Genomic DNA, 134513 nt, shown 5'->3' on the forward strand with positions numbered 1-134513 from the left:
CGTGGGTGTGTGAACTGGGTTGTCCACCCTCTACTCCTGAACAGATACTTGTGGAATGAGTATTTCCTGGACACGCTTTGGTATCTTATTGATCCTCAAACTGTTATGGTTTGCATTTGAAATGTCCCCTTGGAGTTTGTGTGGAAAGCTTGATCCCCAGCGGAGCATGGTTAGAGGCGTGGCCTTAGGGAAGCAAATGGCTCAGAAGAGTTGTGATCCCATTGGTGGATTCACCCATTGGTGGGTTTCTAGGTTGATGGATTATTGAGCAGTGGTAGGAACTAAAGAAGGTAACGCCCTAGTTGGAAGGAATGGATTCATAGGGAATGCCTTTGAAGGATATGTCTTGTCCCTAGTTCCTTCTTCCCTCTCCCTCTCTGCTTCCTGGCTGCCATGAGGTGAGCCACTGCCAGGATGGTCACCACCAGCGATGCTCACCACAGGCCCAGCGACAGCAGAGCCAGGTGACCACAAGCTGAAACCTCCGAGACTGTGAACAAAAGCAAACCTTTCCTCTTTCTCAGATATTTCATCACAGCCATAGCTGCCTGACAAAATAAACAACCAGCAGTGCACACACAATGGTCCCCAGACCTCAAGAGGTCATGTGATTCATCCAGGATCACACAGCTGAGAACTGGGACCCTTGTCTGCTCATTCCAGAGCTGGTGTTCTTTCACTACACATGGCTATTTGTTCTTGGTTTGACTATTTCCAGCTACATGGAACTCATCACTCATTTCAGTCAATTCCAATTTCAAGTAAAGGGAAGTTTTGTTTTCTTTTCATTGAGCTTAAATCTCTCTGCAAACTTTAGCCAAGGTCCCTTATTCTGCTCACTGGCACCTGCAGAGTTTATCCCATCACCCACTAACAATCTTTTAAGCTAAAAATAGCAATAGCTCTCACCTCTTCTTTCTGCTAAGATAAACAGCCCCCCTCCCCCCCTAGAGGAGGGTTTCCAGCCACACCTCCAGATCAGCCCCGTGAGGTCAGATTCTAGTCTCTGTCCCCTCCAGCCCCTGACAGAGGTCCTGGTGTGCAGAAATTATGTTCTCCAAGGCCTCAGCCCTCAGCTCAGATGAGGCCAAGACGGAGACCTACAACTTGAGGTGCACCATGCTGTCTGTGGCTCAGTTTCCTTGCCCATGGGATGGGGATGATGACGGCTATCCTTGCCTATCTCACAAGGCCAGTGAGTATAATTTGTAAGGCTTGTTTTGAAAAGATTCTGTAAACAGTAGAGTTGCCATGCAGGTGTGGGGTGAGGATGACAATGGTGATAATGAGCAGAGGGAGCACCGAGCCAGGGAGCCCAGTGAGGCAGGTGGTCTAGAGAAATGCCCTTTGCCCAAAGTACTGGTTTAGTTCCTTCATCCCTGCACCCCTACCCCTCTCCAGACATGGGCAAAACTTACAACTGGGTGAAGGGATCCATCTGGACCCCTAAGGCAGCCTCACAGCACTAGGAGCCTAATAGAGAGTTAAGCCTGCATGCCTGATACACACAGGCAGCTTAAAGATGGTGTGGGATGTCTCCATGCCCAGCATCCAAGCTAGGCTGGCTCTGTGTGCTGCGGTGGCTTTAGGAATAGCTCAGAAAGCATGACAGTCAGGATCAGAGCCAGGCCCCTGTCCCTGCTCACCCCACTCTACCACATTTGCCAGTGAGGTCACACAGACATGGGGACCAACTTCTCCCTTTAGGGAACTCTTCCTCCTGTATCAGGCCTCACTCGCTCATGAGCACCTGGCCATGTACCCAAGTGCCAATCACACAACACACCCAGAAGTCTCTTGTCATGCTTCCCTAAAGCTGCTCTTCTCCTTGGGTTCCTAGCTTTGTGACCAAAACCAGCAGCTACCCAGCTGCTAATCCTGAGTCCCTTTCTTGGTTTCTCCTTCATGTTCACCTCTTTTATTCTATTCATCACCAAGTCTTGTCCATGCCTCCTCCTCAATACCTCCTGGGTACCTGCACATCTTGCCATCCTTACCATGGCTACCTCATCCACATGACCACCCCCCACCTTCTCTCCCAGCTCATCCACCCTGGCCTCCCCCCTCAAACGGATTGCTTTAACACACAAACCTCATGGTAGCAACCTGCTGTTTAGAGCTTGTCCATTGCCTTTAAGATTTAAAAAAAAATCAAATACTTGGCCTGCCTGACCCATCCAGTCCCACAGCGTCTGGTCCTGATTCCTGACGCTTCCCCTGCTCAACCATTGTAATCTCAAATTTTGCTTTTCCTGCATGAACCAAAGAGACGTGTCCATTTGAAGAGTAATTCTAATTCAGCTTCTACCCAGGTTACAAGGTTAAGAAAAACAGGGAGCCAAGCATAGTGGTATGTGTCTGTAATAGCAGCATTAGGGAGGCTAAGGTAGGAGGACTGTAAGTTTGAAGCTTGTCTGGATTACATAGTGAGAGTTTTTTGAAGAAAAAAAAAAGCAAGCAAGCAAGGAAGAAAGCAGTGAAGGAAGGCAGAGAGGGAAGAAAGAGAGGAGGAAGAAGGGAAGAGGAGGGAGGAAGGGAGGAAGGGAGGAAAGGAGGGAGGGGAACACGATCTCAGCCTCTCACCTGCACTCCTGTCAGATCATCCTCCCTGTCCAGGAAACCATGACAACTCTCTGATCAGTACTTCTCACTTTGCTTCATATTTGTACTACTTAGGATTACATCTCCACAAAGCAAAGCTTAGTTCTGCCTGTTTCAAATTTTATTTGACTAGAACCATACTGTCGATATGCTTTTATGACTCACAACAGTATTGAGGCACAGAGCTATGGTTTTTGAATTCTCATTGACATACAGAATACCAGAGAGTGAACATCCCAAGTGAGTACATTCTTCCATTGGTGGACATGAGGTTGTTTCTAGCTTGAGGTTTTCATGAACAACATCGCTGTGAACATTCTGAAAGTCTCTCATTGCTCCGAGGCCCGTGTCTGTCCTGTCCTGCAGCCTCACTGGAACTTATTCCCATTGGTGAGGCTTCTACATGGTCTCCACCCACCCTCCTTCCTATATAGCTCCCTATTGCATCCTGTATGTCACCAAGGCTCAGGTGCATCACTTACTCAGCCACAAGCCATCAACAGATATGCCTCCACTCGTGCATTCCCCGATTTGCTCCTTAGCAGCTCCTCAGGCCTGCCCTGCAGGGTTGCAGAGGTGTGGCGGAAGAAGGGATCCTCTGAGAGCTGGCCCCACAGCTAGATGAGCCCTGCTGACCCTGTCATGACATGTGCACTGGGTAGAGGCCGTGGGAGAGCAGGGAGGACCATGGGGGGAGGACCCTACTACTCTGCTGGGTCAGATTTCACACACATACACACACACACATACCCCACCCCGGGCTCCCCACACATCAGTCTCTGCCACAAGAGTTGGAGGAGGCTCCTGTGCTATTGAGAGCAAAGGAAGAAATAGAAATTGTATTTTTAAAAAAAACAACAAAACAAAGGAAAGAAAGCAGCTGGTGAATATTGCCAACCATTTGGTGTGATAACCCAGGGCTTCAAATGATTACTGGAACTGACTTTCATTTTGATCTTTCATTTCTTTTAATCTAGCAGATAATTAGAGGGAAATCAAATCCATCCCCACAGCCAAAGATTAACCTGTCATTGCTGTAGCTCTCTTCCTACTTAATTTACCACCTCTTCCTTCACACCTACCCCCTCCCCCCACCCTGCCATTAAAAAACACAAAACACAAAAAAACTTCCCGGTTCCCTATATTGTTCAATTTGTTTCAACACATCCAGTTTGGACATTTCCCATGACAAGTACTCTCTTGGGAATATAGCAGCATTTTCCCTCCCTCCATAATGAAGAGCTTTTTGAGCTTTGCAGATTGAAAAAAAATCCTACTCAAAATTCCCTTTTATGGATGAAGAAATCATGGTGCAGAGGTGGAGGTGACTCTATCCCATTTCCAGCTATAAATGGCAGAACCAGAGCTTACCCCGGAGCATCCGATTCCGGGGTCCCTGCTCTGCCCCACTCTGCTCTCCTACCCGTGCATAAACCCCAAGAGTGCGTCTCAGTTCCTGCTACCCCCCTCATTCTCTCTCACTCACAGAGCCTGAAGCACAGGGAGCTAGAAAGAAAGGAAAGCATTCTACGATAGCGAGGCAAACTCTGATCCAGCCATTGATGGCAAATGCCCATCAAGAGTTACAAATCACAAGGCGAACATTACTGTCATGCAAAATGGAGGAAAGCAAATGCTGCATACAAAAGAGTATTACAGTATTACCTCTACTATAAAAGAATACAGATGAACATTATACAGTATTAACTGAAAAGTTAACAAAGGCTAAGTCTGAGTGGTTGAACTTGATGGAAATTTGATGCTATATATTTTTCAGTAGTTTTTGACAATAGACTACTACTCTTTTTTAAAAATTTTGTGCCAGTCCTGGGGCTTGAATTCAAACCCTGGGCACTGTCTCTGAGAGTTTTTGCTCAAAGCTAGTGTTCTACTGCAGCTCCACTTCTGGCTTTTTGGTGGGTAATTAGAGATAAGAGTCTCGTAGTCTTCCTTGCCCTGGCTGGCTTCGAACCACAATCCTCAGATCTCAGCTCTTTTAGTAGCTAGGATTACAGGCATGAGCCACCAGCACCAGAGAAGCACGGTTTGTCTCTTCTCCTAGACATGCCCTTTGGGAAACAAGCCTGGGGCCTGGTCTGCCTTGCAGCCTCCACCTGATCCTTTATCTGAACTTCTTTCCCTCCCCATTCCTATTTTCAATTCGTTTCCTCTGAACAAAGCCCCAGGCTTTGAGAAGTCTGCCCTAAACACTGCTCGGCTTGTCATTCTCACATCCTTATCAAGGTCTAATGGCCTTGATTTTAAAGGTTTGACCCAGTCCTTGGCTGACCCTGCCTTCTTCTGAAACTTCAATCTGTTCCCTTCAACCTGTCCCCTTTTCTGTCTCATACTGTTCTCTATTGTCCTATATGGACCCTAATTTACATCTCTGCTCTTTGCACATTGGCCTGTTTTATTTCTTCTGGTTTGGAACATTACCTAGCTGGCCACTGAGCTTCTTTGCTCAGAAGCACTTACTTGTGTCCTGTGCTTGGTGCCTAACCCAAAGTTGAAAGTCATACAAAGTCTGTGTGACACAAGCCCAACCAAGGACTGTGTGCCGGGCCAGGTACTCGCCCTCTAAAGAACCAAGAGCTTTCACGTCCTCTTCTTCTTCAGGGCCAGAACCTAGTAGACCTGCTTTGAATCTCAGTCCATCTCTGTCAAACTTGCCACACTTTCCTTGGTAGTAGCATCCTCATTGGTCAGGCAGAAGTAATCATAGTCCCCATTTCATACAGTGGTTCTAAGGAAGAAATGCAACCATCCATCCCCTGCTGTATTTAATCAGCACCCAACGAGCACTTCCTTGTGAAAACAGACCTCAAAGAAACGATTATTCCCCACTTATCCCACCTCTTTTTCTTTTTTAGGTTTTACTGACTTGAAAACTGGCCCGAGGAACATACAGGGACTTCACTGATTTTGAGTGGAACTGGTACTGAATCTTCTGTCCTTCCAAGAAGTGAACAACTTCTGATTTGAAAAATACACCTTTGTTTAGGGCTCGATGGAGCAGTGAGTAAGGACATTTCCAAACACATTTGCTACCTCATTCCTACCTGGAATAACTCTGGAAGTGCCCTTGAGGAAGGCAGCACTGCCATTTCCGCCATAACAATGACTGATAGGCCATGTGACCTCATCTAGTTTCCCATCCGGTCCCCACACAGGCAGAAGGAAGTGCACCTATCTGCCTCGGAGGGGCTCAGCAACAGCCTAACAGAGCTCTGAAATGACACTGCCATGGTGGCTCAGGACATTCTACCTCCCCATAAGTCTCACAAATGGTTCCCTCTCAAAAGACTTCATGCAAAAAAGGATCTTATTGGTTACTTCTCACTTAATGTTTCCACATTTTCAAATGGAAGAGACTTGCTTTGTTTTGTGTCTTGCACATAAAATGATGCACTTATCATTAGTCATCTCCTGTCTCTTCTTCCTTGGAGACACATGCACATTTTTCTAGTTTGTTGACAACCACCAGAGTTGGAGACCTTTGAAGCACAGACAGACAATGCATCTCCATCCAAACCCAACCTTGGACACTTGTGCACAGCCTCCCATCTTAATAGCACAGGTTGGTTTTATATAATACAACATCTGGCCTTTTCTCCAGGAAAAAAATGCACAGATACACAAAATGATGTGTCATCTCTGGGCTCAGATATCTTTGAACACATATTGCAGGTTGAAAATAAGTCTGGATTTCTTTAGCTTGACATTCAAGGCTGCCATCACTGGCCTTCGGATTTCCATCAAACGCTCATCTCCCTCTCTACTAATTCACTTCGTACAACCTGTCTCTTCAGCTACATGAACATTTCTAGGTTCTGCACAGAGCCTGTGGTTTTTGCTTCTTCCACCACAGATGTCCTTTGCCTTCCTTTTTCAAGTCCCACTCATCCTTTAAACCCCACCTGTAATGCCACCTCTTCTTCAGTTAAAAAAAAAAATGCTTCACATCCGGAAAGAATCCCTTCCTACACTTTCCTCCCTTGACAATTTGTCTTTGGGTTTATGGTACTTAGCTCTTGTCACCTTATGGATACTTATGTGTGGGTCTTGCCTCCCCTTATGGCCTGTGAGCTAATTTGCTTCTGTGGGCTTTCCTTGGAACACAGTAAGTGCTCAATAAATACTCAAAATGAATGAGTTCTTGTTTTTGTAATCCACACATAATGCAAATAAGAGGTAAATGAATATGCAAAGAGCCACCTCTCTGTGACCCAAACTTATTTATATGAAATCTTCAAGGTGCTTGAGGTGTTCCTGAACTGATATAGAGTCTGGCCACAAAGTAATCCTTTGGTTATCAGGAGACTTATCTTAGAATTTCAACCAAAGGTCAGCCATACACACAAAGATGAGCTATTCAACACGACAGTAAGATGATGATTTGGCAAGAGTCTGTTTCCAGTAGAAAGATGGCCTGTTGGAAAAGTAAGCATCTTTATATGTGACGGCATGCTTTAGTGTAGACAGGAACACATCTTCTCACCCATCTTCTTGAGATAACTATGGAGATAACTATCATTAGAGGGATCTCAATAAGACATACGGCCTGATCAAGTAGGGGGCTAAATTCAGAGATCTCTCTTCCTTTTGGAGGGCTCCCCCCAGGATCTTCTGATTGCTAGATGTGCACTCTACTACTCGGACCCATGCCTGCAGCCCATTTGGGTTTCATATTTCTTTTAAACAGGGTCTCAGTTTTTGCCTGGGTGGGCCTGGATCATGATCCTCCTACTTATGCTTCCCACGTAGGTGGAATGGCAAGTAAGTGCCACTGTGCTCCATTTTCACTGGATGAGATGGGGTCTTGTGAGTTCTGTGCCCCAGATGACTTCAATCTTCCTGATTGCTGCTTCCCCACTAGCTCAGGTTATGTCAACATGCCCAGCTTAATTTTTTTAATGGCACTGGAATTTGAACTCAGAGCACACACTCTATCACTTGACATAAGTCCCCAGCCCAGGGGACTTCCAAGATAGTAAAAACAAAACACCACACTGGTTGGTCATACAAGCAAGCCCAGTCATGAAACTGAAAGATCCTAGGAGACTGTTTTCACTCTCTTAGAATCTTTCATCGTCATTCTAGATTCTATGTAGAATCCAAAGGTTTCATCTATTGGTTCTAAGCATGGCACAGAATTGCAGAGGGACACTTGGGAGTCAAGGTAAGATGGAAGCTGGAGTTCTCAGTGAAATATTTAGTCGATAGGCATCTCTGATTAGGATCACAACTGTTCTTGCAGCTGATTCCTCTCTCTTGGTTGTTATGGTGACAGGAAGTAAACAACATGGCAAGAAGAATACGAAATGTTACTGAGGGAAAAGAGGCTTCTGGGCCATATATATACATATATATATGACTCATGGACATATATATGTATGTGTAAGTCATAGAAGTACTTATATGAGCATAGAAGTCATTTTCTAAACAGATGCCTTTGAATAAGGGGTAAAGAGAACATAACTGAGTCTCAGACATAGAGAGACATCGTGATGTCAATAAAACCGTCTCAGGTCTCTCTAGCCTACCTCTGTCTTCCATGATATTACTTGGGGTCCTGAAGAGTTATGATTCCTAAGAAAGGAGAAAAGTTGACAGAAATACATACATTCTGGATAATAATACTAGTAAAATGGCTCACAAGGCTTTCTCTCATGTGTCATTTCATGACATACCATGACAATTCAGTCACAGAGGCATCTGCATTTCCAGTTTACAGACCAGCGTTTAACATGATGGTTGGAGATGAAGAACCTCACCCAGCCCTGGCTGGTGCCAAGTCCGGCTTCCTTCCATTTCCTCTGCACCTTTCCAGAGCAGCCACAGACCTGAGGGGCTCAGGGCACCTGTCTTCTTCTTCTGTGTGAGTGGGGCAACTGAAGCCCCACTTTAGTAGTTTTTTTTGGTTTTTTTTTTTTTTTTTTTTTTTTTTTTTTTTTTTGCCAGTCCTGGGCCTTGGACTTCGGGCCTGAGCACTGTCCCTGGCTTCTTTTTGCTCAAGGCTAACACTCTGCCACTTGAGCCACAGCGCCACTTCTGGCCATTTTCTGTATATGTGGTGCTGGGGAATTGAACCCAGGGCTTCATGTATACGAGGCAAGCACTTTTGCCACTAGGCCATATCCCCAGCCCACCCCACCCCCCGCCCCACTTTAGTAGTCTTAATGACAAGCTGTCCCCAGGAAAGGATTTATGCTAACAAACTGAAAGGAGAAAGCTACAGATTCCATTTCCCCCCAAAGTTTAGGTCAGATCATACAAACATAAGACCTTGCTTCTAGAGCTGGGTGGGGTGGGGCATGCCTGCAATCCCAGAACTCAGTGTTGAGGAAGGGGGATCATAAATTCAAGGCCAACCTGGTTTACAAAGGTGAGACCCCTTTTTAGAGGAAAGGAAGGAGGAAAAAGGGAGGGAGGGAAGAAAAGACAGGGACAAGGAGAAGGGGAGAAGGAAAGAAGAGGAAGAGGAAGAGAGAGGAAGGAGAAGGAAAATAAAGGACTTCTAAAGACAGTTAATACAGCTGGGCTGACGGTCTCAGAATTAGACTGCCAGGATTCAGCAGTAAGAACTGTGCATTTTCTGGTGATGTAAACCAAGTGCTATTCCAAGTCATCTTGATACATTTCTAAACAAAGAGGTGGTTTTTTCCTCTGTGCAGTAAACTTCTCAAAAGGAAGACAATCATCTCTTACACCTAGATGCCCTTTAATGATTACAATGTGCTTTCATGGATACTCATTGTTAGTTTACAAAATAAAATTAAAAAGTGAAATTAAGGCAGATACTGGTAAGCTGCAGTTAGCTATTAACACACACCTTTACATTGCAGATAGGAAAAGAGTGAGATGAAAGGGTTTCTATATTAGAATTGAAGTCAGGTTCTTGAAGTTCTAACTGTTCCAAGATATCAATAAAAAAATCAATGCTTTTTAAATTAAAAATGAGATGCTGCTACTTATGACTTGATAAGTTATAAAATGCTTTTTTCATCTTTCCCAATCAATGGTTCTCTGTCCCATTGCTATTAAATTTCAAACCTGCAGCTCCTATAGATTGTACAGGTGTAGAGAAAGGAAAGCAACTAGAACACAAAAAAGAAAGCTACGTTTGTTTCAATGCTGTTCAATGTGAAATCCAGTGGAACCTTTCCATCTATTCATTCTATTCAGAGACTAAGAAGGCCTGAGCCTTCTTAATGGATTATGAACAACTTCTCATGGGTCAAGGCCATCCTGCCATAGACTGGACTCCCATGCCATGTTGTCACCAAAAGCCACCCGTGTCTGAACAGTTCAGACCAACCCTTGGGACCTCATCTCTGCTGATGAGATCAGTCACTATTACAAGACAGAGTTTCCTGAGGAATGAGATTTGCTGCGATTAATCTAACCAAATTACATTTGTATGCACAACTTTTCCTGAGAGATAACGAAAGCAGCTGCCTACATCCCATTTGGTTCAGAGGCTCTGTATCCCTGGCACACTGTCACTTTAAAGCACCTATCACTGGAAGCTGGCTGCAGGACCACCTGGCCGCCAGGTGGACAATCTTGATAGGACCCAGCCAACATCAGGCTACCTGTACCTCAGCTGATGAAGGCGCTCTAGAGGAGAACTCAGTTGAGCAGATGCCACCCAACCCACCCGAGGAGATGAGCAATGGTGCTCAGCCTCAGCTGCACAGTAAGAACACTTAAAAAGTCTAAAAATGTCGGTGGCTACTTCTAGCTCAGGCTAATTCCAATCAGTCTCTCTAGAAGCAGGGGCCTAGTCCTGGGATTTTTGAAAGCTCCCCAGATGGTTCTACTAGGATGGCACTATGCCAAGGGTAAGCAGCACTCCTGCTGGGGGAGTGGACCAGTATTTAGGCCTGAATCCAATTGGTGAGAAGCCTCAGCAGATGAGCTGAACACATCACTTACTTGGGGAAGTTAGTATTCCACCCAATCTTGAGCCCTAGTTGGCGAGTGCTTAAATGTCTTGCGTGCATTTGGGTCAATCTGATTTGTCAGGGGGTATGAGAAGTACTATTTGAAATGCCTATCTTTGGTGTCTCTGCTTAAAACATAAGCATGATGATATTTACTAAACCCTTACTTTATAAGAGGCTAGAACTTGGTAAAAATAGAACAAACAAACTAGCCAAGTCAAATGTCATCCATTTCTGGGGTGGCTCAGTGGAGGGACAGGCAGGGACACACACATGCCAGTATCCCTATAAAGTCCCCACTGAGTGGATGGGGATGGAGAAGAATTGTTAACTGTTATATATATGATGGGAGATCTAGGAGATCATTGCACTGCTGCTGCAAACTTTGAAATGAAAAGCTTCCGCTGCAAGAGCATAAACATCCTGAAGAGAATAAAAAGGAGGCAACTCTTTCTATGGCCAGCCATCTGTGGCTGCTTGCATTTTTCCTTGATGCTTCCTGTGCTTGAGGATTTAAAAGAGAAGCATAATGTGACCAGCAGAGGACAAGCAGAGGGCCTATCACCAAGGCAGATTGCACGCTTAGAAGACACTTTCCAGATCTGGGTAACAGTCAGAGCAAGAATTTATCATGGAACCCCAATTGTCAGATTCACTCCTGATTTTGAGTCAATCTTACATGTCCACAGATTCTGAGAAATTTTAACTCACCTGCTTCAAGTAAGTAAAGTTGACAGCAATGAATGATGTAAAAAAAAAATACTTACTGGGTCTCTCTCTTCTTCTTCAGAGGGTCCATGAGGCGCAGAGTGTCTCTGATGACAGCCACTTTCACCTCTTCATCCACCAGGCTGGGGACATTTTCAAACACTCCTGGAGAAAGCTTCAATAGGTAAGGATTCTGGGTTATAGTCAGGCCATAGCCATCAGTGGGCCTCCTGCAACTAGTTCAAGTGGTTGCACTATCACTTTGTGTCTGTGCTGATCAATAGAAGGGGATTTTTTTTAAGTGCTACCTGAACAATGTTCATTTCCTCTTAGGAATTTGCAAAATACACGAAGAGAAAGAGCAGCACTATGTTTTTGGATTTTCAAAACTGGAAATATAAGCTAGGTACCAGTGGCTCAGGCCTGAAGAATTATTAGCTACAGGAGGCTGAGATCTGTGGATCATGGTTCAAAGCCAGCCCAGGTAGGAAAGTGAGATTCTTATCTCCAATTAAGGACCCAAAAGCCGGAAGTGGAGCTGTGGCTCAAGTGGTAGAACTCAGCCTTGAGCAAAAAAGCTAAGGGACAGCACCCATGGCTTGAATTCAAGCCCCCCACTCCCATTATCAATACAGAAATGGGTTAAGAAAAGTAACAGAATGCAGAGAATCATTCTGAAACCTATGACTAATTTGAGGGTTTATTTCCTTAAGTTTTTTGAGTTTTCTTTTTGGGATGGGGTAAGGAAAAATATAACCCCTGTTAAATGTACTATTTGTCTTAGTGATGCAAGTACATCGACATGGCTAAATCATATTCATAGAATTTCAATTAGTTCATCTCCTGAGGCTAACTAATTAGTTCATGTCAAAGCTGATGGAAAGGCTCAGCTGCTTCTAAGTTTCCAGACCTTAAAAATGGGAAGAATGGCATGCTGGGAAATTATCATAGGTCAGAAAGGTCTTATATTAATAGACTCTGTTCAGAGCTCAACAGATTAACTAAAATTATTTGACTTAAAGAAAATTTGGCTGTGAATATTTGAGAATGTTGAATCAGAGTATGGATGCCTTGCAAGTAGGAACACTTAGGTTTCTAGCAATACAATCTATGAGGCGCTTCAAATACTTACTTCATGCTCATGTTCAATTCTCATGCTGGGATTTGCATTTACTTCAAGTAGCATAGGCTTCAGATTTTTCATCAGAAGAATGTCAAAGCCTAGAATCTTGGCAGAATAAACATAATTCAGTATTAGTCCCCCTGGCATACTATCTTTTGGGAACTGAGTACAGTATTAGGGTCATTAAGGGGAAAAATAAATCCAAACTCGGTCCCCAACCTTGGCCTTGACCCTGGCTTTTCTCCTCCATGGCCTATGTTCCTCTGGGTGTACTTGTCAGACCAAATGAATAGCAGAACATTTTATAGAAACCTTGGTAATGGGATGTGTTCCCATAGTGCATTTCAGCACTATCTGTGTCATCCCAAGTGCTATAAAATGATGACCTCTTTCCTCTTTAACAGGCTTTTTATTATGTTAAGGATTAGTAGTAGTCCATCAATTTCTTCCCTCTGTTTTTCCTTCTGCCCTTCTCTATTAAGTTCTTTTAAGCCCAGATCTCTGAAAACCACAGGCTGTTTTTTCTTAACCTGGAGTATATATTAGTATCACATAAGGAGTTCGTTCAGACCTAGTGCATATCCTGATCTCCATCTGTTAAATCAGACAACAAACCTTCAGGTTCTTCTGATATACCCTCTTAGTTAAGGACAAGGAATATTTAATAGGTGCCTACTAGGCAACAAGGACTATATAATGCACTAATGATTCATAATCTCATTTAATCCTCATTAGGGTGTCTGGAGGAAGGACAATGACTTCTAATTCATAGAAACCTAAAATAGTCCTACAGGCTGTCCCAGCACTGCCACAATCAGTGTCAGAGCTGGTTTTCATACCCAAGCAAGTCTGACCACTTGAGTTATTACCAGTATACAAGACACAAAGCTAGGATCCTTGTTGGAAAAGTAGTAACTGAGTGATAACGAGATGAAGTCCATGCACAGGGCTCTGTGGAATGACTCCACTGGTCTCACACCTGCAACACTGGCCATGCGTTCAAGGCTTGCACTTGTACCATTTTATTGGTTGCCTCTGTCTGAATCCAGCATGCTGCCTGCCTCAGGCGAGGCTTTGCCTTTCAGCCACTCTGGGTTGCTCTTAATTCCTTACTAGTCCTGCCATATGACTAGCCACCATGGGTCTCTTACTCTCTCTGCCTTCAACAGCTCTTCACCTGGAGAATTTACATCCTTGAGATGGCTGCTTCTAATGAGATTCAGACTCAAACCACAAGGACTTCAGAGTTTTGGAAGGACTTTCATTATCTCTAGAGAAGTGATAATGTGGAAAGTTTCTAACATAATTGATACAACCCCAAAAGTCTTGAGAAATAATGTGGAGGATAAAAGAGGGGAAAAAAGACAAGATAAGGTTGTAGACTCCCCTTCCTCTGTGGACTCCAGAAGAAAAGATGAGGGGAATCCATTTACTTGTCTATATAGAATATGCATTAGTTAAATGATAATTATTAAACTGTAAGTTCATCTATATTAATGAAATCAAAGCCCGAATGACCATTTGGGGGAATAATTTGAGATGAAGTTATGTTTCAATGATGGGCAGTAAAGATGGGAAAAGTCATCTTCACACTATTTTTCTTTCCCTAGTCATGGGAAGGAAGGAACAGAAATTCAGTGGGAAATGTTACATGTATTATAGATCTACTTAATAATATATGACAAGTGGATTTGAGTGATGAGCCCTTTAAGAGACTCTGGTGACATCATCAGTCTAACTTCAGACCTGGCCTTGTGACATGTGATGTTGATGAGACTACAGAGAATGGCAGGCTGCAGTGCCAACATTTATCATTCTCAGTCATCTGCTCTTACTTTGTGCTACATCTTAGGAGTTTAGACTTGGACTTTCCCAGCCTGAAGGGCACTTCTCAGTTCCATGTCCCGTGGATTTGAAAGTCAAAACTATAGGAATACTGGGAAATGGAAAAGGAAGTCGTAAAGCCTTGTCCGCCATATTGGCTCATACCCACTAAGGTCCTACCTTCCAGAATCTAGAGTTTGGCAAATTTTTAAAAAATGGGTTGGATCTTGCACAGGAATGCTTTAGAGTCAGAAAGACCTGGGCTATAATTTCAGCTCAGTGTCTCACACTAGGCTGGATGATTTTAGGTAGGGTTCCTAGCCTTTCTGAACCTCAGTTATCTCATCTGAAAAATGAGCACAAGATTGCTACCTTGCAAGGGAACTGATAATAGGCACAAAAAGTAATATCTTAGGATTCCAGTCATTGTAACCAAAGTATATTTGTTCCCTTTCTGTTTTCCTGACATTTCCACCAAAAGGAAGTGGCATTAGTCACAAGAACTATTCATATTCCGGTTTGGCCTTTAACCTGTGGGCCAAGCAAGTTAGTTGGATGTTCTAAGCCCCAATTTCTGCATTTGTAAAATGGGAATGGGAATAGTACTTGCTAAGCCTTAACTCATTAATAAAAACATGCACTCACTTCTTCCTAAGGCCCAGGGGTCCATTCTAGCTGCTGGCAAGGTCGCAGTCCATTAGACAAAGCCCCTGCTGTCTTGGAGAGCATACTCCAGCAGGACTGACAAGATCCAACAGAGGCCTTGCAATGGAGAATATTTATTTAACATAGTACTTGACACATAGTAGGTGTATATTTCAGAAAGGCCAGCATTATTATGTTTGCTTGCAAGGTCAAAGAAATATGAATTATTTTCCTTTCAAAAGCTCAGAAAGAATTCCAGTGCCAATAGATCTCAATAAGCAAAATTAGAGCTGGGCTCTGGTAGCTCACACCTTTAGTCCTAGCTACTCAGGAGGCTGGGATCCGAGAGTTGCAATTTGAAGCCAGCCCAGGCAAGAAATTCTATGAGACTCTTATCTCCAATTAACCACCAGAAAACCAGAAGTAGAGCTGCAGCTCAAAGTGGTACAGCACTAAACCTTAAGCAGAAAAGCTCAGGGACAGTACCTGTTCTCTGAGTTCAAATCCTATAACCAACCAAAACCAAAATAAACAGACAAAAAAGGCAAAACTAGAATTATCTTGTCATAAAATCCCAGGATGTCCAAATCAGAAAAAAAACAAACAAAACTTTGTGCCTTGTTTTTTAAAATGAGGTTCTTTTCTGGGAAAGCAAGGAGGAAGCCAGCTGGATCAACTTTTACCTACCTTTATATACTGAACACAACTTTACTTCCTCCCCCACCCCTTTTTTCCTCCCCAAACTCACCATTCTAATCTAATCCCCCACCTTAGTCAGACCTGAAACCTGTAGTTTAGGAGAAGGCCTCTCTTCCCAAGTTTCTCCAACAGTCAGTAGAAGAGCAGAATTGTCAAGTGACGAAAACAACCTTTTCAATTCTATGGTACTCTGCCTCTCTGAGTAATTCATTCCCTACCTGCATTATGTCCTGGGGGAATGAAAAATAGCTATTTGAACAGGTTTAACCTATAATCCTAGCTACTCAGGAGGTTGAGGTCTGAGGGTCATGGTTTGAAGACAGACCAGGCAGACAAATTCTCAATCTCCATTTAGCTAGAAAAAAAAAGCCACAAGTAGAAGTGTGGCTCAAATGGTAGAGCATCAGTGAATGGAAGAAGTTGAGCAAGAATATGAGGACTGAAGTTCAAGCCCCAGTACCAACACACACATACACATCAAAAGAAATCTGTCCTTCACTGCTGACCTCTAGAAGCTTCATGCAAAGGCTCCAAGCTACATTCTGAGTCCACAGGTATGTAGCCATCTGTATCCAGATGCATTCAGATGTTCCCAGCTGAGAGGTCTCAGCTCTTCAAATTTAAGCCACTCTGTGGCCAGCAGTCTCTAACATGGTCCCACTGAGGCCCATCTCCTGGTTTATTCAAGCCTTTGTATCCCCTCCACCCCCCACCAACCACCCACTTGATTGTGGCTTTATCTAGTAACTAGTTTCTTTTTTTTTTTTTGGCCAGTCCTGGGGCTTGGACTCAGGGCCTGAGCACTGTCCCTGGCTTCTTTTTGCTCAAGGTTAGCACTCTGCCACTTGAGCCACAGCGCCACTTCTGGCCGTTTTCTGTATATGTGGTGCTGGGGAATCGAACCCAAGGCCTCATATATATGAGGCAGGCACTCTTGCCAATAGGCCATATCCCCAGCCCTAGTAACTAGTTTCTAATAGACAATAGGACAGAAAAGATGGGTGGTCTCTTCTAATATTAAGTTACTAAGAAAGCCTGTGGCTTCCATCCAGGGTGTTTTATACTCTGAGGGAGCGAGCTGCCTGTCATGTTGTGAGCTACCCTATGGAGAGGCCCAGATGGCAAGGAACTGCCCTCTCCAGCCCCCTGCCAGAGGGGACCGGAGGCCTGCACTGTGAGTGAACTCAGAGGAGAACCGTCACTGGTAAGGCTTTGGTGTAACTGCACCCCTGGACACTCTGTGGATGGCAGCCTTGCAAGGGACTTGGAGCCAGAGGCAAATGCACTCTGCCAAGATTCTTGATCCACAGGAAGTGTGAAACTGAGTGCTGATTTTAAGCTACTTATTTGTTAGATAGCAACAAACAACTAACACATCATCTCCATTCTCTGTAACCTACTTTGCTTCCTGCATTCCTTATCCACCAGTCACACATGTTAAAACTTCTCCCTTCACTCTTTACATTTAACTGGTCACCAAATCCTATTTGCTCTACCTCCTCAAAGTTTTCTAGATCTGGCCCATTCTTGCTACTGGAACCCTACAATGGGTCTGCACCATCTCTCACCTTTGACCTGATCTCAAACTCACCCTTTTTTAAAATCCTCTGGCACAAGAGGATGCCAGAGTAATTTATCTACAATGCAAATACAATACTAACATTCCTCCACGTAAAAATCTCCACCCACAGGATGAAGCTCAAGTTCAATGGCATGTCCTCCAAATTCTCCCACTCTCCAGCTCTACCTCCTCGGTTCCCCCTGCTATTCTACTCTTCTATATCTGTATTTCTTGAGCACCTGCTAAATACCAGGCACTCTTCTAGTTGTGTACAAAATAAAGTTCCTGCTCTCTTGGGGTTTACATTGTAAAGGGGGAGAGTCCACGAGTCAGTTAATGGTTCAGTTGTGGTAGAAAAACAGAATGTACTACGTTTCAGGAAGGGGAGGTTTGATCTAGCCCAGGAGGACCGAGAAAGTCTTTTCTGGTGACCCTTGTCTTCCCATTGTCCTGTGGCTTGCCAAGTTTCTAATGAGAACATTATGCTTACTCTTTGTTCCTACAAACTTAATGGGTCTTTCCTCTGGCTGCTTTAAAGATTTTATCATCATCGACTTTCCACAAGAAGTTGGTTGTAAGGTGTGTGTGTGTGTGTGTGTGTGTGTGTGTGTGTGTGTGTGTGTGTGTGTGATTTCTTAAGCTTCTGGGAAGGCAGAGAGACTTATTCCCTCACTCCTCTTCTCCTTCCCAATCTCCTTTCTACCCCATGGTCTCCAGGCCTTAAAGGTCTCTCTCAATCACTGGTGGTTGTTCTGGACAGGATGAGAGGGGCTTTTTTCAGCAGTGTTGGAGTTTGAACTCAGGACCTTACACGCTCCAGTCAGGCACTTAACAACTTGAGCTACACTGTCATTGTCCCCTTACACCCACTTGAGTTATTTTTCTGATAGGGTCTCACATTTTTGCCCAGGGCCAGTCTCAGACTTTAATCCTTTTAACCTATGCCTCTAGAATAGCTCAGATCACAGGCAAACACCACCATTTCCTGGCCCCTCCTACACTATTTTTGGAGACAAGGTCTCTCTCCACATGCATCCCAGATTCTCAGTCCTCCTGCTCCTCCCATGTGGGCTGCTGCTCATAGCTTCCATGGGGATTTTTTATTAGATCCAGACAGACTGGTGGTGTTTTCATGAAAATTCTTTTAATGGTCACTCCTAATATCTTTTCTCTAGGGCCTGGATATGAGGAGACCAAAGATATCAGCCTACTCATACCAGAACTCAGACATGACTGTGTTAATCCATTTTAGAGACAAACTTTATGAAAAGTACAGATGACTGCAAAGTTCTGCTTCTCCCCTCCCATCATGTCCTTCTGTTGAATTTTGCAAAAATTCTATTGTCATGTCTTCAAGTTCATAAGCGATGGCTTCGGTGCTCAGTTCACTGTTAATCCTATCCAGCCAAGTGTTCATTTCAGAGGTTATATTTTATTTCAGTTGCTGTTTTGTTTTGTTTGTTTGAGACACATCTTACTGTATAGCCCCAGGCTGGCCTAGAACTCACTATGTAGTCCTGGGCTGGCACTGAACTTGGGATCCTCCTGCCTCAGGCTTCTGAGTGCTGGGATTACAGGAGTACACCAACACACCTGGTTGTATTTTCTTCTCTAAAAGTTCCACTTGGTTCTTGATAACAGCTCCCATTTCTCCCTTCATTAGCTAGTCTTTTTCATGAAATATTGTAAATAGTTAAAATAATTAAACATCCTTTCCATCCTACTAATTCCATCTAATATTTTGTATCAATTGAATAATTTCCCCTAATGGTATAGGTTGACTTCCCCTGCTTTGAGAAATGTTTAGTGATTTTTTTGTAGTACTGGGGCTTGAACTTGGGGCTTTATGCTTGCAGGTGTTCTCTGGCTGAGCTATACCTCCAGTCCTGTTTATTGCTGGTTATTTTTCTACTTCCTGCTCAGGTGGCTCACCTGGATCACAATCTTATTTATCTTCTCATCGCTGCTGGTATGACAGATGCCTGCCACCACAGGCAGCTTCCCTCTGTGGAGTAGGTTTTACCCAGGTGGGCCTGTGACTGAGATTCTCTCGTGTCAGCATCCCTCATAGGTTGGATGGTCAGGCATACTCCACCATGCCTCGCTATGGCTAGAAACTCGTTCCATGAACTTTTCTGCCTGTGCTGGCCTTGATCTATGATCCTCCCATTCTGTTTCCTGAGTAGCGCGATGTGAACCACGGATGCCCAGCTTGTTTGTTGGTATTGAACATATGTGATATTACAACTCTAAATATCTGCACTTTGTCTACCTTTTAAAGGGCTGGGTTTTGTTCTGCCAATCAGTTACTGGCACATTAGTCCAATGCTGTCAAATCCTGCTTATCCAAGCATACCTCAAATGCAACGATCAGACAAGATCCACTGATCACTTTGAGACAGAACTTCTCCAGACTCTCTACTCTGTCCCTTCATAGCTCGAATACCTCTCTGCCCTGTGTGAGCTCTGGAAGTTGTTCGGTTTATCATTTTGTGGCCATTCTTTGCCCAGCTTTGTGAATGAACTTCCCACGTGTACATGGCTCAGTACTCAGTAGAGACTCCCAAGGATCCTATGCAGATTTCTGAGGCTTTTTCCTGCTTAGCTCCTTGCTTTCCAGAATCCTGCCCTACAGTATCAGCCCCTTGAGCCTTTCCAAAACCCCAATCTCCATCTCCCTGCTTTCTCAATGTCACCAGCCTCTGGTGTTTCCCCCTCCTGCCTCGTGGTCCAGACATTGCCTCCAGACAAGCGGCAGAGGCCACCCAAGGACTTGCCTTGGTTCCTCTCCCTTTTCTCAGGGCTCATAGTACTGAGCCAGCATCTACTGTCAGAAGCCTAACAGTTATTTTGTATACCTACTCATCTGTTTCTGGCAGTCTAGACTCTACCAGAATAGGATATCTGTTACCCCATCCTTTCCAGCCCCACACATCTCAGCAGGTAACATAGGAATAAAGACCAAGTGAGAGAATATCTTTTTTTGTTTGTTTGTTTGAATAGCTGGGAAGAGCACTTGAGGAAGAGGGAACAAGAAGAACAAAGGTCCTTTTTGAATGACAGCAAAGAGTAAGCAAAAGGTAGAAACTAACAAAGGATGGACCAGGTAGCATCTTGCAGACCATGATAAGAAGCTAGGGTTTTAAGAGCAGGGGAATAAAACATTGGAAGTTTGAACAGAAAGGGATTGATCCGACTTGTATTTTAAAAGGATCTTTGGCTACAGTGAGGAAAACTTCACTGAAGGCAGAGGGGCTGGAAGAGGGAGGTCAGTGAGCAGGCTGGCCTGGCGGGTGCAGTGTGAGATGATGGCTACCTAGACGAGGATGGGAGTGTGGAGCTGGCTAGAAATGATGACATTTGGAATTCATCTGAAAGTACACTCTCAGGGTTGCTGATGAATTGGATGTAGGAAGGCAGGGGACAGAAGAAATAAGAATGACTCAAGTGTTTGGTCTGAGTGACTAATTTAATGCCACTCATGTAACTAAGATAGGAAAGACAGTGGCCAGTAGGTCTGGGCGGGAAGGTGTGAGTTTGACTTGAGACAGGTTGTGTGTTTGAGCCCCATAATTATCTCTGCCAGTAGAAGATTTAAGTGATCAGTAGGATATCCATGCCTGGGGCTCAGTGAGAGACCAAGATTTTAGAAATATGCATGTAGGCATCCGTGACTTGTAGCTGTTTCTAAAAGCCATGGGACGAGAGATCGTTTAAGGGGTAGTGGTAGATAAGAAGCTACGCTTCCAAAAGTTGATCCCTGGGCATTTCTGTTGCTGACAGGTCCAAAGGAAGAGGCCTGGGAGTGGTTAGACAGGAGGGAGGCTGGGATCGTGCAGCATATGGCATCCCCCAGCTTCTGCTTGGCAAGTCCTTTAGCTCCACAGGAGCATGCTCTCCTCTGGGGGCCTCATTAGACCGTGAATTCTCCCGTTCCTGTGTTCCCACCATTAGGTGTGTGCCCTAGGTGGCACTGCTAACAAGGACCTCTGATTGTCAGCACTTCTTTAGGACAGGGACCTCACCCTGTCCACAGCCATGTCCCATGGGAGGCCAGGAAAGGCATTAGAGATGTTTCGTATCAGAGGTACTCAAGGGAAGGTGTTACTGAGATGGGACTTGAGCAGCCCCTTGGAAGGCATTGGATAGCAGTGAGAAACAGTGAGAAGACAAGAGAACATGCCAGGCTGGTCAAGACAAACAAGAAGAGATGGCACAGATGGTGTCCAAGAGATAGGAGTCAGATCTGTTTGATGGGACCAATAGGAAGCAGGACAGCTGGACTGGAACGTGGCAAATGCCATTCTAAGGAGTTGGTTTCCAGGTTCTCTCCTGGGAACATGAGTATTCCAATTAAGTTTCAACTCTGACTGAGTCCTGATTTCCTATAGCTTCCAGGCACTTCCTCATGGACAACCTTGAGAAGTGTGTTGTATAGCTGTGTAATAATCATTAGAACTGTCATTTGGTAAGTGATTGCTGTGTGTTAGGTAGGTATTGTATATAGCTTGCTCTCTGCCTTATCCCCTATTCCTTCTTCCTTCTCCTCCCTCCGTCTCTCTCTCTCTCTCCACCCCCTCCCTCCCACACTCCCCTCCTCCCTCCCCAATGCTGAAGCTTGAATTCAGAGCCTCACATTCTCACTTGGCTTTTTCACTCCAGGTTGGTGCTCCCCACTTGAGCCACATTTCCACTTCCCAGCTTTTTGCTGACTAATTGGAGATGAGTTTCATGGGCTTTCCTGCCTTCAAATCATGATCCTCCCATCTCAGCTTCCTGACTAGCTAGGATTACAGGTGTGCAGCACCAGTGCCTAGCTCCACATTGCTCTCTTATTTGAGCATACCACAGCTTGGGGAGGTAGCTTCTACTTGCAGATAAGGCAACCGAGGCACGTCAAGATCAACTTGCCAAGCTCACTAGCTAGAGTTGCTACAATGGGAAACTGGGACTTGCTGGAACCCTGGGTATCTAGAACAAACTCAAGGCGTTAACCATTATGCTGCTTCTGGGTCTCCTTCTGCGGTACCAGGACTATAGGGTGAGGAGCAGGTCACAGAGAACAGAGAACAAAGAGGAGAATCAACTTGGGACTTAGGAAAAGTGTTGCTTACTGACATCTAAGGAAAAGGGTTATGGGCCAAGGACAGAATTAGCTACAGGGGACATGAAGAAAATACAGTCCAAGCCATGGAGTGGGAAGAACATTCTTGACAACTGATCTGGAAATCTTTCCTTTGCATGTAATATTTTGGCCACATGAATCATCTATGCACAAATAGACTTTGCTATTTAAGCTAAGGTCAAACCACCGCCTCAAGAACACAGATTGGAGGCCATGTTGCTGAGGCTTCTCGGACAATGATAGGGGACTGGTTGGAATACCAGGGCAGCCATGTTCCTGGGCAGTAGATGACAGGAGAACTGCCCACAACTGAGCAGTTCCAGCCACTGCCGGTACCATCATGATTTCCCAAGTCGTTATTGTGGCTATGACTGGCAAGAAATGACAGTCACATGTTCTACCCAAATGTAATTCTGTTGGCTTGAGTTTATATTCTGGAATGCTGTCATCTGGGCCAGGCCTAGGCTACAACTGAGAGCAGCTTTGTGGCAAAAAAAAAAAAAAAAAAAAAAAAAGCTTCAGCTTTGTTGTATCTGGGCAGAACATTACAACCTGCAAAGTCCTTCTACCGTCCTTATCTCATTCAGATTTCAACCAATCAGGGAGGTGGTGGGGAAACTGAGCCTACAAAGATAAATTCAATGACTTACACAAGATCACACAGCATGTGACGACAAAATGAAACCTTTGCTCTCCAAGTCAGTACAGATACCTGCAACCCTGCTAACAAGTATTCTAGCCAGTAATGAAAAGTGCAAACAAGAGAACAGAATAACATTTCTTTTCAATCACTACATGCCTAAACTGCACCATGAAACAAATTCCAAACATCTAAGACTTTATACCTTGTCAGTGCACTTCACACTCCTAAAAACGTAGGTAGGAAGAGCGAGTGGGTGACTTACAGAGAAAAACAGAGGTGCTGGGTGGTAAAGAGACCTTTCAAGGTCACACAGCTGGAAAAAGCTTTATTTCTAGCTCCACGTTCTTCTCTCACCCCCGGCCTGGAAGCATCCAGGTGTAGTGAAGCAGTGGAAAAATGCTCACAAGGTTGTGGTTCTGTGTCCAACACAGCAGGTCCCTCTCTGTCCACCCTCCAGTTCTCAAAGCTTGGGTCCCTGGTTCCATCCCAATGGCTGCTCATTGCTGCCTGTCCACAACAAGACAAGACCCAAAACAACCCTCTTAGCCCTCCTTCCTGCCACTGGGACCATGCCAGGGCTCTGCAGCTTGTCCACACTTGCTGGGGCCCATAGGAAAGTTCACACGAGCCCCTGTGTGACCACTGGACATGGCCTCGTCACAGCTCCTTCCTCTGACTTCAATCTCTGGTGCACAGGTCAGGCTCCCACATTCAAGTCCTTCTCATTTGCTTTTCTAATGTCCTGATGGGGTGCTGACATTCTGCCTGGGAACTGAAGGCACACAGGCCAGATGCCCAAGGACAGATGTCCAGATGACAATGATCTCCTCCTGGTACTGATCACTGCTTGGACCCCCCCCCCCCCCCGACACCTCCCCAGGCTTCTGCAGCCTGTCTGGAGATCCTGCTGATGGGGACCCGCTGCTCGGAAGCCTCTCTGAGCTTGAGGCTGTACTTGGGGACCAGATTCCTCCCCCATCATTGAAGGAGTGCCTTGTCCAGGGCAGCCATTGCCCCCTTCCCTCTTCTCACTTATCCTGTGCTGCCTGTCACCTTTCAGCCATAGATGGGAAACACCCAGATGTTCTTTAAGAGAAGAACTGATCAATAAACCATGCATATTTACAATGGAATACACAACGGTGTAAGGAGAGCAGTGCCACAGGCCCCAGCACAATGGCGGGCCCTTGAAACATGGCATGGGGTAAAGAAGAATGTTGCAGACCACACCCCGTATGATGTTGCCTTGTGAAAGCTAAAACCAAAAAAACAAATACAAAAAAAGAAAGAAGCCAAATGAGACCATCTATTGCCTAGAAGTATATTCATGAATGATAAGAAATGCTAAACCTAAAATTAAGGATCCTGGTTACCTGTGGATGACCAAGGAAATGGAACGGGACAAATGCAGGACCTGAAGACCTCAGGTTGCAAAGTGGGTGAGGGATAATGGGGGGCTTTGCACTGCATGATTTAGAAATATATCCCATAGATCCACTGCTATTTGAAAGACTGGACGCAAAGGATCCTAGAGAAGCTTCTTCTCATATCTGTTTGAATTTGGAGTATTTTCTGAGTGGCTGGCATTGGTGTGCCCTGCCATGGATAGCTAGGTGACCGGAAGATGTTCCGCCCTTGTTCTCCCTCCCACCTGCAGCCCGCAGTCCCCTGGTGGGTGGAGATGAAGGATGCTTTCAGTGCTGGTCCTGTCTGACATCTCTGCAGCGTTTGATGCCACCTACTGGCCCTGCCCCATCTTCAGTGAACACCTCTTCCTTGGCATTTTGGGGCCCTCCCCTCTTGATCCCCCTTCTACATCTCAAGCGCTTCTTGGCCTCCTTTGCTGGCTCTCCCACCTCGAATCTGCCCTTTAATTAAGTGGAGGTGCCCACAGGGCTGTTCTCTGACCTCTTCTCACCCACATCCTTTTATATCTTCTATTATTGTCTGAATGCAGATGAGTTCTCATTTCCCTCTCCAGTCCAGGCCTCTATCTCCTGAACTCCACTGCAAATATCTACTTCAATTTCCCACTTTGTTATAAACACAGGTGCTTTAAGTCCAGTTCCTGGCCTCCCTCCCACTAGTCTGGTTCTCTTCCTGTGGCCTCTGTCCACATATCTAAGCTGCCTACACATCTGCCTCAGTTCCTCCCTCTTCTCCCTTCCCTTGCTGCATGCAGTCACCTCATCTAGCCATTCAGTCTCCTTAAATGATACTCAAATCTACCTATTCTCCACATCTCTGCCAAGACCTTCCTATTCAAAGCCAGCATCTCTGGCTTGCACAGAAGCAATTGTCTCACTAGGGATCTGTCTGAGACCAGCCTTGCCTCAATCCATTCTCTACTCTGCATGCACTGTGTTCTTTGTGATGTGAAAATCAGAGTGCAATTGGTCCCCTAATTAAATTCCTCTGGTGTCCGCCCTCACTACCCCAAGGCTCTCCATGACTAAGCCCCTCCCTACCTCTGCTTCATCTTTCTCATCTCTCCCCACATCTCTTCCTCAAATCTCATCCTCCCACCACACTGAACCTCTTTTCAGTGTCTCAAACACACCAAGCTTTCCTGTAGCCTCCAGAGCAAAACCATGAACATGGTTGCCCCTGCTGCTATCTAGTCTTAACTGTTTCATTTATTACCTTGGGTTTCAGTGGGACTACTATTTCTTCCAGGAAATCCTCCCTGACCGCTCCACTCCAACCTGAAGAATATAGATCTCTTACTCAATTCTAGTGCATGGAACATCCGATAATAATCCCCTTTAAAAGGATTTGCCTGCACACCAGGCATCGGGGATCTAACCTGTTTTCTCATCAGGACTTAGACCAATGCCTGAGCCCCTACTAAGCAGCTGGCAAAATTTTTGAATGAAGGAAGGAATGTATTAGTGATGCTTTACCTCACATTTGTTACTTCATTGAATTCTTACAATTAGTACTATCACGTTCTCTTTCAAGTTCATGATGAGAAGCAAGTTCCTCCAAATCACACAGCAAGGTGGAAGTCAGGCCAATCTTCATACCAGCATTCACATCAACCACCATCCCTGGTCCTACTCCTTACCTTGCCACCTGACTCTTCATCACATCATAGGCCACCGAGCCCTCCCTAGGCCCCATCAAAGTCGAGAATTCAAGGTGAGAGCGGGCAATGGTTACCTGGAAGCAGGTGGGTCCCGGCCTCCCTGTGGGGATGTCCAAGTGGTAGAAAACTTTGAGCTCCGGAGTCAGGGCGATGACAGTCTTAATCACCAAGGAGATGATGTCAGACCACACCTTCTTGATGTCCACACCCTTGGAAGACAGTCTATAAAGAATGCTAGAGAAAGTCCTCTTACTGCCCGTGCTGGCACTGTCCGAGTGGATGAAGTTGTTGCTGTGGATGTTCAGCGAGTAGTTGGTTAAGTGCATAAAGACATGGTGCAGGTTTTGGGGGTTGGGTTCCTGATATGGCTCTGTACAAAATCTAGAGAGTCCATCTTTGGCTATATAAATCTCTAAGGGTTCTAAGGACTTTAGTAAGACATACAGACGAATATCGAACTTGAGTTTGTCAATAAGGAGAGGTTTGCAGATGTATTCCTGGACCACCGCTGGCCTGCTCTGGAGGGTCCCGGTCAGGCGGATGTCACTGGGGTCTTTGATGAGGTAGATTCCATCACCCTGACAACCACCATCAGGCTTCACAATAAAAGTGGGCTTCCAGGAGGGATCACCTTCTTTCACCACTTGAACCTGTTGAGGGGGGAGAATGGTTGGCATCATATCCATTTCCTCTCTAGATACCCAAGCACAGAAGCACCTTGGCAAATACTTGGTGGATGAGCAAAAAAAACAAAAACAAAAAAAACCTGACTGCTCCATTCTGAGTGCTCACTGAGCATCTTCCATGGAGACAAGACTGTACACCGAACTGCAATAGAAAATGGTCCCCAACTTGTGCTCCAGAGGGAATGGAGAGTGCACTAGAATGGCACTGTTTTGCCATTTACTAGCTATATCTTTGAGCAAGCTTTGGAACTGATTATAAAGACAGTGGTCTAATGCCATTTGTGGGTGCCTAAGATGCATCAGATATTTGGTACTTACCATAAGTTATCTCATCTAACTCACACAGAATAGTTGCTCCCTTTATACAAGAAGAGAAACAGAGATTGTGCAGCTGTTAAGAGTGTGGCTGTTCCCAAAAGAATACTCCACTTAATAAGTGAGAAAATGAACTGAACAGATATTTCTCAAAAGAAGTACAAATGACCAATGTATTAATGAAGTGCTTGACTTCCTCAGCCATAAAGGAAATGCAAAGCAAAACTACACTGAGATTCCCTCTCGCCCCAATCAGAATGGCCATCATCAAGGAAACAAAAACCAAATGGTGGAGAGGATGTGCAGGAAAAGAAACCCTGTACATTGTTGTGGGACTGTAAATTAGTGAGCTGCTATGGAAGTCAGTGTGGAGGGTCCTCAAAAAGCAAAAAATAGAACAACCCTATGAACCTGCCAAACCACTTCTGGGCATATACCTGAAGGAATGTAAGTCAGCATATAATAGAGACATCTACACACCCATGTAGTCAAACTATGGAATCAGCCAAGATGCCCACCAACGGATGGATAAAGAAAATGTGATATGTACACACAATGGAGCTTGTTCAGCCACAAAGGAAGATACAATTTGAGGAAATGGATAGACCTGGAAATCATCACATTAAATAAACCATTCAATTTCACATGTGGAATCTAGACTAAGGAAATAAAATGAGTAACAGGAGTATGAAATGGGGAGGTTTGAGGGAGTTGGAGACCAGTGGGGTGGAAAGGAAAGAAAGAAAAGGGAAAGTGAATACAAAGTACCTTATACACATGTATGAAGATCGAATCATGAAGCCCATTAAAACTGGTTCGAAAAGGAAAAAGGGTATATAAGAAAGAATAGAGGGGTAAACTTGATCAAAGTACACTATACACATGCATGAAAATTCTGCAGTGAAGCCCTTCTGTGCAATTAATACATGCTAACTAAAAAAAATAAAAGTATGGGTGTCAGACAACTTGGGCTGAGGCCCTGGCCCTGTCACTTACTGTTAAGTGATTTGCCCAAGTTACTTGTTATCTGTGACTTTCTCATCTATTAAATAGGAGTAAGATTGTTCAGAGGATTAAATGCAACAGCTAAGCACGCAGAACCTGACATGTTAAAAGACAACCAAAAGCCTAGCTACTGCTATTTTTAACAGATGAAGCAACTTGCCAGCTAACTGGGGGCAGAGTCGGATCTGAAACCTAGAGTAATGACTTTAAAGCCCTATATATTTCTCCATATTCCTTCCAACCCACTCTGGGTCACTGTGAAGGCTGGATAAGCTGAAATGCGCAGAGGACCAAGCATTAATATCAAAACAGAGCTGGTACATGAGTGATGTGTGCTTTATCTATAATCTGTAAGTTCGCTTGGTAGTTCTGGCTGATCCTTCAGTCTGTGGAGATCGTTTTGAAACTGAATTCCATCATCCACCACATTTGTTATATTCCCAGCCCCAGTGAATTAGTTGGGCATTTCCCCACTGCAGATCCCTAAATAAGTTTATGCATAACGAATATGTATCTGGTTCCTCCAATGTGATGGTTTGAGTGTGGCCCCAAAAGTTACATTGGAAACTTAACTAAGACTCACACATTCATGGCACTTGCAAGTGGAGGCTTGAAGTAATCAGGACCAGAAGAGAGGTCATGTGGATGAAAGTACCATGACAGCATTAGTGGCTTTCTGAGAGGAAGAAGGACTATAGTCAACACGTTTGCTCTTCTGCCCTGTGATGTGACACCCTCCACCATATTGGGATTTAGCAAGAAGGCCTAACCAGATGCTAGGACCTTGCTATTAAACTATATGGGGCTGGGCTGGGAATATGGCCTAGTGGCAAGAGTGCTTGCCTCCAGCACCACATATATGGAAAACGGCCAGAAGGGGCGCTGTGGCTCAGGTGCCTTGAGCGGGAAGAAGCCCGGGACAGTGCTCAGGCCCTGAGTCCAAGGCCCAGGACGGCCAAAAATAAATAAAATAAAAAATAAAAATAAACTATATGGGGCTTCTCAGCTCATAGAACTGTAAGAGATACATTTCTTTATCAAGTAGTTTCAGATATTTAGTTATAGCACCCAAAAATAGTCTACAATACCTGAACACTTATGAGGTTACTTTATGTATTACTGTATATGCCAGCACTGGGGTTTGAACACAAGGCCTGGGCGCTGTCCCTCAGCTTTTTTGCTCAAGGCTGGCACTCTATCACTTGAGCCACAATTTCACTTCCAGCTTTTTGCTGGTTAACTGGAGATAAGAATCTCATGGACTCTTAAATCTCCCAGCTGGCTGTGAACCAGGATCCTCAGATCTCAGCCTCCTGACTAGCAAGGATTACAGGCATGAAACATCTGCACCTGGACCGATGCAGCTGCGAGGACTGGATGGACAGAGATGGCAGAAGAGGAGTTCTACATCAGAGCAGAGGAGCAGGCGGAAACGAGAAGTTGGAAACAGAGGATACTCTGCAGCTCCATCTTGAGCTGTAACAGAGCAGTGCCCAGCAGGTGGAACGGGTGGCTTTGCCTCAGCACTGGACTCCCTCAGTCCCCCCTATGCTGTGTGAGCCTGACCCAGGGCCATCTGCACTCTGAGTTGTACTTATCTCTTTGACCAGCCTATATTTCTAAGTGACGCTTTTGCCGATTCCTTGGACACTATCAGTTATGCTGGGCTTGTAAAAGATCTTTAACAATGGAGAAACACTTAAAAGCCTTAATAATGGTCTACTTCAATTGTTTCCCCTTTGTCAGCAGGACTTGAAAATGGAACTTCACAAGAGATCAATGCGAGCCTCCAGGGCCCCCCCACCTCGCAGCCCATTCTTACTACAGTGACCTTGATATTTACGTAGTCATTTCATATTCTTCCAAGGCACTCACACACATGGCCCTTTACAGTAAATAGGAGCATGCTGGACAAATGGTCATTATGGATCAGGAAGTGAAAAATGTCAACTTTGCACTGATGGGTAATTTTTCCCTCTGGAAAGCTTTTGCTAGGGCAAGATACTAACTGTTCAATATATTATCAGGAGCAATATTTTCTCCTTTGAATTCATCGTATGCACCTTAAATAAATTAAACAACACGGTCAATAGTCACTGTCATTCATTGCCTTACAGAATATTTCATCTGGTCTTTGCTGGAGTAGTAACTACAAGTCAAGATTATTAATATGAATAGAATTGTTGAATGTTTGGAACTGAAAGGATCCTCAGAGATGAGTACTACCCAATTCTCTCATAACTCAAAGGGGCAGTTAGGATGAGAACTAGGGTCTCTTGATCTCCCCTTCAGGATTGCTGTGCTGTTTTTACCTTTGATAAGGTAAAACTGAAGCCCTCTTTTCCTGATTACTGTACAAAAGACTCAACAGCTCACACAGCGTTGGCATCTGATCTCATAGTAAAGACTTTGACCCTTGGGCACTGCCATCTTGGAACCATACCCATATATCCAGGGACGGCTGAGATGGCCCAGTTTCCGGTTTTCTGTCAGGATTGCTGATGTGCTAAAAGATAGGTGTAATCTACAAGCAAGACTCGTCGTTGGTCAGAATCAAGTTCCCTTAGCCCTAAGACCCTAAAGCAACTTCTTTAGCAAGAAGAGAAATTTTTGGAAGTCATATCTACTGTCCTCTAAAATTTTATTCAAGGGACACCCTCTTCTCCAAGAACTTAAGAACAAGTATATTTATTCTTACTGAAAAGTTATGGACCAGAATCAAAATACACCTGGGCCCCAGCCCCAGATATTCTGATTTGATAGGCCCCAGCTGAGACCTGCCTGTGTGCGTGTGTCAGAAAAAGCACTCCAGACAGTTTTGATGTATATTCTCTCTAAGAAGCACTAGACTAACATGAAACCAAAATACAGTGTGAGGAAGACTTATACTTAAGCTACATCTGATCATATCTCTAGCTTATCCAAATCTGCTGTTGGATGTGAAATCCATTATCTTGTAACTGTATACAAGGATGGCTAAAAGAGATACAGGCAAGATGCCACTGGATTACTTGGCGCTCAAAAGGGCTATTGAAAATTTTTCGCATCTTTTACTGCCCCCTGGTGGATATTTAAGAAACGTGACTGAAAATGTCACCTCTTCAAAACTGCTTTAGCAGTAAAACACAATTATGATATGGCTTCATAGGAATGGTCCTAACAAACCACCACTACAAGTAGAATTATTATTAATACTATTCAGTCTTAGTAAGGAATAAACTTCAAACAGTATGATTATACCTTGAAGACACTGTGCAAGGGAGATAAGGCAATAAAGATACAGTATGAGAGTGTGTGTGTGTATGTGTCTATGGTCTCTCAAGTAGTCAAATTCTTAAGAGACAGAAAATAGAATAGTGTTTACCAGGGCCTGGAGTTGGAGACTATAGGGAGTTAAGTGTTTGATGGGCAGTGTTGCAATATGAAAAAACAATTTTATCAGAGTTGTGAACGTGGCTTAAGTGGTAGTGCTCCTCCTTGGCAAGTTTAAGGACTTGGCTTCAAATCCCAGGAGCAACATCATTTAAAAAAAGGAGTTGTACAGAGGGAAGTGGTAACAGTTGCCCAACAAGGTGAAGTTATTTTTAGGCCACAAAACTTTAAACTTAGAAATGAATGGTTATGCTGATGCCCATTTAACATGGGCATTTTATTCCAATTTTTAAATTAAAAATGTCTTATTGAAATAGCTTTTGGTAAATTATGAAGAAAATACTGATGTGAAAAATAGAAAAATCTGGATTGGGGGCTGGGGATATGGCCTAGTGGCAAGAGTGCTTGCCTCATACACATGGGGCTCTGGGTTCCATTCCCCAGCACCACATATACAGAAAATGGCCAGAATTGGCGCTGTGGCTCAAGTGGCAGAGGGCTAGCCTTGAGCAAAAAGAACCCAGGGACAGTGCTCAGGCCCTGAGTCCAAGCCCCAGGACTGGCCAAAAAAAAAAAAAAAAAAAAAAAAAAAAAGAAAAGAAAAAAGAAAAATCTGGATTGGGGTTCTGGTTCTGTTAGGTAATTTCCGACTGAATGACCTCCTGGGCTTTATTGGAGTTTCCTACAAAATAAAGGAGTCCTCCTAAGGTTCCTGGCTTCAGCCAGCTAAAACGTGCTGAGAGGTGATTTATCTTGACATCACCACAGTTGAAGGCTGTGTCACAAACACGCAGGGGGCATTCATCATCACACGAGAGTCATCGTGCTGTGCTGTTGTGATCAGTGCACTGGGACAATGTGTAAGAGCAGGAGACTTGGATGGGAGATTTATGATGCTTTGAGGCCATCATGGAGACATCTGGGAGAAGCAAGCTAAAATATTTGGAGGGAGAAATTCAGTGATTGGAATACCAAGCCACAAAACATCATTAGCAGCGAGGGGCAGGTAGGAGGACAATTTTTGAAGAAACACTATGTCTGCAATACCAGGAAAGTCAAAGCCAATTAGAGCAGTGCTTTGTCATGCAGGAGGATTTGCATTCAATCCTAGCAACCCAGACCCTAGGTGGCAGAGACAATAGGCATGGGCTGGGATTTTCTGCAAAACCAAATTGCTGGTAGACAAAAATAGATGTCAAAAAGTGCACAGGATACAGGATGTTGGGACTGGGCCCTGCCAGCAGCAGGGGGCTGAGCCCTGTACCCAGGGCACATTCCCAACTGCAGTGTTCAAGGCAGTTTCTAAGGACAGTTAAGGCAATCTGTAGCTAGATGATGGAGGCCAGATGAGAAGGCAATGAGGGACAGGAGAGGGGTAGAGTGGGAAGTGGAATGGTGGGGCCAAGATGAAGAGCTTGAGCAGACTCCAGAAGGCAGGAGAGTACAGGATGTCCTGGGGAACGGAAGCACTGGACAGAAAAGGGGGGTGCATGTAAAAATCCCAGCAATGAGACCATCCAGGGCTTCCAGAGTCACAGAAGTGGGGGCGGGGGGGGGGGAAACAGGAGAGTAAGTAAGAGAAAGTGGGGAAAGATGGTGAAGCAGAGGACACGGAGGGTGCACAGCTGGAGAGGGCCTATGGTCACATGATTGTGCGCCTCGAGTTTAGGAGAGACAGCTGGAGTCTTTAGACCCCAGTGATGGCTGAAAACCTTCCCAAGTCACCCAGGGAACGTGAGGAGAGGGAAAAGGGTGTTTCCAGGAACCATAGGCTAGAAGGGGCAGAAAGGAGCATGGAATGACACTCAATCTAGAATGGGCACTTGTTCTGTAGGCCACTGAGGGATTTTCCACCACAGAGGCACATGGTGGGGGAACCCATGAGAACCGCCATTTGGAAGAACAGAGTAGGTACAAGAAGGCATTGTGCCATCCGAGTCCCAAAGACCAGAGCTGGGGGATGGGCTGAAGTGGGAAATGGGAGCAAAGGTAGGATGGGGGGCTGGGGCTTGGTAACTGAATAGACAGGATGGGGAGGGGCAGGAGAGGAGTCGGATAATCTCAGCGATTATGGGGGTTCTGGTGACATTCATAGATCTAGGGCATAAAAGGAAAGGAGCGCTCTCATAAATGACAGTGTGTGGGGAGTGTGTGGGTCACTGTATTAACTGAGCAGCTATGGCTACAGACTTAATTTAGACCTATCTGCCTCAGTCCTCAAGTTCTGCATAGTTTATTAGAACTATGTTGTTCAATATCTCCCAAAGGTAATTCATTTTGATACAATAACTCTCCCAATCCTAGGGGAAAAAAAATCAGAACTCCTGTATGGTAAGATTCACATGTTGAGTCGGGGAGGGTATTCAGATAAACCTTTCAGCCTCATAGAAGCCTCGGGCTGCGCGAATGAGAGCAGACTCTGCCACTGTGTGCTCACAGAGGAGCTGCAGCTGACTGCGTGTGTGTAACTCCTTGGCACGGCTTGCACAGAAAGGCCCTCCCTTCCTCACAGCTCGGATCACCCCAACAGCCTCCTTCCCAGCCCTTCCTCACCATCCCTCATGCCTCTGTGCCTTGATTCAGACCCCCCTTCAGCTACCACCAGCCTCTACCCCTTCTTTCCTGCCACACTCATACTCCTCATCTATAGCCCAGTCCAAAAGGCCCTGGTGGGAACGCTTTCCCGGACTGCAACCCTCCAAACAGAGGACTTTGCTTTTCCAAAGAAGCTTCTCTGTGTCCAACTGCCCTAGATTTTCACAATGAGCTCTTCAAGGCCCAAGAAGGGAAGGAATTATTACTGCACACATGTATGCACACACGTGCGTGCACACACACACACAGAGTAAACAAAGGAACTGTGAAGCCAAGGCCACACCGCTAATGGTAGCACCAGGAGTAAAACACACACTCTTCAGGCTTTCAACCCAAAGTTCTTTAGACTATAATGAATTGGGGCATCTGCAAAAGGCTTTTCGGAAGAAACCTGGGACTCTGTTTTTTTGTTCCTTATCCTTATAACATTTGTTTGATGCTATTACAAAATGTTAGTGTTTTGTAGTATCTCTTTTATCTTTCGAATTGCCCTTCTCCAGACAATGAGGATGCTGAGGCGCAGAGCGGTAGTCTAGGTTGCCCAGCGAGGAGGTGGACTTGAGACGTCCGTCCAGGGCCCTGAAAGCTACACACAGCAACACACAGACTGGTCAGGAAAGCGAAGAGGCAGGGAGGTGCCTTCCAGGAGCTTTACCCCCAATCCAGCCCGTTCACAGTGCATTTCGATGGACCCCACTCTTGGAGAGGTGTAACTAAGGGGGTTACTGGTACCCATCCAGGAAGCCACTCTAAACGTAGTGTGGTACCTACCTATAATCCCAGCTACTCGGAAGTGGAGACAAGAGGATCATGAGTTCAACGACAACCCAAGCCAAGTTAGAGAGACCCTCACATAAACACAAAATTAAACACAAGGGCCGGGCACAGGTCAAGTGTTATAGATCACTTCCTTAGCAAGCATAAGGCCTTGGGTTTAATCCCTAGCACTGAAATAAAGACCAAAAAATCAACACCATCCCTCCCTGTAGAACACATCTCCCCTCTGGGACTGTAATAAAACCTGCTTTGAAGGAAGGAAATAAGTCATTTTGTGAGGCAGTCCATCTTCCTCTCAGGCCCATTCTCAAACCGGGGCGATGAAGACACCAACCTACAGGTTCCCTTTCCCCCCAGGTCTGCTCCCAGCCAATCCTCTCTCAAGCAGGTACTAAGGCAGGCACAGCATCCTGAGAGCTTTGGGTGGTCCCTGCGCACAAGATGAGCCCCAGGCTGCGGTTTCTCTTCACCTCCAGCCGGTGCACAGACCTGAGTGCCTGTGGAAACAGCAGAGTTCAGAGCACGCACGTTGCAGCTAGACAGATCTGGGTTCAGACCTTAGTAGAGCCACTTCTTGTCTGTTTCTGCTACTATAGCAAAACACCCGAGGCTGCATAATTTGTAAGGAGAAGAGGGGCATTTCGCTCACAGTTTTGAAGATTCAAGTGCACAGTCCTGACATTGCATCAGACCTGGTGGCAGGTGGCATGACAATGATGGGGGAGACCATACGGCCGCTCAGGAAGGTGAGGAGAGATTCAGTGAACAGCTCACTCCATGAAGCAGCCCCAGAGAACTGCTTCCGTCTCTTTTGGTGGGGGGCGTGTTCTCAATGATCTAAGGACCTTCCGCCAACTTCCACCTCTCCAGCACACAAGGATCCACCACTTCCCAACTCATGAACCCTGGGGGGATACACTCACACCATACTCAAGCTACAGCAGCTGGCCAACATGCATGTTTTTGGCATTTCTGTATCCTTGCCTGTCAATTGGGAATAACAATGTCTACTTCCTGTGGTTCTGGAAGGGGAGTACTAAACACAGTACTATGATTTTATTACTTTATTTATTAATATGCCTTGGTTTCCTAATCATCCACTAGATTCTCTATGGAGATTCATCCCAACTACCTTGGCTGGGCTCCGAACACCAGCCTAGCTATCCAGCTGGGCTCTCCTCTGGGTGACTGGGTAGTGTTCCTCAAGGTCTGTACAGGTAGGGGCCTCCTCTCTAGGGCTCAGCCTCCAGCCTGGCTCATCTCCCTGGACTCAGGGCTCAGCTCTCCTCCTCTCTAGTATGATGAGAAAGCTTCATGCTGCTCTCACCGGGAACACCACCACACTCCATTGCTGAGTCAGCTCCCCTTCCAGAAAAAGCCCTTTTACCAATAAGGGAGGATTTCCTGCTAATGAACTGTCTAATCTTTAGCTCACTTTGCCAAATGTATACAGCTCTATTATGGTCAGGGGTGCTTCAAAATCACACATCCTGGCTTTTTCTCTTTCCCAGGACATCACAGTCCTATGTCTCTTTGCATTCCTCCCTTAACATAACACATTAAACTTCACACACACACACACACACACACACACACACACACACACACACACACACACAAAACTATCAATGTCATGTTGTGCAACACACAAGCTAGGTCCTTCCTTTTCTTTAATTAATGCTCTTGTGGCCAGGGGCCAAATGGCAGGATTGATCATATCAAGCTAAGCAAATGAGTTCTAATCCTACAAGAAGAGACAGCACTTTTAGCAGGGTGCTTACTGGTGGCTCATGCCTATAATCTGAGCTACTTAGAAGCCTGAGATCTGAGGACTGAGATCTATTTATTTATTTTTTGAGGACTGAGATTTACAGCCAACCTGGGCAGGAAAGTCCACGAGACACTTATCTCCAATTAATTATCAAAAAAAAAAGCTGGAAGTAGAGTTGTGGCTCAAGTGGTAGAGGGCTAGCTTTGAGCACTCTACCCCCAGGATGGGCACCAGAAGAGGGAAGGAGGGAGAGAGAGAGAAATACAGAGACAAAGAATGTATAATCTTAAGCCTCATAGCTAGCAAATTTCCCTCATACTCCAAAACCCTACAAAAGAGAGGCTGAGGTAAAGAACTGCCACGGGACTGCTCCTCGAAGGCGGGGACGTCTCCCGTCTCCCACCACATGCCACATGTCCACATGCCTCTGTCCCCACCTAGCACAACAAGACCCTTGAAGTAGTGACAAATGCTTCTTAGAACCTGCTGCGTGCTCACTTGCTCAGTGATGTGACCTCCCATAATGTTATTTTCATGGGGGGGCGGGGGCTCAACCTATCCCTGGATGCTGCCTAAGGTATGCCCCAAATGCACAGGACCGTGCTGCCAAGCTCCAGACTCATCAGTGCACACCGGATTTAGCTGACACTGCACTCGTGCCTTTCCCCTCAAATCTACTCCTGTGTTTTCTCCTCCAGGGAACCTGACCACCATTTACACAGGTCTCTACACCAGAGGCTTTAGATCACCCTGGCTTCTACCATCTCCCTGTCATCTGGCTCTACTGGGTCACCAAATTCTGACACTTATACTTTAACATACCTGACAGCTCGCTAACCCTCTGAACATTTCTCATTGCACTACTGCAACAGCTTTAGAAGTCATTGCAAGGACTGCAAGGCTGGCTCCATGCTGGCATTTCCCATAGATTAGGTTTGACTCTTATTAGTGATCCTGTGTGGTAAGTACTAAAGGGTGAGCCAGAAGAGATGCCATAGATCAAACTCAGCCATATATACATACATATGCATATATGTACAATTGTATGTTTTCCCTTAAAACTGTTGTTTCTCTTCTCTCTTCTCTCCTCTCTCTCCTCTCTCTCTCTCTTTCTCTCTCTCTCTCTCTCTCTTTCCATTACAGACAAGGAAACTGAGTGTTAAGGGATAATTGGCTCCCCAATCACACAATTTGTATAACAGGGAACCAAAATCTGACATAAGTGTGTGTTCAAATTTCTAAAAGCCATACTTTTTCAGCTAAACACACTATCCTAAAGGGTCTAGATAAAACACAATTAATTATAAGTAACAAAACAAATTAATTGTATTTAAAGTAGAAATAATTATATGTATTAAGGCCAACCATTTATGAGTACCTAAAATGTGCCTTGCATTGCTTGTTTTGCTTAATCCTCACAGCCATGTAATGAGAAATCGTCTGGTTTATTTTTTTTTCTAATTTTGTTGCATTTTGCTCTTCTGTGAGGTGTTTGTGTATACGTGAATCTGTATATGTGTGTGAGAGAGGTGTGTGTGTGTGTGTGTGTGTGTGTGTGTGTGTGTGTGTGTGTGGTATATGCCATTACTGGGGCTTGAACTCACGACCTTGAGCATTTTTGCTCAAGACTGATGTTTACCTTGAGCCACATCTCCATTTTTGGCTTTTTGGTGCTTAATTGGGGCTAAGAGTCTCAGAGATTTTTCCTGCTTAAACTGGCTTCAAACTGCACTCCTCAGATCTCAGCCTCCTGATAGGATTCCAGGTGTGAACCACCAGCACCTTACCAGCTAGATAACCGTTTACAAGGCTCCACACAGCAGATGCCACATTCCCTCAGGTGGTAGAGGACAATGTCTCCTGGGCTCCAGGATCACTGGTAGATTCCCCAGAGGCTCAGCTCTCCAAGCCCCCTGGAGACACAAGGGGCAGGGTGCAGAGCCACGCCCCTAGCTGTGGATGGTGTCAATACAAGTCTGGCTAGCTGCAGGACCTAAGGACGTGGTAGTTAGTCTCACTTCACATGCTCATGGCATCGCATTTGCCTTCCAGCTACAGGAAAGACTCCACAGAGAAGAACCACCTTAGATTTGTCATCACAGTAATCCTCGTGGGGCTGGGGATATGGCCTAGTGGCAAGAGAGCTTGCCTCGTATACATGTGGCCCTGGGTTCAATTCCCCAGCACCACATATACAGAAAACGGCCAGAAGTGGCGCTGTGGCTCAAGTGGCAGAGTGCTAGCCTTGAGCAAAAGGAAGCCAGGGACAGTGCTCAGGCCCTGAGTCCAAGGCCCAGGACTGGCCAAAAAAAAAAAAAAAACAAAAACAAACAAACAGTAATCCTTGTGGCACCTTCAAGGCCACAGACTGTAACTGAGAACACTCAAGAGACATGGATACAATTTTGTATCCATGGAAACAAGTTAATAAGGGGCTGACACAGGATCTACAAGGGGCATGCATATCCCAGCTACAGAGGGTGGAAAAGGGGGATGAGATTCAGAGAGCAAGTCTCAACTGAGAAATATGGGTGCCACTAATGGGGCTTGAACTCATGCCTCATGGTCTTGCTTGGCTTTTTTTTTTTTTGCTCAAAGCTGGCCCTCTACCACTTGAGCCACATCTCCACTTCTGGCTTTTTGCTAGTTAGTTAAAGATAAGGGTCTGTTGGATTTGTTTACCTGGGCTGGCTTCAAACTAGGATCTTCAGATCTCAACCTCCTTAAGTAGCTAGGATTACAGGTGTGAGCCACCAGCTCCTGGCTCAATTCAGAAATATTTTTAAAGTTACAAGAGCCCCACTGGGTGATGAATTGGCTTTAAAATATGTGAAACTGTTCTTTTCTGAAGATGATGTGGTACTGCCTGGAGCCTGACCACCAATTCAGATGTGGAGGTACCCATCCCGAGGGGGAGACACTTTGACGGTCTCAGAGCCTTTCCAGTCCACAGGACTTGTTTATTTGGTACCAGCTCCCTCCATTTAAGGCCTTATTAGTATCTCTGATTTGCATGACATGGCCCTGTCTCTTTCCCTCTCTGGGACTCAGTTTCCTCATCTGCACAATGGAAGAGTTTGATGAGCCACTGAGAATGCTTTTGCTGGAGGGCTTTCAAGATCCTTCATGCTCTCTGGTGGCAACCGGTGATGAAAAGCCTGCCTGCAGGGTAGCCTCCATTCTGAGGGGTTCCTAACCTCTGCCTGTTGCTCCAGCCCGCTTACCTAAGGCAGTGACTTCAGGCTACTTCCACACCCCACCCAGGCAGGAGGATTAGACCAAGCTCATTGTGATTCTGAAAGAATCAGAAAGTAAGAATCAGGCAAATGCATAGCATGACACAGACTTCTGTAATATGCTAAAAATTAAATGCCTATGAGCAATATGAAACATTTGTGTTTCTTAAGGAGGAGAGCAGAAAATGTTTCTTCTCCATGTAGGTCAGTCCATGGCCCCAAGGAGGTTGGCACTGCCACCTAGAGAGGGTTCTAGAAATTTCCAGAGGGGATTTGTCATTGTCACAGTGAATGGGGAGGTACGACTGGCATGTAGAGGGCAAGAGCCTGGGATGCCCGCAAGACTGTTATGCACTGGGCTATCCTGTGCGCCTCCACGAAAGTGAGAGATAGATTTATATGGACAAGATGGCGGCTAGACCCTTACTCCATAGTCCATAGAGATAGCATTTTCTCAAGGCTTCAACTGAGCACCGTAAGTTTTTAGAGATGAAGAACTATGTAAATAGAGAGGGAAATTATATTTTGCCTATTTTCTAGAACTTTATTGACTCTACTTAATATTTCAGGAATATCACATCGCCGATGGCAGAGTGGCTCATGTATTTGTCATCCATGTGCTACTAATGATTGGGTGTGGAAATCGTTTAACGTGATAAATAGCAAGGAATGTTAAGTTGTGGGAGAAACTATAATTCTTACTCAAGTCTCTCTCTTTTTATACTCAAACTTACTCATTCTAGGTAGGAAAGGGCCAGCAACAGACTCTAGCATCCTGTCACTTGGTGTAACAGTGCTCAAGAATTTACAAATTGAAATGTATAGTATTTTTCTTAAAAAAAGGTTTTCTTCCATATTTTAGCTATGACAAATTGTGCTGCGATGAACATTGTTGTGCTGGTGCCTTTAGTGTGTTCTTGTTTGTGGTCTTTTGGGTAGATGCCCAAAAGTGGGGCTGCTGGGTCATAGGGGAGCTCTATGTTTAGCCTTCTGAGGAATATTCATACCACTTTCCAGAGTGGCTGAACCAGTTTACATTCCCACCAGCAATGAAGTAGGGGTCTCTTTTGGCCACATCCCCTCCAACATTTGTTATTGTTAGTTTTCTTGATATATGACATTCTTACTGGGGTGAGGTAGAATCTCAATGTTGTTTTGATTTGCATTTCTTTTATGGCCTGTGATGTAGAACACTTTTTCATATGTCTCGGCCATTCTCATTTCCTCATCAGAGAAGTCTCTTTTTAAATCTTTAGCCCACTTGATGAGGGGGCTGTTGGTTCTTTGCGATTTTGTTTTGGAGGAATTTAATTTTTTTAGTTCTGCATATATTTTAGATATGAGGCCTTTGTTCGTTGTATGGCCGGTAAAGATCTTTTCCTAATCTGTGGGCTTTCTGTTTATCGTGTGAGCTATGTCCTTTGCCCTGCAGAAGCTCTGCAGTTTGATGCAGTCCCATTTGTCCAACCTTTCTTTGATTTGTAGCATTTCTGGGCACCTCAGTAGACAAATGGATCAGGAAAATGTGGTACATTTACACAATGGAATTTTATGCCTCTATCAGAAAGAATGACATTGCCCCATTTGTAAGGAAATAGAAGAACTTGAAAAAAATTATACTAAGTGAACTGAGCCAGACCCAAAGAAACATGGACCCTATGGTTTCTCTCATAGGGAATAATTAGTACAGGTTTAGGCTAAGTCACAGCAGAGGATCACAAGAGCCTAATAGCTATGCCCCTATGAACACATAAGATGATGCTAAGTGAAATGAACTCCATGTTATGGAAATGAGTGTTATATCACTGTGTAATTACTTTCAACACGCCCTGTGAAACTGTAGCTCCTTTTGTTGATGATCCTCTTGTATCCCTTCCTGTGGCTGTACTCGTGCTATCACTGTATCTAATCTGAATACACTGGATACTGTATGTACTGGTATTAGAACTAGGGAAGTAAGGGAATATCAAAATCCAGAGACAAAGGATAAAAAGACAAACAACTCCAAAAGCAATACTTGCAAAACCATTTGGTGTAGACCAACTGAATAACTCATGGGGGGAGAGGAAAAGGGGGAGGAGGGAGGAGAGAATGAGGGAGGAGGTAACAAACTACAAGAAATGTACCCAAGGCCTAACGTATGAAACTGTAACCTCTCTGTACATCAATTTGACAATAAAATAAAAGAATAAATATTTTGCTCTAAGAAAAAAATGTTTTCTTATTTTCTGCTATAAAGAACATTTAGAGTGGGTTTTTTTTGTTTTTGTTTGTTTAATTGTATGTCTCTTCAGACTTCTTTTACCTGGAGGAATTTCTTAGTTTTTCTGTTTCAGGACACTGACATTTTGATGAACATAGACTCATTTTAAGAGAATAAAAGGAGGATATGATTTATCTTTGCTGTTGTTCTTGAGACAGGATCTTGCTAGGTGACTCAGGATGCCCCCCAGATTTTCTATGTAGCCCAGGCTCATCTTCAACTCTTGATCTTCTTGCCTCCTGAGTGCTGGGATTACATGCCTGGGCCACCACACCCACCCAGACACAATTTATATTTGTTGTTGTTGTCCAAACAGCAGGGCTGGGGCAGAGAAAATGGAAAGCCTGGTGAGCGTTGTGGCAATACAAAGCAAGTTCTCAAAAAGTAAGGGGACTGGTGAAAAGACTCAAGGCCCACTGGCCAAATCTTGGATAATTTGAGCCTCAAGATAAATGAGATAGTAAAGGAATAGACCTTCTGAATAAACTCAGTTGACACTAATTTGCATGCATATATGCATGGATAAATAAATGTGAAGGCAAAGATTTCCCTTGCTACAGGAATTCAACTCACAACTGTGCAAAGAGTGGCAGGGTCAGACAACCCCAATTTGGCAGCCATCACAGTAATAACTGAGTCAGATATGAATCATTAATAGAGTTAAAAATTAGATGAAGAAAGTTTGGGAAGTAACAGGTCACTACATAACTTATCTTCAGTGCACAGGATGCTCAGTTAGAATAGGAGAGATAGGGCACCAGTTTCTCATGCCTGTAATCCTAGCTACTCAGGCAGCTGAGATCTGAAGATCGAGGTTTGAAACCAGCCTAGGCAGTCAAATCTGTGAGACTCTTACCTCTAATTAACCAGCAAAAAGCAAGAAGTAGAGCTGTGGCTCAAGTGGTATAGCACCAGTCTTGTGCAAAAAAGCTCAAGGATATCACCCAGGTCCTAAGTTCAAGCCCCAGTACCACACACACACACACACACACACACACACACACACACACGCACACACACACACACAGGCAGAGAAGAGAGTCTCAGTAGAAACCTGGCAGGTGTCACTTTAGCCAATAGTTCAAGTTAACACTTCCAGTAATCAGACACCTGACATCAGAGGTGATATACTCTAAGAAAAATACAACATGGTTTCTGTGGTATTCCTGCCAAGGAACATATATCCTGCAAGAAGCCACAGACAAACCTAGTCAAAGGGCAATCAGCTAGTGAAATCTATGAAATGATACCTAAACAAAAAAAAAGAGTAATGCTCAGAATCAATCTATACTATTTGTATTCAATGTCCACGCCTCTGAGGTGGCTTCTAAAGACATATTCTTCAACATAAACTAGTTTATCATTTAATACAAGTTCCTTTCTTCTTAATCACCATTTGATATAATTGATAATGAAAGTCTTAAGGATTCCCCTCCCTTCCTTAAAATGTAAATACAACATGTTTTCTTTCTTGTAATTCCAGCACTCTTTCAGAGTTTCTTCAGTGAAAGGAGATGATTTTAGTCATTTATATCACAGGAATTGGCAAACTCTGGACCATGGACTGGCTGTTGTATAAATAAAGTTTTATTGAAACTTAGTCATTTAGGTAGCACCTACAACAGTAGCACCAAGGGAAACAGAAACTCCAATTCGGAGCTGGAAACAGTTACTATCTGTCCTTCACGGAACCAGTTTGCCAACCTCTGCACATAGAATAACCATGTGAGTCCATTAATTATGCTGCTATGAAAACAGGCATTAAAATACTACAGTATTATTATTATTATCTGTATTAATAACATCATGCAAGTGAGAGATTATTTTTCAATGTGCATTTCAATAGTCTATTATACCTGTTTACATTAATTGCCTGTTTCCAAGATAATTCTCTCTAGACCCAGAGTTGGCCAAAATTTCCTCAAAATGAGAGGGTTTCAGAAGTGTCAGTTTCATGATCTTTAAGAACACAGCACTTTTGCTATCTGATACACCAAGATTTGAAGCAAGATCTGTCACTTACTGGCTGTTAGAACCTGCTAAAAACATATGGAAGAAAAACATAAGCTTGGGCATGTGACTTGAACTCTGTAATATAGTCCTATTTCTTCATTTATAAAACATAAGTAAGAAGAGTATGTTTCAGAGTCTTTCACTCCCATCTTTAACTTTGTTATACTACTTTAACTTTGTTGAACTAAAACCCTTGCTAAAACTTTTTTTAAAAAAATGAGTATGCAAGTGGTAGAGTGCTAGCCTTGAGCAAAAAGAAGCCAGGGACAGTGCTCAGGCCCTGAGTCCAAGGCCCAGGACTGGCCAAAAAACAACAACAAACAAACAGAAAAAGAGTATGTATCTCTAGGTTTAATGTAAGAATTAAAATTTTAAAACACACAATATATTCATGTATTATAACCATATATATGTGTTCCATAAATAGTGTTTTTATGATAACCAAAGTAAATATACAATAAAAGTAATTATAGTTGAAAATTGAATGAAGCTGGGTATGGTGGTACACATCTATAATCGCAGCTGCCCAGGAGGCAAAGAAAGGAGAATCACAGTTTACAGCTAGCCCAGACAAAAGCACAAGATCCTATACGAAAGAAAAAAAAACTGAAAGCAAAAGGATCTGGGGCACAGAGCTCTTGCATTAGCAAGTGCAAGGCCTTAAATTCAAACTCCAGTACCAAAAAAACCCACCTGACTATATAGTAAGTATTACTAGATTAGATCGCATGGAGTAAATGTCAATTTCAAGGTCTTGATAATTACACTGTGGTTATGAAAGACAGTATCCTTGTATTTAGGAAATAAACACATAAATGTTTAAGACAGAAAGAACAGCATGTGCAATCCAAAAAGAGACAGAGAACAAATGTGGCAATACAATGTGAACATTTGGTATTGAACGAAAGATATGTAGGAATTATTTGTATAATTCCTACAATTATGTCAAAATGAGAAAATGGAAATAAGGCATTAGATCAAAAAGCAAAAATCCATTGTAGCTGAACAAATACTCTTCTAACCCTTCTAGAAAACACCTGGGGTTATTTGAGGAAGGAGATGGGGACATGTGTTTGGGTGAGAAGAAAACGAACAGAAGCCTGTCATTAGTAAGACCAGAAAATCTGATTATGCTCCCTTTCTACACCCACATTTTGCCTTTCATGGGGATTTTCAAGATGCAATTACATCGGCAAGAAGTTGAGCACGAAAATGGAGTCAAAGAGATTTCTTCATTTCTTTGGAGAAAGAAGGTACAACGAGAACAATTTTCATAATTTTCTTTTGAAACCGGCACTGAAGTCAAGGCTGGTTACACTATTTTCTTGTAGAAAATTAGATACCTCTACTCAAGTGACTCAGATGACATTGCTAAGAACTTTTGCAAAGCAAAATGAAAGGACCAGAATTGAAGGGTGAAAGATAACCTTTTACTCGAGTGGAAAAAGCATGGTTTCCTTGACCTTTAAAATACTCTCTCCCAGAAAAAAAAATATGTTTACCTTGGTTCACTTTTTCTTTTTTAAAACTTTGCCAGCCTGGTGCTGGTGGCTCAAACCTGTCATCCTAGCTACTCAGGAGGCTGACATCTGAAAATCAAGGTTAAAAACCAGCTCGGGCAGGAAAGTCCATGAGATTCTTATCCCCAATTTATCACCAAAAACTGGAAGTGGAATTGTGGCTCAAGTGGTAGAGCAACAGCCTATAGTTTAAAAGCTCAGGGATAGCATCCATGCCCTGAGTTCAAGTACCAGGACCAATACAAATTAAACAAACACACACACACACACACACACACACACACACACACACACACACATATATATAAACATATGTATAGTTTGCTAGTAGAGAGAAAGAGAGAAGGGAAGGAGAGCAAGTTCAAGTTAGAGCAATGGCTCACATGTATCTCAACATCCCTTGTAATGTATCAGTGTTCAAATTAACAAAATTATAATCATTGTGATTTTAAACACTACCTGTATTTGAGAGCAAATGAAGTTTAGAAAATTAAACAATAAAGCTCCTACGCTTAGAACCACATTGAACAGAGATGTGGGGGATGGGGAGGTGAGAACTAAACCAAGTTGAGTCAGACCAGGATTCAGCTCAGGCAAAATGAAATCTTCACTCTTTTCCTCTCCCAAATGATCTGTCATCAAGTAAGGAGATAATTAGTCTCAAGATTAGATTTTTATTATGAATTTAAATAAATCCTTTTCTATAGTCCTCTAAAGCCATAAATATCCAGAATGCAAAGTATGCTTAGCATCAGCCTAAATGTCCATCTAAGACTACAAAACCTTTTCCAATATTCCTTTCATGAATACACAGAGAGTCCCCTTTGCAGTTGTCACTGAGGATACAGCTTCCCAGACCCCAAGTTTATTGGGGAAAGCAGAGCATGAAGGGACAAAGTGTGATTCTCATAGCAACCCTATGCTGCCACAGATGTGGAAACGGAGGCTCAGTGTAATGGAATTAACTTAAAGTACACACATTAGAAAGTAATGAAAAGAAGGATGTTTATGTCTATACCAGCTCAAAAACCTCAGTGTCTCTCAATTACAGAACACTAGTAAGCACGGTGTGGTGGATCCTATCACAGAACTGAGAAAACCAGGTCAGCCATCCAAGGACCACGGGGCAGAGAAGCTGGAGGAGGGGGGAGAGACATCAAAAACTGCCTTTGGACTGGGCACCAGTGACTCACGCCTGTAATCCTAGCTACTCAGGAGGCTGAAGTCTGAGAATCGTAGTTAAAAGCCTTGCCTTGGCAGACAAATCCATGAGACTCACCTCTAATTAACCATTAAAAAGCCAAGGTAGAGAGAGGTATGACTCAAGTGCCAGGGCTTGAGAGAGAGAGAGAGAAAAAAAAAAGCTAAACAGGAGTATGAAGCCCCTGAGTTCAAACCTACAAAAGGAAAGACAAAGAAAAAAGCCTTTGTGGGGTTGGTGCAATGGCATCAACATTGATACACAGAGACCTAGTGTGTCCCCTGGACAATGGCAGGAAAGGCACCCCCTGCAGAGCACATGATGGCACAGGCACAGGTTGAGAAGGGTAAGACAGCTCTTGGTAAAGAAGAGGTCTTTCTGACTGGCCTTTAGAGAAACCCCAGAACACCACCTTGTCTCTCATCTTAGCCAGTCAGGCTGTAGAAACGTGCAGACATATTGTCAGCTACTGGCCCAAAGGAAGGTGGGATGGAAGAGAAGAGGAGAGGACTTCTTGGGGTTGCACCTCCAGCCCAGCCTGAGTACACCCCTCCAGGTGCAGCTGTGTGCAGCTGTGTGCAGTGGTGTGCAGCCTTCATTATCAGCTGCCAAGCTGAGCTCCAGGCTACTCTGACCCGGGCATTAGGAAAAAGATGATTGATTACCCCAGGCCCTTTGTGTTCTACTGTGCAGAATGTTCACTCCAACCAGTTTTATGGAAGTCCAGGAGAACCAGTCCTACAGGATTACAAGCGATTCGAATGCAGACATCATAATGAAGGTGGGAGGGCTTCTCCTTGGGCCTTGGAAGCAGCAGGAGTAGGGGACAAGGTGACTTGGTCAGCATCCCACATCAGTGAAGAGGTGGAACCAGGACTTCAACCCTTGTCTCCTGATGCTAGATCACATTTCTTTTCTTTTCCTTTCTTTCTCTCTCTTTCCTTCCTTCCTTCTTTTCCTTCCTTCCTTCCTTCCTTCCTTCCTTCCTTCCTTCCTTCCTTCCTTCCTTCTCTCTCTCTCTCTCTCTCTCTCTCTCTCTCTCTCTCTCTCTCTCTCTCTGTTTCTGCCAGTCCTGGAGCTTGAACTCAGGGCCTGAGCACTGTCCCTGGCTTCTTTTTTGCTCAAGGCTAGCACTCTACCACTTGAACCACAGCACGACTTCTGGCTTTTTCTGTTAATGTGGTGCTGAGGAATTGAACCCAGGGCTTCATGCATGCAAGGCAAGCACTCTACCACTAAGCCACATTCCCATCCCCATTGTTTCATTAAATGATGGCTAGGAGCTTTTCCTGTCTTCTCCACCTCCCATCCTTCCACCTCATGTTACTCTGGTCCCCACAGTACCAGCACTCCAATCTACCAGCCATCCAGTCTACCTCCTTTGGGGCACCTTTCTCCTCTGCTCATTGGTCTCTGCCACTGGAAGCAGAGACTTCATCCATTCATTGCCTTTCCAGTGCTGGATATGGAAAAAGCCACTTCAGTAAATGTCTAAAGACACTAAAGAAGGTTGTACCTGAGTCAAAAGTATGGGCCTAAATCCTGTTATAAGACTATGCCTAAGGGACCATACATTATTTAACCTGGACTTTGGTTGATCAAGAATAAAAGTTAGGTGCAAGTGGTTCATGACTGTAATCCTAGTGATTCAGAAGGTACAGATATTAAGAATCATAGTTTAAATCCTAAGCAAGAAGAACAGTGCTGGAAGAATATCAATATCAAACTTCAAACTCTATTACACAGCTATACTAATAAAAACAACTTGGTATTGGCACAAGAGCAGGCCTGAGGACTAATGGAATAGAACTGAAGACCCAGAAATGAACCCACTACTTAATCTTTGATAAAGGAGCTAAAAAATAGTATGGAAGAAAGGCAGCCTTTTCAACAAATGGTGCTGGAAAAATTGGTTAAATACCTGTAACAAACTAAAGCTAGATCTTTATAAATCACCCTGCACCAGAATCAATTCCAAATGGATCAAAGACCTCAAGGTAAAATCAGATACCCTGAAAACATTGCAGGAAGGAATAGGAGAAACACTTGGGCTCCTTGGCACAGGATGAAACTTTCTTAATAAAGGCCTAGAAACACAACAAATCAAAGAAAAGTTGGACAAATGGGACTGCAACAAACTGCAAAGCTTTTGCATGGCAAAGGACATAGCTTGCAAGATAAATAGAAAGCCCACAGATTGGGAGAAGATCTTCACTGGCCATACAACAGACAAAGGCCTCCTATATAAAATATATGTAGAACTCAAAAAATTAAATTCCCCCAAAACAAATCCTCAAAGAACCAACTGCCCCCTCAACACATGGGGCTTTTAGCCTAAAAAGGGATTTCTTTGAAAACGAAATGAAAATGGCCAAGAGACACAAGAAGTGCTCAACATCACTGGCCATAAAAGAAATGTAAATCAAAGCAACATTGAGATTACACCTCACCCCAATAAGCATGTCCACTATCAAGAAAACTAATAACAACAGATGGTGGAGGGGATATGTCCAAAAGGGAACCCTACTACACTGTTGGTGGGAATGTAAACTTGTTCAACCACTCTGGAAAGCAGTATGGAGGCTCCTCAAAAGGCTAAACATAGAACTCCCCTATGATCCAGCAGCCCTGCTTTTGGGCATCTACCCAAAAGATTACAAAAGCAGGACCACACTAAAGCCACCAGTACAACTATGTTCAATGCGGCACAATTTGCCATAGCTAAAATATGGAACCAACCCAGATGCCCCTCAGTAGATGGATCAAGAAAATGCGGTTCATTATACACAATGGAATTCTACGCCTCTATCAGAAAGAATGACATTGGCCCATTTGTAAGGAAATGGAAAGACTTGGAAAAAAAAATCATACTAAGTGAAGTGAGCCAGACTCAAAAAAACATAGACTCTATGGTTTCTCCCACTGGTACTAATTAGTACACGTCTAGGATAGTCCTAGCAGAAGATCACAATAGTTCAATAGCTATGTACATATGAACACATAAGATGATGTTAAGCAAAATGAAATCCAAGGTATAGAAATAAGTGGTTTATCCTTGTAATTTTCAATGTACCATGTGAAATTATGCCATTTTCTTTTTTAACTTTTTTTTTCTTGGCCCGTCCTGGGCCTTGGACTCAGGGCCTGAGCACCATCCCTGGCTTCTTCCCACTCAAGGCTAGCACTCTGCCACCTGAGCCACAGCGCCCCTTCTGGCCGTTTTCCATATATGTGGTGCTAGGGAATCGAACTGAGAGCTTCATGTGTAGGAGGTAAGCATTCTTGCCACTGGTGCCATTTTCTTTTATCTTTCTTGCCCAGGTTTTTACCTCTGATGTCACTGTAACTGAATTTTGGGACCCTGGGTATTGTATATACATTTATCGGAAGTGGGGAAGGGAACATCAAAAAGGAAAGACAAAGGGTAAAAGATGAACCAATGCAACAGCAATACTTATAAAACTATATGCTATAAACCAACTGTACAACTTGGGGGTGGATTGGGGAGAGGGAAGGTGGGAGAAAAAAGAGGAAGGAGGTAACAAGTTTGATAAGAAACGTACTCACTGCTTTATGTATGAAAGTGTAACCTCCTCTGTACTTCACTTTGACAATAAATCAATTTAAAAAAAGAAAAAAGAATCACAGTTCAAGGCCAGCCCTGGCAAGAAAAAAAAAAGTCCATGAAACCCTATTTTAACCAACAGCTTTGGCACAGTGGTGCACACTTGTCATCCTAGCTACAGAGGTAAGCATAAATAGAAGGATCACAGCTCAGGCAAGCCTGGGCAAAAGGCAAGACCCCATCTCAAAGTTAATCAGAGCAGAATGCAGCAGTGGTGCTCACTAGATACTATGTTGAAAATGAACTGTGCAACTTGTGGATGGGGACAGGAGAGAAAAACTGGGAGAGAGCAAGGAAAGGAGTGACTTATGAAATGGTTAACTCCTCTGTGTATCACCTTTATAATAACAATAAAACATTTTTAAGGGAAAAAATTTAACCAGAGCAATGGAAGAATGGGTTAGATAATAAAGTGCCTGCCAAGCAAGTGAGAAGCCCTGAGTTCAAAACTCTGTACTGTCAAAAAAAAAAGGAATAAAAAAAAAACAGTGTGATATGGAGCCTCTGTACACATGTAGGCATGAATGAATGAATGAATGAATGAATGAACACTTATCCTTCTAGCCCAGAAACTCTCAAAGCAGGGGCATTTCCAATTTGTTGGGCATCCCGATCTCTTGGTATTGGTGAGTCTTGGGAAATAAACAGCCCACACCAAGGTGGAATAGCTGAGCCTATCAGCAGTCACCAGGCACCCGTGCCTGCACTTCCCATGTGTAAATTGGGAGTTGGTGCCGGGGCTACATACTAAGGACAAAAGCGGCCAAGTGCATGAAAAGCACTTTGTAGGCAACAAGGCACTGCACAGGTGCCCACTGACACCTGGGCCAATGCTTGAGGACCTGTGTGCATCTCTCCTGAGAAGAGGAGCACCTGAGTTTTGGATGCCATCATCTCTGGGGGAGCTCACCAGCTGGTAAGTGAGGGGCCTGGGAACAGCATGAGACATCTCAGCAGGAGGTGAGGTTCTATTTTTGGCAACAAAGGCAATAAAACAGGAAGCAGATGGGGAGGTGAAACCCTGGCTCCTACAGAGGCCCTGCCAGTGGCTTTGAATCATCTGCCTCCTCCTGACAGCTGGGTCCCTCTGGCTTCTGTCTCCTGTCTTTTACTAGTTCTCCTCCCTGTGCACCCCCTTTGCTCCCGCCCCCTGGGCCACAGCCTGGGCCTATGTTGCTGAATCAGAAGACATTCCATCCTCCCTCCTTGTCTGTCCCACGCCTGCTGAGGACACTGGGAGCTGTGTCTGGGTGGGGAGGAGGTGGGACAGCACCAAGGAGAGGCTGGCTAGTGGCTGCTTGGGGATCTTGCTGGAGGCACAAGTCAGGCCCATTACTTTTGGGTAGTTACAGGCCAGGTCACTGGCTTCAAAGAAGCTAAGGTTGATGACTAACCCCTCAAGAGACAAACTTTTTTGTTGTTTTTAAAGCGCACTGGGGTTTCACCATCTTGCCAGGCAAATGTTCCACCACTTGAGCCATGCTTCCAAATTTTAGGGTTTTTTTTTAAATATTGCATTTTATCCCAGGCTGGACTGGACCACCATCCTCCTATTTACATTTTCTGAGGAGCTAGGAGGACTGATGACATGCACTACCATGCCTGACTTGCTACTGGCTGAGAGAAGGACTTGTGAACTTGTGATCTAAGGTTGGCCTAAACTTCCATCCTCCTGATCTCTGCTTCCCAGGTAGCTAGGATGACAGGTGAGAGCAAGAAACAAAACTGTTAAATCGTGGCATCTGTATATTCATTGAGAATCCAATTAGGCAAGTATACTTGTGTTCCTACTATGTGCTGGGCTCTGGGAAAGACTCTTGAGAATATAATGATGACTATGACCTGTCTGGACAAGACAAGGGGCATTAAATATAGTGAGTAAGCCGTGTAGTAAACACGATGTGCCGTGACGAGAGAAAACATTGTGCCTCTGAGGACATGCATACTTTTGAGGCCTTGGGTGGCAGAGTACACTATATATGTGTGTGTGTGTGTGTGTGTGTGTGTGTGTGTGTGTGTGTGTGTGTGTGTGTATATATATATATATATTTTTTTTGGCCAGTCCTGGGCCTTGGACTCAGGGCCTGAGCACTGTCCCTGGCTTCTTCTTGCTCAAGGCTAGCGCTCTGCCACTTGAGCCACAGCGCCACTTCTGGCCGTTTTCTGTATATGTGGTGCTGGGGAATCGAACCCAGGGCCTCATGTATACAAGGCAAGCACTCTTGCCAGTAGGCCATATCCCCAGCCCCCAGAGTACACTTTATAGAGAACACAAAATCTTAGATTTAATAAAACTGCTCAGGTGAAAAGAAGGGGGAGCTTTGGGGGTGGGAGGGGGCACAAAGGAAGAAGGCAAAAGAGTTTCCTTCCCAGCACAGAACAATGAAGCCAGATGAAATTGTTTCAGGAAGAAGGGGATGGAGCTAAAGAGATGCATTTGATTGGGTACATTGTACAAAATATCCCAAGGAAGCCTCTTTATACAACTAATCCATGTGATAAAAATGGCGGGGTTGTGGTGCTGATGCCAAAGATGTGGAGTATGGGGGAGTCCCATGGACAGGGTGGCAAACATGGAGGGGGACTGCTGTGAGCGCAGGACCTTGTAAGGCATGGGAAGGAGTTCAAGCTCCACCATTTCCATACACCTTTGGGTATAGTGTGTACATGTATATTGTGGACCCAGAGGAGATGAATGGGAGGAATTGCTCACCAGAAGGTCATCTGACAAGTGTGGAATCAGGACAAAGAATATGTATTTCAGATTCTGGGGTTTCTTTGTGCCTCGATTCTGACAACTCCGCATTTTCATGGTTCCTAAACCCAGTGGAGCGCATTGTTCTCAGAGGTCTTTGCAAATAAAGAACCTCATTCAACTCTGAGGAGCTGAATCACCAAAAGCTAACTTAGGATGGTAAATGGAGAGGAAAATGGAAGATCGCAGGCTCCGCCGGCTCCCTCCAAGAAACTGCAAAACATCATTGAACCGAGTTTTCTTTTTCTATTTTTTTTTGGCTTTATTCACTGAAAAATTCTTCTGCTGAGAAATACAAACTCTTTCACCATTATAAATACTGTTTTGATAACAACACTGTACTTTTCTCAAATACCCAGATGGAAGACCATATGCAAAATAAACTCCGAGGAGTTTTTTTGACTGGCCATCTGCTGAAGTTGGAAAGAAAGCCTGCCTCTTTTTCTACTCTTTGCAAAAATTTCCACTGAGACTCCTACTTGCATCAGCCTGGTGCCACCTGCTGATCAGAACTGGGTACCAACGTTGCAAATGGACACCAGGGAATTGAGGGGCTCTCTTTCATGAAATCAATTGAATCTCAATTAATATGAGAAATAGGCTACAGAGGGTCCTATTTTTAATTCACGCCTCTTCCAGTTATTGTTAGTTGTTGTTAGTCACAAAGCAAAGTGCACATGTGTGTGCTCATGTGTGTGGGCACACACACATACATATACACACACGAGGCATTGTCATGACAATGTTTACCCACATAATTTTTTTATCTCTAATAAAGCCTCGTGGTTTAGCCTTACCTGTCAAAAACTGTAAATGCTCTCTTTCAGTGTACTTTGAGGTATCTATCTGAAGAAAATGGAGACACTGGTGTATAAAGATGCTTTATGAGGGTGTTTCCTGTAACATTATTTGTTGAAGCAAAAAATATAAGAACTATCTAAAAGTCTATAGGGAGGGAATGACTTTCAAAGCTCTGATGAATATGATGCATCCCTGACCTGCAAAGGTATCTAAAATATACTTGGAGAGAAGGGGAAATGCAGGCTAAGGACCAATGACGCAGAATATACTCTTTGTTTTGTTAAATAAAAATATGGGCTTGTTATAGTGATTCATGCCTGACATCCCAGCTACTCAGGAGGCAGAGATTGGGAGATTCATGGCACAAGGCCACCCAGGCCATCAAGTTATCAAGAATCCTCTCTGAACCAATAATCTGGGTGTGGTGGTGTATGCCTGTCATCTTAGCTGTATGGGACACATAAAAAGGAGGCTCACTATCTAGGCCTACCTAGGTAAAACAGCAATACCCTTTGAAAAATAAGCCAAAAGGGCCAGGGACTTGGCTCAAATCAAGTGTCAGAGTAGCTGCCAAGCATGTTCAAAGCCTCAAGTTAAAAAAAATATATATATATATACATACATACATATATATATATATATACCTATTACAACATGTAGCAGTTTATACATAGAAAAGGCTGAAGGGATATACACTGAACTGTTAAAATTGATTTCTGAGAAGTGGGAATTTTTTTTTCACTTTTTACCCATTTTTACTCAAACGAAGTCTAAACATTCATACAATTACCTACAGATTTCAGTGGATCTTTTTTATTTTGTTTTTGAGAAAAACTTTTAATATATATCCTAGATTGGCATGGAACTTATGACCGTCCTGTTTCAGCCTCCCTCATACTGTAATTACAAGCATAAATGACCACATCTGGCTAAGTGTCTATTTTTAATAGCTTCAAACCGCAATCAACCCAAATGTCCATCAGTAGCTAAAAGATGTAAACAAACTGACACCAACTTTTAATTGAAAACTCAAGGAATTAACAGAATGAATTACTGATATATGCTACAAGAGTCAGCCTCAAAATAATTATGTTGAGTGAAAGATGCCATTCTAAAAGAGAGAAAGACCTTCCCATGTGAACCCATTTATCTAACTTTCTAGAAATGGAAAATGAGAGCAGAGCCACAATTACTACCTACTGTTGTGAGGGAGGGACACTAAGGGAAAGCAGAAAAGGACCACAAAGGGTCACGAGGATACATTTGTGGTATGGAAATCTTCAGTATCTTGATTTTGATGCTAAGAATGTACATATAATTGATATTATATATATATATAACAAATTACTTCTTTAAAATATATGGAGTCTATGTTGAAAATGAACTATACAACTTGTGGGTGGGAACAGGAGGAAAAGCGAGGAGATAGCAAGGGAAAGGGTAACATGGTTCAAAAAGAAATGTAGGGGACTGCAGTTTTAACTCAGTGGAAGAGCACTTGCCTGGCAAGTGCAAGGCCCTGAGTTCGGTCCTTAGCTCTGGGGGAAAAAAAGAAATGTACTCTTTATCTGACTTACATAACTGTAACCTCTTTGTACACCATCTTTACAATAACAATAAATAAATTTTAAAAAACAGAGAGTCTATTGCATATTAGTTATATCTCAACAGAGCTGTCCTTTGAAAGGTACCAGACACACATGCTATCTGTACTTGCTCAACTGGTAGAGCACCTGCCTAGCAAGTAGCCCTGAGTACCGCCAAAAAAATAAGTCTCCCCAGGAGATGCTTAATGATCTCAGTGATTTCAATGATTAGACAAACAGTAACTTGATAGGAGAGGAATCTAGCAGACACTAAGTAATTGACAGGACAGTGACACCCTGAACCTCTTGACATGTGATATTGATGTCACAATATCACTTGTGTGATATTCTTGCCAAAAATGTGTCATCTGAACCTTATCATGAGGGAAATAATCTGATTTGAAAATAAAAGTGAAATTTAAAGGTCATTTTCAAAATAAATAAATGACTGGTGATACTCAAGAGAGTGAAAGTCATGAAAGACAGACAGGTGGAAGAACTGCCACCACTTCGGGAAGACCAGGGAGAAGCGATGGCCAAAGGAGTCAGGGATCACAGCATGGATCCTGTACCAGAAAAAGACATTAGTAGAACAAGAAAAATTCAAATAACCTGTATCATCTAACAATGCCATGTCAATGTTGTTTTCCCAGTTTTGGTAATTATAGAAAATGCTGACATCAAAGAAAGGTATACAGCAGCAAACGTTGTGCTACTTTTTGTAAAGTCTAGAATTATTACACAACAAAAATAAAGTTTTCTGATAAGCAAAAGCTGAGGAAAGGGGCTGGGGATATAGCCTAGTGGCAAGAGTGCCTGCCTCAGATACACGAGGCCCTAGGTTCGATTCCCCAGCACCACATATACAGAAAACGGCCAGAAGCAGTGCTGTGGCTCAAGAGTCAGAGTGCTAGCCTTGAGCGGGAAGAAGCCAGGGACAGTGCTCAGGCCCAAGGCCCAGGACTGGCCAAAAAAAAAAAAAAAAAAAAAAAAGCTGAGGAAAGCTGTCAACAGCAGACCTGCATTGCACCAAGGCCACGGGGTAACACCACCAGAGAGAATTCTAGACCAAGGCAAAAGAATGAAGAACACTACAAATGGTAAATCTATGGAAAGTAGAAGAGACATACTTGGCTTTGTTTTATTTTTAGTGCCAGTGCTGGGGCTTGAACTCAAGGTGCTGTCCTAGGTTCTGTCCCTGAGCTTTTATGCTCAAGACTAGAGCTCTACTACTTGAGCACAGCTCCACTTCTGGCTTTTTTGGTAGTTAACTGGAGATAAGAGTCTCATGGACTTTCCTGCCCCAGCTGGCTTTGAATTATAATCCTGAGATCTCAGACTCCTGCCACCAGCACCCAGCAAATATACTTTTTCTTTGCTTCTTTAAGATACTCAGCTTTGGGCTGGGGATATAGCCTAGTGGCAAGAGTGCCTGCCTCAGATACACGAGGCCCTAGGTTCGATTCCCCAGCACCACATATACAGAAAACGGCCAGAAGCGGCGCTATGGCTCAAGAGGCAGAGTGCTAGCCTTGAGCGGGAAGAAGCCAGGGACAGTGCTCAGGCCCTGAGTCCAAGGCCCAGGACTGGCCAAAAAAAAAAAAAAAAAAAAAAGATACTCAGCTTTAAAAAAAAAAAAAAAACCAGTTGTGGTTAACAAACACCTATAATTCCAGTGCTTGAAAGGCTAAGGCAGGAAGACCATGATTTTGATGTCAGCCTTGACTATGTATCAAATACAAGGAAGGAAGGAAGGAAGGAAGGAAGAAAGGAAGGAAGGAAGGAAGGAAGAAGGAAGAAAAAAACAAACTTCAAAGCATAAACAGTAAGCATGTATTGTGCAACTAGAAGACATATGACAAGAGCATGTAAGATGAAGTAAAAATAGATGTATGTGATACTAAGGTGCTTATTAGATTTTGCTTGTGATAAAGTACCAGGCAGATATGCTAAGTAAAGACATACTATAAATTTTAGATTCTAAGTCTAAGACCAGAACTAAAAACATTCCTAAAAGGTATAGATAATAAAGGAGAGATAAAAGTAAAATCTTAAGATATTAATCAAAAAGAAATAGCAAGGTTTTAGAGGTGAATCCTATGCAATATTGTACACTAAGTATAAATGAATACACTAATTAAAAGGCAGGGATTGTCAAGCTGGATCAAAGGCAATAACCCAAGTGCGGGCCAACAAGAAGCACTCTTTAAACATGCAGCAAGGGTGAAAATAAAAGAAGGGTAAAAGCTATCTTGTGCAAATACTAAGCCAAAGAAATCTAGAGGGTGCCATACTAATATCAGACAAAGTACACTTCATGACAGGGAAAGTTACTTTACAGGAAAGTCAAATCATAAAGCTGCTCATAGAGCTTCAAAGTGCATGGGGGAAATGGATGTAATGAAAGAGAGAAGCTGAACATTTTGCCATAACTCAGTAGGTGGTAGAGATAAGTAAGAAAGAAAAACACGATGCTCCCAAGAGCCAACTTGCCATAATTGTTGGTATGCCAACAACTCCAGAACACAAATTATTTTAAGTGCATGTACATATTCATCAAGATAGGCCATAAGAAAAATCTTTAGTAAATTTAAAGGGATCAAAGTGATGAAGGATATACTTTTTGATAAGCATAGTGAGGCACACCTATAACTTCAATTATATGGGGACCAGAAATGGGAAGATCTTAGTTTGAAGTCAGGGTGAAACAAAGTTAATGAGACCCTATTTCTCAAAACAAGCTCTGTATGGTGGCATATGCCTGTAACGCCCTCTACAAAAAAATGGAAGTAAGAGGATCAAGGTCTGAAACCAGACCATCGCAAAAGTGAGACCCTCTCTGAAAACTAAACTAAAGGGGCTGGAGGAGTAGCTTAATTGGTAGAGTTCTGGCTTAGAAAGTACCCCCTCCCCATCCAAGTCCTGCCTCTTTCTCTGAGTTAGATGACATTGAAACTCAGAAAGATTAAATCGCTTCCACAGTCATATGCAGTTTAAAGGGTATAAAGTAACATTTTTATTTAGGACTTTTTGATTATAACAGACACATTTTATTTCTATGCAATATTCTCATCTTTGTTCTCTACACTACTAAAGCACTCTCAGGTATAAACTGGTGTCAAATGTATTTTTAATACAATTTCAGTAATGTTATGATATAATTCCTCTGATATAGATGTATTCATATTTTGAAGGTTTTGTTGGTGAACAGACATTTTTATCCTTCTCTGGATATTTTATGCAGTAGTTGGCAATTGAGGAACTATTTGGATCAACAGGTCTATCCTGTTGTTTTGATGTATCTTCAAATAGGAAAATAACTCATTCTACCTGCGTGAAAAGGCAAAACATTTTAGAAATTTTGACATAAAAATAGTAGGACTCAGATATTATGATTTTCCTTGGAAATAACAAATTTAATGTGTCTGAAATGTGTTCTGAATTAGTAAATTTATTAATACCAAAAAAAATCCCTCTCTCCCCCAAAGAAAATAATGCCTGATATTAATAAAATTAAATCAGAAGGACTGGGAATGTGGCTTAGTGGTAGAGTGCTTGCCTAGATGAAGTCCTGGCTTCCATTCCTTGGTACCACATACACAGAAAAGACTAGAAGTGGCTGTGACTCAAGTGGTAGAGTGCTAGCCTTGAGCACAGAGAAGCTCAGGGACAGTGTCCAGGCTGAGTTCAAGAGCCAGGACTGGCAAAAAAAAAAAAAAACCCTAAATGGAAGCCAAAAATTACTTGGAAAATCTCAAATTTACTGTAAAAATTGAGCAACACATTTCTAAATAATCCAAGACAAATCTTAAGGGAAATTAGTAAACACTTGAACCCAATGATAATGAAAATGTAATATATACAAATTTCTGAGATGAATTAAAAAAGAGTACTTAATGAAAAATTTATTGCTTAAAGTTTAAAAAATAGTAATTCTAGGCTGGCTTCTGTAAAACCTAAAGAAAAAGGAGCAAACTAAACTAAAAAGTAGTAGGAAGAAGGGCATTTCATTAAAACAAATCAATGATTAAATGAACAAAGAAAATAAAATCATAAGTGGATTCTTTAAAAGAATCTGTAAAATTGACAAATTCTTAACTAGACTATGATTTCAAAAGAGAAAAATCAGCACTTACCAGAACAATATTATTTAAAATGTTTTTATGTCAAGTTAGATAAGACAGCCTAATTCCTTGAAAGGTACAAGTTAACTATATCAATTGGAAAAAAATTGATCCTATAACTTTACATATTCCTCAAAAGAAAGCCCAAGCCCAAATACCTTTGACAGTGAATTCTTTCAAACATTTAATAAGAGCAAAACTTGCAGCTAAGTAGAGGAAAAATATTTTCCAACTCTTTTAACAAAAGGCTTGCTTTAGTCCCACACCAAAACCAAATATAAATGCTACTTATCAGCTTGTTTTATGAACATACAAAAATTCTTAATGTTGTATTGCAAAGGGGGTTCATCTGGATGTAAAAAGGATAGTACTTAAATGACATATCAGGAATGCAACATTAAAAAATTATCAACCAACTCAATACATTACCAAAATAAAGAGAAAGTTGTAATACCATTTCAGTAAACACAGAAGAGCCATCTGACAAGAATAAGCACCTATTTATGATGAAAACTTTTTGCAAACTATAGAACTGAAACCCTTTCATGTAACTAAAGACTTTTAAAAAGATTTTTTTGAAAAGTTTTAGTGGGGCTGGGAATATGGCCTAGTGGCAAGAGTGCTTGCCTCATATACATAAAGCCCTGGGTTCAATTCCTCAGCACCACATATATAGAAAAAGACAGAAGGGGCACTGTGGCTCAAGTGCTAGCCTTGAGCAAAAAGAAGCCAGGGATAGTGCTTAGGCCCTGAGTCCAAGGCCCAGGACTGGCAAAGAAAAACAAAATGCAAAACAAAAATAAATAAAAAAATAAAAATTAAGTTTGGTAATTTCCTACGAAGATAAATATACACACACTGCCACTTCTGGGTATTACACAGAAAAACACCTATCTAGAAAATAACTTGCTTAGTCAGAGCAGCTTTATTTTTAATATCCACAAACTGGAAATAATCCAGATGCCATATGAATAAAGGAATTGTGAAAATTCCTATCATGGAAAACTATTCAATAATAAAAAATACAAATATCTGAGACACACAAAATACATGGATGTTTCAAAAGCAGAATTCAAAGAAGAAAAGACTCAAAAGGGCACATACCATATGAGTCCACTTATTTAAACTCAGTGTGTGTGTGAGGGGTATTGGGAATTGAACTCATGCCTCTTGTTTACTAAACAAGCAATGAACTACTTGAGACACACCCCCAGTCCTTTTATATTTTTTAATTTTGCTTCTTTTCAAATATGGTTTGGCAATAATTTCACTTGGGGTGGCCTTGAACTGCAATCCTCCTGCTTATTATAGGTATGACTTTCCAAGAAGATGGAGAATGTCATTTCTATTAGATTTTTGGTGTGTACTGGTACTATTGGCTTGAACTCAGGCCCTTACAATCTCATTTGGCTTTTTTTTTACTCATGGCTGGTGTTCTACCACTTGAGTCACACCTCCACTTCTGGCTTTTTGCTCTTTAATTATACATAAGTATCTCAAGGATTTGGCTAGTAGGATGGGCTTCAAATAATAATTTTCAAGTCTCAGCCTCTTGAGTAGCCACTGGCATACAGCTCTTATTCAATTTTTAATACAGTTGGAGCTAATTAATTAGCCTCACTAATAGACATAGCTGTAGACCTGGGAAGGAAAAGTATTCTGTCAAGTAACAACAGGGAGCAAAGCCACAGAAGTGAGAAATTGGAGAAAGCACAGAGAACCGCTAATAGTTATTTTTAAAATTAACTTGATTGAAGCATAATTTACATGCAATGAAATGCACCTGGTGTAAGTTAATAGCTGGATGAATTTTTTTAAATGTTTACAAACCCATATAACTGCTGTCTCATAGAGTGCTTCCTTTTAAAAATTAGTACTTCAAGCTGTTTTGTGTTCAGTAAATCATAATTTTATTATAGGTTTTGTAGTTCAACATTAAAACCAATATGGAGGCAACAAAACAAATATGAAAACCACAGGCCTAGGAGTCAGCACTGGATTTAAAGCCTACTTCCTGAGCTTCCCCCAAAGCCTCACTGACCTCATCTATGAAATGGAGATCTTAAAAAAAAAAAGTCCATGCCATAAGGTTGCTGTGAAGATGAAAAGTGATTATGTTAAGCTTCTAGCCCAAAGCCTAGAACACAGTAGGCCCACTCAAAAGATAACTGCCTTGCTGTAATTAGGCCTTTGTTGCACGGTAACCCTGTAGTTCATGTTTATGGTGTGGATTTGAAATCATTCTAAATGAGTCTGGTAAAAGACTAAACAGAATAGCAATTTTGAGTTCTGCTTCCTTACTTTTTCTATTTCAGAGTCAGTGGCAAAAGCTCTGGAGGCTTCCAAGCTCAGACACACTGCTTCTAAGTGCCACAGGCTGGCCATTTGAGAATTGATTCTGGAACAAATTGAAAGCAGGACTCCTGAAGGGACTCACTTTCAGATTGTAGAACAGTTCCCTAGCCCTTTAGACAAGAGTCCAACACCCTCCACTTTATATACTGAAAGTTGGGACACCCCTCTCCTATGGTTTTCCCAAACAGCCCCACTGCAGGCTCCACCTGTTCTGTCTCCCTGGCTACCAGCACCCAGTTACCATGTTCTGCTTCCGGTATCAATCTGAGGCCTAGTGTCTCATGGCAAGACCTGCTTCCTCAGTTGACTCACCTGTCACCCTTCCACCCTCCCTGTTCACTCTGTACACCACCAACACCCACTGTGCACCCTTGAGTCCCCTCTTAGTCAGGCTCAGCTTCCTGGGTCCCTTCAGCCCATCTCCTAGCACACAGGATTTGGATACAATCACAGTCACAAGCAAGGATAATTCAAGGGTCATGGGGACAGAGTGCCATCTACCTGAGTCGTGAAGAGCTGTAACTCGTCAGGCAGAACCCACGAGCGAGGGTAGAAGTTGTACTCTTCGGGGAAGAGGGTCTGCATAATTCTCACAGCTCTGCTCAGGGTGATTTTACGCACCATCTCTGTCATGCCTGGAGAGGAGAATAACCATCAGGTTTGAACAAGCACAGGGACTTTAAAAACCATCCATCAGGCATGGCCACTTTTGAAAACAGTATTTTAAAACAATTATGAGTTGTTCCCCACAGTAGTGGCTCTTGGTTTGGAAAGGGCTACCAAGAATAATGAAAAAAAGACAGCATTCATTATAAAAATGAAGCTTCCCTTTTAGTGGATGGGTTTTTACCCAGTTTATCATCTGACTGAAATTCCAGTAGATAGTAGATATATGAAGCATCTGTATCTTACACTTAAAACTTAATACCCTCTTTAATTGGGGGCCAGCACACATATTTCTGAGATTCCCTCTATCTTTTACTCTAGAGTATATTATCTAGTAGACTCTAGTGACATGATGAGAAAATTAATTAAGTTGCCTGGTTTTAATCTTTCATGAATATTAAAGATATAAAATAGAAAAACACACCTTTCAGCACAAAATCTGTCTTCTTGGATCAAGGACAGGAAATGGAAAGGATATCAGCAAAATTTATAGTTTGGGGTGGGGAGAATGCAATTCATAGAAATTCTTAGTTCTAAGTACTTATATTGACATTGATCCACTTTCATTAATTTGTCCAGAGGAAATTGAAATGTCCCATTTAAAAATACTTGCAGAAATAATGGTGGGTATTATTTTTTTGTAACATCATTGGTAACTCTAGCAAGCAAAAAAACTGGATATTGGTTATCTTAGCAAATTTTAAGTAAATAGGTAAAAAAAAAACTATAAATTTTAGCCTGCTTATTTCTTTAAGGCTGAAAATGGAGATTAAAAATAACCTGTACCCTGAAAGAGATTTAAGTGGTACATGTTTGTCCCAGAAATCAGCCTGGCACAGTTATCTCTAATAGAAACTGGGGTTCCATGTAGCTTGGCATTATCACATGTTTAAAACGGCCCTCGTCAGAGTGAATGATGTTTCTTTTGACCTTCATGTTTAGGAAGCAAATGAACATCTGAAAAGGAAGGTTTGAACTACAACTTCTTCCTTCCCTCAACATATTAAAAAGCTCAATAAGGGCTGAAGTTGTGGCACAGCAGTAGAGCACCTGTCTAGCAAGTTCAAATCTCAGTACCACCAAAAATAAAAGAGCAACAAATCTAGAAATTGTGGCTGGAAGAGGTCAATACTGAACCACTCTAGCATTTGAACCCCAGCTTTACTTCCAGCCTTCTAGTGGTTAGTTGGAAATAAGAGTATCATGGACTTCCCGGCCCTGGTTGGTTTCAAACCATCATACTATTCAGCTTCCTGAGGGGCTAGGGTTACATGTAGGCATGAGCCATGGGCGCCTGGCCAACGGTTCCTTTTGTAACATGCATCCTCAGTCCCCTCACAGCTAAGATCTGGTTTCCAAGCTTGCTTTTGTGTCTCTAGGAAGTTCTCCACTGAAAACTGCTAACTTCAGTTGTGTCCTAAAGGCCAATGGCTGCTTATCCCTAGACACTTCCAGGGTTCTGACTGTCAGAATCCTGCTTGAAGGAATGTCTGATATCCACTAGTCACCAAAAAGCCCCATGACATCCTAGCTGTTTCCCTGCAGGGCTACTAGGGAGAGAATCTCAGGAAATTCACAAGACTTGTCATAGAAGTCACTGTCATTCCTGCCTCTACAGGCCACTCAGACCTGGGTGTGGGAAGTGTTAGCTTCTTACACCACAGCCCTGATGGCTCAGGACTGGACTCTTCCCTGAGCAGCTTCAGCAGTCAACCTACCCAAGTGCCCCTCTCTAGGCTCTGGAACCTATTCTAACAAGGTGTAAGCTCTGGATCTAACTATCGGGTCCTCTCTGCTAAAATTTGACCTTGATTTTGTGCTCCAGTAATGTTTTCTTCTAAGGCTCTGTAGCTTCCATTTTGGTCATCTATCTTTTGCTCATGGTGGTTGAATGGCTGCCTGAACAGCACACAGAGCTGAGTTTTTGCTTTGTTCTCATCAGTGAGCCTCCTCTTTTTTCCCTCATTTATATTCCCTCTAAGTCTATCCAAAAGGTAGAATTCTGGTCTTGCTAGTCACTCATGGGCTCTATGGAGGCTGTCTGATTTCCTAGGTATCGCTAGATGTTTCTGCAGTAGCTGTTCCCTTACCAAATGGAGAAACTAACTCAGGCTGAGCTTCCGACACCAAGGGCATACATGTGTTCTGTCTGCTGCCCTGGAGACTCAAGGCCTGAGGGTCTCACTGCATTGCAGTCAGCCAGGAGTTGTCCTCAGGTTTTCTGTATGCAACCCCATCAAAACAAAAATAGACTAAGCTATATTTGGTGCACTCTGTAATCACCATTTATCACCATTGTTCTTGACAAAACATACTACAACAATTTTTTTTTTCAGATTCACCTCCTCTTCCTCTGTTCCCACTGTTACTAATTAGTTCATCTTCTGCCTGGTTTGTGGGGTAGCCTCTTAGCTAAATCCATTTCCTCTCTTAGCCTTTCTGCCACTTCCAGTGTGATCCTTTGGATGATCTTCCTAAAATACAGGCTGACCAGGGCTATTGTCTCATTTCAGTGTCTCAATGGCTCTCACAGCCTTCTGGCTATGACAGTTATGTATTCAGGTCTCTGCTTGTCACTCGCTGCCCCACTCATTGGACCCACTTGAGCCATCCTGTGTCACTTGTCCTTCACTGCATGAGCAGATTGCAAAGAATTCTGTGGCTCTGTATCAGCCCTGTTCCCTGATTGGTGCTGAGGGAACCGGGGGCGAGGGGAGGCTCAGCTCATAGGCCAATCTTCTTCAGGATCTCTTACTCTGCCTGGCTTCCACACAAAGCTGTATCAGGCTGCATGTCCTTGCTCAGAATTACCAGTTACTCCAAACTACCTCTGGTGTCACGCTTACATTGTGCTTTTCTCAACTGTGTACCTCTCTTCTTGTCTTTCTGTGTCCCCAGAGCCCAAACAGCTGGCCAAAACCCACAGATGCTTCATTGAAGATCTATGTCATCTACCCCGGACTGCCAAACATCTCAGACCTCGGAACTCAATATGAAACTGTTGGTTAGAAGCTGAGAATTGACAGTTTAGGATTATCTTAAAGCAAAGACATATCTAAGACAATTTTTTTCGCCAGTCCTGGGGCTTAGACTCAGGGCCTGAGCACTGTCTCTGGCTTCTTTTTGCTCAAGGCTAGCACTCTACCACTTGAGCTACAGTCCCACTTCCGGCTTTTTCTGTTTATGTGGTGCTGATGAATCAAACCCAGGGCTTTGTGCGTGCTCTGCAAGAACTCTACTGCCTAGCCACATTCCCAGCCCCAGATAATTTTTATAGTATGTCTTAGTTCAGTTAAGATACCATAATGCATTTTGAGCAAAGAAATTACTCAAAACCTAATGTGATAACAAATAAATTATATCTGTATGTGTACCCAGAAGTTCTCAGTGTTTTGCTGAATTTGATGTGTCTATACATGTCTGGTACCTTCACCAGAACTTACTATGCTAAGTTATAGACCATTCCTGGAGAATACATTTTCATAATTATGAGATATATGAGAGACACAAGATAAAGGTGAACATAACTCAAGTCAAAGAGCAGAAGCTCCTGGAATAGCCCCAGAGCTGAGGTTTGCTATATCTATCATAAGGTGGAGGGTGTACAGTTCTGTTTGTCTCTCTGGAGGGTCTAATGCCTACTTGCCATACAGCAGATCAATTGCTGTTAGGAAAGTAGAAAATTACATGTTCCAGCCACTGGCATGAGGAATTTGGGAAGGGGCCAACTTGTTTCTTTGGAATGAAGATTCCTTTATCACTGTTCATAAAACTAATCCTCTGGGAGTACTTCTTTCTATATTGCTCATTTGTTTTCCCAGAGTAGAGCCATGGCTGCTTCTCCCCACTCTTTGCCATTTAAGTGATTTCTTCAGGAGCAGATGGAGAAAATGTGGATGAAGCATCTTATTATGATTTATGTTTGAGTAACTCTTCCAATTCAAAGAGTTGTTCTCATCCAAATCATGTCCTCCCAAATCTCAGGAAGTCTTTTTAGTGGAATCAGGAAGAAATCTTTCTCTGAGCATGAGCAGCAAGGCAGAGAAAATAGCATTAAAGTGGCATTCTCTAACAAAATCCTTTCTCCTCCTGTAAGAACAACTTTGACCTTGGGGTAACTTCCATCTCTGTTCCCTTGGAAACCAATAAAGGTAGATGGCTCACTGTGTTATTCCACCACAAAGCACATAGTTCAAATGACTCCTGATTGGTAATACCTGGTAGGAAGCCATAGCTCCAGGCTTTCATGAGTGTGGTGATATGTGTTCTTGGAGGGAACTTGAAAGGTGGGCTGTGGAGCAATTATGAGAGCTACTGACTCCTATGCAACACCTAAGCCAAGACAGACATGGATCCTGTCTCCTTGAACCTGATTTTTCACTCTAGGGCCAGCGACCAGACCCTGCAATTGTTACAAATACTCCACTAAAGAGATATGGCTGATGCCGATTGGATGACAAGCTGTTTCTCTCGATTGTGCATGTTCTAAATTAAAATGAGCTAAATGTGGCCTGTGGAAACCACTTGAAAAGTCTCCATACTTAAGTTGAAAACCACTGAGCAGACCTGGCAAAACTAGCCAGTGTATGACCTGCAGGTACTGAGTTTCCTGAGAGAGGTCTTCTTAAAGATGTAGCATAGAATGCCAAAGAAAAATGGGTAAGTTGATGCTCTCTTTCGTATAATTATAGATGACATTATACTAAGAAAAACCACCTCTATTGAGCCAAGTACATGCTGACTATAACCATGTGAAATTGATAAGCATGTTTAAGGTTGGGGGGAAAATGTAAAAAAGATGCACACTGCTATTTTGATAGATGAGGGGTGAGATTCAAGGTGATACTCTCTTTAAAAATGTATTATAACATATTCTGTACAGTAAAGCAACAAAATAAATACAAGATCCTGCGGGCAGAGACACTTAATCAAGTATTCCCTTCTCCCTAACTGTCCCATTACCCTAGCCCCTGACTTCACATAAGCATAAAAAAAGAAAAAAAGAAAAAGAAAGAAAGCAATGGGAAATAATAACCATAGCAGAAGGAGGCAATGGAGATTTAAAAACAGAACTGAAAAAAAATGTATGTGGAGGCTGGGATGTAGTGTTTGGATGTGTTGGCAGTGGCAATTTTCTGGTGAGTTCCTCTTGTGGGGTTAGTCTCCTAATGTGTCTGTATCATTTTGTACTAAGCTGAGGCTGCCTATAGCCCACAGTACTTGGAATGCAGACCAGAGAATTTGGTTTTGAAAATAGTTATCTCCAAATATGATCATTAAAGAGAAGGGAAATCGATACTTCCTTTATAGGATATATTCCTAGAATTTTAGTACTTCCGTTTCCCGTGGGAGGAATGTTCTATTTCTTCATCACCAGACCTCCTATATTATATCTATAACCCAACAAGTGAAAAATCATCTTCCCCCACCAGTGGAATTAGACCAAGAAAGCCTGTCTTAATGCCTGTGAAAGCTAGCCTGCACTCTTGACATCCTGGGAGGCTCAAATCCTGATTATCTCTGTGCAAACTCCTCTCCTAAGACAATAGCAATGCAGTAGAGCACAGGCAGCAACTCCCAATTAAGAATCTTCAAGTTCGATCTCAAAACACTGTCATTTTTTTTTTTTGTAGAATGTACTCTGAAATTCGACCCTAGAAACACTTTCAAATAACAACATTAACAGCAGATACCTGGAAACTTGTTCACTTGGCCAGAGAATATGTCATTGTCGTGAAATGAAACTCCATGCCAGTAGATGTCACAAGGCAAGCGTCGGCCAAATGGGAACTAGAAAACAGAAAAACAAAATGTGATTAATTAGCCAGGAAGTGGTGGCTCATGTTTATAATCTGAGCTACTGAGGAGGCTAAGATCTGAGTATTGAGGTTCAAAGCTAGCCTGGGCAGGAAAGTCCATGAAACTGTTATCTCCAATTAACCACCAGAAAGCTAGAAGTGATGCTATGGCTCAAAGTAGTAGAGCACTAGCCTTGAGCAAGAGAGCTTAGGGACAGCACTCAAGCCCTGAGTTCAAGCCCTGTAATTAATTATAAAAGAGACAGGGACCCTAGTGGGTGTCCATTATGTACAAATTCCTAACACTTGGCATACATGACATGATTTAGTTCTCAAAACAAGCATGTGAGGTAGATGATACAGTCTTCCATTTGTAGATGAAGAAACAGATTCAGGGGCTGGGGATACAGCCTAGTGGCAAGAGTGCCTGCCTCGGATACACGAGGCCCTAGGTTCGATTCCCCAGCACCACATATACAGAAAACGGCCAGAAGCGGCGCTGTGGCTCAAGTGGCAGAGTGCTAGCCTTGAGCGGGAAGAAGCCAGGGACAGTGCTCAGGCCCTGAGTCCAAGGCCCAGGACTGGCCAAAAAAAAAAAGAAAGAAAGAAACAGATTCAGACAGGCTTGTCATATACACATGCCACTGGCTTTACAAGCACGATTTCCTTTCAGTTATCACAGCTAGATTCAAATGGAATCTTCCCTTCTAGCTGATTAAAAAAATATGAGGCTATGGGAAATAGTTTGACATGCCTTAGGCCACACAAAGTCTATTTAAGGGGAAGAGTCAGGATTTGAATCCAAGTCTTCCCAAATAAGCCCTTACTTCTTTTCCTTTCTTTGCAAGTTGAAACCCTCTACTCATCCCTGAAAGAATGAGCAGAGCCCCTCACCTCACCTGTCTCTCCCTCACACAAGGGCAGGATATGTCCCCAGTTGTTGGGGTCCATCTTTCTCGCCTTGATGGAAGGGGCTTGATGCACCTCCCCCAGCCTTACGGAATGCGGCCCTGCTACCCCCTCTAGATTGGAATCCAGAGAAACCGGTTGGGCCAACAGCCCTCCAACCTGCCAGCCAGCCGGGCGCCCACCAACCCCGCCCGGGTTCGGTGCGCTCAAGTGACGTTAGCCCTTGGGGGTCAGGCGACAGCTCTTGGCCTATCGGAATCCTGGCCAACCCCCTTCCTTCGGAATCATCTCCCCTTGTCCTTCTCTCAATAAAGTTAGTTCGCTCTCAGAAGCCTACTCCGTGGTCTATGTACGCTAGCTCCCAGGGAAGGATAGCGGCCACATTACCACGTAGGTCACGCACACACTAGGCCGGACCGAACCCCCACGTCTCACTCTAATTTACCTGCTGGTCGGGAGTTGGGGGAGAGGACGTTACGGAGGGCAGGAAGAGAGAAGAAAGAGTCCGAGCCGGGAGGGGAGAAAAAAAACCCAACACCCAGTGACTAAGACAGTTGCTGGAACTCTACAGTAAAGACTTTTTGCATTGACACATGAACAAGCTAGGAGGGATCATCTGACTCAAGATGAGATAACTGGATTCTGTTTTCCAGGAATTTGGAAATCTGAGATGCCAGGCAGCCTCAGCTGGCCCTTGAACTGGAGCAATAAAAAAAATAAAAAGCTGGAGCTGGGCAGCTGGAGCTGCTATGCACAAAAAGAAGCCAGTCTGGAGAGAGAGAGAGAGAGAGAGAGAGAGAGAGAGAGAGAGAGAGAGAGAGAGAGAATAGAGAGAGAGAGAGAGAGAGAGAGAGAGAATAGAGAGAGAAAGAGGGAAGAGAGGCCATGTTGCCTAGAGACAGATGGAGTGGTCTCAGGTCCCAGGGTGTGTAGTCCCATGAGGTGGCTACCGCTCCTGCAAGATAGGCTTATATACTGAGAATATCATTTTGGGGTATGCTTGAAATCCTCTTTGGCACAAGCTGCAAGGTTTCAATTATTTGCAGTCAGAATATCCTTCAGAGAGACAAAAAGGTTTGTTCTTTCCACTACATCCTGGTGCCTCTTCAAAGTTATTAACACGTTCTGCACTTACAGAACATATTCTGTAAAGCTGCATCTCAGCTGACCTTGTTCAAAGGGGAAAGGGAGAGCATGCTAGCTCATATTTAGAGCTTGCTTGCTAAGAGTCCAAATGAAGAGAAACACCAACACATTAAATATTAGTGTTCTGTTTTCTCACCATAAGACAACAGTTAATCAGAATTTTTATCTACTCTTAAGTTGAGGGGCTAAGTTCCGGTAGGAGGACATGGCATGACTAATGAGATTTTGGTGGTGACTCAAAGCGATCCAATCATTTCCAAATTAAAATGAAGGAAAACAGACTCAAGCCCTTTAAATCAGCTACACCATTTCAAATCTGTGCCAAAGTGAGGCATATGCTACACTCCAGCAGCATTAGCAATTTCATCTATAATTTATAGCATTTCACTTGTTTTCTGCGCATCCAGTAGGCGGTAAGTTATTTATTCAGCAGTCATAAATACAAAGAGATATAACATATGTTATTTTCTTCCAGCTGTTAAGTGCTAATATAGACAAGAGAAAGATAACCAGGCAGATAGGTGCCTCTAAAATGTACTCTGCTGGGTGCAGTGGCTCATGCCTGTAATTCTAGTTACTTAGGAAGAAGTCAGGAGGTTCATGGTTGAAGGACAGCCTGGGAAAAAAGCTAGTGAATCTTCATCTTAAACAAGCCAAGAGTGGTAGCTCACGTCACACACAATCCCAGTTATATAAGGATAGGTAGGTGGATTTCAGTCTCAGACAAGCCCCAGGAAAAAACACAAGGCTCAACCTTGGAGTATGTCTCAATTAGTTGAGCACTTGCCTAGTAAGCATTAATTCAAACCTCAGTACCCAAATACATAATAACATAGAAAATAGAATAAACCAGCACCAATGAGCTTTGGGGATCATAGTTCAAAGCCAGCCTAGGCAGAAAAGCATGGGAGACTCTTACCTATAATTAACTATCAAGAAAGCTGGAAGTGGGGCTGGGAATATGGCCTAGTGGCAAGAGTGCTTGCCTGGTTTACATGAGGCCATGGGTTCAATTCCTCAGCACCACATATACAGAAAATGGCCAGAAGTGGCGCTGTGGCTCAAGTGGCAGAGTGCTAGCCTTGAGCAAAAAAGAAGCCAGGGACAGTGCTCAGGCCCTGAGTTCACGGCCTAGGACTGGCCAAAAAAAGAAAGCTGGAAGTGGAGCTGCGGCTTAAGTAGTACAGTGCTAGCCTTGAGCACAAAAGCTCAGGGACAGTGCCCAGGTCCAGAGTTCCAGACCAGCACAAAAGAAGACAGACTAAGGGGGGGGAGGGGGGAATTGGAGGGAGGAAGGGAGGGAGGGAGGACAGAAGGAAGAGAGGGAGGGAGGGAGGGAGGGAGGGAGGGAGGGAGGAAGGAAGGAAGGAAGGAAGGAAGGAAGGAAGGAAGGAAGGAAGGAAGGAAGGAAGGAAGGAAGGAAGGAAGGAAAGGTAAGGTCCTCGAGCAAAGTGCAGTAAGATCCATGACCTGCTCCTTGTCAGTAGGCCACCCGAGGACACTTTATCAAGCTTGTCACCATCCTCCAGTTCTTACTACTCTTGGCAATAATGGCTTGGGACTTGACAATATTAAGTCAACCCTCCATTCAGAAGCACCTTTTGCTGGGGCTGGGTGTGACTCAAGTAGTAACGCAAGCACAAGCCCAGGGTCAAAAAATAAAACAAAGAAGTAGCTTCAGCTCATTCAGTTTTGAGAAATCACCATTTTTCAAACATTATATCCATTCAATCATAATTATGTGCCTGACACTGTGCTAGGGGCTGGGAATAAAGGGCACACAACTCTTATTAAAGCTTGTTGCTGTTGCTTGTAATAATACTGGGGCTTGAACTTAGGGCCTGGGTGCTTTTTTGCTCAAGGCTGGTGCTCGACTACTTAAGCTATACCTCTACTTTTGGCTTTTTGCTGACTAATTGGAGATAAGAGCCTCACAGATTTTTCTGCCCAGGCTGGCTTCAAACCATAATCCTCAGATCTCAGCCCCTTTGAGTAGACAGGATTATAGACATGAGCTACCAGCACCCAGCTACCAGTCATTAGCTACCAGATAATATTATACATATTCAAAGGTGAATGAAAGCTTTTCCTGTAAGGTCAGGAAGAGGAACAAGACTGAGACAGCCACTCTCACCTCTCAACATAATAGTCAACTCACACAGTATTCACAGTTCTAGTCAGCAACTGGCAAGAGGAAGAAATCAAAGACAATCACATTAGAAATGAATAAAGTTATCTGCTTGTAGATGATCTGAAAATCATATACACACACAAATTAGTTCAGTCAAGCTCAAAACCTGCATGTAAAAATCTGCTCAGCATTGTCACTGGGGTTTGCATTTAAGTGTTGGATACTTTGTGTGCATGATCTCACTTAGCTCGCACAGCTGTCTTACAAGAAAAGGAGCACTAGAAGCCCTATAGTCACACCAAGGTTTCCAGAGAGTAAAGAACTTCCCCCAAGGCCCCAGAGCTAGTGAGGGCAGAGGTACAATCCAGGTCATCCTGATTCCAGGGCCCAGGTAGTCAGCCATCTGCAATGGTTTAGACAAGTGTCCTCAGGAGTTCATGTGTTAATGGCCTGGGTGGGTATGGGGGGAGGGTGTTGGTAAGTGGAAAAGAGGTACAGTAAAACCTGTGAGAGTAGGGGGTCTGGTGAGAGGTCCTTAGATCACTGTGTCCTAGCTCCTGACAAACAGGAGAACAGTTGTTCTAACATCGTGTTGCCTACCATCACCATCTGGTGTTCCCACCAGAGGCCCAAACCAATGGGGATACCCAATCTCAGATTGGGCCCTCCAGAACTGTAAGCTTTACCTTTTCTCTTTACAAATGAATTGCCTCAGGTGTTCCATTATAGTAATGTGACACTAACACACCTCTACACACTACTTTTTGAACTTTATCCATTGGCTACTCATGAAATACTGTATTAAACCTACCCTCATGCTACACTTGGCCATCTTTGACACAAAGAAAATTCCTCCCTTAGGGTGTGCACCTGGGCGGTCCCAAAATCTTTTCTCCTATTTCCCAGAAAGACTGAAAGTACACTTGCAAAACAGGCTCAAGAAAGACAGGAGCCATTAAATGTCCTTTGAGCCTATCTGTGCCTCAGGAACTGATACTGGGTCTCTCTTCAAATGGCCCAAAAAGCCAGTTCAAACCCCACCCCCTGGGGATGTGGCAAAAAGAAATTTCACAGTGAATGCTGATGAAAGCTCAGTTCACATTTCTGTACTTTGTGAATGATTTTCTTCAGAAAATGTCTTTATGAACAGGAAATCTTTCAAGTGATGGGATAAAAGTAGAGAAATAAGCTTTGATATGGACAAGTGTATGTGCAACGCATTGACAGGGGAAAGGATGCAAACTGGTGCTTTCACATGAGTAGCTGGAAGGACCCAAGAGGAACACGAGGAGGATGTAGCCAATCCACCATGCTTGGGCCAAGGAGATCCTGGATCAAGCTCCAACCCACCCTGTCCCACCCTGAGACCTTTATATAACTCTGCCCCTTGGTGCTTCCCCTGTTCATCTGTAACTGAGGAAAGAAATCACAACAAAAACTGTCCTTGTGCTGGGGCTGCTAGGTGGACTCAGGCAAGGTACAGGAAGTGTTTTATAAACAGTTTAAATTGTTCTTGTGTAGGACAGGTTATGTTTGGTGTCCAAAGAAATAAGCTCAATGAGTGGACTCCAGTTAACAACACATGCCAGCCAAATGTGGACCATTATTAGGAAAGCTCTCCTAGAAGGCTACTATAATATACCTGTATTCAGGGACCTTCTAGAATGCCCTGGGGCAGAAGTTAATAGATTCCTGTCTATTGATGCTCTGTTGAAGCTCTAGTTCAGCCACCACTTTGTCCAGCATTTATGTTCATATGACTGCTTCCTCCTCCAGAAACAATGTCCTGGGGGTGGAGATATTTTATTTTTCTTCCCACCACCTTCTCCATCTACACATCTGTGGTCGGCAGCCTCTAACCTCCAATGATCCTGCCTCCCTGGGCACATGACTTTGTGTGTCCTCTACCATGCTGGCCTAGGCTTAATTTCTCTCCCTCAGTCTCCCCTCAATCACTTTCTCATCTCTCCTAATTTCTCCTGTCTCCCAACCTCTCACTTCTCTGTCTCCCTCCTTTCTCTCTTCTCTCCTCTCTTAATCGCTCCCCCCAATTGATCATCTCAACCTCTCTCCCTTTTCTCTCTCACTCTTGCCCTGTCTCTCTCAATCTCTGTCTGTCACCTCTCTTTGTTTTCTCCCCACTCCCTTCTCACTCTTTCTTTCCCTAATTCACCTTGGGAATGCCTAGGAAGAGGTGTCTGTGTCAGCAACAGAAGCCTCAGGTCAACAGCCATGCAATGGCTTAGCAATGGATCCTTCCGCCCCATCAAGCTCTCAGAATCTGGGCCCTGGCCAACGGCTTGGCTGCCTCATGAGAGAATCTTTACTCTCAGAAACCATAGTTGATAATAAACCTGTGTGGTTTATATAGTAGGGGTTTGAAATCAAGGCCTCATGCACGCTAGACAAGTGCTTTACCACTTGAGCCATGTTCCTAGCATTTGTTTCTTTTGTTTGGGGATAGAGTCTCACAATACTATTTTTTACACTGCCCCAGTAGCTGGGATGACAGGGTTTGTTACATCACCCAGCTTTTTCATTGAGATCTGGGAGTCTCGCTGATATTTTTTTTCGGAGGCGGGGGGAGCGGGCTCTGGGCTGACTTCAAACCACAATCTCCACTCGTTGAGTAGCTGAGATTACAGGTATGAGCAGTGCTTCATACTTGTGCCTACACAAAAATGCTATTTTAAGATGCCAAGTGTTTGGGCACATTTGTTACAGAGCACTGAATGACAAATGAACCATTTCAGGTTTTAAACAAGATCATAGAGAAACAAAGCATTCTAAAGAGGCAGGGATTTAAAAGATATATGTGTATATGTATACTGGATGTAATTATTACTCTTTATGATATACTTGATTGTGTGTCAGGTATTTGTTTATTTTATTTTCATTTCTTTATTGTCAAAGTGATGTACAGAGGTATTACAGTTTCATACATAAGGCAGTGCATACATTTCTTATCCAACTTGTTACCTCCTTCCTCATTTTCCCCTACTTCCCCCCTTCCCCATCTCCCTCCCTTCCATGAGTTATACAATTGGTTTACACCACATAGTTTTTTAAGTATTGCTGTTGCATTGGTTTGTCTTTTTATCCTTTGTCTCTTGATTTTGGTATTCCCTTTCCCTTCCCTAGTTCCAACACACACACACACACACACACACACACAAACACACACACACACACACACACACACACTATCCAGGGTACCCAAATCAGTTTGTGTCTGCTATTTAAACATATGCCTCCATTTTACAAAAGAAATACAACCCATTGCTAATTAGTGGCAAACCCAGAATTTGAAGTCATGTTGGTCTTTCTCCAAAGCGTGTGGCTCTTTCAATTCTACTATGGATTGACAGATGGATAGATGAATTCACCTAGGAAAATAAGTGAACATATACAGCAGGCAGTTGTGACTAACATTTCAAGGAAGATGTTATAAATTTATTTAACACAATTGCTGCCTTAGCATTATTTTTATGACTGTCATAGATTAGTTGAAACCCAGTCAATACCCAGTTACCTTTGGCCTATCTAAAACTCCCCATGTGGTTGGTTATTTGTGATATTGCTGGCATATGGCTTATTCCACTGCCCCAAACAATACATCCCATCAGCTGCTGGTGGTATAACCTAACATCTACCACCAGCATTGCATACAGAAGCTTTGTCATCTGGTTTCTTTCAAGTAGCCAATCCATAACCTCTAAGGCCATAGACCACGCGAAGGGCACAGTCTCACAGAGTATAGCCATAGGTAAAAGAAACCCTGTTGTCATTTAGATAAATGTGCCTCAAAGGCCTAGTTCCCAATGAAATGTTCATTGATGGATTCATAACTTGATGGTAGATGCAAGGAAGATGGTAGATGAAAGCAGGGATGTCCTGGAAGGGTATATTTTGTCACCAGCTCTCTTCCACTAGGGGAGCAGCGTAGCCATGCCATCCCACCATGATGTTTGCTACACTAAAAGCAATGGGGCTAGGCTAGTGCACCATGGACCCAAACCTCTGAAACCATGAGCCCCATCTTGGCTCCCTTCAGCTGTTTCCACAGGTATTTTGTCACTGGCAAAACAAACAAACAAACAAAAACTCTCAATACAGACCTCAAAACCAAAGGAGAGAGAAATGCTAAGAATAAAAATCGTAAGAAGAATACAGCACAGAAATGCCCACAGGTAGCCAATAAATACAAGGGAAAAACTGCCCTAGAGGACGGATTACCGATTTAACACTGCTTCAATTGAGGAAGTAAGACTAAGTAAACACTGGTGGAAATCTGTCAGTCAGCTTTCTATTATTTTAACAAATAACTAAAAGAATTAACTAAAGAGGAAACCAATTTTTGGCTGGCAGCTTGGAGATGTCAATCCATGGTCTGTTGGCTGTGTTGCTTTTGGGCTGTGGTGGGGTGAGGTGGCATGGCAGAGTTGTTTATTTCATGGCAGAGAAACAGAGAGAAGAGGAGGGACCGGGGTACCAATAAAGTAAAGCTAGGGAGGTCAAGTCCTTATTGACCTCAACTCTCTCCCTAGGCCCCAGGTCTTAAAGTTCCACCACTTCCCAATAGTGCCATGGCCTGGGTCCAAGCCTAATACCCATGGGCCTTTGGGTCCCATTCTCAATTGAAACAATAGCACTGTCAGATCCTGACACAGATGTGACCGCGAAAGGGACACAGAAGCCCTTTCCAGCCCGAAAAAGGGATGCCAGGTCACCTTGCTTCTCTGCCACTCACACCTCAGCTCTCCCAGGCTGCTGAGAAGAGACAGCCAGAAGTCTGGGGGATGGGGGGGATGTCACAAGAAGATTTCTGCCTATGGGAATTGGTGCTGCTGGTGGAAAGCCTCACTAGCATGGAGAGACAAGTTTGAAGACACTGATCATAATGTCTTTGGTGGGGGAGATAGGGATCTCTCCAAGCCTGCTTCACCAGTAATGTCAATCTGTTGATTGACTGTGAGGATACACAATACATGTGAGCCACTCAGCACCATCCTGTACACAGGCTCTGCTGCTTAGGGAGTCAAACAAGGCTAATTTCCTTCTTTTCCATCATTTTCTCATCACTCCTCACTTTATACAGATCAGCTGCTAAGATATGAAACCAAAAACAACCCCTTTCCCAGCCAGGTGCCTGTGGCTCGTGCCTGTTATACTAGCTACTCAGGAGGCTAAGACCAGAGGGTCATGGCTCAAAGTCAGGTTGGGCAGGAAAGTCAGTGAGACTCTTAGCTACCATTAGTCAACAACAACAACAAAAGCCCGAAGTGAAGGTGTGGCTCAAGTGGTAGCCACTACCCTTGAATTTTTTTTTTTCTTCCTGGCCAGTCCTGGGCCTTCAACTCAGGGCCTGAGCACTGTCCCTGGCTTCTTTTTGCTCAAGGCTAGCACTCTGCCACTTGAGCCACAGCGACACTTCTGGCCATTTTCTATATGGGTGCTAGGGAATTGAACCCAGGGCTTAGTGTATAAGAGGCAAGTACTCTTGCCACTAGGCCATATGCCCAGCCCTCTACCCTTGAAATTTTTAAGGGATGGGAGCTAGGCCCTGAATTCAAGTCTTAGTTGAAAAAAAAAAATAACAAACCTTTCCCATGTCCAATACCTGAAGAGGTGGGGGTTAGGAATGGGAGTGTTTTGTTTTCAAGACTAGCCTAAGACAAAGGATGAACCCAGAGCACGCTGGGCATGAAAGCCACGTGTGTCTTAATGAGTAGACACCCACCTCTGGAGAACCCACACTTGCAGAAATGCATTGCCCCAAGTTCAAGAACTGGATTCAGATCTCAGCCCTGCCAACTGGGAAAGACCTCGCTTTCATCGTTAGAGAAAGGTGAGCAGCAAAGCCTCTCTCACAGGCCATGTCATGGGGATGGAAAACCACCACCTAGGCAAAAGGCTCTCTACTCCAGCCAGATACCATTTAGTAGGCACTGTTGGTTCAATTAGAAACAATGGAAAGAAAGCCTTCCCGCTTGCACTTCACTAATGAACTCCCTTGATAAGAGAAGCAGAGAGGAAGAGTCCCCAGCCATGTCTGATGACAGAGAAAGGAGAGGCTGGGGAAAACCGTGGTGAAGCAAACATGGCTCCTGTCCTCCAGGGTTACAGGAGCCTGGCTGGGGGCAGAGCAGATGTGAGAACACCAATTCTGCATGAGCAGGGGGCATGAACAAAGTAAAAAAAAAAAAAACTTGATTAGTGGGGTCCCTTGAGCTGGGTGTGCAGGGGAATTCCATCAGGAAGAGGAACACCATGAAAGGGCGGGAAGTGTGGGAAAGCCCTGGGCACTGGGGAGACAGCACTGGAGGGGCCCACATGGCCCACACCGATCATGACAGGCTAAGGAGTTTGAACTCAACTCTGCAGGCAGAGCAAAGCTACAGGAAGCACTCCAGCAGTGGGTTGACAGACATTTCAAAAAAGGAGGGTGGTCGGAAGAAGGAGATCTGAAGATTGTAGTTCAAAGCCAGCTCAGGCAGACAAAGCCAAATTAACCAGCAAAAAATCTGGAAGTGGAGGTGTGGCTCAAGTGGTAGAGCACCAGCCTTGAGTTTTGAAAACGTTGAGCAGGATCTTGAGGCCCTGCATTCAAGCCCTAGTACTAGCACAAAGAAGAGGAAAGGAAAGGGGAGAGGGGAGGGGAGGGGAGGGGAGGGGGGGGGAGGGGAGGGGAGGGGAGGGGAGGGGAGGGGAGGGGAGGAGAGGAGAGGAGAGGAGAGGAGAGGAGAGGAGAGGAGAGGAGAGGAGAGGAGAGGAGAGGAGAGGAGAGGAGAGTTAATGGAAGGGAGGAGGTAGGGACTGAGGGCAGAAGTCCATGGAGATGCTGACTAAGGCTGGCAGAAGGGAGAGGACAGGTGTGGCCAATGGGTCTAGAGAAAAGGCCTCATTGGGAGGCTGGATAGGGAAGGCTCAGAGGGTCCGGGCTCCTGGGCTTTGTGGGTAAAGACTGCTCTACGGGGTGGCATGCTTCACAGAGGCTCCTTCTCACGGGCCCATGGGCTGGCATTCCTCTCCTACCTGTGCCAGGTTCCTGGTTGTTAGGACTCTGAAGGAGAGATTCCCACTGGGCTAACAAGCGCTCTGAGGAGCTTTCCAATTTAATAAAGGCGCCTTCTGGCTCCAGTGAGTTTCCTGAGAACACAATAATTACTCATCCCCTAATAGAGCCAATAAATATAGCAAGAAGAGAAGTAATTAACAACCTTTCACTAGAAAGTAGTGATTCTTGTGATGTATGAAGCTTCCTTTTCCTGTTCACCCCTTCCTCACTGCAGACATAGTGTGATACTCTGAGCAAACGTGCCATTTGTGACTCCGAGTTTATCACCAAAGCTTTTATTAAGTCCATCCATTATCATTGGCTCCTAGGAATTGCAGCTGGCCTGCCATCCACCTTGCTTCCACTTCTGCTTGCAAGCCTTTTAATGAGATCAATGGTGCTACCAAATGATTTAGCTGTGGGGAGGAACCCGTGCAGTCAAGAAGGGAGGCCTTTCATAGCTTGAGTAGGCTATAGCCATCTCCCTCAGATATTTACTCTGGGGTCTGCTTTCCCACCCATAAAGAATCTTATTAGTAGTAATTATGTTAGGCAAGAGAAAGAGAAAAACTTCAACTTTTAAAGTGATTTACCTCTTGGCTTGCAGTTTTAATTAAAATTCCAGTTTCTTTAGCAAATAGCTCTGGAAAGAGTAGATCCCCATTTAGCCATGTTCGTTCTCCATTCTCCAATTCAGAAGGGTGACACAAACAGCAAAATCACCTGGCTAAATGGCTCCTACTCTGCCACAGCATAATTCAGCCTATGGAGAAGAGCTTCCAATATCAATGCTAAATTATAAATTGACTCCATTATGCTCTGCAACATTATCAACAGTAATCTTCCCTGTTTGCTAGCCACTCGCAGTGGGAAATTATATCAATTTGCTTCTGGGTCTCAAATTACCCAGTCTCTTCAGCATCAAAACTTTTAAGTGAGTTTACCAAGGGAAATGGAAACAAAGCAAATCAGGTTTCTATTTCTGCAGCTCTTTTGTCCCTCCCAGCCAGGATCCTGCTTTGTCTGACATCTCTTCAGGTAGCCCTTCCTCCACATATCCAGAAACCTGTCAGTTCTAGTTTTGCCCTGGGAGCAACTGGAAAGCCACTGTAAAGGCCCCATGGATTCGCCATCAAGTTATTGACTCAATGCCCAAACAGGTTGTGGCTTTGAGCTGGACAGACAATGCCCATAAGCTACACACACACACACACACACACACACACACACACACACACACACACACACACACATAGTGGCAGAGGGCTGGTGGCAGAGGACAAAAGTGGCAAGGTGACAACAAAAGGATGGGTGAAACCATCCTTCTTTTCCAGGAGCTCCAAGGGCACAGAATGAGCTAGGCAAATAAATAATTATCGCAGTGGCTGTGGCCCCACCTTACTAAGTGGCTACTCTGTGCCTGCCTTGAGCCAAGCTCTCACCCACACTGTCACATGGACATAGCCATAACCTCCTCCATTTCGTAGAAGAGGCAGCTGAGGCTTGGAGAGGTGGCAGGCATATGAGTAGCTCTTGATGGAAGAGAAGAAGTTGTCTGAAGACTTGGGAGGGAAAAATTCCCACAGGAAGGAGTAAACAAGATATGCAAATGCCAGAGCCTGAAGGTGCTGTCCTTTTCTGACTGTGGTCAATGACTTGTGAGCAGGTGGCTTTCTCTGGACCCCCTCAGGCTTGTTTCCCATTTGTCACATGCTGGTGATTTCTCCTGAAAATGTGCAAAGGACCGCTCTTCCTGTTCAGCAATTCACAATGATTTGGGCTGACTGTAAAGTACTCAGCAAGGCCAAAATAATCTACCCAAGGGAAAAAGAGATTTCCCAGTGGACTTGCTAGATAAAAGTAGAAGGGTTCATCTCTCCTACATTCATACCAAACCACTATAGAATTATGCCAATAATAGCTACACTAAATATAACTGCTACTATTCATTGAGTTTGTAGAGTGTGAAGTATGCTTTTCATGTGCTATTTCATAAACCTTCACAATAACACTGTGAAATGTGTAGATATCTGGTTTCCATTTCACAGACGAAGAAACTAAGAGTCAGAGCAACTTGATATCTTAGTTTCTGGTAGTACATCCAGGAGGTGGTAGAACAAGAAACAGAATCCAACTCCATTAAATTCTTAGTCTCTAAAGAACTAAGCCTAAGAGAACTGGTTGAGGTTCCTTTAACTAGCATAGAATTCCAGTCACGGTAGGGTTTATGCTAAGTGCTTAGACAATTTTGTGGGAGAGGCAAGGGAGGAAACTGGGCCCACGGAGGAGCTCTCCAGAGTGCTGGAGAGCCTTTGCCAAAGCATCTGTCTGAGCACCCTTATCTTCCACCTGTGTCATTGGCTGGGGAGGTCTGCCCTGCCCAGTCCTGGCCTCCTGATTTCCATGCCCAGAACTGAATGGAAATGCATCTGGGGGAGAAAATGACTTTTAAAAGGTACTGAACTTCAGAGGACATCCAGTTGGCTCGATCCTCCAAGGAAATGGAATCTAGGTATGGAAGTAGGGAAAAGCCAAAGCAAAAAAAAATGGTCTTCACTGAACAGCTATACAAGGGAGAACTGAAGAGTAGTTGAGCGCGCCATTGGATAAGTAGTTACTGAGGATAAAAAAGCTCAGAGGTACAGAGGGGGAGGTTTCCTCTCCAGCTCCGGAGTCAGTGGATACTAGGAACCAATAATTAACTCTCTGATATCAATGTTGCATTAAAGGGTATTCAGAAAGGCCATTTTTATTTAGCTATTTTGGTTTCTTTTTAACTGATACATTAAAACATAAAAGTTGTACACATTAATGTGTGCTAGCCTACCAGAGCTTCTTCCTTCTAACTATAACGTGGTACCCACTAATCCAATCTTTCCCTGTCCCTCACCCAACTCCCTCCCCCTTAGCTCCTGAAAGACACTTCACTCTTAAGTTCTACGAGATCAGTCTTTTTAGATTCTACACATGAGCAAGATGCTATTTTTTTGTACCTGGCTTATTTCACTTAACATAATTATTCCCAGTTCCATCTATATTACTACAAATGATAGGCCTTATTTCTTTTTGTGTGTGTGTGTGTGTTAAATACTATCCTGTGTCCATTTATCCACTGATGAACACTTAGGTTGTTTCTACTTCTCACCTATCAGGAATAGTGTTGCAATGAACACAGCAATGCATATATGTCTTTGACATGTTGACTTTATTTCATTTGAATATATATATCCAAGAGTGGAATAACTGCTTCTCACCATAGTTCAATTTTCAATTTTTGTTTCACAGTACTGGGGTTTGAATTTGGCCTTTAGCTTGCTACCTATGTTCCGCCATTACTTGAGCCATCTCCTTCCCTCTTACCCCCTGAAATCAGCCCATTTTTTTTTTTGCTTTAGTTGTTTTTCAGGTAGGGTCTTGCATTGTTTTGCCTGGGGCCAGTCTTAGAATGTGATCCTCCTACTCATGCCAGTAGGCATCACCATGCCCGGCTTTTTGATTGAAACTTACGGAGGTCTCCATCGCTTTTTGCTCCAGCTAGCTTCAAACCTCAATCCTCCTGATCTCTGTGTAACTACAATTATAGGCATTATACACTATGCATGGCTTATTTTTAATTTTTTAGGCACCTCCATAACTGTCTTCTATAGTAGCTGCATTAATTTACATTTCCTCCAACAACAGGCAAAGGTGCAGGGAATTCCATTGCTTGTAGCCTCCCCCCGAAAGAAAGAAAGAATAAAGTAATACAAGAGAAAGCTAGAAATTGATCTGTCATAGGCAGCAGGATTCAAGTTTAAGGTAATACTCAATTTTGTCTGACATGAAAACACCTTAAGAATTAAGTCACTCAGAAAGGCCCTGAGCTTCCCTTTGGTGATTCAAATCGTAAGACCCAAAGGTCTACATAGTTTGTAGACATTTACAAACCCACCTCTCCCCCTGGTGGTTAAGAGAAATATTAGAAAAGTACCTTTATTCTCGGTCTCCATCCTATCACTATTCTGTAGCCTCCTAAACACCTGAATAAGAATAGCTACACTCACTCTTTTGTTATGTTAATCGTTCATACAAGCAAATATTATTATGTATCAAAACTCAATATTAGCCCGGTGGCAATTCAATGAACATAAGGCATAGTCTCTACATTTAGAACAGGTGAACAAGTAAACAAAATAATGCAAAGTAGCAAATTTGCTAGCTGCTAAAGGGCAAAGGGCTATGGGAGTTTGAAGCAGAGTGTGTTACTCTGCCTGTGGGAGGGAGAGGGCAGAAACTTGAACAATGAATTGGAATGCACAAATCTGGAAGGCAGGAAGAGAACAGAGTGCCTCATACCAGCAAGTGGGGCATGAGAGCATGCTTCTGCATTTCTCCAAGGCAGAAACATCTTAATTATTTCTGTATTGCTGGTTCCCATCTCAACACCCAGACTGGACATGCAATGGATGCTGGAGACATAAACAGTGTGGCATTTGATGTGGAAAGCTACCGAGGGGGAACTGAGTGGCTGGAAGCAACTCAAGTGGTAGCATACTTGCTTAGCAAGTGCAAGGCTTTGAGTTCAAAACCTTGGTACTTCCTAAAGGGGACCTAAGTAGACTCAGAATCCATAAGACTTCAAAAAAAAGCTTAATGTGACATTGCTCAGGTGTACAACAGTCATGTGTAGGTTTGGCCATTCATTTATCCAGCCAAGGGCCAATAATAACAGCCATGTCCACTTTCCACCGGTGAACAGGCAGCTCCAGGGAAGGAAATGTCTGGCAGCCACATGAGCCAGTACAAGAGTGGTGGACTCACTCCCAGCTAGGACAGAGTCCACTCTACCGCTCAGAATTTTAAAAAGAATTGTCAGTTTAGGAGTCCAATAGGATGGGCAAGGTATCTGGGGCTCTCTTTGTCAGATTTTAGAGAAGAATCTCATTGCCAATGTTGAACTATAATGTCAAATTTCCAAACTCAGTTTTTATGATTTCACCCAATAGTTACAGCCTGAACCACTGCTTGCACTAGCTTCCTGAGATTAGAGTCATTTTTTCTCCACTAAGTATTTAAGCAATACCTCCTACTTTACTTCACGAACTCAAAACAAACTAATGGCTGTGCTGATGGCAATGACAGCTGGCATGCTCCTGATGACCCGATAATAAGGCAACTGCATTGTGTGTGTGTCTGCAGACATGGACATGGTCCATTAAGGCAAAGCCATGCTACACACACTTTCAGCCAACCTCCTCAGTAGGCAGGTCCCTAAGCACTGCCTCTGGTTTAAACTCCTCTGTTTTCCCACACTGCAATAAAGCTGATTCTTTCCTACAGAAATAGAGACAGTAAAGTCACCTCAGGAAAAAAAATCTATATCCTGTTGCAAATAATGGCTGGTAGAAATGTTGGAGGATTAGGAATCTAGAGAGTGAGATTCTAGTCTTCATTAATTTACCTGCTCTACTAACTATAATCTAGTACGTAGTAAGTGCTAGCAAATGGGTGAAGTGAAATAAAACTGCCTCTACCACATTTAGTGAGCACTTACTCTGGTTCTAAACAAGTGCGCATGCATAAAGTCACTTCACATTCCTGACAGTGCTAGGGCCTAAGTGCCATTGTCATACCCATTATACAATCAGTGGACAATAATCTATTAAGCATGGTCTACTTGTCTCAGTTTTCAAAGTCATAAAGTAGCAGAGCAGTACCAGCCAGTGTGACTGTAGAGGAGAATAAAATATCACTTTAGTCCCAGAGAAAACCTGGATTTCTTGAAGGAATATACATACAGACAAGTATACATGTGCACATAACAGCAGAGTGACCCCAGAGGAAAATGCTTGACCCACCTCTATTAGTTTTCTATTGTTGCACAAATACAATTCTTTCACAGTACAAACTAAGTGCTAGAGAAAGCATCCACTTTTAGGTCAAAGGCCCACCAGAGAAGAACTACATTCTCTTGTTGGTTTTTTTTTGGTTTTTTTTTTTGGCCAGTCCTGGGCCTTGGACTCAGGGCCTGAGCACTGTCCCTGGCTTCTTCCCGCTCAAGGCTAGCACTCTGCCACTTGAGCCACAGCGCCGCTTCTGGCCGTTTTCTGTATATGTGGTGCTGGGGAATCGAACCTAGGGCCTCGTGTATCCGAGACAGGCACTCTTGCCACTAGGCTATATCCCCAGACCCCATTCTCTTGTTTTGTGCCCAAGTTAACACCACAGGCCAAACTCAAGGCACTGGCTGAGTTCTAGATCCAGACTCGCATCTGTGCGCACTGATTGCTGGCAGAATTTCTCTCCTTGCAGGTGAGAGAAATCCTTGCTTTCCTTAGATGGAAATGTTGGTCAGAAATCACTCAACAGCTAGTGACTACCCACAGTTCATTTCCTCACCATAGTGACCTTGGGCACCTCACAGTGTGGGTGTCTGCTCTCAACCAAACAGGCAGATGTGCTCTTGTGCAACTAGCCAGAGAAAATGCTTTAGGAGAGCTTCACTGATTAGACCAGGCCTACCAAGAGAAAATCCTCCTTAAGCCCTATAGTATAGCCAAGTCACAGGAGTGATGTCTTCTCATGTCATGCCACACCCAGAGGGGAGAGAGTTATCCAGCTGAGTGTCATGCTGGGTCATCTTAGAATTCTGCCCCGGGTGACACATGCTGAGTTTTCACTTTCATGGAGGGGGGAGGGAAGAGACTCAATTAGACAACAATAAAGATAACGCCTATTTGTTCAGTGATCTACATGGAGGAAACACCTTTCCATATAAGCTTTTGAGCCTTACTGTCCGGAGATCCAGACTCTCTGGGGGAAACAGTTCCCTCCTCTATCAGGAAGAGGAATCTGAGGGCAAGGAAAGATGCGTAATCTTGTTCCTGCCACACAGGAGACAGGGAAAGCAAAGACTTCAACCCATCTCCTAGTTCCAGAATTTGAGCTCTTCTTACAGCCCACATGCTGTGCCAATGGGAGAGGACAGCATATTCTGGTGCCAGTGTCCCAGCCCAAGGGGAAAGTCCCAGGAATCTCACATTCTCTGTTTGATTCTGAGTTCTGCTCTTGTTAGTTCCCTGTCTCCGGCGAGTCACTTCCCTGCTCAGGCATCCTCGTCCATCCAGTGTGGGGAGTGGACTGCAGTGCCATCAAGGACAGTCTCAAGTCAGGACAAAACTGAACTGTACTAAGGATGCCCATTCCCTCCAGGTTTCCATTCTCTTGGTTGGAGAACTGTGTGCTTATGTCCTCTACCTAGCCCTGGGGGGGAGGGGGGGAGGAGATGGATGGCTACTGCACTCATTTCCCAAGGCTCTCATAAGAAGTTACCAGAGGGGCTGGGGATATAGCCTAGTGGCAAGAGTGCCTGTCTCGGATACACGAGGCCCTAGGTTCGATTCCCCAGCACCACATATACAGAAAACGGCCAGAAGCGGCGCTGTGGCTCAAGTGGCAGAGTGCTAGCCTTGAGCGGGAAGAAGCCAGGGACAGTGCTCAGGCCCTGAGTCCAAGGCCCAGGACTGGCCAAAAAAAAAAAAAAAGAAGTTACCAGAAACTTGGTGCCTTAAAATGAGGAATTATTCTCTCATACTCTGGAGGCCAGACATCCAAGATAAGGTACTGGCAGAATCTTTCTGAGGACTGTGAGGAAAGCACAGTTTTGTTGGAAGCCAGCAACTTCTGGCATCCTTTGGCATCTAGATCCATCATTCAAATCCCTGCATCTATCTCATGTGACCTTCACCCTCTAAGTCTGTCTTGTTCTTATGAATACTATATAGAATTCTTATAGAACATATTTCTAGACATTCACTCTGATTTTATCACATTATCTTGATTCTCATTGCCTTGGTTTCTTTAACCTACCAAAAGAAAGCCTTACAGAAACATATGCCCTTTTTCTTCTTTTCCTGTGCTGGGGATTGAACCCAGGACTTGGTGTGTGCTAGACAGACACTCTACATGGAGCTACCAGGATATCATTTTGAAAGCCACTTTACATACTTTTGAAATGAGCTAGGCACAGATACACATTAAAATCATTTAAATCTTACCTTGTTAGGATTAAATAATAATGTCCAATTTATATGAAGTGCTGCCTTCAAAATTGAGCTATTTTTTCAAAACTCACATACAATAATATCAGATCTACTATTGGTTTCTAAGTGGAAAAATAGTCTAAGATGAGATAGTCATAACACATCAGTGAAAATGATTAGTGCTAGAAAATGATTCACATAAATTGACTGGTTGCAACCATTCGAGTGTAGAAAAATAGAAGTTAAAATATAATACCATTCTTTCTAAATCACTGTCATTGAGTTAAAAATGGTGCAAACACAATTAAAGTTATTAAAGACCATCCAAATATAGTCTAGTGGCTCTGAAAACAAAATAAGTTTTCAAAACTCTTCCATAAAATATTTTAAATTTCTTATGGTTCTTTTGTTTCTTAAAAACAATAGGAAGAGCATGCTCATGCTTAGTTCATTACTGCTCCAATTCCTTCAACAAGCTACCCTGTGCATGGGGGAGGATGGCCAACCAGCTCATTCTACCTTGCCAAGAGCATTCCTGGCTTTAAAACTGTAAAGTCCAGCACCCTGAGAGCCTGAGCAAACCATTACTGTTGGTAACCCTAGCACTGGGTCAAAGTATGGGAGGAAGGACCCATTAATAGCCAGTTTTTCTCGTAAGCCATAACTCTGAGTGCTAATCGTACATCTCAAAGTTATTCCCAGATGGGGAGGAAAACAAAATAAAATTTCAAATTCAGTTCATCTAATAGTATCAGCCTGGATTTCACAAAGGATTAGAGGAAATCTTCACAAGTCAATGTTCTTAGTCTCTTCTAAAGAATTCCAGGAAACAAGATTTTATATAGCTACCTCTGAAAGCCATTCTACTATCCATAATCTTTTTAAAATATTAAGTTCAATCTATAATCATATTATTTTCATTCTCAGCACCAGACTGAATAAAGAAGTCTTAAAGGTATGCTATCCTCAGGAAATTGAGTAGTCATTGGAGACCTTAAAATGGGTCACACAAGAACAAAGTGAAGAGACACTGGAAGACACTATAAAACATTAAGGATGCTGGAAAGTTTTTTGACTGGTGAGACAAGCAATAGCATTAAAGCATTAGTTATGATACAGTCTAGCACAAGGATTATAAGTGAGACTTCTTAAAAGTGATTAAAAACTAGCATTTATTAGATGTTTACTGTATGCTGTTTGCTTTATGCTCTTCTGTTAATCTCCCAATTCCCCTGTCCATTGACAACATATATTCATTTTATAGATGAGAGAAGAAAGACTCAGAATGCACATAATTCTATGCCAGGTGTTGGGCATCAGTAATAAATATAACAGACGTGGTCCCTGCTTTCATGGAAGCTTGGAGTCAAGGGGGAATAACAGGTACTTAAAAACTCTTAAGGAAACAATGATGAGTGACCCAGCTTGGAGGGAATTAGGGAATTTGGAAGATAGAGGAGGGTGGTAAGAGAACAATTTCCTTTTTATAGCAAAGGAAATAGCAGAGGACTTGAGACATGAGCATTCAGTTATGGGTTCAAGATTACACAATACAGCATCACTGGCCCTGTTTAAATCTAAAGAAAACAGGCCAAAGAAGTGACCCAATTTTCAGCAATGACTCTCAGTATTTCCCAGCTAGTCTAGGAATCTTCTATTGAGTCTTGTTTTAAAAATAATTAATAATAGCCAGGCACCAATGGCTCATACTTGTAATCCTAGCTACTCAGGAGGCTGAAATCTGAGGATCGTGATTCAAAGCCAACCCAGGCAGGAAAGTTTATGAGATTCTAATCCCTAATTAACTACCCAAAAGACAGAAGTGAAGCTGTGGCTCAAAAGATAGAGCACTAGCCTTAAGCAAAAAAAAAAAAAAAAAAAAAGCTTAGGGACAGCACTCAGGCTGAGTTCAAGCCCCAGGACTGGCACCAATAATAATTGATGACAATGACGATGATTCTCCAGGTCCTACCTTGTATCCTGAAATCAAATTTTAACAAGTGCCCCAAGTGATTCTCAGATCAGACCAGTTTGGAATACGCTAAGTCAAGACTTCAAAAACCTAAAGGCCACTGCATTAGGAGTTTATTTCAAGGCAGTCTCCTGGCCATGTTTTAGAACTGGGAATAGTTTCTTGAAGTAATTTAGATGTCCAAGAAGAAAAGCAATGGGGAAAAGAGAAGGACCCTCTAGAGCTTCACCAGTCAACCTAAGAACCACAAAGGCTACCTCTTCCTCCTTCCAGGTTTCCTGTGGATTGTACCTGCTCTCAATTTGGATTAAGCAGTGTCTTGTCATTACAGGCAATGTAATTGCTGTCAAAACAAAGCCCGTTCCCACGCTAGAGGGCTCAGAAGCACACCACTAATTTGGAGCCATTGCTAATTGAGGAGTTGAATCAGGTAACTGAAGCGGCAAGATAATTGCCAGCTTTGGCTTTCTGAGGGGAGAGGTTATGGATTTAGAATGCAAGCAACTTGGGTTCAAATCCCAGACCTACCACTTACCAGATGAAACACGAACACATTAATGAACTTCTCAGAGCCTCATTTTCCCCACCTGCAAAGGGGCTAATCAGACCTTTTGCAGCAACTGTCAGTAAAAGGTGAGACGCTGGAGGCAGCAGCCTGACACTTTCTGGCCTTTAACAACTGTTTTCCAATAAATAATAAAGCAAGAGTAGATTTCGAGCCCAGTAAGAGAAGGATTTTTGCCAATATGGAGCCAACAGTTAATAAAGATATATTAAGTTTTTAGGCTATATTCCTTTAAAAAAGATATATGAAGTTTCAAAAAATAATGTACAGAAACAAAGCCCTGTTTCTAAGCTACAGTGTAGATAAAAACAAGCCTTGCCTGTTTTATTCCCATGAATTGAATTATGATTGGGTCCCCCAAATAGGATGTTATGAAATGGGAGTATAAAGGTGGGAGGAAGAGCTTCAGTGCTTACAGAGAATAGATTTCCTGGGAGCCATAAGAGCTGAATCTTGGTTCTACAAACAACAGCAGACTTCAAACTGAGGTGACACCAGTTCAAGGGCTAGAAAACTGGGGGACAAGAACAGGGGACAATCTGCAGGCCACATTCCTAATGATGCTATATGATTTAGAATGTGCTTTAAATGATTGCCCTAAAAGACAGAAAATACATTAAGAGAAGCTTGATAAAAAGGCAGGGCAAAGGGGGGTCTGGAAGACATAAACCCCTGAGGATCTCTGGAAAACTTGGCTAAACAACCAGAGAATACTTCCAGCCACAGAGGGCCCTGGATATTCACTCCCTTCCATTTTCCTGAGAAGAAGGGAGCTCTGCATGTGAACAGCCTCTTCACTATTTTATTTCCACATGGTCTGAATTTGATTTAACTCTGCGTCTTCCTCCTCAATGAGGTTGAAATATATCATTGGTTGCTTAATGGCCCTTCAAGCAATGAGGCCTTTATTAAATAGCAGCGTGATACCCAGGCGTTGAGGAGTGGAGCAGCACACAAATCTCTCCCCACTGAGTTGGGAAAGACAGCTCTCTGCTGCCCACGGAGCCTCCATCTCTCTGCCTGGAAGGAGACTCAGGAAAGAGGCCCTGTCACCTGGAAGGGACATGGGAGATGGCCTTTCATGGCTGGACCCCAGGAGATGCCTCCTTGGGCCCCTCCTTTATCTCCAAGGAGGGCAGTGCTCCCTGGAGGGAAGATACATCGGTGAGCAATTCTCTTCCCAGCATTCCCTGGAAAAAAACATGGGACCAGGAGAAAGTACATGAATTGGCACCAACAAAGACCTGGGCTTCACTTCTGATCTTTGTCTCTTAAAAAAAAAAAAAAAAACTGTGTAGGGCTGGAGGTCTAACTTAGTGGTGGTCCAGTGCTTGTTGAACATGTGCAAGGTCCTCTGTTCTATCCCTGGGACTGAAGGAAAAAAATGTGGTCTCTACTTAATAAAACATTTATTTTTAAAGCCAGGTGCTGGTGGCTCCTACCTGGAATCCTAGCTACTTCAGAGGCTGAGACCTGAGGATCACAGTTCTACCTATGCAAGAAATGCTATGAGATTCTTACCTCCAATAAATCATTCCAAAAAAGCCAGAAGTGGCACTGTAGCTCAAGCAGTAGAGTGTTAGCCCTGAGCAAGAGCAGCTCAGGTACAATACCCAGTCCCTCAGTTCAAGCCCCAGCACTGGCAAAAAATAAAAATAAAAACAAAACAACAACAACAACAACAAAAACAACAACTATGTGATTGTGACAAGTCTTCTCATTGGCCCAGCAAAAGACTGGTACCCTACTTGGCTGGAGGCTCAAGGGAGGAGAAGCATGATCTTGCTGCTATTCTGAAATGAGGGCGGTGAATCTCATCTTCTGGTCTTTGCACACTGACTCTGTTACAGAGTTACACTGCTGTGCTTCCTCTCTACCAGTCCTCACCAGATGTTACGACTCCTGGGAGGAGACCACTCTCCCTGCCCTGAGCCACCTTTCCCCCGCATGCAGTTCCCCATCCTGACCTTTTCTTTCAGGCTCCCCAGAGTTCTGTCTGCAGCTCAGACCTCTATGGTTTGGCCCTCAGGTCCATGCCCATTCACCCTCCTCCTGTCACATCCTGTGCTCAGCCAAATTAACTGTCTGCAATCTTCACATGTCACCCTGCCACCAAGCCTGCTGAGTCTGTCTCAGAACTATTCCTAACACGCCCCGCCCCCTCTTTGCTCCAGGCTCCTCCCAGTAGAGGCTTCACTGGGCCTGAATCCAACCCTTCTCCCTCCTCTTTTTTCCCCAGCTCTTTCTCTTCCTCATCACCACCATAGCCAGAGAGCACCCTGAAGGAAGCCCCAAAGGGTACCATTGCTTTGTTTACCCAGGGTCCCTGGCACAGAATAAAGGCTGAGGAAATGTCTGAGGAATGAAATTAAAATATTATTCTAGCCAATATGTGTCATGATCTGATTACAGAACATGCAGGCCTTGTGCACTGGAGTGTGAGGATCCTATAATAAACAATAGTTATAGAGACACAGATATGGCCCTTCGACTGGCTGGGTTTAAAATCTGATGGGAAAAAACAGTAATAACAATAGAGCTGATGTGTGCTCCAAAAGGAAACTCAAAGAAAAGGCCTGGGAGCCACCAGGGGAGGGAGGCATGGGGAAGGCTTCCTGGAGAAAGGGAAATTGCAGCTGATAATCAAAAGATGGACAAAATCGTCATGGGCAGGAGGAAAGGAGCACAGTACAGTCTGTGTAAAAAGCTCCATCACCATTTCGGGAACCCTACTAGTGCACTCGTTCAGAAAACAGCTGGACCTGGAAGGGAGGCTTTCAGGACCAGAAGATGCCAACAAAAGGCTCACCCCTTGCTCACCCATAGCCTCTCATTCACACAAGCCTTTCTCAGTACCTCCAGCAACCTCATCCTGTCCACCTTCACACTTTGTACCTGACTCTAGTAGAACCTCACTGGACTCAGCCAGCAGATCTGAGCTCACTAGGCAGGGCCTCTGAAGCCACCCTGGACGGCTTCTTAGGTCATGCTGTTCCTATGCAAGCATTTACACACAGGATCTTGCTATGTTGTGCAGGCCGGTTTTGAACTCCAACCTCACCTCAACAATCCAGAGGTGAGGTGAGCAATCCTCACCTCAACATCCAGAGTGGCTGGGACTATAGGCACAGGCCCCTAAGCCCAGCTCAGAATACTTTTTTCATTATATTTTAGCTCTACAAGTATATTTTTCTTAACACATTATTAGTCATTGCAGAGTATCTATGTATTATCGTACTAAAAGGACTTTAAAATGGTTTCAAGTCCTTTAAATTGGCTTAACCTAGGAACTGAGAAAGATTCTATTTCAATAAACAGATATAAGGTTCCTTTTACATTTTGGTGGTTTCATATTTACAATGAAGATTGTAAATGTAAAATCAACAAATTTGATAACTACAAGAACTCGTTGATCATTAAACAACCGATGTTTCCAATGACAGATCTTCTTTTACCATTGATAAATTATTGGGGAATATCTTTAATTTTTTAAATCCTTCCCTGGAACTTGTGCAAAGTTGAATTTAAAATCTCACTCACTCCCCTCTGTTTTGTACTTCTGAATTCTGAACTCAAATCAACAAACACTGCAGCATGATATTACCCAAGTATTATTTAAAAACTACTATTTCCTTATCATTTGTAGTCTATTGCTGTAACCAATTTGTTAATGATACATAAATAGCATACTAACTGATTTAATATTTTTCCTGGGGACTGAAAACATTCACTTCTCCTTCACACAAAAGGCCAGTAAGGGTCAAGAGTGGCTTTGGCTGGAGAGCAGTGTGGTGTCTTATAGTGTTTCATTCCTGGTGTCTAGCACAGGCCCGAGGAACAGGAGACATTGAACACATATTTGTTAAAGAATAATGAGCACTCTACAGGCCTCAGAAATTAAAAACAAAAGCATAGATAAGGCTTTATTTCACCAAGCTTTCTAGAAAAAACTTACTCTAATGGAACAGAACTGCATGAACTCACACAGCAACAGTCCTCAGTGATGGAATGAAGCTTATTAAACTGTCACACAGCAGGGACTATCTGCTTCTCCCTTTGTTCCCTAGACATGGAGAGCATTTCCCAACAAAAGTTCCTTTGGAGTAAGGAGTATTCACAGATATAACGTGCCATTAGAGGAGAATCTTTGCAACATGCCTAGAGAGTCATAAAGTTTAGTAATTTCTCAGAAAATGTCATAGAAATCCAGAAAGATAGAAAGGCTTTGTGTAAGTATTCTCAGACAGAGCCTGAGACTCCTTCAGGAAGGAACAAGTAAGTGCACAGGCTAAAGAAAGCTGCGTGTGTTATCATGGAAAATAACCCCTGCCAGGCCCAAAGCTTCTAAGGGCTTACCAACAGCTGGCTTTTTATTTCTGGCTTGAGCTTTGCAATGCCAGAGACTGGCATGAGGTCATTGCCTGGCATCTCTTTATGTCATTTCTCTTTAAAGAAAATAGTCACTTTGAAGGTAGTCCAAAAAACAGTACAAGACCCATTAGTGATGCCATCATTCAATTTAATTAGCATTTGTGAATGCCTCCTCTGTGCTAGGCAGGACAAGCTCCCAGTGGGTGAATATCTGTCATTCTAGGGAGGAGACAGACCATAATCAGTAACCTTTACCACCCATCATCACCATGTCCAGGTGAAATCACGGTTCCCCTGAGGTCCAAACAAACATCCTAACCTGCCTCCCTGCCTCCATTCTTATTCTCATCCATTGTCCACTGGGCACTGGACTAATCTTTTCAAAGGCAAGTGTAACAGTCTCATTTCCTGTACATTTAGGCAATCTGTGAACTGGCTCCTGAATGCCTGCTGGCAAAGTGAGAGAATCAGACTGAAAACTCCCATACAAGTCAGGCCCTCTGAAAGGTCACATCCTCAATAGGTGAAGTAAAGAAAACTTGCTTTGTTTTGCCCTTGGCTCAGGCAAGAGAGAATAAAAAGGAAATAATACCATAATACTTTCTTCTGATATGAGTCTGAAGTAAGGATTCATACTTGTGCCTATTGCCAAAAAGACATGCCAGAAAGATTAGTTTTACGTATCCTGGGTCTGTAGAACCCTCCAGTATACATGCACTCAAGGAAGATCCTTGTTCTAGACCCAGGCCTCAAAGAATTAACAGAGACGAAAGTTACAAAGGACATGAGCACAACATCAAAATGTGTCTAACACAGTAGCATTCCAAAGAGAGCGATAGGAGCATAATTTAAATGATAGAGTACCTGCCTAGCATGAATGAGGCCCCGGGTTTAATCCCCAGTATCACCAAAAAAGAAAAAAAATCTAAAAAGATAGAAGGGAAATGCTGGGTAAGAAACAATACTGAAAGAAAAAAAAAAGAGGGGTGAGAAATTGCCAGAATCTATTAGCTATCAAACTTCAGAAATAAGAATGCCAACAAGCCCTGTGCCAATGGCCTGTACTTGTAATCCTAGCTACTCAAGAGGCTAAGATCTGAGGATTAAGGTTTGGAGCCACCTGGGCAGAAAAATCCACAAGGCTCTCATCTTGAGTTAACCTGCAAAGAAGCCAAAAGTGGAGGTATGGCTCAATAGTAGAGCACCAGCCATGAGCAAAAAAGACAAGTTAGAGCACTAAGCTCTGAGTTCAAGCCCTAGTATCAGTACACACACACACACACACACACACACACACACACACACGTGCACATGTGCAATAAATTCCAAGCAGACTAAAAATAAAACGTTTCCTAGCAGTATCTTTGTAACACTGAAGACAAAGAGAAAAATTTTTTTAAGCATCCAAAAAAAAATACCACACCTAACTAGCAAAATAAGAAAATTAGACTGGCATCTAACTTCTCAGCAACAAAAATGGAAGTGGGGAAACAATGATATCTTCAGATTGTTACGATCTTATTTATACCTAACAACATAGAATTGTATTGAACTACAGATACTGCAATGCTGGTTTTTTGTTTGTTTGTTTGTTTTTGTTTTGTTTTGTTTTTTACCAGTCCTGGGGCTTGGACTCAGGGCCTGAGCACTGTCCCTGGCTTCTTTTTGCTCAAGGCTAGCACTCTGCCACCTGAGCCACAGTGCCCCTTCTGGCCATTTTCTGCATATGTGGTGCTGGGGAATTGAACCTAGGGCCTCATGTATATGAGGCAAGCACTCTTGCCACTAGGCCATATCCCCAGCCCTGCAATGCTGTTTTTCAAGAATAAAAACTGATAGTGCAATACAAGTAATGGCTCCTTAAAAGGATTCCTAGAAGCTTACTTCCAATAGAAAGAAATTAATACATTAAGGAAGGGAAGAGTTGTGCAAAAAAAAAAATGGTAAATATAGTAAATCCAAAAGACACTAAGATTGTATAAAATAATATCTAACTTTTCAACAGAAAGATAATGTATAAAATAATATCTAACTTTTCAATTCCAACAAAAAGATAAAATAAGATAGCACAAAAGTTGGTAAGAAGATACATGGTCAGAATGAAAATGGTGCTAAAATCATTGTTTAACATTTATCTCTTAATAGAAAAGAGTAATGACACTAACTTTACACTTTGTGAAGTTACACACACCTACTGAATTTTCCAGGGTAAAATTTTTAGAAGAATAACAATAGAATAATCAACTTCCAAACTAGTATAAACAGAAAATAGGAAGAAATCCCAATAGGAACTTCACAATCATAGAGGGAAATATTAGCATAACTTTAAAAATGATGAGTAGATCAGGCAAAAATTAAAGCTATATAAATATATGATAAACTCATAAGTTAATCTAATATATACCTGTAAAATATTGTATTCAGTAACTAGAGAATTTATTCTTCACAGCCTTCATTGGATATGTGTGAAAACTGATGCCATATTGGACCATGAAACAAAAAATTGCAAAACAGAGAAATACAAGAGGAGGAGGAGAAGGAAGAGGACCAGAAGGAGGAAGAAAGAAAGGAGAAAGAGAAGGAGGGCAAAAGGATGGTGAGGAGATAAGGAGGGGGAAAAGAGGAGAGAAAGACAGAGGGTAAGAGAAAGGGAGAAAGAAAGAAAAGAAAAACAAACCTCCTCTACCCATATGCAACTAAGTTAGAAATTAAGAAACAGACAAGTAGAAATAGTCTCATGTGTTTAGAAATTTTATAGGCACAATATAAACAATCCATAGATCATCAAAGAAGTCTTCATGAAAAATATAAAACAGAACTATTTTAATAAACACCATGCAACAAAACTCATAGTGCAGCCAAAGCAGTACTCAGAAGCAAATTTGTAGTCCTGAATGTTGCTGTTAAAAAAGCACCCATGTCAAGGTCATAAAAACAACAACAAAATAAACCTCAAAAACTAGAAGAAAAATAATAATAAGGAACAGAAAGCCATGAAATATAAAGAGAGATACTCCATGAGGCCAAGAGTTATTTATTGGAGAAAAAAGTTAGCAAATTGAGATACAAATAAAATACCATAAGTAACTGGCTAAGGGTAGTTAACTAAACGTGGAGTATGTGTATGAGTCAGGGAACACTTGTGAAAAAGACAAGCCATAAGCTATTCTTAAAGGACAAACAAGATTTAATCAGTGAAAGTGAGGGAGCACTGTAAGGAGATGAGGGCGGGGGCATAACCTATGGAACAGAGGAATGGCACGGCATGAAGCTCAAGAGAAGCACACATGTGTGTCGACAGCATACAAAGCACAAGGCAAGGATATGAGAAGTAAGTCTAGAGAACCTCAGGACCAGATACGGATAATAGAGAGAGATAGTTTCAATCCATCTTCCCTATAGGCTAAGTACCTTTCATGGTTTTACCTTTCATGCTGCCAACAGGAAGCTTCATGAAATGTGATTAAATGATGCCAGTTTTATAAATAAAGAAACTGAGGCTCAGAGTAAAACACACCAAAAGCCATACAGTGAATTGTATCTCACCCATATCTGCATTAGCTCAACAACCACACTTCTACCCACCACAATACACTGCATCTCTGGTCATCAAAGAATCTGAACTTTACTCTTGAGACAAATATTCAAAATGTAAACCCTCCACAAAAATTCATAAACACCATATCACACTGACATCCACAAGACGGAAAATAAGATGTACTGTACTTACTAAGTCAAGGCAAGTAAATGTAAAAACTCCAGGGAAAATTCTGTACACAGCCTGGAAACTCACTAAACCATGCATAGAACCTGATGGTAGAACTGTGTGATTTTCTACCCTCTTGAGTTAACAAGTCAGTAATGATTCAGAACTGCTTTTAGTGAATGAGAAGGAAAAGATCGTAATTATAATAATATAGATGATGTGTAGCAAATGATTATGTTTCTTGTTTAAATAACCAACAGAGGAACAGTATTTACAACACATATGAGATAGAAAAGTGTAACTACCCATAATATTTATAAACCATTAAGGAAAATCATGAACGTAAATAAAACATAAGCCAAAAAACATGAGTGAATAAAGATAATAGCCCTTTCACAAGCCACACAAATGACCAATAAACTTATGCAAAAGCTCAACCCATTTGACAATCAGAGAAAAGTAAATTAAAAACCTATTTCTGCTTCTCAGTTTGGTAGCAATTTAGAAGCTAACTTGGATACCATACTGGTGAGATTCTGAGTGGACTGGCACCTCCAAAATGGCTGAGGACCACTGTACTAAGAATATATCCTACAGTACTAGTATACTACAGTACTATATACTTCCATACATATGGCACAAATACACACTTCAAATGCCTGCACACTTACTACTGAACCCTTGGAAACAGTAAAAAGTATGGAAGCAATATCCATCAATAAATCATGGTTAATCCATAAAATGAGTACCTTCGCTGTTATTAAGATGAAATTAATCTGTACATAACAGAGAAGGATATCCATGAAATGCTGCACTGGTAGTGCACACCTGCTTATGATCCCAGCTACTCAGGAAGCTGAGATATGAGGATCGCAGTTTGAAGTCAGTCCAGGCAGGAAAGTTCTTAAGACTCTTACCTCCAATTAACCACCAAAAAGGCAGGAAGTAGAGCTGGTTCTCAAGTGGTAGAGTGGTAGCCCTGTGTTCCCAAGACCTAAGTTCAAGGCCCAGGACTGGCACAGAAGGGGGGACAGTTTTCAAGCACTGAAGATATTATAAAACTGCAGATTTGAACAATAAAATATACATTCTCTTGGAGCCAAGAGTGTGGCTCAATGGAAGGGCACTTGTCTGAATTCTGGAGGTCCTTGGTGAAATCTGAAGCATGACATTTTAGAAAATTGTTCATATTGGCATTTAGATATGTCTAGCACCTCTGCATTGTGGGTATCCCAGTGTTCTTGAGCACAGTTCCCAGAGTAGTCTGAGCCTTGTCTTTACCCTCTCATGATAGTACTAAGCAACTCCAGAGGAGCCATTCAGGATAGACATGGCTGTGTAACTGCTCCGATGAATGCAGCATGACAGAAGTGACACATCGTTTCTGGAAGAAGCTTCAAAAGCCAGCACATGTGCCCCATGCCCCTGTCCTCCGGGATGCACACATGCAAGTGTCAAGTGGAAACCTGGGCTCTCAATAACCAGCGTGAGAGACTCCAGTGTCTAGTTCTGCCAAGCTGCACCAAACCCACGGTGCTCAAGAAATAAACTGCCAGGCTCCAGTGGCTCGTGCCTGTAACCCAAGCTACTCAGGAGGCTGAGATCTGAGGATTACAGTTCAAAGCCATCCAGGGTAGGAAAGTCCTTTAGACTCGGATCTCCAATTAACTACCAAATAAGTTAGAAGTGGAGCTGTGTCTCAAGTAGTAGAGTGATAGCCTTGAGTGCAAACACTCAGGGGCAGGACCAGCACCAAAAAACACACAAAAACTTGTGTTTGTTAGGTTAAATCACCAAGCCACATTATAGTTCATACTATTGGTTTCCATCGCATAAACCACAGTTACCTCTTGATGAGCATGAAGTACAAAATATGACAACTGGCCTCTTTCCGAGTTCTAGGCGGATATACTACAGGACTGACTTAGAAAGCAAAGCTCCACTCAGGGCAGACTGGCACAGGAACCAAGGGACTCTGTCTGTCCAGCTTTATGAAGGATGAGAGGAGAGGGCGTTATAGAGATGACACAGAAGCAGATGGGAGGCGAGAGGCAGCTGCCGGAAATGCCTGCTAGCACTCACAAAGCATTTATAAAAATTACTAGATGATGGTTCTCAAATACCCGGGGAGGGTCACATGTGCACAAACGACAGCGGAGGCAGCTGCGAAGACAAGGCTCAAGGTGACATGAGGCAGAAACAGAAGGAGAGACACGAGTCCACGTGGAAAAGACCGACATGGTGTTCTCTCCAGCAAAACAGCCACCACTGAGGCGGAATCTCAGGGACATAGCTTCAGAGGAGCAGCCATGGGGAAAGGAGGTTCAAAAACAAAGAAAGGAATAGCAAGTTTCTGTGTATTGTCATCTGTTTCTCTGGTACACAATTTAATTAAGATGTCAGAAATTCATTATGGGGAAAGAGAAGCAATATGCATTCTTATGCAAGAGCCAGGCAATTTGCACTATTTTATGGCTTAATCCTCACAACAATCCTAACAAATAGGTTATGCATACCCACAGAGATGAGTAACCCATGGCTCAGAGAGATAAAGGAACTTGTCCAGGGCACACAGCCCCAAGATGACAGGAACTTGATTCTAACTCGTGTCTGACTAAGCTCTTCCAGGACCCTTGTGAGGACTGAAAGGAAGGAGAAAGAAATGTACGACTCCTTTGTCTCATGTGCCACCCCCTAAGATCTCCCCACTGAAAAGTCACCACATTTGTCTGTGAAGCAAGGAATGGAAGTTACACACAGCTGCAGCGGGTTTCCCATGGTGACGCACATCATCAATACATCGCAGTACAAAACAGGTACCCACTCAGAACAAACACCATAAAAACCCAAAGGGGATTCATGACACCTTAAATGCATAGTTGATCTTACCAGGTGCCACTGGCTCACGCCTGTAATCCTAGCTATGCAGGAGACTGAGATCTGAGGATTGCAGCTCAAAGCTAGACCAGGGCAGGAAAGTCTGTGAGACTCAATTCCACTAAACTACCCAAAAAGCCAGAGTGGAACTGTGGCTCTAGTGGTGGTACACTAGCCTTGGGCAAAAGAAGTTCAGGAACAGTGCTCAAGCCTTGAGTTCAAGCTCCAGGACCCCCAAAATAATTTTTAAGTATAATCGATCTTAAAAGAAAAAAAAACTTCAAATCATTATAATTACTATTATTGAGGGTGGTACTGGGGGCCTTGTGCTTTCTTGGCAGGCACTCTGCCTCTTAAGCCACACCCTCTGCCTTCATTATTCTGCCTTCATTATTTTTCAATTAGTGTTTCACGTTATGCTTGACCACAATCCATCTATCTATGGTTCCCACATTGTGAGAGTAACAGGCACAGCCACTACATCCAGTTATTGACTGAGATGAAGGTTTCAAGTTTATGTCTGGGCTGGCCTTGAACTATAATCCTCCTGATCTTAACCTCTTAAATAGGTAGGTTTATAGACATGAGTCTCTAAGGCCTGGCTAAGTCAGTGCTATTTTGAAAAACTTAATCCTAGACTACATCAAGTTAATGTTTCCCCAAGAGACAATATATCTTTTTTCATACCACCATCTTTGAGTGTTTGTTATCTGCTGTAAGGCTGAGATCTGAGGATGACAGTTCAAAGCCAGCCAGAGCAGGAAAGTCCAGGAGGCTCTTAATCACCATAAAACCATAAGTGGAGCTGTGGCTCAAGTGGTAGAGCACTAGCCATGAGCACAAAAGCTCAAGGACAGCACCCATTCTGCAAGGTAAGTAGCGGGATCTCTACCCATTGTTTCAGCTGATGCTGTAGGCGCCACTGTATTTAATAATAGTCAAGCTTAGTCACACAAGCAATTAGTGACAAACACTTTAATCCACATCTGTCTGATTTCAAATATTGGGCAAAAACAATTTCCCCTTTATAGCATGCACTTAAAAATGATCAAGTACTTTGACAGTGTGTTCTTCTCAGGGAACAGGTTTAAAAGGAAAATAAAATGTGTTAACTTTTACATTTAACTTTGGCTGATTGAGATATATATATATATATATATAAAACATATTTCATAATACACACCCACATGACTATTAAAATTGAGGCACAAGCCAGGTACCAGTGGCTCATGCCTAAAATCCTAGTTTCTTAGGAGGCTGAGATTTGAGGATCATGGTTCAAAGCCAGCCTGGGCAGGAAAGTCTGTGAGACTCTTATCTCCAATAAACTACTCAGAAAAAACTGGAAGTGGCACTGTGGCTCAAGTGGTGGAGTGCCACTCTTGAGCACAAAGAGGCTCAGGGACAGCACCCAGGCCCTGAATTCAAGTCCTTGGATTAGCAAAAAAAAAAAAAAAAAAATGAGGTGCTGCTTAGATACTGGTAGCTCACCCTTGTAATCCTTGCTACTCAAGAGGCTGAGAACTGAGGATCATGGTTCAAAGCCAGCTTGAAGGAAATTCCATGAAACTCTTATCTCTAGTTAATTACTAAAAAAAAGCCAGAAGTGGAGCTGAGGCTCAAGTGATAGAACACTAGCCTATTACTAGCTCAGACCCTCAGGATTGGCAGCAATAAAAAAATTTTTTGAAGTACAATACACAGTGTATGTTTTCTAACACAGAAAAAGAAATTATATCTGCTTTAAAAAAAGAACTTGCGTGTGGGGAGCCAGTGGCTCACACCTATCATCCTAACTAATCAGGAGACTGAGAGTCAAGGATCTCATTTTGAAGTCAGCCTGGGCATGAAAGTCTATGAGACTCTTATCTCCAATCAACCAGCAAAAAGCCAGAAGTGAAGCTGCAGCTTGAGTAGTAGAGTGCCAGCCTTGAGTGGAAAAAGCTAGGGGACAGTGCCCAGACCCCGAATTCAAGTCCAAGCACTGGCACAAAAAATTAAAATTAAGTAAAAAATAAAAATAATAGTTTGCAGTAGTTATAGTCCTTGACTATGAGCCAAGGACTGTTTAAGAAGTTACTATGGATTCATGAAACTATTACATGTATTATTCAAATAACAGTAGTGAATTGTGATTTTTAGTTATGACAAATTTAACTTGCAAAGGGAAAAGTCCAGTGGATTAGATGCTAAAATAATATGTCTGTTGAAGGAGAACATTTGATGGAGTAGATATAAACCATTCTTAAGTATAGTGCTATGTTTAAAAAAATGGGATATAAATTGTCAAGACTATCACAGGAGCTAGAAGGGGGGTTGGGAAAGCTATACTACTACGGTCTTTCATTTTATCCTCTGCCTTCCTCCAGAAGGAATCTGAGACAGAGATTCAAATCACAGTCTCACATTCCACGGAGGAGTGATGTGGCTTGGCTCATCAAAATGGCCCAGGAATAGCGTCTCCTCAGAGGCAGCAGCGAGCCAGGGCTAGGAAGGCGCAGGTGCAGATTGTATCTCTGCCAGGCAGAATCCATTGCAATGCATTTTATCCTAAGGCCTGTTTGCAGTATTGCTGTCCTGATTCCACTGTCATTTGAGTAACTGGAGTGGTAAGAAGTAGAAAATCATTAAAACATACCTGTGCCAGGGCACCAGTGGCTCATGCCTGTAATCCTAGCTACCTAGGAGGCTGAGAGCTGAGGATCATGGTTCAAAGCCAGGCTAGTCAGGAAAGTCTATGGGACTCTTACCTCCAATTAACCACCAAAAAGCTGGAAAAGGAGATGTGGCTGAAGTGGTAGAGCACTAGCCTTCAGCACAAAAGCTAAGGGACAGTGCCTAGGGTCTGAGTTCAAGCCTCAAAACCAGCAAACACACACACACACACACACACACACACACACACACATAATCACAATCACACAATCACACCTAAAACTAGACTTTGGAACAAAGCTGTAGCCCTGTTTCCTTTGTTACTGATTGTGCCTGCCTCAGCTTCTCCAATTGTTATCTGGGAATGATGATATTGGTATGACCAGGATGAAGATGACAATGATGACAATAGTAGAAGAACTCCTTGCAGGATGGTTTTTAGCTGAGAACTGGCAAAGAGGGAGGGTGGTGTGAGATTGTATATTGGCTCTAGACCAGGATCCTGATGGCTCTGCCACTTGTCTCCTGTGGGGCTCATCCCAGTCTCTCTATAACCCAATTCCTCGTCTGTAAATTGGAGATAACAGTATATGCCTCAGAGAGTAGGAGCCGGAAAGAAAAATAATGTAGAGTTAATGGCCAGGATAATTGTACGTGCATAAGTATGCACATACACCTGCGCATGCTGGTCCTGGGGCTTAATCTCAGGACCTGGTCAACTGTCCCTGAGCTTTTTTGCTCAAGGCTAGCACTCTGCCACTTGAGCCATTGCTCCCTCTGACTTCTTGGTGGTTAACTGGAGATAAAAGCATTTCATGGACTTTCCTGACCAGGCTGGCTTTGAACCACAATCCTCAGATCTCAGCCTCCTGAGTAGCTAGGACACGAGGTGCCTGGCCTCAGTATAATTTTTAATCAGCACAAAACGCTTAGTTCAAGACCTACCACTTAAGTGCTCACTAAATAGTGACCTAATGTAATATATAAGTAACCAGTAGCACAATTCACAGTGTGCATGTTCTGAAGGATGGCTGAATACATTTCAGAAAATAACATGTGGTTTGGAGTCTCTGAAACAAAGAGCTCATGTTGTAATAGGTTTAGGGACAGGATCTTATGCAAACTACCACCAACAGATTCTACCGTGACATCTCTCAGCCCTCATTCGTATTAGCTGGCATCCATGGCACCCGTCCTGTCTCTCCAGCCTACACAACACTCAACCTCTCTCCCCCGGGAGGTGGCTCGACAATACCGGTATCTATTCTCTGTGGTGTCTTTTCTCCAAGGTTTTCATTAGTGACAGCAGCAAAACTGCAGAATATCCAGGGACTGGGTGCTTGTAGTGGTAGCTACTCAGAAGTCTGAGATCTGAGGATCGCCATTCGAAGCCAGCCCAAGCAGAAAAGTCTGTGACTTTTATCTCCAGTTAACCAGCAAAATGCCAGAAGTGGAACTGTGGCTCAAGTGGGAGAAATTGAGCCTTGAACAAAAAAGCTAAGGGGCAGTGACCAGACCCTGGGATCAAAAAAAGAAAAGAAAAATGACATGCAGAGGATAGAAGACATTCCCACAATGGGAAGACTAGACAGTTACATAAGGAAGTCCACTGTGAGCCAGGATCCATCCCTCTCTGTTTTGGCTAAACTTCAGTGGTGACTCTACTATTTGAGAATAATTCTATTCTTATCTCCATGCAACCAGAGACACCATCTGTGAAGTTTCCCTTTAAGAAACAACTCTAGCACTGCAGATTCAGTTGAATTAGGCCTGCTGGAAATGGATGTGACTGAAAACTGGATCATCAGAGAGTCGCCGTGGGACTGAAGGAGGGTGGGCAAGAAGCTGGGTCTATATATGGCCAGTGAGCTGTGGGCAAAAGCAGTCTGGAGCGCAAGCTTCTTGGCACGGCCTTCGATGTACTCCATGATCTGCTTCCTTCTCCTTCTCTCTCCATCTATGGGTTCCCTAAGCTGCCAGCAACCCATCCTGCAGTGGGAACTTGGTCCTTTGTTCCTGCTCTAAGTAAAATACTCTTTGCCCCCAAAGGACTGTAATTGTTTGTCTGCTGGAGACTCCTGGAGAGCAGTGTTTTCATACCTGCAGCTGCAGCCCCTTGCCAAGGCTCTGCCGACAGAGCCAAAACATGGGACAAGCGCAGAACTGAAGCCTGGTGTCAGGTGGAACTCCTATTTCAAATGCATGGTTCTGCCTCTCACTAGCTGTACGACTCTCTGTGTTAATATTCTCTTGTGTATGATGGACACAATAAGGCCCTATCTACTAGGTTGCTAAGAAATAAAAATTATCTCTAAGCGATTGCAATAGAACCTGAGGTTCTATTTTTATGAACCTGATACAAGTTCATTTTTATGAAATGAAGAAAAGTGAAAAATGCAAGAAAGATAAAAAGGAAATGGAGGAGAGGATAAGCAAGAGTATTAGAGAGGTGAATCTGACCAGTGTATATTAGATGCATTTGTGGAAATATCACACTGTACAGCTAATGTGCACTAATAAAAATGGGAGATGGGAAAAAAGTGAAAATATAGGCTGTGGTGCCAGGAGCCAGCAAACTTCTGGACCCAAGGGGCTGGCTTGGTGCCTCCTGGTGGGTGGCTGTGTTGTACTGCTTCTCATTCACACTCACAAATGGAGAGGGGGCTTTCACCTTGGTTGGTGTTCATGATCTTATTTCTTTTCATTCTCTTTTGTATTTTGAACCAGGGTTTAGCTATGTTCTTCAAGCTTACTCAAACTCATGATCTTCTTACCCCGCCCTCCCAAGTGCTGGAATTACAGACATGAGCCATCAAGCTTAGCTTTCCTGGGCCAGCCACCTCCACCAATTCTCAACTTGCAACTCTCAAGCCTGAAGCAGTAATAACACAGCACGACCTGATAAGGTCACTGCTGCCCGATTCCTTGTACCCCAGCCCCAAGTAGAAGTGCTGCTCCAAGAACACCAACGGCAAAAGTTAAGAGGTGATCTTGTCCAACATCATTCCCAAAGCATACAGAAAGCCCCAGGTGCTAGAGGTTCATGCCTGTAGTCCTAGCTACTCAGGAGGCTGAGATCTAAGGATCACAGTTCGAAGCCAGCACAATTAGGAAAGTCTGTGACTTTTATCTCCAAATAACCACCAGAAAACCAGAAGTGGAGCTGTGGCTCAAAGTGGCACAAATGTTCAGGGACAGTGCCCAGGCCCTGAGTTCAAGCCCCATAACCACCACCACCACCACCAACAACAACAACAACAACAAAAATAGGGAAGCTGAGTCCTAAAGAGGTCATATGGTTGTAGTTGTTAGTTCTATGTTCATGTATATTATATGTTCTATGTTCATGTTCTATGTTCTATGTTCATGTATGTTACTTGTCATGCAGTCAGTTTGGACATGGGTACTAAGAATACCACTGTCACAGATTAAAGTTGGAAAGAACTTGAAAATGTATCTAATTTGGCCCATTCTAAGACTTCAGGATGACATATGAGCTCTGCTACAATATTTCATCATTTGTTCCTGAATATTTCTTGAACTTCTACGATGTGCCGTGAACTAGGGACACAAGTCAAATGCCACACCAGCTCTCAAGACCTCACAGACTAATGGAAAAGCTAGCATTAAATAAATCACCATATATCTAATAGGAAAGTCTCACCACTGTGGGTGGTTTATGTTCAAATAAGCTAGAATGAACACCTCCACCTACATACCTGGGGTGGAGGGAAACATCACACTTAGGGCCCTGGAAACTGCCCACCCTACTGGGCTCATTGGTATGAATCTCATGCAAGTCGACATTGGGCATCACTGAATTTCAGTTCTACCCCACAATACAGATAAACAAACTGAGTTCTGAAGAATTAACTCTTTTGCCCCCAAGTAGCACAGCTGATAAGACAGAAGGACCTTAAAGCCCTTCCATGGCTTACATAGGCTTCCTTCCAAGTGAAAACCCAAACCCCACAGTGAGGCATACGATCTGACCCCCTGCTTACTTCTGCAGCCTTATCTCTTAACACCCTGTGCAAGTCCCAAATGTCACTCCTTCTACCAGGGATGGAAGTTCATGTCCCCAAATAACTCTGGCCCATTTTCAGCACTCAGGACTCAGGTGGGGTTTATATATGACCCCAGGAAGCCCTGCCAAGAGGGGGCCTCCTGTGCTCTGACACCTTCACATACAGAGAGAGAAACACTCATCACATAATTTCTTCATCCATTCAACAAATATTTATTGAGCAACTTCCATAAGCCAAGCTTTGGCTGGTACACAGCAGTCACACACAAAGCCCCTGCCCTCGTGGAGCTTCCATTCTGGTGGGGGAAAACAATGAACAAACAATACATGATACCATGTCCAGGAGTTTAGTGCTATGAAAAAAAAAAAAAAAGAACAACAAGGGCTGGAGACTGGTAGGGATGTCACTCAGGACTCTCTAAGGAGATGACATTTGGTTAGAGATCTGAAGAAGTGACAGGGTAAGACATGCAAACAACTGGGAAATGAGAATTTTAGGAAGCAGCAGCAATAGCCCTGTGATTACTACCACTGTTTACTTGTGTTTATTCTCTACTGACTTGTGAGGTCTATGAGGGCAAAGGTACATCTTAAATATGATTCCGATGGCCCAGTAATGGACTTAACCACCACAGTGAACATGCACAGATGAACGAATGAGCCTGAGCTGAGCTGACTGACTCTACCTGGCCTAACAAGACCAGGCCTACTTTGTGTGTCTCTCTTCACACAGAATCAGGTTAAACACAGGCCTTCTTGGGCCAGCTCCCTAGCCTGACTCGGTGGCTCATTTCTCCAGATTCTGTCTTCATTAGGACTACAGGACGGACACATTCAGGTTCACCTTTCTGACCATTATATCTCTGCCTTGGGACCTAGAACCTTGTCTAGAAGAGTCCAGATTTGGAACTGAGACCCTTGCCTTGTCTGGCCCAGGTTTCACAGGTATGAAACTTCCTTCTGGAACCACACACACACCCAAGACTGAGGTCCCTGATATCTGAGTCAGAGTTCCTCCATAGCTTACTCCTACTCCTCAAAGTCCTTCCTTCCAAACCAAATAACTCATCCCTGAGTGGGACATCAACTCTCTGACCATATACATCCTCTCTGTGGCCATCTCTCTGAGGGCTCCAAAACTTCACAGTCATTACTGAATGCCTACCATACCCAGGCCTAATGCAAAAGTACCTGGGCCTAGGACTGAGTACCCAGACCCAAGGCTAATTACCTGGATCCTCAGGTTGTCTGCTGCAGACTCTTACTTTCAGCAGACCACCTGGTCAAAGTCTCCAGACCTGACTACCCTAACTCAAAATTCTGACATTCCCAAAAGCACACTAAATAGTTCCGTATATTGCTGAATCATAAATGGCTTTATTCACTCAACTCCAATAGAAGCCTCTGGAAATCATTGGTGCTTCACCTCAGATTCCAACAGGACTAAAATTAGCTCAAGGATTAATAACTCAACCATTATTCAACCTTCCATCTGCCACTCACTGACACCTGCTACATGCCAAGCCCTGAATCATAAAACAAGTGCCTGCACTCATGGTGATGATGGTTGTCGGTGATGGTGGTGATAATGGTGTTGGTGTGGAGGGTGGTTTAAAAAAAAAAAATGGTAGTGAATGTGTGTGTGTGTGTGTGTGTGTGTTATACAACACTCAGAAGTTTTCTGATACTATAACAAAATGACCCGATAGAGATTACTGGCATGGGAGAGGGTAAAGGACCAATGAGGAAAGGTAACTTGCTCTAGATGGGACGGCTCAATAGCTGGGCCCAGTGAGATCCTAGTCTGTCTGCCTCTCAAAAACAAAGCTGTTAAGTTGCCCAAGAGTTAGACGGTAAGCGTTAAACAAATAGAGATATCCAAGAGAAGAGGTTCTAGCCCCTGGGACTGAAAGACAGACCGACGGACGGACGGACGGACGGACAGACAGACAGTTCTAGCAGGTGAGTGCTGAGGGCTGAAAACAGGTAAGAGCTGGAGGGGAGCCGGAGGAGAAAGTGGGTGGCTTGTCCTGAGTGGCTCTGGGGGCCAGGCCTTGAAGGACAGCTGACCAGCAGGCGTGTCGCGGTGGTGCGTCCTGTCCACCCCCCTGGTGCCCCGCGGCGGGGCCGGGCCTCACCTCCTTCCACCTGAGCTGGCGGATGCTGATCTTCAGGGCTTCCAGGGAGGTCTTGGCCTTGGAGCTGTCCACGGTGACTGCCCGCTGCCAGACGCCGTCGTCGCCCCTGCGGCCGGAGCTCCGCTTGCAGCCGCGACCTTTGCCCCTGGGCTTCCCCTGCTGGCAGAGGCCTCGCGTCGGCGTCGGCGTCAGCGCCGCGGCCGGCTTCGGCTTGGACGGGGGCAACGTGGGAGGCGGGCGCGGGGGCACGCGGGCGTCGCCCTCCTCGGCCGCGCGGGGCTGCGCCGGGGCCCGGGCCTTGGGCTCCTCCTCCCCCGCCTTGCGCTCGGGTTCCCCGGCCGCGCCCGCGTCCACGCTGACCTGCCCCAGCGCCGCCAGCGCCCTGGCCTCCGTCTCCCGCCGGGCCGCGGCCACCGCCTCCGCCTCCCACCGCGCCGCCAGCTCCCGCTCGCAGCTGCCCCGCCTCATGGCCGGTGCCAGTGTCGCTGCCGCCGCCGCCGCCGCCACCGCTGCTCCGCCTCTCCGGCCCGCGACCGAGTGGCCGCCGCCGCCACGCGCTCCCCGCCCGAGCCCGTTGCCATGATCGCCCCGGCTCCCAGTGACAGGGATAGTCGCCGCCTCAGACGGGGTCCGGGAAGGGACAATCGCCGAGCGAGCCCCTGCGACCTCATAGGCGGCGGGCGCCCACGTGACAGGGGCTGTCACAGAGGCTGCGGCGGCCATCTTGGAAGAGGGCAACGCGCGGCTCGGCCCCGCCCACCCGGAAAGGCGCTCGGAGCCCGGCCTGGGACTGGACGGCGGTGAGACTGGGAGCTGAGCGCGTGGGGAGGCTGACGTGAGGAGTGACCCTTGCTTCAAACAAGAGACTCAGTTTCCCCCCAGCCCCATGCACATTGGCCGGGACAACTCTTCTTTTTCTTTCTTTTTTCTTTTTGGTCGGTCGTGGGGCTTGAACTCGGGGCCTGGGCGCTGCTCCACTTTGAGCCACAGTTCCACTTCCGGTTTTCTGGCAGTTCATTGGGGGATTAGAGTCTGCCCGGGGCTGGCTTCGAACTGAGATCCTCAGATCTCAGCCTCCTGAGCGATTAGGATTACGGGCGTGAGCCACCAGTGCCTGGCCTGGGACAGCTCCCTGCACCCCACCTCCCCATCCAGCCCTGGGGAAACTGGCCAGGGGAACTGCTGGGTCGGGAGATGGCTGTTCAGTGCGGCGGGGGCGGGGGGGGGGGGGGGGGGGAAGGGGGGTGGTATTCCTACGGGGCTGTGGGTGGGGAGGGAGGGGTGGGATGGGCTTGGGACAGACCCCAGGCCAGCAGGACAGGGGGAGGCCTTCCTCTGCTCCCAGGGAACTCGCCCTGTGGAGTGGCGAAGACTCACAGACCCCCCCCCAGTGGAACCAAGGACATCCACTCCTGTTTTGTTTTCTTATTGTGACTTTGTTGTAGTATGTGATGAGAAAACTTAATTTTTTTAAAGCAAACCTTTTCTTTATCTACATGGCAACTCCAACTTCTGTTTCTAGGGAAAATAGTAATTTTTTTTTCCCTCTCTCTGGATTATGAGTTCTTTGGAGCCAAAGACTCCTTTTGTTCTTTGAATGTCTCCCGGCTTCCAGTTTGTTTCTTCTTAGTAAATGTTCAATTGGTTGTTGAGCTTGTAACAAACCAGGATTCTGTCTTAGTCCATTCATGCTAATACACTGTGACTCCAAGGATGGCCCAGGATGTGTAATATAAGAATAACCAAATCATTCTGTAGCCATCTAAAATACATGATTGTGTGATCCCTAAAAGCATCCACTTTCCTATCATTTTGAGTGTTTGGAATGTTTATTTCAGTCAACTTTTCTATCACCATCCGCTCCCATCCTAAGAGAAGTATCTCAAAGCTCTCTGAACTTGAGTCTGCCTCTCCGGAAGAAAAATAACAGAATGATTTATAAAGAATTTAGGTTTTCTTTAAAAAGTCTTGAATCCACTTTTAATGAAAATTTAGTGTTTGGGCTATTTTTATTGCATAGTTCATTGGCATTCAATACATCCACACAGTTTCATGAACACTACCACTTCTATTTCCTTTGCTGAAATGTGTCCATGAAATAACAAGTCCCAATTACCCACCCCCACCTTCAGCCCAGCTTTTGGAAACCACTGCTCTGTTTTCTTCCTTGATGAATTTATCTTCTCTAAGCACCTCAGATAACTGGAATCTTACAACATTTGCCCTTTTGTGTCTGGCTTATGTCATTTATTGCAATGTCTTCTAAATTCTCCCATGTTCTAGAAGATCAGAATTCCACTCCCCTTTAAGACTACTATTCCACTGTAGTCAAACACCCTATTATCTTTATCCATTCAGCTGCCCTGGGACATTTGACATGTCTACACCTCTTAGCTATGGTGAATGATATTGTCATTAGCATTGTTGCACACACATCCCCTTGAGCCTCTGCTTTCAATTCTTTTAGGTTGTGCATTTTTGTAAAGCTAACTCAAGAAGGGGGCTCTCCTCTTTCACCTGAAGGAACCACATTTGTCTTGGTTTTGCTCATGTTTTTAGCAAATGGAGTTGAAAAGAGCACTGCAGACAGCCCACAGTGCTCGTGACTGCACGAGTGAACTTTGTGAAAACACAGTTCTAGAAGGAAGTGGCTCTTCTTACTCTCTCATCTTTATGGGAATCTTGTTGCTTTACTTGACCCTGGATCTCACTTGGTAAATAATTTGCCCCAGCCTTAAGAGGTCCCGGCCTCCTTTGAAGCAGCAGCGGTTACTCTCTTCCCTTGGAGACCACATGCCAGTAGTCTAGCGTTTATGTCTGGTCATCTGACCACCTACACCAACTAGCCCAGAGTGCTTATTTAGAATGTAGGCTTCTGAATGTCAACCCAGACACACACACACACACACACACACACACACACACACACACACACACACACAAAATCCAGGAGTCGAGACGTTCAATGAGTTCTGGGGATTCTGAGGCAGGCAGGATCGAAGTTCCACTGATAGATTCCACGTCAAGCCTCAGGAGACCCATTGGAGCTGTCCATGGTACCAAAAAGAAGCGCTCACAGCCCCTTCCCCAACACTCACCACAGCGTACAGGGAGACTTTTATGTCTTTCTTGTTTGTCTTGCCCACCAGAGTCTAGGGGTCAAGGATAAAGAGTGCTCTGTTCTTGAGGACCGCACTATCCCCGTGGCTGTCCCATTGCCTGGCAAAGAGTGGGTACTCAAGAATTGTTTTCTGAATGAATCAGTGAAAAACTAAACCGTTCAGATTTTTACAGCAGGGAAATAGACACATTGTGGCAAAATGCTGATCTGTGCCAGCTTTAGCCACCAAGGGAAACGGTGGTGATGTCACGCGAAGGGAACTGGCGCAAGCGTGGTAATTGCAATGCTCAAAAACTGCTCTGCATAAACAGGGCCTGAAGAAGACACAGATAAATGAGAACAGCTGTGGTGCTGGGGACTGGAGGATGAGATCGTTCTTGAATGTTTCCTTGCCATTTTGGCACACTAGAAAGCATGTGGCTCTTCAGATCCTTGAGCCCAGAAATCTATCCCAGTTCCCAAGCAGCAGGCTATGATTGCTGAGCAGACCTACAGTAGACACAACCGACCAAGCATTTTACCTACATCTTCACCACCCCTGAGGGGTGAGTGCCTTTATGATTCATATCTACAGATAAGGAAGTTGCTGCTCAGAGAAGTCAGTTTCCCAAGCCGCCCAGTAGAGGCAAAGACAAGATTCTAATTCAGGGTGATATGTCGCTGCCCCGATTCCCATTACCCTCCAAAAACCACCGGGAGCAAATATGTTCCAATATGAATATTAGTTATTATTCCAAGGGACCGGACTAAGGTGTTTTGTTTTCCTTTATTTGTTTTGGTTTTTTTGCCAGTCATGTGGCTTGAACTCAGGGCCAGAGCACTGTCCCTGGCTTCTTTTTGCTCAAGGCTAGCACTCTACCACTTAAGCAACAGCGCCACTTCTGGCTTTTTCTATATATGTGGTGCTGAGGAATTGAACCCAGAGCTTCATGCGTGCTAGGCAAGCACTGTACCGCTAAGTCACATTCCCAGCCCTTTGTTTTCCTTTATTCTTTTCTACTTCTTTTCAGTTTTCTACAGTACGCATGTGATTGTTCTTTGGACTGGAAAATCGCTATCTACAGCTCACCTTAACTGTTGTCAGATAGATCACTTTTGTGAACAGTCTATAGCCAACCCTACCCTAAAAGGCCAGCCAGGGAGTAGCCTGTGGGCAACTTTCTGCCTTGTTATTATCAAGATCTGCCACCAGGTGGAGCCCGAGGTCCAGTTTTGAAGCATTGAATCCGGTGGTGGATGCATAGAGGAAGGTTCCATTTCAACAAACATCTAACACTGAACTGCACCTGCGTGCGCACACACACACTCACACACACACACACACACACAATTTTGAGGTTTGCCATGTTGTCCCTTCTGCCTGGTACACCTTCCTCCCAGGTCTTATTTGATCTCTTGTCTACTCAATTTGTCCTTAAGCAAAGGCCCAGCTATACAAATCTTAAACAGGACAGGGGCAGGGGATATGGCCTCTAGGATTTGCATTGTTAAAAATAAATTTTAGGGGGCTGGGGATATAGCCTAGTGGCAAGAGTGCCTGCCTCGGATCCACGAGGCCCTAGTTTCGATTCCCCAGCACCACATATACAGAAAACGGCCAGAAGCGGCGCTGTGGCTCAAGTGGCAGAGTGCTAGCCTTGAGCGGGAAGAAGCCAGGGACAGTGCTCAGGCCCTGAGTCCAAGGCCCAGGACTGGCAAAAAATAAATAAATAAATAAATTTTAGGGGGGGGAATGAGGGAGGAGGTAACAAGTAGTACAATAAATGTACTCACTGCCTTTCATATGAATCTGTAACCCCTCTGTATCAGACTTTGACAATAAAGGAAAAAAATAAATTTTAAGTGACTTCATTGTCATTTATCTGCTTGGTGAGGAAGGCATCAGAATAGGAAATATTCCTAACATAGCAAGGAACCATGGGCTTCACAAGGAACACAAGTCCACGAGGAGGGGGAAGGGGGGCAGGACCCTCCTTTATGGAAGGGGCTTGAAAGAAATGCCATGTGATATTTGAACAGTGATATCTGCACTTTGTCCCAACCCCACCATCGTGCATGCGTGCTGTAAATAAAAGTTGACAACTTGTATACATTAAAAATATGAAATGTAAGGCATACAATAAATCTATTAAAGAAAAATTAAAAAGCAGCGAGCCAGATTTGCTGACTCCTACTGTGAAATAATCAGATCTCCTGAGTCGGAATACATACGCTGATTTTTTTTAATGACTTTGCAGTCCCTCACCTGAGAAGCAGAACTTTAATAACCACATTCATCTCAGAATGTTATGCGTGTTGTGAAATGCCTAGCCAGGGGTGCTCAATAAATCCTGGTGGCTGTTGTCATTCCCATTGTAGAGATGAGGAAAGTGAGCCTGGCTGAGACAGAGAAGGGCTTTGTGTCCAGTGCATCACAGGTGATTAAAGGGTTGAAGTGGAATCCTCAGGCTGATGGCGCTAAGGGTGTGTTCTTTGCATCCTTCCCTTCTATCATGTTGTCACCTCCTGAGACATGTGGCCTGGCCCTGTGCTCCCTGGCCTTCTATTCCCCTCTGCTAAGTGGGGAACCAGGCCCAGAGCCCTCCCATCAGGGCTCTTCTATTATTGCTGTCCTATCTTACACCTCAGTGAAGTCATGGCGTGGACATGTTGGGACCTTGGCCAGACTCTGGGGTCCCTGAACCATGGACATTGAATCAAGAGGATGGATTCTTCCTTGTGGGGCTCACATATCGGGTCTGGGAAGAAAGTGGGGGGGTGCCACTCCACTCACAGGTAATAGCACAATGGGCAGGCTTGTGTTACTTGACAACATGATACTATCTCGGCTTCTCTGAGCACTCTGGGAAGGCAGAGAATAAACACCAAATTTCAAATCACTTTTCTGAAAAGGTCAAGAGAAATTGAAAGCTACTGCACTTTCCTAACAACTGGTTTTTCTCTTGGAGAGCTGTCAGGGTTTAAAAATATTTGACAAAGCAATCATCTACAGGCAATCAAGAGAACACATCACCCAGGTCAAGAAGCAGGGGCCGTTGAAATGTATCAGTGGATTGGTGCCTGGGAACGGAAAAAACATACGCACACATCACCAATTACTCAGTGTTAGCTTAACTTTGGAAAGCAAGTTTTAAAATGAACAGAGAAAAATAAATCCCAAGTATTCCCAAGCAGCCTAATCTGAGACACCCTTTTGCTTCTTAGTTTAAGGGGTGACTTGAAGAAGAGAATTGTCTTCCAATTTTGAGTACCTGACCCCACATTTTATACACACGCACACACACCATCACTAATTAGCCAACAAGACCCACGTTGGATTCTGCTGGGATTGACAAAATGGATTTTGTGATCATTTGAAGGATGTCTTGCCATTTTCCTAAAAGGTTGGTCACGGGAGCTCAACGGGTGGTCTCTTGCATTGAACTTGAATGTATGTGTTAGGGTAGGCTATTTTTTATGCTGCAACAATAAATATCTCCAAGCCTCAGAGACTTAATAGAAATATACTTCTCCCTCACACTACACACCCAGGACAGGAGACTGACTGTTTGTACAGTAATCACCCAAGGTGACCAGTTAACAGAAGCTCCATGCCGATATGATTACCTTAGATAGAAGTAAGTAGACACAATGAAGCATACACTAACTTCTTTTTTCTTTCCCTAGATCCGAGGGTTACACCCTAGGCCCTGCTGGGTCCAGGAACCAATCATGAAAGAACAGTAGTATAGAACTCAGGGACCTGAGCAGCATCGGTATAGATCTAAAGTGAGAGCAGATCACGTGGCCCATGAATGTTTGGTATATGGTAGGCACGTGGAATAAACACGGTGTTATAACATTACAAGTGACCTAGATGTGAAACTATGGTGAATAGACATGAAGCCTGGGGCTGTGTCTAGTGGTAGAGTGGGAACTTGGCATGAGCGAAGGCCTGGGATCCATCCTCAGCATTGGAAGAAAAGAAAGGGGAAGACAAAGGAAAAAAGAGGAAAATGACACATGGGGAGACAAGAATCTTGTAGGTCATTTACCGTGAAGCAGTAATAGGAAAAGCGCAAGTGGGGTGAGTGAAGAAAAGGAAGTAGAGAATTAGCAATGGCCTACCACTTGGGGAAATCTTCTGATTTCTCTCTCTCGTAGTAGAAAACGAAGGACAGCTTTCCCTATTCATTGTCTCTGATGACAGGTGTCCCTGAGAGACAACTCTTCCTACATACCCACCCTCCCAAGGGGTACAAGAAAGCAATGTCACCTGGCACAGATGGCTCACACCTGTAATCCCAGCTACTCAGGGGGCTGAGATCTGAGGATCACCATTCAAAGCCAGCCTGGGCAGGAAACTGTGAGACTCTTATCTCCTGTTAACCACCAGAAAACCAGAAATGGTGCTGTGGGTCAAGTGGTAAAGCACTAGACTTGAGTTGAAGAGCTCAGGGACAGTGCCCACACCCGGAGTTCAAACCCCACGAGCACCACCACCACCACCACCACCACCAACAACAACAACAAAAAAGCAATGTCCAACATAGGAAGGTTGGAACTGGGTGTGTCCCTCCTCCATAGACCCAGCCTTGGTAAATGAAACAGGCCCTTTTGGACCAGAATGGAGTCAGGTCCCAGTACAAACTGCCTGGGACCCAACTTGTCCTTTTTTTCTGAATAATTAATTATTTATTGTCAAAGTGGGGTTATTTATTGTCAAAGTGGGGTTATTTATTGTCAAAGAGGGGTTACAGTTTCATATGGAAGGAAGTTTCACTGGCCACCAAAGTACCATGTTCTTGTACAATTTGTTACCTCCTCCCTCATTTCCTCCCCCTCCCCCTTTCCCTCTCACCCCATGAGTTGTTCAGTTGGTTTACACCAAATGGTTTTATAAGTATTGCTTTTGGAGTCGTTTCCAACTTGTTCTTCACCTGATAGATTGGATGGATGCTCGTGATCATGACCGTAGATCACAGTTTCCCTGACATCCCCAGTGAACTACACTGCATTTTCTGTCATAGCTGTGCAACTTGGTTTGGCCAATGGAGCCTTTTTGTATGACGTAAAGACCTAAAAAGCGCTTAGGCTCTAAGACATGTCCTCCTGGAATGTTTCCTACAGGAATCCAGACTCTGTGTTATGAAGACACTCAGGTGAGACTGCAGAATGATGTATGGTAGCTTGGAGAAGTCTCTTGAGAGTGGGACATTCTGGCCTCATCTAAGTTCCCAGCCAAATGCCACCACACGAGCAACATGACACAGAGCAGAACTGGCTGGCAGAGCCCAGTCACCTCCCAGAAGCAACAGAAATACTAACCTGCCATTGCCTTAGGTGACTGTACTTCGAGGCCATCTGTTGGGCACCAGTAGATAGGTAGCCCTGTGATTCTGTGATATCATAAATTATCCAAGAAGCCACATATTGAAGGATTGACTCTTGGAGTCTTCACTAGAGCATTTTGCCAGCGGTTACAAAGGCCTGCAGCCCATACATACCCTTAACGCTATCAGGAAACAGGCCAGAGAGGAAAGCAAGAACAAAAACAATACCAGCAAACCAATTCAGCTCCAATGGAGAGCTGACTTGGGACACTGTGGTGATGAGAGACAAGCCAGGAGACAGGACATAGAACATGGAGATGGAGACAGGACATAGAACATGGAGACGGAGACATGTGGCATGGCATAATGGCGCCGGAGCTGGCCTGACTCTAAATAGTGCCAGGTCAGGGGGCTGGGTTACAGGAAGCACTTGACTGACAGGTTCAGTAACCTATAGGCCAAGGGCCCACCCCTGTCTCTAGGAATTCAGGCACACCCATCAAGACAAGATGCCAGAGAATATAGTTCACCTTGTGGCCAATGATGGTGCTATCCAGATCTCACCTCCATACTACAATTCCCTTTCAGCAATGCAAGGAAAGGCACACAGGCCTGCATCTGGATATGGCCCTCCATGAGCCTTGGGCTTCACCAGATGAAAAGACCTCCTTCATTCCTGGCCCTGTGCCCAGGCCTGCCCTGGGCACTCCATGCACAGATGAGTTGGAAAGGATACTAGGGGTAGGGAATATGTGGGCCCATTGATAGGCCCTACACATCCATAAATGGCATCAGAACTTCAGTGCTAGGATAGAGAGCCATAGAGGGTGGTCCAGTTGGGACCCTTGGCCAGGGTGACTATGGAACAGGTCTGTAAACCATGTTCACTGGGCAGATGGGATGGGATATGGGGGAGGGCCGAGTCCGAGGCATTGGAAACAGCATGAGACAGGATGCAAGTGTGAATCAGCCTGGTGCAGTTGGCCGCCTACAAGAACTGTGTTATGGCTGGAACATCTATATATAGCAGAATGCAGAGAGGGGGTGGAGGAGACTGGCAGGACCTGGTTATTTAGGGTCTTGCAAACTAGGGGTGGGGGTGGGGAGTATGCTTACCATCCGGAGTTCAATGGGGAAACATAGGGCTTGGCTGGCGCTACACTGAAATGATCCTGTCCCTCCAGCTACTTGAGCAGAGACTGAATCAGAAGGGCCGAGAGACTGAAGGCAGCCACGGAAGCCTAAACTATGCACTCATTCATTCACTCATTCATTCATTCAACACATTTTTCACTGGCCACCTAAGTACCATGCACTGTTCTGTTGGGCACAGTGGCGGACAGTGAGGATGGAAAGTGATGTTTAGAGAAGTGTGGAGGAGGGTCCCCAGCTGTGATCACCCCACTGAGGGATGGATGGAGGTGCCGTTTACTTAAGTGGGACCTGAAGGAGACTTGGGTTCGAAGGACAATGGTGAGCTCAGTCATGGACACTGAGTTTGAGATATGGGGGCACCAGCAAGCATTTCCAGCCTGTCAAGACAGTAAGTCTGGAGGTTCAAATCCTTGCCTTCAGCTTTTCCTGCTGAAATTTCCTCTCCTCATTGATTGAGGGACCTGGAGGGGGGAGAGAGGGTTATAAGAAAGAGGAAGCCAGGAAGGAGGGTGGCAGGATGGGGTGGGGGGGATTCCCTGTGGGCTGGGAATTCCTGTGAGAATTTGCTATTCAGAGGCAGGTTGGGAGAAAGAGCAGCAGGTGTGGGGAGGAACGTGGAGGGAGGGGAGGGCCTTCCGTGTCCGCACATGTCCAGGTCAGCCTGGAGGAGGGGGATGGATGACTCTAGCCCACACTCTATGTGTAAAATGGGATCCATGAGGAAGTGGTGGTATGGCTCCGGTAGTAGAGTACCAGCTTTGAGGGAAAAAGCTAAGCAAGAGTGCCAGGCCCTGAATTCAAGCCCCAGTATATGCATGCATGTGCACGTGTACAAACCACACACATACACACACACACACACACACACACACACACACACACACAGAGGAGATCTGTGGAATTATTGAGAATAAAGCCAGACAATCCAGATCAAATTCTTGGCAAGAGGCCAGACCAGTGACACTACATGATTGATGTATTTTCTTTCTCTTTTTCTTTTTCTTTTTCTTTTTTCTTTTTTTTTTTTTTGCCAGTCCTGAGTCCCGAACTCAGGGCCTGAGCACTGTCCCTGTCTTCCTTTTTGCTCAAGGCTAGCACTCTACCACTTGAGCCACAGCGCCACTTCCGACTGTTTTCTATATATGTGATGCTAAGGAATAGAACCCAAGGGCTTTCATGTATACGAGGCAAGCGCTCTACCACTAGGCCATATTCCCAGTCCATGTATTTGGTTTTATTAGCTTATTAGAGCCAAGAAGCAGACATAGCAGGGGCTGGATTGGAGGAACATGAGGTGGGGATACGGCACAGAGAAGAGGGGCTTGTGGAGAATGCCACCCCCGGGGATGGGCAGGGCACCCGGCCCCCCGCCCCCCCTCCCCCACCAAGTGGGTCTCTACCAGCTCGGACCCAATCCCAGTCCTGACACCTATTCATAGTCCCAAACTGCCACTTACCAACACTCCACCAGGCCTTGGCCCTCCTTTGCAGGGGACCAGCACTTCCAGTTGGAGAGGCAAGAGGGCCGCCAGGCATAGACTTGGGGCCACTGTGGAGGGGAGGGAAGCAGGAGGAGAGGGCCAGCATGCGCCCTGTGAGGGCAGGAGGATGGTCAGTCCCTCCCAGTCTTGCTGTGGCCTTTCCTTAGGCAGTCCGCTCATCACAGTGTGGAGTGGGAAGCCAGACCTCAGAGCAGAAGAAGGCAGGCCAGGTCAGCCAGCCGTACTCCATCCACTACCACCACTATCTCGAGACATAGTCTTTCCAAAACAAAAAAACTAACCAACAAAGAACTACTCCACATGGGGAGTTGAAGCAGATTCTCCCACTAGCAGGTATGGGGCCTCACTGGAGGAAGTGGTCAGTGGGGGGACAAGGACATGCTTTTGAATAGTATCCCTGATCCTGAGTCTCTTCTCTGCTTCTGTCCACCTTGAGGCCAGCAGCCTCCTCCCCCTCCTGTTTCCAGTACGTTGTCTTAGATGTAAAGCAGGTATAGCAGAATGCTTCCCCCCCACCACCACCTCGGGGTGGGGGAGGGGGCCAGCTCCTAAGAACAGACTTGTTCAGGCCCTAGCAAACAGGTGTTGTGTTCAGAGTGTGGGAACGCCCCTGAGGTCGGCTCCAGGGCACCACTAAGTCATCAGAGCCACTGGGGCCTGATCAAAGCCGGAACCTTTTCTGCTATGCTGTGAGAAAATGAGGAGTGGGTGGGGACTGGCCACCTGCCCACTCTGCTACAGTCGGCTCTGCCCCACCTGTGCTTCCGGGGGGTGGGGAGGCCTGGCCAGCTCCCCCAGCCCCACCAGGCGTGGTACGGATGAGCTTTCTTGATGGTGCTGGGTCTGGGGCTCTCAGGCCAGGCTTCAGTGTCCACCCACACCCTGCCCAGCAGATGCCTCCTGCCGTCACTCTCCAAACTGGCTTCTGCTTGAAAGATCCTCCTCCTGCGCCATAGACCATTAACCACTTCCCCGATATAACACCTTAGAATGGTGGGCGGGCTATGGCTGGCCAGTCTCATCCCTACCCCACCCCCATCCCCTGCCTGCCAGACTCAAGGGCCTCTCCTTCGCTGGCTGGGTTATGATGCCTCAAGGTCTTAACACCTGTGGTTTTCTCTTCCAGACAGATCCCCCAGCTCCTCAGTTTGCACAGCCAGCCCCAGACTCCACAATAAATCTCGCAGCACCTGGCTTTGCTCGTGGCCCTCATACGTCTGCCGCCGGCCTCCCTCATTGGTCTGAGAGTGAGCTCCATGGCAGCAGAGCACTGTCCTGGAAGCCCAGCACGGAGCCTGGCACACAGGAGACACAGCTGAGCTGAGGACACAGGTGCAGCCTTCCCGGAGTCCAGGGATGGAGGAAGGGACAAGCCATCCTTTGCTGAGTCCAAATTCAGCCTCCTGCCTCCCGCACTATTCTCCTGTTGGAGGCCACACAGATTTGGCTCGACCGAAAAAGCATGAGCTGTGGAATCAGCCAGCACCCTCTGCAACCCCTCCAAATCCAATATTTCAAGTGACTCCCGGCCACAACCACCAAGGATACAGACAAGAATACAAGCAGAAGGGAAGCTGTGGTCCAAGCCACGGCCCCCATTGTGGCCTAGCTCCTTCCAAATGGGAACCTTGAACAGTTCTTATCAAATGTTATCAAAATAAAACACCAAGTGACCCACAAAAGTAAGTTGCTAGCCCATGAATATTCTTATCATGACTGTTAGGAATACTCTTGGTTCCTGATTCCCACTTTTGATTATGCTTTTATTGCTTGGAGGCATATCAAGGTTTGGGGGGGGGGTCCCTTCCTGGCAGCAGCAACCCTTGACCAGAGGCTCCCCTAAGACTGCCCCCCCACCCCCAGGGGAGCAGGACTCAGATTCAGATTCCATCACCCTGCATCTGACCTTTCTAAACAAACATCCTAGCTTTCTCCCTGACTCAGGATTCAAGACCCCGCCATTCTTCGCTGTTCCTCTGGGAGTTCATTCTCCGTCACTCTTCTATTGCTGATCACCCTGGGCCTGGTGTTTGCTAGGGTGAGTCCCAGGCTCTATCCTGGAGCTAATATGCTACTGGGAATAGAGTGTACCTGCAGAAGGGATACAGAAAGCCCCATACCTGCCCTTACCTTGCCTGGAATAGTCTGGGCCTACTGCTTGCCAGACTCTCCTTCTAGAACCCTCTTTGAATCTTGCTTCTTCAGCAGCTGTAACTTGAGTTTCTTGTTCTACTGGTCTATGGGTGGCACTTGGGACTTGTGCTTCCTAACTGACTCTAGAAATCCCTCAGCACCTTCCTCTCCCACTAACACACAAACACACACACACACACACACACACACACACACACACACACACACCGCTGCTCCTCTGGGGGACCCTGCAGGTGTTCATCTGGAAGGAACGCATCAGAACGACCTTGAGGGAATTCAGTGTCAATAAACATTTACAATCAGATTTGGAGTGTGGGCACTGAGAATTGGAGTGCACACACACGCACGTGCACACACACACACACACACACACACACACACACACTGAACTACAGCTGCCCTGGGATCTGTAACTAGTACTCAAGATCCCATTCGTTCATTTGTTCCCTCATTCTCCACCTTGCCGAGAACACAGTGGGGACCATGCTGTCAGAACTGCTGCCGAGAGGTCCAGGAATATGAGTGGGTCCCTGTAGTGGGAGCCCGGAAGTGGAGATTGGGGGGAGGGGACAGCCAGATAAAAGCAGGTCAGGAAGAAAACTAAGTAATTTGTCCAATCATGAGTCAGATAAATGACTGGATCCCACTGGGCTGTGGCCCGTGCTCTTCCCAACACACCATGCGGCTAGACTGACAGCTCTGGCCTAGGCACTGTGGAGATGGGCACATGAGCACTGTGCCGGGAGTATCATGGTACGGGCATGGCTGGGGGACCCAGAGGGGTGAGCGTGCCTTAAAGGAGAGCGAAGGCCGGGAGGGCTTCACCGAGGAGGCTTTGGAAGGTGGGCAGGAGTTCACTAGCTAGGGGAAGGTTGTTTGTGCAAAAGGATTTGAGGGTGCTGCAGCTCAGAGATGAAAATGTGCCTAGCATTTAGGGGCTTCACTGTGCAGAGAGGAGGGGGACATAGGCTGTCCACCCCCAGGGCTCCAGAGATGCAGGAATCGGCAGGAGGAGAAGGAACGGGAACGGAGAAAGGGCCCCGGGAGTGGGCTCTGGGGCTGCCTCGCCGGAGCGGACCAGCTGCCAGTAATTGAGGCCTGTTGTTGGCTCTTCCATTCATGCCAGCCTCGCTCGGAAGCTGATTAGCAATTGTTCCTCCTGTTTCTGGAGAGGCCAGGGGATTGCGGGAGGGATTGGGGGGGGGGGACTGGGGGAGCTCGCCAAGCTTCCGTGCAGGGATCTAGACTCGATCTGGGGGTGCTGGGGGGAACCGCAGGAGGTCCCGTGGCCTCAGATACTTACCTCTAGCCCCTCCACGTGCTCTCTTTCTAACTAAACCTGGGGAAGGGGAAAAAAAAGATGTGTAAATCATTAGCCAGAGGATGAAAGAGACGGTGGGACAGACCAGGTCCTGAGTGTGAGTTTTATTTGGAGAATACTTGCTGGAATGTGCAATGGAAGAAGAAATGGAAATGAATGTCTGTCTCTCTCTCCACACCCCGGGGGCTGGGGGGGGGGCTGACTTGGAGGGGAGTCTCCTGAGGAGGAAGTAGGTCAAGCAGAAGAAAGCGCCACCTCAGGCAGCACCCTGAGGAAGGGTGGTGTGGTGCACAGCTCCTGTCCTGACTGGCTTGTGGGGGGCGGGGGGGCTGAGATGGAACCCCACAGGGCCTGGGGCTCCACCACCCAGGCACCAAGCCCACTTCACACAGTCCTGAGACAGGGAGCTCAGGGTCTGATGGGGAGGAAGACCAGGAGACAGGTGGGCATGACTGGCATTATACAGAAGAGGCCAGGATTTGGGGGCCTCTGGGCAGACAATGACCTACATTCCCTAAGGTCAGGCTGCAAGAGCTGGGCTCTGAGGGACAAGAAGTGGAAGGAACAGCAAACACAAGGCAAGAGTCCACAGAGGGCTGAAGGTGTTTGAGGCTTGCTGGACACCCAGGAGCCACCCAAGGGGTGGGCAGCGGAAGGCCTGCGGAGGGGTGGCTAAGTCCAACATGAGCCTGGAGGGGGTGGGGGGGATGGGTGAGCCTCATGGCAGAGGGAGGCCAGAGAGGTACGTGGGCTTAGAGGAGATCCTAGCCAAGGAAAGATCAGGAAGAACCAATGGAGTTCTAATTCAAAGGACTTCATGGCCCATTGCCATAGCAAGGAAAGAGCGAGCTGGAGGCCCCTGTATGGGGCACACGGTAGCCATGTGGGAAGTGGTGGTGTGTAGGAGGGTGAGCCTTTGCTCAACAGGCCCCGGCTTCATAGCAGGGGCAAGGGGCCCGCCTGCCCCAGCAGCAGAGGCGCCGCCAGGACTCTGTAGGGAAATGCTGGAGTTCCAGTCTTTACTCCCAGCAAATCTCAGTTTTGCATGGATAAGAGGAGGAAGGAGAGAAACACCAAAATGACAGGCAGGAACAGAGACAGGAACAGGCTTCCAGACACACAGAGCAACACCGTGAGAGAAGTAAGTGGATGGGAGCCGTGTGTGGGCTACACAGAGACAGAAAGGCACACAGAGAGATGCAAGGGAGACAGACAGACACAGAGACAGAAATGGAGATGAGGAGAAGCATGGAGAGACCACAGAGAGAAGATGTGACTGCTATCTGGCCATTGCTGCGGCTGATACACTAGCCTTGACGGGAGCCACTCAAGCCTGCCAGGGCCTTTGCACCCCTCCCCTCCCCTCCCGTCCCCACCCCTCTCCTCTCCATGCTGAGGAATAGTGAGACCTCTTTCTGCAGCTGCCCAGGCAGCACACCTGTTGGGCTGGTGGGTCCTGGGGGTCCTTCAGAGTCACCCATGTTTCCCCCACCCTGAGGTCCCTGGCTAATCAATGGATCTGAAGGGGGAAGTGTCCCTCTTGATTTGCAAAGCACAAGAATCAGGCTTGGGGTGCAGGGTGCAGGAAGGAGGTTTTCAGAGAATGAAGCACGCCAGCAATCCCATGAGCCTCTGCTTCCTCTCGTGGGGCCCTCCGCTCAAAGGTGTCCACTGGCCATCACAGAGAGGCAGGGGACCATGGGGGAAAGGCTAAGGCTGAGTCCTGAGGCTGAGGATCCAGCCGTGGCTCTGCCCCTGACCATTGCATGACCGACTGTCTTCTTTCACAGATCCGTGTCTCTGCTGTTGCGTGAGAAGCTGGGATCTCATGGCCTCCTGACTCTAGAAGTTCTGACAGTGGGGCTATGAGACTATGTGGCCCATGGTATAGGAGCAAGCAGTGCTGGTGTTCCCAGGACGCCCCCTGGAGGGGACCCCAGGGAACTACAACAGTGCCTAGGATGCCCTCTAGGTTTCCCCTTCAGCCCGATTAGAGGTAGAACACAGGTCCCCTCTCTGCAAGGCGGAGAGGCCCTCAGGAGTTGCCCAGGCCAGCGTCTGCGCTCTGAGTAAGGGCCGTTCCTGTGTGCCTGCATGTGTGGACATGCAGAAATCTGTCTGTGCTTCTCTCTGTGCTTCCGGCTGTGCACGTTCCAGCCTTTGCACACTTACCAATACTCACATGGTAGGTGTAGTAGCTAAGGAGGCACTCAGGCCCACTTCTACCATTGACCAGCTGGGCCCTGACGCCCAGAGAGGGCGGGAGCACAGTTATGTCACCTGATGGCTCGTGGCAGGCACTCCCCAGCTCTCCCCATAGGAAGCCATAAGGTAGGCCTCATGCAAGCTCAGAGGGTTTCTGTGTCACAGGTCTTGCTCACATTTTATATCTATGTCCTTGATTTCGGTTGTCCCACTGGGCTAGGTGGGGTGGGGGAATACAAAATAAAGGAGATCCCATGGAGGGCCCAAGAGATTGTGTCAAACTGCCTCATCCTGCAGGGAAAGAAAATGAGATCCAGAGAGCCCAAGGCCTCACCACAGGTAAAAACAGGATCTGAAAATACAGTCCTTGGATGCAGAAGCCTGGGCTAGGGCAAGACCTGTGCTTTGGCTGCCCACTTGTGGTCAGAGGAGGAATTGCTACCCATTGGCCTAACAGCTCCCCTGGCATGGTGTCCAACCCTGTAATTGATTGATTGATTGAGTGTGTGTGTGTGTGTGTGTGTGTGTGTGTGTGTGTGTGTGTGTGTGTGTCCTGGGGCTTGAACTCAGGGCCTCATACTCTCACTTGGCATTTTTCATTCAAGGGTAGGCCTTAGCCCTTGAGCCATACCACTACTTCTAGCTTTTTGCTGGATGACTCGGAATAAGAGTCACATGAACTTTTCTGCCCAGGCTGAATTTGAACTATAAGCCTCGTATCTCAGCCTTTCGAGAAGCTAGGATTACAAGTGTGAGCCACCAGCACTTGGAGTGTCTTCGTCTCCTTTCCCAGGGTGACCAGCATCTACCCCCATCCTGAGTTCCAGCCCCCTCTGTGTTTCTCAGTCTGGAGAATCCTCACAGGCAAAGAGTACTCAGGGGTTCCCACTCAATGTTGCACCCTGGGGCAGAGATACCCGGGAGGCACCAGCTTAGTGTAGCTGATTGAGCATCAATACCAGGCCCCACCTGGCAAGCCTCCTACCTCCGCTGAGCCCTGTCCTCAGCCCTCTATTTCAACATAGCTGATCACAGCCTCTTGCTTGAAGCTTTCTGGCTTCAGTGTCAAGGACTCCCTTGTTTTTCTTCCTGCCTTCCCGACTGCTCCTTTTCAGACTTTCGTGGGCTTCTTGCTCCCTCTGTTCAGCCTTTGTGTGGGTGACTTCCAAGCCTCAGAACTCCTCGCTCTTGCCTAGACTTGGAGCTGAGTCACCAAGCAGGGAGGCGTCTCAGAGCACCGGCAAACCAGGAGCCCCAAGAACACAAAGGTGGCAGGAAAATGCTGGGTTCCACAGTTCCTCCATTTGGCAATATTGACATGTTTGTAATACACGTTACGTGTTACTACATAGTCCTCTTCCTGGATATATAGAGGTGGGGGTGAACATCACCTCCCTTTCAGGACTAAGGAATTCTCACAGCCCTGTTGGCATAACTTCATTTCCCCCCCAACACGCACCATTTTCAACCATTTGTAAGTTAGCTTCCATCTTTCATAAAGCCATCTCTAGACCTGATTTCATCTGCCTGCCTTATACCACCACCTGTGTTAGTCACGTATTGTCGTGGCAAAATACTGGATTAAAAACAGTGCAAGACAGGAAGATTTATTTTTTCTTTTGGTTTGTGATTGCAGAGGTTTCAGTCTATGGTCAGTTGGCTCCAATGTCGTGAGTCTTAGGTGAGGCTAAAACATCAGGGTGGGGCTGGGGATATAGCCTAGTGGCAAGAGTGCCTGCCTCGGATACACGAGGCCCTAGGTTCGATTCCCCAGCACCACATATACAGAAAATGGCCAGAAGCGGCGCTGTGGCTCAAGTGGCGGAGTGCTAGCCTTGAGCCGGAAGAAGCCAGGGACAGTGCTCAGGCCCGGAGTCCAAGGCCCAGGACTGGCCAAAAAAAAAAAAAAAAAAAAAAAAAAACATCAGGGTGGCAGGGTGAAGAAAAGCAGCTCACTTCATGGTGGTCAGGAAGCAGAGAGACAGGAAGGAGCCAAGGTCAGGCCATGCCCCCAGTGACTTACTTCCTCCATCCAGGCCCCACATGCTATGAGCTCATTCATGGATTAATTAATGGATGACGTTAGTGTCTTCATAATCCAGTCACCTCTCAATAGCACTGCACTGCCAGCTGGACACTGAGCCTTCAGCACATGAGCCTTTCAGGGGGAGGACACTTGTATCTAAACCCTAATATCACTCCTGGATATCCCTTGGTTCTCAAGACTCAACAGGGGGCTGGGGATATGGCCTAGTGGCAAGAGTACTTGCCTCGTATACATGAGGCCCTGGGTTCAATTCCCTAGCACCACATATACAGAAAATGGCCAGAAGTGGTGCTGTGGCTCAAGTGCAGAGTGCTAGCCTTGAGCAAAAAGAAGCCAGGGACAGTGCTCAGGCCCAGAGTCCAAGGCCCAGGACTGGCCAAACAACAACAACAACAACAACATCAAGACTCAACAGGGAGAATCAGGCACGTCAATGTTCTCATACCATGTTTACCTCCTCCGGGTCCCTGGCTCCTTCCCTCCCCCAGCCCCAGGCAATTTGCCACCATGGCCTGGTAAGTTGATCTTTTCAATAGATCTTGTTGTCTACTTTGCCCCTGGCCCTGGTCCAAGCTACTGTTGTCCCTCCTAGCAGGCCCTTCTGCCTCAGTCTCCTTAGCCAGTGCTCATACACCCTCCTAATCTTCCTTGTCAGAGCCTGTCCCAGATCCCTGCAAAACTCGGCACAGAATCCAAGCTCCCTACACTGGCTTTGATAGCCCCTAAATGTGGTCTTCCCGCTCACTGAGGCCTCCTTTCCCTTGCTCTGGGTCTCACGCTACGCTCCAAGTGCTAAGAAGGCCTGAGACCCCTTAGCTGATGAAACCAAACTGAAGAGCAGTGGGGACAGGGGCTAGAATCCGAGTAGCACGGGGCAGGGTATAGATCCCAGGGCTCTTCAGGCTGATGGTGCCTTCCTAGGTTGTCCACTCTGCCACTAAAGGACACCAATCTGCAGATGGTCCTAGCCCAGCTTCTACACCTACTAAGATGAAGAATGCCCTCCCTACCACAATGCCAGACTAGCCCTACTGTCAGCACGATGAGTGCCTGGAGAACGTGAGGTGGTGGCAGGGGACCAGAATGGGAGACACCCTGGCCCTTGAGGACCCTTAAACTGCGTTTCCTTCCCGAAACCTCAGGAGATGGGTTTCTGACATAGTTCTCTGGGCCTGGGTACTTCATTGGGGCTCTACTGTGCAGTGTGTTGTCAGTCTGGACCTGACCAATTTCCAGAACAGCCACCAGAGGGCAGTGCTGCCCCGCCTACAGCCGCTACCTGCCTTTGTGTCTCAGCTGTGTGGGACTTTCAAGGAGAATCTAGGTGCTTGAGATTTTGTGTCTCCCGGTGGGAGTGTTTGTCTTAGCCGGTTGGTGTTGACTTCAGTTCACATCTATGTCCTTCAATTCACAGGCCCAGGAAGGGGGATCCTGGTCACATTTTGCAAGAGCCTCCTGGACAGGATAAGGAAGGGTGCCCCCCCACCACCTCAGTCACCACACCTGGCCCTCAGGCATCTGTCAGTTAAGGCCAGGTCCTGTGAGAAAGTCCAGGCCTCTCCTGGCCTGTGGGGTCTCTAGGGGCTGGAGGCCCCGGGGTCTTTCTTCCCAGCCTCACATCTGCTGCTGCTTGTGAGCCCCAACTCAGAGGGTGGACCGCACATACCCTTATCACAGAGGTGTGGAAATTCCTTCTGACACCAATCCATGGCTCAGCCCTGAACGTGGGGCTCACAGGCCAGGCCTGGGAGGAGGACATGAAGTGTCTTGTGCCAGTCACTCTGACAGGCCTGTCCTGCCAGGGGAAGAAGCTGCCCTGCTGCCAGCGGGGAGGGGAGGAAAGGGAGGAAGGATTTCAGAGGCCAGGGAAGATCTGCTGGCAAAGGCAGGGAGGTGTAAGCCCCACATTCTGATCAGCCAGGGCGCCAGGACCAGGGAGGAATGGGGGGGGGGGGGGGTGACAGCATGGGTGGGTAGGGGGAGCAGCTGACAGGAGGAATGTCCCTCCCTGCTTCCCCTCCCCCCCCCCCCCAAAGCCAAGGCAGGGGTCTGGAGATCCCCTCATAGCTCTGTGACTTCCATCAAAGCGACATGTCCCCCTCCACTGTCATGGCTGTCTCCAAGGACCCAGGTTCTGGGGGTGGGGGAGGGGGTATTCCTGCAGGGGAGAGGGAGAGGCGGCTGGGATTCACACCCCCCACCCCCACCACCACTTCCATGTTTATTATTTTGGCGCTGGGGAATGGAGCCCGGGATCTGGTGAGTGTTACACACCGAGCGCCACTACCGAGCTGCCCCTTCAGCTCTGCGCGGGTTTGCACACGTTCAGGACCAGAGACAGGCGCGCACAGTTGGAGGCTGGAGAGAGCCAGAAAGGAGAGAGAGGGGGGGGGAGAGAGAGGGGGGGGGTGGGAGAAGGAGAGACACGGCGGGGGGGGGGGGGCGGATCGAGATAATGGGAGGGGGGTGGAAGGCAGGGAGATGAAGAAGCTAGAGAAGGGGGGGGGGGGTGCCAGGTGAGGGGGGGCAGAGAGAACTTTCCGGGGCTCCCTCCCCGCGCCCTGGCGGGCCATCGGGCCGGCAGGAGGCAGGTGGCCGGGGCAGACAATGGCGCGGAGGAGTGCGGAACCTGGGACTAAATTTGGCGTCGGCTGCGCGGGGCGCGGGGCCGCCCGTGCCTCGCGGGGCCGGGGAGCGACGAGATGAATATGCAGCGCGGGCTGTAATTGGGCCGCCGCGGCCGCCACCGCCGCCACCGCCACCGTCACCGCCGCCGCCGCCGCCGCCGCCGCACTATAATTTTCCAAACAGGATCTTGCAATCAGGGCCTTATTCATTAGCGCATAAACAATTTTGTTTCTCGGCACTCGAGCCTGTCAATCACGCCGAGAGGGAACATCTTGGCCGGAGGCGCGGGGCCGCCGCGCGCGCGCGCTCCCCCCACGCGCGCTCCCCCCACGCGCGCGCCTCCTCCAGTGGCTTTGCGCAGCACACGGGTGCGGGTGCCCGCTGGGGGTCGCGGGGCGGGGTGGGGGGTGGGAGTGGGAGGGTGGGGATGGGAGCTAGCTGAGGGGGTTCCACCAGCGACGCGAGATGGAGGGAGAGTGCGGGTTTGGGGGAGCCCAAGCCGCTTGGTATCATCCATTCTCGCGTGGGCCTTGTCCTTGGGCAACCGCCTGATCCTTTTCCCCCAGCCTCAGTTTACCCTCTCTGTAAGATGTACGGCCTGTGGTCAGCCCTCGGGTCTAGAGGGGCATCGGATGGTTGGTTGTTGAGGATGCGGGGTGGGGGGGGGTGGGCTCCCACGCAGGACAGGCTCCAGGGATACTGTGTGTGTGTGTGTGTGTGTATGTGTGTGTGTGTGTAAATCCAAAGCAGCTGCAGCAAGGCACCCCGCCCGGGAAGGGGCATGCATGCAGAAAGGGGCTCCCCCGCTTGCTGGTGGGAGGGCTGTGGGTGGTGGTGGTGGTGGGGGCTGTGATTCCACAAGTCAGCGTGGCACTGTCTGAAGGGCATTGGGCCCGTGTGTCACACGTGGGCGTGTGCCAGTTCCCGTGGCACACATGTCCATCTGCAGATAGCTTGTGTGGGCGATGCCTGGGAGGCTGGACCAGCTGAGTGGCTTAGTAGCTGTGGCTCCGTGATGGGGACCTACAGTGGCAGTGTGTGCAGAGATGAGTGGACTGAGTGACTGACTTGGGGTATAGGATCTTTGGGGGTGCAGGTGACCTCACAGGACCCTGTGTGGAGGGGGCCTGAGCAGTGAGAGATGGTCCCCCTAGGGACAGAGGACAGCTCTACCCCCCCCCCTTTCCTGGCCACCCACTTGCCCAGCACAGACAACGGTGCCACCTGCACTAGGCTGAGGGGAGCCTGGGTTTGTCCCTGTGGCAGCTTCTCCCAGCTCGGACCTCCCCAGTCCCCTTCGGGCCTGTCTCAGACATGGCCTACTCAGCCCTGCCGCTCCCTTTGTCAGGAAGCCCCGCGGCCTCTGGGTTTCAAGGCTCAAGATTCACATCAGCTTAGCTTTATGGAGGTCACCACATGGCAAAGTGGCACAAAAGCATTGCACCAGTGGAGACATGGGGGAAAAACGGCAAAAGAAGTCCCTGCATAGATGGAAGACAGAAGTCCTGCCTGCCTGGCCTCACAGCTGGAGACCAGAGCCTGACTCCTCCAGACAGACATACAGTGTCACATAGACAGACAGACAGACAGACACACACACACACACACACACACACACACACACACACAGAGAGCACCTACAAAGCAGAGGCAGCAGGCCATGAAAGTGTCCCTGGCCCCTCATTCCCCCATCCTTGGCTCCACCCTGCCCCCCCCCACCTCTCCAGCTCAGTCTGCACCCCTGCCCCCTACCCAGTCCCCACTTGCACAAAGAATTTGAGGATGTGACAGCAGCCAACTGACAGGCCATCAGTCTCTTCCCAGACACTCTCTTCACAGCTGTAGCCCGGATGCCACCCCACCCCGATGGTCACCCCCAGCACTGGGCCAGGAAGGGAGGTGGCCTGGGGAAGGGGCTGTAGGGGGAAGGCACAAAGTCCGGAAGCCCAGAGGAACAGACTTCAACCTGCAAATCCGGCCGCGCCTAGCCCGGGAGCCTCCCTGCTCCCGTGTCTCTCTGAATGGATGGCTGACCCCCGCTTGTGAGGGAGGGGCAGGCTATCTGCGCAGCAGCGTGACCCCTGGGGACAGCCCATCATCACCTCCGTGTGCTGGGCAGAAGCCAGAGGCCATGGGAAAGTCAAGGTTAAGATCCTACACAACCACTTCCTGGCTGGGCTACCTCAAGCACGTGACCAAGTTTCTTAGTGCCTCAGTTGCCTTAATGTAAAGAAGAGCTCTTTAACTCACTCGGCAGTCAACACGTAGTGCATGAGAGGATGAAGGAGATGGAAAAGGACCAGACTTAACCCCTGCAGGTGCCAGAGTTTTCACTCATGAAGAAGCCTCGCCAGAGTGCCACCTGCTGGAGACAACCATTCCTGCGCCACTCTTCCTTATGAACCATGGGCCTTGGTGGCCTCATGGGGCCCCATCCTAGAAGGTCAGCTACTTCTGTCCATTACTTAAAAGGCCAAAATGTCTTCCTCAAGGTCATCAACTGGGAAGGAAAAGAGGCTTCCAGGATGAGGGCACCAAATTGTTTCCAATCCTGATTCCCGAAGTTGCTGAGTTGGCAGTGGAAAACAGCCACTGGTGGTTCTGCAGGGCCACTGGACTCATTGTAATCCCCAGAGGAGAGGCTTCATTCAGGATTAGCAGGAATCATTGTTCCCCAAGTCCTGAGCATCTGCTGGGGAGAGACCTTGAGAGGGGGGGCGGGTAGGACCATTGCCTCTGCCTAGGTATAAAGATCTAGAAGCACTGGCTTTCTTTTGGAGAGGAAGTAAGTCCCTGTGTAGATCCTACCAGGTCCCAACCTCCTCATCTTTTTTTTTTCCCGGTCCTGGGACTTGAACTCAGGGCTTGGGTGCTGTCCCTGAGCCACTTTGTGCTTAAGGCTAGTGCTCTGCCACTTGAGCTACAGAGCTACTTCTGGCGTTTTCTGGGTAGTTTATTGGAGGTAAGAATCTCTTGGGGACTTTCCTGCCCAGGCTGGCTTCAAACCGGCATCCTAAGATCTCAGCCACCTCAGTAGCTAGGATTACAGGGGTGAGCCACCTG

At 45.1% G+C, this 134513-nt stretch overlaps 1 protein-coding gene across 1 annotated transcript; it reads right to left on the reverse strand.

Moving 5' to 3' along the window:
* Positions 1-10282: 10282 nt before the first annotated feature.
* Positions 10283-110485, reverse strand: Ttll11 (tubulin tyrosine ligase like 11). Its single transcript, XM_048341199.1, has 6 exons — positions 110006-110485; positions 68326-68422; positions 62468-62601; positions 26041-26616; positions 12391-12486; positions 10283-11433 (listed from the first exon to the last, which is right to left on the reverse strand). The coding sequence occupies exons 1-6, from the start codon at positions 110471-110473 to the stop codon at positions 11314-11316; spliced, it is 1491 nt and encodes a 496-aa protein (XP_048197156.1). The 5' UTR covers positions 110474-110485; the 3' UTR covers positions 10283-11313.
* Between the last annotated feature and the right edge of the window lie 24028 nt (positions 110486-134513).

Source organism: Perognathus longimembris, chromosome 1 (genome assembly GCF_023159225.1).
Source record: "Perognathus longimembris pacificus isolate PPM17 chromosome 1, ASM2315922v1, whole genome shotgun sequence".
NCBI lineage: Eukaryota > Metazoa > Chordata > Mammalia > Rodentia > Heteromyidae > Perognathus > Perognathus longimembris.

Bases quoted from the DNA above. Each gene is read 5' to 3' on its own strand.
- Ttll11 (XM_048341199.1), bottom strand. From the start codon at position 110,473: ATGAGGCGGGGCAGCTGCGAGCGGGAGCTGGCGGCGCGGTGGGAGGCG. The intron at 68,423-110,005 runs GTGAGGCCCGGC...TCTGTTTTCTAG, and splicing joins GCCAGCTCAGGTGGAAGGAG to TTCCCATTTGGCCGACGCTT. The intron at 62,602-68,325 runs GTATCTGCTGTT...TCTCCTCTCCAG, and splicing joins CCAAGTGAACAAGTTTCCAG to GCATGACAGAGATGGTGCGT.